The 121,964-nt window shown below is 37.8% G+C and overlaps 2 protein-coding genes across 2 annotated transcripts; one reads left to right on the top strand and one right to left on the bottom strand.

The window, feature by feature from the left end:
• Positions 1-2,462: 2,462 nt before the first annotated feature.
• Positions 2,463-55,592, top strand: Frmd7 (FERM domain containing 7). Its single transcript, XM_077106505.1, has 12 exons — positions 2,463-2,519; positions 30,159-30,263; positions 31,067-31,109; positions 33,355-33,388; positions 36,067-36,164; positions 44,025-44,139; positions 44,329-44,476; positions 49,680-49,775; positions 51,274-51,437; positions 53,181-53,249; positions 53,366-53,441; positions 54,498-55,592. The coding sequence occupies exons 1-12, from the start codon at positions 2,463-2,465 to the stop codon at positions 55,590-55,592; spliced, it is 2,100 nt and encodes a 699-aa protein (XP_076962620.1).
• Positions 55,593-57,639: 2,047 nt separating this feature from the next.
• Positions 57,640-112,150, bottom strand: Stk26 (serine/threonine kinase 26). Its single transcript, XM_077106825.1, has 12 exons — positions 112,065-112,150; positions 111,814-111,964; positions 80,332-80,562; positions 70,629-70,685; positions 65,297-65,405; positions 65,049-65,206; positions 64,013-64,198; positions 62,806-62,954; positions 61,067-61,160; positions 60,441-60,503; positions 60,223-60,359; positions 57,640-59,296 (listed from the first exon to the last, which is right to left on the bottom strand). Exons 2-12 carry the CDS (start codon positions 111,853-111,855, stop codon positions 59,272-59,274), a joined length of 1,251 nt encoding a protein of 416 aa, XP_076962940.1. The 5' UTR covers positions 111,856-111,964; positions 112,065-112,150; the 3' UTR covers positions 57,640-59,271.
• Positions 112,151-121,964: the final 9,814 nt, after the last annotated feature.

Genomic DNA, 121,964 nt, shown 5'->3' with positions numbered 1-121,964 from the left:
GAGGCCTGTCTCACTGCCACCACAGAGGCTGACTTCTGCTAGATGTCCCTGAACCCTTCCCTATCATCACTGGGTCATGGCACCCACTGTCTGCGCCTGGGACAGAGTCCCTTCTTCCCTGGTTGATGCCCACATTGGGTCTCATCTGCCCTGTGTCCTGACTGGAGGCGGTGGGTATGCTCCTAGCTGGCTGAGGAAGCTGAGGACATGAGGGACAGAAGCAGGCTCCTTGGGCTCAGCTTCCTTCCTCTACATCATCCTGGGCTGAGGAGGCCTGGACAGCCCCCCAATGGCCTGCAGGCCTCACCTCTGGCAGCTGGGCCATGCACTGTGTCATCCTTGGTGCCATCTTGCCCTGCCATGCTGGCAGTCTGGGCCCAACCCCTACCTGTGGGTCTCAGGTTGGGCTTCCAAGCAACACAGACCACTCTTCCCTCTTCCCTTCCCCAGAGGGACATGACTTTCTTTCAGGACTGTTTGTATTGAAACAAAGTGGTGTCAAAATAAAGCCCCCACGGGGCCCTATGGGTCAAAAAAAAAAATTAGGGAAGGTTTGGAGGTATCGCTCAGTGGCAGAAGCCCTTGCCTAGCTTGTGGAAGGCCTTGGATTCCATTCCCAGCACTGCTAAAGAAGAAATAAAGATCCTAGAAATCAAGGAGAAAAGACAATAAACCAAAATTTAAAATGTATATGTGGATTATCATGAACAGATTGTTCACAAAAGAATTCCATAAATCCCTTAAACTTAAAAAGATGTTTAACTTCTCTTGTTATATAAAACATTCTAATTTTTAAAAAATACAGATTTTTTTCTTATTAGTTTGTCAAAATATCTAAAATGTGACACTATGCTTAGTCAAGCACGTGGAGAAAACAGGTATTCCTCATATACTGCCATTAGGATTGCAAGGGCTACCATAAGATAGCACTGCATGCTGATGGTATGAACAGTGATGCACTCCCACCATCATGGAGGATAGAAGCTTAAGATCAAGGTGCTGGCAGTAGTGATTTCTTCTGAGACCTTTCTTCATGGCTCATAGATGGCCATCTTCTCTTTCCTGTGTCTCCACATGTGGTCTTCACTATGTGTGTCTTTATTCTGAGGTCTTCTTATTATGAAGACACCAGTCAGATTGGATTAGGGCCCACCCTTAACCACCTCATTTCAGTTTAATTACCTCTTAATTATCTCTTTAAAGACCCTATCTCCAAATCTCTAAATCCATTCTCATTTGGGATGGGGGTAAGAATTTCATCATATGAATTTTATGGGACATGATTCAACCTACATCAGTCCTAATGGAGAGAAATCTAAAAATAGCTAGCAAAATTACCAATGCATTACCCTTGACCAGTGACTCCACTTCTGGAAATCTGTCTACAGATACACCTACCCAGATGTGAAATGACATATGTTTGGAGACATTTATTTCAGCCTTGTTGAGGCTGAAATGTTAATTTCAGACTGATTGAGTAAATTATGGTTCATGTACATGATGCAAAATAATGTAGTTGTAAAAAGAAATGAGGAAGCTCCCCATGCACAGCTAAAGGGAAATCTCCATGATAGGGAGGGTTTGGAGGTATTGCTCAGTGGTAGAAGCCCTTGCCTAGCTTGTGGGAGGCCTTTTTTTATATATATAAAAAGGAAGACACCAGTGTAATAGCCTGTTACCTAAATAGAATAAATGTATCCATATTTGCTAGTGCAGTGCTTGCACAAGAAAATACTGATGGCTAAGCAATGACAACAAAATAATGAAATTGGTTACTGATGTGGGTATAATGGAGACAAAAAGGAGAGGACAGGAGTAGAAGTTATATTTTCTGATATTCCTAGTTATATAGTTTCAAAATAATTAAAAGGATATATGTGTACATATATATGATAAAGGATATTAGTTTTCATTTTCAAATCATGTAAACTTAAAATCATTAAAAGGCTATATATTAATATATGTATGTATGTGTGTATATATCTCCAGATATATATGTAGCTTTTCAGCCCATAAAATAGTACAATATAAGACTAACCATAATCCTTTTAACTTTTGAGAATGGCTATTCTCAGTTTATTAAAGCTTCTTCTAGGGTTTCCAAATTATGCTCTTGTGAAATAAAGAACATTTCCAGGAGTGGGAAATGCTTTCCTTTCTCTTTGGTTTTCTTTGCAGAAAGGAACTGAGTTTTAAATCCAGTTGAGTTTGACACTGACCAAAAAAAGAGGCTGCCCAGATGCTATTGATCCCCAGCACTCGGCAGCACAAACGCCCTTGGGCGTGCATCACTTCAAGCAAACAGAAGTGGGCCCCGCTGAAAATAGGGATGCCTGGCTGGGGGTGGGGGGACCCGAGTACACTGCATCCAGTTGAGAGTGAGATTCCTGGAGCAAGCCCCCTTCCTGTCACAGCACCCACAGCACTCTGAGCCTGCTCGCAGCCCAACGGCCTCTCCGAGGATGCTACATTTAAAAGTGCAGTTTTTGGATGATTCCCAGAAGATTTTTGTGGTTGATGTAAGTGGAAATCACATTGCTATTATTCCTTTATTATTCATTCAATAATGATCATTTGTGGACAGCCCATTAGCTGCTGATGTTATAGCTTCTTTAGGACTGAATGAAGGAGGACTGTGGGTTTTAGCTTGGGAAAAGGTATCTGTGTTTAATATCACAATGTAGCTCGTGTTTTCCCACTAAGCTTTCTTCTAGAACATGTTTTCTTTTCTCAAGGGACAATGAAAGTGGATTTTAAAGATATGCTAAATGTTTGTAAAAAAGCAAAGCAGCAATAACTTAGATCTTCTACCCAATAAGGAATTATTGTTCATTGGAATTATGTGCGTGAGTCTCACCCCCTGAGCATTATGTGAGGAAATAACTGTGGTTCTGAGGGAAATGAGAGGGGGAAAGCTGCCCTCCTTTTCTGAAGAAAACCTATGGGTTATTGGGTGTAGAATTATGCAGTTCTAATGAGAACTTCAGGAAGAAATGACAAGTATGAAAGAAAAATAGGATAAGAGATGATTTAGTTTGATTTAGTACTTATAGTTCAGAGTTCTTAATATAATTCCTAGCTACAAGATGATTGCATACAATTATACCTCATCTCTTCAAGAAAGAACAAATGTATTAAGCACATCATTGGGTGCTCATGTTCCAGCATCTTAAGATACGTACATTTTGATGTCAGGATTTATGTATGAGCATTTTGAAACGTTCTACATTTTTATCGGAAGCAAAAGCTGCTATTTGCTCTGATATTTATATTACCTACTAACAAGGAACAAATAGTTCATTTTCCTTGAAAGTCATACAAATTCTGACTGTTTTATGCATAAACTGACAACTACTGTAGCTCAGCAGTGGTGTTGGGTGTGTGGGTTGCCCATTTTTCAAATGAGTATTTCATTTTTATTTGGCTCATGGGCTTGGGGGGGTGATGAATTCATGGCTTCGGCTGCTGTTTTGTCATCTCTTCCTTTCAGTTTTATGTGCAAAAGGCATTTCTAGGTCCACGGACCTGAATGATTTGTTTTTGTAGCAAATAGCTTCCATTAGAGGTACGAGGCACTTCCTATTCTTTCTTGGAACTATATTGAAGGGGTGGAAAATGTCTTTTGAGTAGTTTATCCATTTGCAGGCTGGTGGTGGACACTTACCGTGCTCCAGTACCTGAATAGTGAGCTGGGTATTCAAAAGACACTGCTTTAGGCTAAGTTTTTAATAGACATTTCAAGCAACTCAAAGAGAAATCTTTGACAAAAAGTGACAGAAGAGTTTTCTGAATGTGCAGTTCGAATTCAGATCCAATTAGATGGGGAGTGGGGAGCACAGTACGATGGCTTCATAAACTTCACCTTCTGAAGAGCCGATTCCAGCAACTTGAAGCCAGCATAAGTTGGCTTCAAGTCAAATTGTCTCTTTCCAGCTGCAACACATTGTGTTCCCTGGAAAGACAATGGGAGAGGTTTGATACCCTGCAATTCGGGTGTCAAGCATCTGATCCCTTTTGCTCTGTGGAAGGCTGCTCAGTAAGTAGCAATCACAGTATTATGGAGAGTGGCAAAAGCCCTGGCTGCAGTCCTATGAGCAGCTTGTCCCTGAGGGGACAGAACGTTGAGTTAGCATCCAGTCATCCAACAGTGTCTTCTCTCCTTAACGTGATGTTGATGATGATAGTGATGATAATAGCATGGGTAGGGAGTCACTGGTGTGTAGCACTTTAAAATTTACAAAGCAATTTCTCATCCATTAGTTCATCTGATCCTCCATTGCCCTCTGTGAGTGAAGGTAAGAAAAAGATCTTTTCCCATTTTGTAAATTAAGACACAGGAAGGGGGTGCTTTGGGGAGCTCTAGTGACTTGTGCAGGACCACATAGCATGTCACTTCAGCACTGGAACTTCAATCCAGACATCTCCCCACTCCCCTGCATAATTGTATTCAGAAGACTCTAGGCCTGAATATTAATTGCTCGCATATTATTTATTTTCTATAGAACTCAAAGAGCATATAATTTGGCATACAGTGGACTTTTGATGACTGTTGTAAACTAATCAGTATATCCTTTCTTTATGCATGGAATGGGGAACTATGTGGAAAAGTGGTTCCTAGAAGCCAGGGGGACCATGGCATGAACCTTTTCACTGATTCAAATGCTTCAAAAGCCACCTGAAAAATATCCTCTTTATTAGTACTACCATCCTAAATAGTAGGGAGAAATGTTTGGAATAATAATGAGAACTCATCACTAGCTGAGAAAAGCCACATGGAGGGGCTTTTGGTGCCAAACTTAACTGACAGTCTCAAGAGGCATGGATCATCCCCAGGGATAATTTTCCTTCAAGATAAACTTCAAGAAAATAATTGGTTGCATGAGGAAAATAAAAGACTCTTGTTCATTTGTGTTGATTTTATAAAAAGTACAGTGGTGGAAATGTAACAAGGACATATGATCGGACAGAATTATGATACCAGTGGAGACTATTTCATACCAGAGACCTTTATCTAATCCCCCATGGCATTATCTTGGTAGATTTGCCATTGTCCGAGATCTGGCTCAGTCCTACAGATTATAAGTCTGATTTATCAGCACTCCACAAACTGAAGTCAGAGGTGGACTGTGCGTCAGAATGCCAGTGTCTCTCTTTATAGTGGGGTCGGGGACACTGGAGTCTTCTCATTATATTACACAGGAGACAAAATGATGTCAGAAGGGTCCAATCTGAGAAATTAGATATATGATGCCATATTCAATAGCTTGATAATGTCTTCATCTCCACAAGAGCCCTGTCATTGAGAACTTTTATTCACTTGTGCTTTAATTTAGTCATTTATTTAACAAATTATTATTAAAGACTTAACATATTCAAGGCACTGTTATGGGCACAATTGGCTTTACCATATGAGTAAATAAAATTCTTAAGCAAGGGCATGCTCTGGTTTGGAAAGTGATAACTGATAACTACCAATTTGGCTTCAGGGATTCATTTTTCTCTCAGTGCATGGTTGGTGTGTGTGTGTGTGTGTGTGTGAGAGAGAGAGAGAGAGAGAGAGAGAGAGAGAGAGAGAGGTTTCTATTCTGTCTTTAACCTGTTAATACCATTAGTTAATTACTAGAAAGAATGACTGGCTCTAGAGGCATCCTGTTTATTTGAAGCTTCTTTGCATATTTGGGCTCTGGGTACTGTGTGTTGATTTTATAGATGAACTCTAAAAACATTAGTGAACCTTTTGCTTTATGAATTTTCAAGAGCATTTGAAGATATGGGGATTCAAATTTGCTGAAATGTGCTCACTGAAGTATTGTCCAATGAAGAAAATGGCTTTAGTGAAAATGTCATCTTGCTTTTTAAGCCCTCATATTTATTTCATAAAACTGATCATTGTTAAATATCAGCATTTTTCTTAGTGTCGCTCTTATCATGAATACTGTTACATCCTCAAACAATCAAGGAGAGCCTTCTAAAGGATGATGTGAGTGAGTGGGCAAGAAGAGAAGTAGAATAAAATTATAATTTAAAAATTGCCAGGCATGGTGGCACATGCCCGTAATCCCAGTGGCTCAGGAGGCTGAGGCAGGAGGATCGAAGTTCAAAGCCAGCCTCAGCAACTTAGTGAGGCCCTAAGCAACTTAATGAGACCCTGTGTCCAAATAAAAAATAAAAATGCTGGGGATGTGGCTCACTGGTTAAGCACCCTTGGGTTCAATCCCTGGTACCCCCCCCCCAAAAAAAAAAAATCAATTGCAGGTTTTAGTGTAAATCCAGTTTTGCTTCTTCAACGTGGGGACTAGAATTTTCTTGATAGAAAAAGAGAAGATAAGGCCCAAGCAAGCGAAGGTTTTAGCTTGGCAGTGAGTCCCTCAATTTCACACCTACAAACACCACATAAACCAGTAGTAGTGACTGTGAAGTCAGAGAGGAACCTCATTTTAAGCCAGAATTATTTGCTCATCTCAGATTTAGAGCCTAAATCAAAACAAGAGATGGAAATATCTCTACTCTTACACTTACCTAATTGCTCATTGATCGTGCTGGCCACACTGTGGTTATTCGGTGAGGGAATATAGTGAGTCAGCTCACCTGATTTCCCTTCTAAGCCCACTTAAAGGCCACTACTTGTCATATGCTAAAAAGACAGAAAGGAGGCAGTGTCAGGAGTGAGCATTGTTCAGGCCAAATAAGAAAACAAAGAACTGACCAGTGATTTTTTTTTTTTTTTTATCAGTGGTGGTATTTATTTATCCTAGGGATGTTTGTCCAGGAGGTTTTCTTTTTTCTTTTCAATTTACAATGATGAGGGATCTTTTGTAGCTTGTTCAATTCACTATTAGATAACCTTTTCCCCAACTTCATAGGGCTAAGTTCTTGCAACTCCAATGACAGGAACTGCTTTGGTGTAATAGAAAACACTTGGATTTGAGGCTGCCCAAACTGGACCCATTTAGCTGTGTAATCTTGGGCCAGTCCCTTATCCCCTTGAGCTCCCTGAATTGTTTTGAGGAATAATATAAATAAGATAATTTTTATCTGAAGCCTGATAAACCAGGGTAAATTTGACTCTTGTCACTTATAAACTGTGGGGCCTTGGGGAGATTATCTGAGTCTTAGTTCTGTCAACTGTAAAAACCTAGACTTAAGGTATTAGGAAAAACTTCCCAAAGAATAAACCATTCTGAGTTGCTGAGTAGGAGCTAAGAAGGTGAAGAGTGGGAGCTAGATTGTTGGGGGAAAATAGAATGCTAATCAACACAGAGGAATATGTGAAGGCCAATGCACAAAATACAGTGTGATCCTTTCACAGAATAAAAAAAAATATCAACCTGAGTGATAAGTGAGTGCTGAAAGAAACATAGACAGTGACCAGAAATCACATCTGAATAAAAGAGCCAGCAGCTACATTATTCAGGCACTGTGTCCTATATATAAAGACCTTTATCCTAAAGGTGGTGGAGAGCCACTAAGGGATTAATATAGCTCAAAGTGGGAATATTAGCATCTGCTTAGCAATTTATTAATTTATTCATTGATTCATTCAACCAATATCCAAGTAAAGTATGTGTTCTAAGTGGTGAGGTACAATCTGGATAATGGCATCAAGTTTAGTGATTCCAATTTTATATGGTTAGATTACCTACCTCCTAATACGTATGATCAAGCATCAGTGTTCTAGTGTGATGGGGGCTGGAGGGCCAAGGATATGCCATCTCAAAATGTGTCGACTTGGGATAGTGATTATTTTGAGCTTAAATCACTTTAGGATCTGAATCTTCAGAAAGGGACTCTTGGACTGAAGAAAGCCATAAAGATTCCTTCGTGTGGGATGTCCTTCACATACCAAGGCTGTGATCACCAGAGACTGGGTTATTAGGGCTGCAGTGAACCTGAATAAACAAACTCTTTGAAGTAACCCTTATCTTCCACTAGTTTCTATACGCCTCCCACCATATATTGCTTCATGACATACCTAGAATTTACTACTCTAGTTCAGATATTCATTTGTCATGTTATTCCTTCATAAATTTATTGTTATTTGTCTAAAAAGTATACTAGAATCATGCTTTGGTCATTTCTTTGAACTCCAGTCTCTTTGAAGTGCTCTATGCAAAATTAATAAAAGTATTTGCTTTTCTCTTGGTAAGCAGCTCTTGTATTAATTCCTATATCTACCCAAGGAACCCACACAAGAACCAAGGGAGGCTGGGCACAGTGGTGCACATCTGTAATCCCAGAAACTCAGGAAGCTGAGGCAGGAAGATAACAAATTGGAGGCCAGCCTTAGCAACTTAGCAAGATCCTGTCTTAAAAAATAAAAAGGGCTAGAGACAGAGCTCAGTGTTTACACCGTCCCTGGGTTCAATCCCCAGTAACCTCAGTAGTAAAGCACCCCTGGATTCAGTCCCTAGGACTGGTGGGAGGGGTCTAAAGGAGATAGAAGAATCTCTCCCTCTTCCCTATAGGATCTGAATTTAGTCAATGGTGAATACAAACAGGAAGGATGGATAATAGAGAGGGAAATGAGGTAGAATTTCTACAACCATTTTATGGTCCCCTTTTGGACATGAAGATGATCAGAAGGAATGTAGATAATCTTCATGTTTCTCTACCAAGGTAGAGAATAGAAAGAGCAATCTTTCATGTTTCTCTACCAAGGTAGAGAATAGAAAGAGCAAGTTTAGGGAGACAATGATCAATTTGACTTTGGATTTATGGATAGGATTGTGGAGAGAAAGAAACACAGCTGGACTTGGGCAGACCCGAATTGTTGTCCCAGCTCCAACAATTTTAAGGTGTGGGACTTCAGGAAGATCACTTCATCTCTCTGAGCCTGTGCCCTTATCTGTAAACTGAGGATGACAGTAGCACCTACCTCACAGGGCACTGTGAAGATAAATGGGATAGCAGAGGTAAACTGCCTGACACAAAGCTGGTGCTCCAGCTTGTGAAGCCCCCCTCCCTTGCTTGCAGACTTCTTTATCTCTACACTTTACAAAACAAGGGACAAAAGGCTTTCACCTCCACTTGGAGTTTCATTTGATAATGCTTGGTTTTGCAACCCCCTCCAGGCCATAGAGCTGTACTCCCCATGTCTGCACTTCCTCTGGGACTTGTGGGGGTTCATTATATTATACTGCCTTTCTGCAGGATTTGGCTTCTCTTAATCAGCAGCCCCAGGGGATTTACTCTCCCCTCACTGCAGTCATTAATCTTGGGAGGGTCTATGATAACTGTCTAGGGTTACCTAAAATAATGTAGGACTTCCTTTAAGGAAGTGGATAGAAATAGCCCAAACCTTTGCATTTGACCACATTGTAGATTACTCTGTGGCCACTATTCATAGTAATGTTTGTTGTTGTTATGGGCTTTTTGTTTTTGTTTGTTTTTTGTTTTGGTACTGGGAATTGAACACAGGAGCATTCTACCTCTGAGCTATATCTCCAGCTCTTTTTATTTTAAGACAGGGTCTCACTAAGTTGCTAGGATGACCTTGAGCTTGTTATCTTCTTCACTCAGCCTCCTGATTATAGTAATATCAACATAGATAATAACAACAATATTACTGAATATTCATCCAAAATAGTACTTAATACAGACTACTTTCTATGCATATTTTGTATGCCCTTTCTTACATAATTATCATGCAAATCAAATAAGTGAGGGTCACTATCTAAGGCAGTGACATAACTTTCTGTGAATCAGTTTTCTCATCTGGAAAATGGGAATAATGTTAGTATTGCTGTTACAAGTGCATAGTATATGTAAAAGAGCAATGCCAGTGAGTGCTATATCAGTATTTGCTGCACCAAGGCCTCATGAAATTGGGCCCCATTTTAGGTGGTGAACATTCCCTCCTGAGAACTTATGTCCAAATAACACTATTCCAGGCTGATGAGGCCTTATGTTTATCTCTATTTTTACAGCCATATATGTTAGTCATTTTTTTGTTGCTGTGACCAAAATACCTGAGCAAAACAACTTAAAGGAGGAAATTTTATTTTGGCTCATAGTTTCAGAGGTTTCAGCCCATGGTTGGCTGGATCCACTGCTGTGGGCCTGTGCTAAGGCAGAGCATCATGGTGGGGAGTGTGAGTTACAACAAAGCTACTTACTTCACGGCAGCTAGGAAACAGAGAGTGAAGGAGAGAGGAAGGGGCTAGGGTCAAGATATAGTCCCCAAGGGCATGGCCCCAAGGAATCACTCATTTCAACTAGGTTCTACCTCCTATAGTTTTCACCACCTCCCAGTAGCCCAATCAGCTATAAATTCATCAGCTGATTAATTCACTGATGAGGTCATCATCCTCATAATCCAATCACTTCCCCAAAGTCCCACATCTGAATATTGCTACACTGGGGATCAAGCCTTTAATATGTGAGCCTTTGGGGGACATTTCAAGTAAAAACCATAACAACATATAAAAATGAGGCACAGAGATGTTGACTTATCCAGGATCCTATTGCTATTTAGTCAGAGGGTGACCTGGGGTTCAGGCCTCAGTCTATCTAGCTTTGAAATCTCAGCTGAGCTTTGTTTAGGCAGGGGCTTATTACTCCAGTGTGGTTGCTTTATGTGCAGTGAAACTTTTTGGTTTTGCAGGACTTCATGATGTATTCTCCAGTCCCTAGCAGCCTGCCCTACACTGGTTATTCAATCCATATTTGTTGATAGATGGACCAACAGATGTGGCCAGAGCAGCTCGCCTCCTGCCCCATCTATGCTAAGAAGGTCAAGTGAAGGAGTTTCTAAATCAAGTCTTAATAATCATCCTGGATTCATAAGGTCCCAGCCTAGCCAATGTTGTGTCTCTTTGCCAGGGATTTATTTGTCATTGCAGGGGGGAGTGCCATGCTGCCTGGCAAATGCTTTTGTTTAAACTGATTTTGCTCTGTCCCTCACATCCTAAGGTTTGTTGTTTTGGGGAATAAATTGAACTGAAATAGAAAGAAAGTGCTTGTGCTGCATCTGGCCCCAGGCCAGGCTGAGCAGTGGGCCAAGTGTGGTTTGGGTGCCGCCCATCCCACCCCTCTGGGCCCCCCCCCCCCCCCCCCCCCCCCCCCCCCCCCCCCCCCCCGGCTTCTGCTGTCACCTGGCTGCCAGGCTGTCTCCCTGCTTGAGCTCAGAGGACAGGCCTGGCCTGCAGCCTTGCCCCTCCCGCCTCTCACCCGCCTCATCTCTTCCCATCCCCACAGCTGAAAGGAGGAGGGAAACAAACCCAAGAACTGAAATGCTGGGGGAGGAGACTAGGGAACTGGCTTTGGAGCCAGGTGGGTGGCGGTTGGGTGTTTGTTCAAGTCTGTACTTGTGGGAATCCCAGGGCATCCGGGTGCTGCAGAGGCCTAGCTGAGGCTCCCTACTGTGCAGCCAAGAGCTCTTTGCTAAAGGGCAAAATTCCTCAGAATTCTATAAGCATTTCTCCCTTTTCTCTAAATGACCCAGTATTTGCATCATTGTGTGACCTGTCACAAACACCAATACATTACACTCTTAAGGGCCTAGCTTTAACTTGTGCTTTAAGACAATGAAGTTGTCAATTGCAATTTAGAGAAGGAGACATTGTTCAAACTGAATGAGCTGAGTCCAATGTCTTGGGGTCAAAGGGTATGGCCTGAGGGGCAGAACCACCTGGGAGGTAGCTGGACTGGCCAAGGGTCTGAAGGCCCCACCCCCCAGCCCAGCAGTAGAGAGCTATCCTTTGTAATCCTAGGTGCCACTCAGCAGCTTTGCGCCAGACTGTCAGAACAGGAAGAACATTTGGTTAGACCAGTTCTACTGCTGAGAGATCCACACTTCAGAGTTCATTTGCACCCCAGGAAGTAGTGCAGACTTGGCCCCTGGGAAGATCTGCAAGGTCCGGAAGAATGGAAGGTGACAGACGTCATGGAGGCACTTCTCTGGGAGCTGTGGATATATAGCTTGTCTGATTCTAAACACAGCTGCGGTGCAAAGTCTTCAATTATTTTCCCCACACAATCTTATTCCGTTTTCTTTTTCTTTATTCCCATTCTTCCTCATTTCCTATTTCCTCCTTCTCTTTTGGGTCTGAGGTATGGAGCCAGAAAGGGGGAGGTCTGTCAGGCCCTGGAAGCACTTAGGCATGGCGCCTCACTACTAATCACTGGGCTTAGCTGTCTCAACAAGAGGTCCTTTGTCCTCTGAGATTCCTTCTATGATGACGAAATTTACCTTTCAACAGACTTAAACATAACACAAAGGTTCTCTGGAACTCTCACGCTCTGAACATTTTAAGTGATTGAAAGAACACTGTCAATTGCCTTTAAAGCTAGAAGATACCATTTCCTGACCTAACTATATTCCAGGAATTTCCACTTATCTTTTTCATATGATCATTAGTTAAGTTTGGAAGATAGGCTTGATTATGCCCCTTCATTCATTCATCACTCATTTAACAAGTGCTTGCAAACCCTCACTGCCCAATATGCACAGATAAGTAGGAAATAGCACCTATCATCCAAGAGCTCACAAGCTAGTGAAAGAATCAGACACATAAAAGATGGGCTGGGGTGTAGCTCAGTAGGACAGCGCTTGCCTAGCTTATGTAAGGCCCTGGGATCCATCCCCAGCAACACACACACACACACACACACACACAATGTAAATGGTAAATAGTACCAAAAAAAAAAAAAAAAAAACAGCAGCAAAGATAGTTTTCCTGGCACAATGGAAGAGGAGCACTTGGCACCTGACTCAAATTGAAGTGTGTGTGTGAAGAGTGTGGTCAGGCAGGGTTTTGTGAGAGAGGTGATGTCTGACCTGAGCCCTAAATGACCAGTACTCATTACTTAGGTACGTAGTGGGGAGTTGGGGGGATGAGAGCTGAAGGTTGATCCACAAAAAGGGAGAAGCAGGGATAGTCCAGTGGAATAGTCTGATTGGATCTTAAAATTGAAGGCAGATGGAGGGGAGAGTGGCAAGAGTCTGAGAGATGAGAGAACCAAGTCATAAATGGGCTTTTTCATATGAAGAAATTAAGGTTCAGCAAGGACAAATATGAGCCCAAGATCACAATTGCAAGTAGGTTATTTTTTTGTGGGGGGGGGGCGGGGCGGGGTTAGGGCTCTGGAGTCACAATCTAGTTACCACTGAGCTACATCCCCAGTGCTTTTTATTTTTAATTTTGAGACAGAGTCTTGTTAAGTTGCTCAGGGCCTCGCTAAGGCCTTGCTGAGGCTGGATTTGAACTTACTATCCTCATGCCTCAGCCTCCAAAGCTGTTGGGATTATAAGCATGCACTACCACACACCACTGAAAGTAAGTTTTTGAGTCAGAAACTAAAAGTAAATATGCTGACTCCAGAGCCCAACTCTCTCTCCCACAACCACCAGTCTCCTGAATTCTGAATACCCAGTTTGGGGTCAGAAAATGCTTTCACTGTTTTATGAAGCAAGGACAATCACAGTCATGAATTCTTTCCACAATTTATATCCATGTTTCAGTATTTAATGAAAAATGTTCATAAAAGTTAATTAAGCATTTTAGTACTCATTTGTAAGTCTCAAACAAAAACAAGACAATAAACAATGCACCCTAAATAAGCTGGAGAAATTCAATTTCTGGAAAAATGTATCTTAAGGTTATGTTATAAAGATGGATGTACATCTTTGTGTACTAACTAAGGTGTTTACCTTTGTGTTTTTTGTAATGGCTAAAAGAAGAATACAACAAGGAGACATCCTGTACAGTGACTAACAATATTCATAATCTAATACTAAGTTTCTAAAAAGTTCATCACCAAAGAGTATTATGTCACATATGATAAAGGGTCTCATAAATTTGCTGAGGCTTGCCTTGAACTTATGATCCCCCTGCCTCAGCCTCCCAAACTGCTGGGATTACAGGTATGCACCACCACCATACCCAGCTGGCTGTCTCATAATGGATGAGATTATGAGCACATTATTTCTTCTCCCTGCTTTTCTTTTTATTTTTCCCCTGATTTTTTAATGAGCATATATTCTTTTGGAATGCAACTAAAAAATAAAAACCAATAAAGTAGACTTCATTTTTTAAAAACTATCCTAATGATAAATATGCAAAATAATACATGTGTTAATTAGCTCAATTTAGCCATTCCACAATGTATACATATTTTAAAATGTTGTGTTGTACATGATAAATATGTGTAATTTTTGTTTGTTCATTAAAAATACTAGGCCTGGAATGTACCATAGCAGTAGAGCACTTGCCTAGTATGTGCAAGACCCTGGGTTCTATCCCCACCACTGCAATAAAAAACTAAATAAAAATTAAAAAGTACATCATGTACAACCAGAAGAATGAGAAGTTATACTCCACTTGTGTATGATGTTTTAAAATGCATTCTACTGTTATATATAACTGATTAGAAGAAATAAAGAAATAAAAATTATAAAAACCCCCAAAGTAATTGCTGTATAAGTCCATTTCCTGTATAAGCAACCAAAATAGAAAGTTCTCTCAAAATGTCAGAGCCAAAGTTTCCAAAGTGCTTACAGTCACATTACATGATATGCAGAGGTTCCAGGCACCTGTCTCCAAATATCAACCCTGTTGCCCACTAGTCCACACTAACCACTCAATTCATTTCCAAATCAAATAGTAAGGATAATAGCTAATATGTGGCAAAAGAATGTTTATTATGTTCCAGGCACTAGTTTAAGTATTTTGCATTTACTAGTTCATTGAAATCCTCAATGAACTTGATGCTATCAATATTTCCATTTGACAGGTAAGCAACTGGGAAGAGGTTACATAACTTACTCAAAGTCGCAGGCTGATAAGTAGTAGAAACAGGATTAGAATAGTGCGTTCTGGGTCCAGAGCCCTTGCACTTCATCATTTTGTCCTTCTAGAGCCACTGTGTTGGAGTTGTGTCAGTATTTCATATCTTAAAAAGCTCTCATGTGTTTTGGGAATGGTGATACTGAAAATGCTCAGCAGTTGTCAGGGAAAACTGACTTGAGGCAGTAGAACCTGCCAGAGCCATTAGGAATATTTCATAGGACAAATGGACAATAAGGGGAAATGGTTCAGAGAAATGGACAAGCTTTAAAAGGTATATGGAAGCTGGGCATGGTGGCTCATGCCTGCAATCCCGGTGGCTTGGGAGGCTGAGGCAGGAGGACTCGGAGTTCAAAACCAGTCTCAGCATCTTAGCAGAGAGGCCCAATGCAACTCAGAGAGACCCTATCTCTAAATAAATTATTTTTAAAAAGGGGCTGGGATGGACTGGGGTTGTGGCTCAGTGGTAGAGCGCTTGCCTTGCATGTGTGAGGCACTGGGTTTGATTCTCAGCACCACATAAAAATAAGTAAATAAAATAAAGGTCCATCAACAACTAATATTGTTTTTAAAAAAAGGGCTGGGGATTTTGCTCAGTGGTTAAGCATCCCTGGGTTCAATACCTGATACAAAAAAAAAAAAAATTATGTGTAATCTGAGAACTACATGAGCCCAAAGAAAGGTCATTCTTTGGAGCTCAATGGGTAGGATTGAGTCCAAAAGGGCACAGTAAGTACTGCTAATTCTGGGAAGGCAAAGTATGTCTCCGGAATAGTTACTGCTTAACCTGAAATATGGTAAATGCTCAATAAATATCTTTTTAATCAATGAAATAATGATGTCTGTTCTTGCTCTCTGCTGCCAGGCAGCTAATTCCTGTTCAATTGAGTTAGCTAATAAAATGTCAGTTTGCTGATAAAACATGCTAGGAAGTTAAATGTTTAAGTCAGGAGGGATGTGGCACAAACATTTCATGTATTACAGTAACACTTTTCTCTGGACCACCCTTGTGCATATGTAAAACTGTGGTCACAGTAAGCCCTCACTGACTATATGAAATGGGGTTGTCAGAAATGAGAAATGCCCTGCCTCAAGCCCTCCCAAAGAACAGCAGATGAGAGGTCATCTGTACTCCTAAGGCTCCTCAAGTCTTTCTGTGCATGCCATTGTGAACATGTTTGTTCATTTCTGCACTTGGAGGAATGTGGATTAGAGCCTCCTAAATTGGAAAAAGCAAATGTCAAATTCAACATTTAGAAGAGAGGAATATCCTTGGTTTTGATTTATAAATAGCAATGAGTCAACTTAACCAGATCCTTTTGCACAAATAATTCCACCTAAGCACTTAAAGGAGAAAGGTATTGGAAAAAAGCTTGCATTGGAAGGGTACAAATAATTTTAAGACACGAAGGTTAGTATTTCTTAGGACCCAGTTTCCCACTGAAGATTATTAATGTTAAAAATCCTGCTACTACTCCCATCTCAGTTTCTCCACAATTCTTCATTTTGTAAGCTAAACCATGTTTTCTCTTCCCTTTTTATATCTTAAACGCTAAACTGTGTAATATTTAAATGTATCTTTTATTTTTTAAATTTTTTAGCTGTAATTGGACACAATATTTTATTTATTTATTTTTATGTGGTGCTGACGATCGAACCTAGAACCTCGCACATGCTAGGTGAGTGCTCTACCACTGAGCCCCTAACTGTGTAGTATTTAAAGGAAATATATAAATTTAAAATGTTCTGTAAGGCAGGGGCTGGGGTTGTGGCTCAAGTTGTAGCGCGCTCGCCTAGCACGTGTGAGGCACCAGGTTCGATCCTCAGCACCACATAAAAATAAAATAAAGGTAATGTGTCCACCTAAAACTAAAATAAATAAATGATTTTTTTTAAAAAAATGTTCTGTAAGGCAGACATTGTGGCATACACCTTTAATCACCTCCTCACAGGAGCTGAGGCAGGAGAATCACAACCTCAGCAATTTAGTGAGATCCTGTCTCAAACTAAAAAGTAAAAAGGGCTGGGGATGTAGCTCAGTGGTAGAGGATCCCTGGGTTCATCAATCTTAGTACTTCAAAATATTGATAATGATAATAATAATGATAATACAATACAAAAGGCTGAGGAGGTAGCTCAGTGGTAGAGCATCTGTTGAGCATGCATGAGGTACTGAGTTCCATCCCCAACAACACACACACACAAACACACACACATACACATACACACACACACACACACACACACACACTACTTTGCTTGGCTGTGCTTGGACCTGGGTACAACTAAAGAACCAAAGACAGTTGTTTTGCATTATGCTGTATGCCCTAACAGGAGAGATACCATATTGAAATAGTCTTGAGGACAGAAGATGGCAGAGGTTCCCAGATCTGAGGCCAGCCCCAGATCAGGTCAGGCCAAGAAGAATATATAAGGGCAGAAATCTGCAAACAGGCTCAAGATTTAAAATTATACTACTAACCCACATGTTCAGCAACCTATATGAAGTACCTACTGTATATACAACATATGTGGCAATAAGTCAAGAGTAGAGGAAAGCTAAGTGGAGTCTAACTGGCTATCATAGTAGGTCCAAGTCACGAGAAGAGACCCAAGTGAAGAAACTAGATGAACAAGGAGTCAGAACCTTAAGCAGATGTCTAGGGAGGAAAAGTGGAGTGAAATGACAGGCCTTAAATGAATGCTATTAACTGTAAAACTTGGCAATGAGCCAAGTTGATACTGAGGCAAGGGCCCCAGAGCAGAAAACTAGTCCCTCAGTGTGGTCCACAGGTGTCAACAAGCAAATACACCTGGTTGACATGAGGATGTTTAAGGGTTAGGGGAGGAGAAACTTGGTGCATGGAGATTAGCATGTTCACATGACCTCTCAACGTGCTAATCAGAAACCCTTAGAGGTTGCTTTCTGTTTTTAAATTTTTCATATCTAGTTTCAATAAGTGATGTAACCTATTTATAAATACATTAGAATATTCTGGAGGCAAAAAGAAAAATTAAAAACTTACCCATGATCACATTACCCTGATTTAAACACTTTTTGTGTATACTTTATATATTGAAATATTACTTTCTACTTTCTTATGGATCTCTAAACTCCACATGTGCTTCCCTATTACACTTAGTTTGCAATTGTTTCCTGAATATATTCAAAGACTCTCTGTTCAGTTGATGCTGATTCTCTACAGCAACCCTAATATACTAGATTTCATGGCCTCATATAAAGTAGATTTTTTATTTCTATTTGTTACTGTGGATTGAACCCAGGGGTGCTTAACTACTGAGCCATATCCCCAATCCTTTGTATTTTTTAGTTTGAGACAGGGTCTCACTAAACTGTTAAGGCTGGCTTTGAACTCACAATCCTCCTGCCTCAGCCTCCTGAGTTGCTGGAATTGTAGGCAGGCACCACCATGCAGAGTCTAAATAGATATTTTAAAAGGCATTATTCCTTAGGGACTTCTTTGTAGAGATTCAGGGAAATGCACAACCTGCCACAACAGAGTGGGTCCCTACCTGCTCACAGCCTAGCTGGGCAACACAGTGAGCACTCTTTCTAAATGGAGCAAAGCTGATTGAAGGAAAGAAGAGATAGGAACTGGGAGCAAGTGAGGAAAGGGAGGCTAAAAGAGGAGAGACATTGGAGTAATAAGCAAAAGGAGAAAATCAAAATAACAGAATTTAAGTGTTAGGCAGTGTAGCTCAGTGGTAGAGTGTGTAATTAGCATGTGCCTGGATCCCATCCCCAGAACCATACAAAATATTTAGGTATTTATTTCTTTCCTATCCTCCATATATCCAGATATTAGTTTTTCCTTTATATTTAAGGATAGCCTAGTGTATGAAATGAGACCCATTATTGGAGACGAGAACACCTGGGTTCCATTTCCAGTTCTGCTATTCATCTGCTGAAAGACCCCAGGCAAGTCACTTTCTTGATCTAGATCTCAATTACCACACTTATAAAATGAGGGCTTTGGAATATGTGATTTCTAGTGGTCTCTTGTGTCTTGGATGTCTCTTATTGCTAGATATATACAGAATCGATTTCAACTTTTAAAAAATTCCAACTACCATTTAGAATCTGGTTGTGCCTTATGCACAACACATGGATTCAGTGCTAAAGCATTACGTGGAACAAACAATTATAATTGTTTTAATTACCTAGAGTAGCTAGTAATTTCGACAAGACTTGGGAACACTGTCTTGAGAATGCTGTTATTACACTGTCACTTTGCAACAGTTTTTCCAGTATAGGCATGATAATTTCAATGTCCCAGGAGTGGAGGCAAGATTGCTATAAGGATAGTAATCTTGTGGAGGTTTTTTTATTATTATTATTCCTTTAGTTAAAGGGTAATTTTTTTTTCCTTTTGTATTGGGGATTGAATTCAGGGACGCTTAACCACTGAGCCACATCCCCAACCCTTTTTAATATTTTATTTAGAGTCAGGATCTTGCTAAGTTGCTGAGGGCTTCACTAAATTGCCAAGGCTGTCTTTGAACTCGTGGTCCTCTTGCCTCAGCCTCTGGGATTACACATGTACACCACCATACCCAGCTAAAGGGTAATTCTGAGTGGAGAGAGTCTCTTACCCTCCATCCAACTTCTGTAGCAAAGAATGTGAATCAGATGCAACCTGTCTAGGTCATTGCCAGGCCAACCTAAGGCCCCAAGGCAATGATACATGTAGCTTTGAAAAAGTGTCTGCCAGAAAGTATCACCTATCAGGTAAGATTGGCTATTTAATTCCAGAGTTCTCTTCCTAATTTGGTTTCATTGGTATCAATATGGTAAAGGGGAGGTGGTCAGGCAGCCACAAAATTTGATTTTCCAGGAACCTCCAGGACAATTACATGGGCCAGAAATTTTTCTGAGCAGTTAATTCTAAACAACTTTAAGCCTTCTATTATTCACACATGCAGCAATTTGAACTGCTTTATGTTTTCAGAAATCCAATAAAACCTAGTTATAATTGGTGTAAATTTCACACATGCACACACAACTGTAAGATAAGTTTTTCTTTCTGCTTACCCTCATTGGGAAATCTTAAGTACCCAGTTAAACCATGCTTCCCTTCAGGGATTATGGCTGAGTCTATGGGTACTAGAGAAAGGGCTTGGGTTGACTTCTTCTTTCTTTTTTTTTATTCTTGGGGGGTGGATACTGGGGATTGAACTCTGGGGCACTTGACCATGGAGCCACATCCCCAGCCCTGTATTGTATTTTATTTAGAGACAAGGGTCTCACTGAGTTGCTTAGCACCTCACTTTTGCTGAGGCTGGCTTTGAACTTGCAGTCTTCCTGCCTCAGCCTCCTGAGCTGCTGGAATTATAGGCATGTGCCACCGCTGGAACTCTATCTTAACTGCTGCTACCCGGTAATTAGGCTTTTGAGGATCTCAGCAACTTTCTTAAAACCAGGAGTTAAACCCTCAAGGGTTACAGCCTGGCCAATGAAATTCTTCTGCCCTGACCTAAAAGAACTCCCTTTCCTATTTCCCCAGCACACACTTTCAAATTCTAAAAACTGATTACATCCAACTATATTGGTAATTGTAAAATGTGTAAGGTGTGTGCTTTTTTTTGCAATGTTAGGATATTTGCATTTTTAATGAAAACAGTCTTTTTAAAGAGTTTTTAATGTTATTTATTTAGTTAGTCGTAGTTGGACACAATACCTTTATTTTGTTTATTTATTTTTATGTGGTGCTAAGGATCGAACCCAATGCCTCACATGTGGGAGGCAAGTGCTCTACTGCTGAGCCCTAGACCCAGCCCCCGCCCCCAAGAGTTTTGTTTTGTTTTAAGAAGCAGCCTAAACCAGTGTGGTGGGGCACATCTGTAATCTGAGCTACTAAAAAAGGCAGAGGCAGGAGGATTGGAAGTCCTGTCTCAAAACAAAAATTACAAATGGCTGGGTCTGTAGCTCAGTCATTAAGCACCCTGGGTTCAATCCCATGTACCAAAAAAAAAAAAAAAAAAAAAAGTCCCAGAGTTGAATCCCCAAGAGGTTTCTGGATTCCCAGAGGTACACTGTACATGATAAGAAAGAAGAAATGCTTGCTTTGAGGAGAGTGGTGTCCATGCTCTTTGAAAATGAGGTACACACTTACCTATTACTGGTTACAAACAGTTGGACTGAAGTGAAAGTATAAAGATGCAGAACGAGATTTCACTACATGTCTGAAATTAAAACAGCATCATCAAAAACATGCTTAGCTTGGATATGGACCAAATAGGACCAAGACACAGAAATATGTCCAGACTCCCTGTTCTACTTATCATAAGTCTGATCCTCTACTTAAGAGTGCTCTGTTTGGTTGTGGGTTCCAAAATGCAATTTGGAATTTGGGATTTGGAGAGTCAAAAGAGAGATGGAAATTAGGGAAAAGTGGCCAGAAGGAACTAGTTCATCATGGCCTCCACAGAGATGCTCAGTGGCAACCGTTTGTATTATTATAGCTAAAACTGTTTTCCTGCCAGTGCCATGGGTGATTTGAGTCAGTTGCAAAAGAGATAAAACACAAAGAAGCTCTGAGTGTCACCACAGAAGACCCAAAAGAAAATGCTAGGTGGATGACTTTAAAAGGAAGTAGTTAACACCTCAGAGGTGGGGTGTCAAAAGAATATTTGATCAGTTTAAACCAGTGGAAGGCTTTAGATATGATAAACCATGATTCTCTTTTCTGACCTGTGCAGAGTAGGGAGTGTCAAACAGGGGTTCAGATACATATATATGGATCAGCGAGGAATGTTCAAACAACCTGCTTGTGGACAGGTCAGGGTGGGAGCAATTCAGTAATTAGCTTTGAGTGGAAGTAAGGGAGAAAAGATGCTTGGTTAGTTCCTGGCTGTACGTGTAGCCGGTGGGACAACTGGTGAAGGAACGAATAGCAGGGATGAGCAAAGTGGTGCATGAAGTAAATGAAAAACTGCAAAGGGTGTGGTGTATGAAAACCCTTACCCTGGCAGAATGCAAAATGGAGAGCAAGCTTCTAAGGCCTGTAAAGAGAATACTAGGAGCCAGGCGCAGTGATGCATGCCTGTTATCCCAGGAGCTCAGGAAGCTGAGGCAGGAAGATCATGAGTTCAAAGCTAGCCTTAAAACTTAATGAGACCCTAAGCAACTCAGTGAGACTCTGTCTCTAATATTTTTAAAAAGGGGTGGGGATGTGTGGTTCGATTCCTGGTACCAACAACAAAAAAAAAAAAAAAAAAAGAAAAAGAAAAGAAAATAAAAAGAAAAAAGAAAGAAAGAAAAGAAAGAGAGAGAGAGAGAATAGCAGGAATCTCTAGGATTCTCCCTCTTTCTCCTTACATTCTATTGCATCCATTATGAAGACACGTGTCACATTTTACCTTTTCTGTTTTCGCTAGTACTACCATCTTCTCTCATCTGAACTGTGATGGTAGCCTCAGATTGTCTATTACCTGTTTTCCCTCCTTTTTCACCCATCCCTTTCAACCTTGTTTCTCAAAGTACACTCCACAGACCAGCAGCATCTATCTCACCAAAGAGCCTGATCAGTTCTCAAAAATGCACATTCTCAGGCCCTGCACACAGCTATTGAATCTGAAGCTGCACTTTCTCATTTGGAAAGCTGTGCCCCAACTATTTCCAGGCCAATGCTTCTAAAACACAACTCTCAACTATGTCAATTTCCTGCTTAAAACCATTTAATTACCCCATCCCTATCTTGCTACCCATCCCCACCTTACTCCCCATCTTCATTGCATGTGGCTTTGTGTGCCCCAAGAGGTATGTATGGCTCCTGCCCTTCTTTTCAGTTACTTTATCTCACTTTTTCCTTTAGCAACACCAAACTGCTCGCAGGTTCATTGTTCACACCAGGTTTCCTTAACTCTTCTGCCTCTGATACCCTTCTTTTCCTCTCCTCATTTGGTTACCTCCAACTCTTGTTTCATGGCCGATTAGGTGTCTCCTCTGTTAGGAATCCATTACCCATCTTTTTGGGTTTGGTGCCTGTTGAATGCAATTTCATGATGCTTCCTGCCTACCAGTCTCCACAAAGGTACTTGTTCCAAACTACTGTTATTAACTATTGATGTGCCTGCTTTGTCTGCCAGACTATGTGCTAATGCCTGTGTCTTGCTCACCACAGTCTCCCTGGACACTAGGAGAGAACCCAGCACGGAGCAGCTGCTCATTGTGTTGAACTAAAGGGATGGTCAAAAGGGTCACAAAAGGGTAAAGGCAAATTCAGAATGACAAAGGCAAGCATGGCAAAATTAATCTGAGTTTTAGCAGATGAAAACCACATCAGGAAAACAACAACAACAAAAAAACTCAAAAAACGAGAATAAAGAATGAGAAAAATTCATGCTAAAGGAAACCTACCAAAGATCATAGAGGAGTTAAAACTAGTCTCAGGTGTGTCTAGCTCCAGAACCCATATTCTTAGCCACCGTGATATGCTGTTTCTTCCTACTTATTTCAGGTGCTCAACACATTCTTGGAATTCCTCTTTGACCTTTTGTAATTGGATGCATTCTTTCCAAAATGCATCACAAGTCTTCATTATTCGAGACTGGATTAAGTGTTTAGAAAAAAACAAGAAATGGTAAAATATGGTAACTAAAGTGCTATGGACTGACTTGGCTTCTCCCCAAATTCGTATGTTGATGCTGTCACCCAAAATGTGATTGTATTTGGAAATAAGGCTTTTAGAAAGTAATTAAGGTTGCCAGCACAGTGATGGATGCCTATAATGACAGGTAGACAGGAGACTGAGGCAGCAGGATCACAAGTTCAAGGCCAGCCACAGCAATTTAGCAATACCCTGTCTCAAAAGAATTAAAAGGGTGTGATGGCACATACCTGTAATCCCTGCAACTTGGGAGACTAAGGCAGGTGGATCACAAGTTCAAAGCCAGCTTCATCAACTTAGTGAGGCCCAAAGTAACTTAGCAAGACCCTGTCTCAAAATAAAATATAAGAAATACTGGGGATGTTGCCCAGTGGTCAAGATTCTCTGGATTCAATCCCCAGTATTAAAAAAAAAAAAAGTAATTAAGATTAAGTGAGATCATAAGGGTAGGGTCCTTATCAAATGGGATGGGTGGTCTTATAAGAAGAGAAAGAGATCTCTCTGTGTTCTTTCTGCCCCTCACCTCATGTAAGAACACAGTGAGAAGGCAGCCATCTACAAGCCAAGAAGAAAGTCCTTACCAGAATCTTACAAGGCTAATACTCTCATTCCAGATTTCCAGCCTTTAGAATTGTAAGCAATTAAATTTCTATTATCTGAGTTGCCCACTCTATGGTATGTTGTGATGGCAGCCTGAGGTGAGCAAGATAGTCATATTTGGGGTTAAAAAATGAGATAGAACCATAAAGGATGAGTGATTAGCATGTGTAATGTTGAGAACAATTTTGTAAGGGAAGCATAAATATTTTGAATGTCAGAACATTAGAAATAGAGAATCATCTATAAGACACTTCATATGACATGCTTTTAACTGTTATAGAATCCATTGCATTTCTCTATAAAATATAATAAGCACAAAGAAAAAGTAAAAATAACCTATTCTACTAGGGCTAATAATGTGCTATATTTTATTCCAATTTATCGTTTTTGAAATCTTTATTCATCTGGGTGCAGTGGCTGTGCCTGTATTCCCAGCAACTCAGAAGGCTAAGGCAGAAGGATCGCAAGTTCAAAGTCAACCTTAGCAACTTAGTGACACTCTATTTCTAAATTTATAAAGTATAACAAAGGCTGGGGATGTGGCTCAGTGGTTAAGTGTCTTTGGGTTCAATCCCAGAACCAAAAAATAAAAAATAAATAAATCTTTGTTGTACAGTTCAAATATTTTAAATTATGCTGTGAGATACACATACATTACAATCTCTTTTTTCTAATATTGTCCAATCACCTTGGACAATATTAGAAAAAAGAGATTGTAATTGATAAAATTTCTAAATTGATAAAATTTCCTAAAGCAAAAACCCATAATAAGGGCTGGGGATGTGGCTCAAGCAGTAACACACTCGCCTGGCATGCGCAGGGCACTGGGTTCAATCCTTAGCACCACATAAAAATAAAATAAAAGATGTTGTGTCCACTGAAAACTGAAAAATAAATAAACTCTTTCTCTCTTCTCTCTCTCTCTCTCTTTAACAAAAGCCATAATAAGTCATATGCATACATATGTGAATACTCTAAATTATTAATTTTAACATAAAACATATATATTTATATTCACATATACCATCAATGATTTCCAGCATTGGTTTATTTAAGGTGGAAACAGAATGTAGATACTTGGGAATCAATTTGAGTACAGAATCCTTTCAGATCTTGATATATTTTCTCCTCCAAACTTTTACTGCTACCATAGCCAAAACTATTTGACAGCACAGTTTTGCAAATTTCCCCAAGTCTTACAAAAATATCAAATTAATTTTCATAGAAACAACTCTTGCTTCCACTGCTCATAATAATTTTTGATATATATATATAAGTTAATTGCAATTAAATAACAAGTAGTACTGTAAAACATATGTTCAAGAAAATTATTACTAGTCAGCATGGGACTCAACTGGTGGATGTCAAAATACACAATCATACTAGTGTAGTATGCTGCCCATGAGCTTTCTTCATAACATGGGCATATGCCAATATTTTTCCATTTTTAATTTTTTTAAATTTATTGTTATTGTTGATATTCTTATCATTATTATTTTATGTGTGTGTGTGTGCGCGCACGCGTGTGTGCTACTGCCAATAAAACCCAAGGGCACTCTAAATCCCCAGACCTTTTTAATTTTATTTTGAGACAGGGTCTTACTAATTGCAAAGACTGACTTCAGGCTTGAGATCCTCCTGCTCCAGCCTCCTGTGTTATTGGGATTACAGTAACATGCCACTGTGCCCAGATCTACCAATATTTTAAAGTGGAAATGGAAAGCATTGTCTTCATCATTAAGCAGAAGCTGGTTAAGACAGTTTCTACTGTCCTTGCTTATTAAAAAAAAAATAATAAATTAACAGACATGCACAGAGTGAAAAGTTAAAGTCCCCCATTCTCTCTTCAACAATCATGCCATTAACTGCTGCACCTCATTTCGTACCCATTTCATTGCATTCATCTATGCACATGCCGAGCTTACATCATATGAAGTGGTATGTGCTGCAATAAGAACTTAAGGTGAATTATCTTGTTTAATCCTCACAACAAACACATGAACCCATGAGATAATACCACCATTATCTCCAGTCCATAGATGAGTAAACTTAGACTTAGAAAAGTTGAGTAATTTTCCCAAGGTCACTTAATGACAAACTATTCTTCTTCCTGAGAGGATTACCATACTACCTTACTTGGATCAAGTTAAATATTTGGGTCCATTTATCTATTTATTCAGTAAACATTTATTGAATGTCCACTCTTTGCCAGGTACTGGGCTTAATTGCCAGGTATCCAAACACATTTTTTTTTCTTTTGTGATACTGGGGGTTGAACCCAGGGGCATGCTGCTACTGAAATACTTCCCCAGCCCTTTTTATTATTATTTTTTTTTAAATTTAGAAACAGGGTCTCAGTAAGTTGCTGAGACTGGCCTCAAACTTGTGATCCACCTGCCTCACCTTCCCTCCCATGTAGCGGGATTACAAGTATGCACCCCACACCCAGCTAAACACAGGATTTCTGTATTCAGGTACCTGGAAAAGGTACATTGTTCTGGGAGTTACACGATTGCCCTAATTCTTTCAGTTAGAAATTGAGTAGAGCAAGATTACAATTCAGGTCTATTTTAACAAATTGTTATATGACAGCTCTAGGTGCATAGAAAGTTGTGTACACTGTTTTTTAAAATTTTTTTAGATATTGATGGACCTTTATTTTATTTATTTTCATGTGGTGCTGAGAATTGAACCCAGTGTCTCACACATGCTAGGCAAGCACTGTACCACTGAGCCATGACTCCAGCCCCTGTAGATTGGTTTTTGAGCTAGCCATTTTGAATATTGTTTCCATGAGAAGATGAATTGTCATTGCTGTTGTTGTTTGGTACTGGGGATTGAACTCAGGGGCATTTTACCACTGAGCTACATCCCCAGGCAATTTTATTTTTTATTTTGAGACAGGACTTCAGTAAATTGCTGAGGCTGGCCTCAAACTTGCACTCCTCCTGCCTCAGCCTCCTGAGTCACTGGGATTACAGATGTGCACCTCTGCAACCAGTGAGGAATGAGTTTGGAACCCCTAGGAATCAGTGTGCAATGGTTATGATGAAGTAAATTAGACATTATAAATAAAAAGTCACATGTGTTTTTGTGTATGTGTGTGTGTGTGTGTGTGTGTGTGTGTGTGTATATATATATATATATATATATATATATATATATATATATATATATATATTACAGTACTCTACTGTACATTTATTAATTTTACAGTACTCTAATCTAAGGAAGATGATGGCAAGACAGGATTCCAGGTTGGAATTCCAGTTTCTTGAGAAGGGTTGACTGGAGGTACAGAATTTAGATCCACTAAGGATCTTGATTAGAATGTTGAAATGTGCCAACTTAAACAAGAGCAAGAAATTGTACAGATAATCAGAAGTTCACAAAAGAGAAAATAGAAAAGTCATAGATAAGGTAATATCATGACAAAGATCATCATGACATGAAATTGGAGGAATTGGATCATAATGGTAAAAAAAAATTAAAAGTTGCAGGTTCAGAGAGAACCAAGACCATACCTATGATGCAACACATTCAGAAGTCTGGCCAATTTGAATGTACACTATGGAGGGCTGAAGGGAAATACCTGACCAGGACAGAGATGGGAGTGAAGGACACTAGCCATGTGAGTGCCTGACCTCCAAATGCATAAATGCCAAAGGCTTTTAGAGTTATTTGGCAACATATACAGGGATGAAAGAATCAAGGGATTATTCTTATAAGCATGGTATAGGATCTTACTGAAGGGAGCAGAAAGCCTTGATTTGAAACCTTAAAAGGATGACTATATATTCTTTGTGACTACAGAAACATTTAAATATACAAACACATGGAATGTGGCAGCGTTGATAGGGAGGATTAAGTGCCCTGATGGAAAATAAGAATTAAAATGAAGAGGAAAAAGGAAAATCTTGAGTGTCTTAAATCGTTTGCAAAGAAACTGGAGTCTATGACGGAATTTAGTCCTTGTGACTGAAATGTTTCTTTGGTGTTGGAAAAAGTATTGCTGTCATCCCTCTCTCTTTAGAAATTCCTTTTTTTTTTTTCATAATAAAAATCCTGTGGCAGCTCCTTGTCTGGAGGACTTTAAAAATAGGAGCGATTTCATCTGTCTGGAATGGTCTGTGTCAGCACTTGCCCTCGGCAAGGTTGCTACACAGGCGAAACGCCCCCGCCCCCTTCCCCCTACCAGGCACCCTCATCCCTAGCCCCCCACACTCTTGGCACCCCCCACCCTCAGGGCTGACTCTGACTTCCGGCCCGGAGCTCCCATGTGAACTCCCACATCAAATCAAACTCCTTTCCTCAGTACAGCAGCTCTCTCTCCAGGTGCTAGGGATGCAATAGGTTTCACCCTTTGCGGCCTATTTGCATTTAAAAATAGGATCCTGGTTAACCCAAATGAATCTTGAGTCGGTGGAGCTCTGGGCTGTGTAACCAAGTGGAGGGAAGTCCAGGGGGAGAGGGGTGTGTTTTTGGTCAGTGGGGGAAGGGGCGAGATAGGCCGCCTTCCTGGAAGCTATTAAATCCCAGATGTGGACTCCTTTCAGTGAGCTGCTGCCTTGGGGTGGGGGTGGATGGACTTTCTGACCTCTCAAGGTTGCTGTGGATTCTATGGGTCGGTGATTTCCAGCTACATTTCCCTGCACCCAGCTTCCTTTGCAGTGCTCCGGGCGCTTTGTGACTCGGCTTTAACTAGAGGTTTTCAGCAGTTTGTCTTTGTGCCTATCAGCCAGGGCCCAATTTTCCCATCACGGTCTTCCTTGCAAACAGCAACCCTTGGGTTTGGCAATGGTGGCGGCTGAAGATTAGCCCCAGCCATACTGAGTTCAAAGAGATTTCCACAGACAGCTCTTCAAAGCTCTTGTTTTCAGAGAAGAAGTCCAAGGAAGGCACTGCTTCATGCTCTCAGTGTGTGTGGGCTTTATGCAGAAATATTTGTGGCCTTATGTGAAAATATTTGTGGCCTTATGTGAACAGCGACTCCCCTATGGAGAGTTGGTGGGCAAAACTATCAAGCAAAATATATTCAAGGAGTGCATATGATTAATTTGGTCCTTTTCATATTGGATTAGCAAACATTCAAGGTTTCTTACTATGTGCTAGATTTTGAGTTGGACCAGATGGGTAACAAGGAAAAGAAAGCATGGTCCGGGCATCTTGGAGCTGGAGTTGTGGCTCAGTGGCAGAGCGCTTGCCTAGCACATGTGAGGCACTGGGTTTAATCCTCAGCACCGCATAAAAATAAATAGATAAAATAAAGCTACTGAATTCATCTACAACTAAAAATATTTATAAAGAAAGAAAGCTCAGTCCCAGCTGTGAAGGAATTCAGTCTAGGGGGAAGATAGACATTCAGCATAAGAAGCACCATGTTTGAGGAGAGCCAGGGTGCATGGGAGCACAGGGGCCTGCCCTTGGCCAATAAGGCTGATAGCATCAGAGACAGCTCCCCTGGGGAGATGACATCTGAGCTGAGTAGGAGTAAGCCAACCACAGAAAGGTGGGAAGGAAGGTCTGTGGAGAAGGAATGACATGAGCAGAGGCAAAGAAGCATGAAGCAACTTGACATGTGTGGGGAACTTAGAGCAGGCTGTGATTATTAGGGGAAAGTGTCAGGGAGAGGGGACAAGAAATGAGGCTGGAGGGGCAGGTCATGTGAGCGAGAGCCCAGCCTCTCTTACTGAGGAATATAAGCTTTATCCTAAGGAGAGCCTCTGAAGGATTTTAAGCAGGGGAGTAAACGGTCAGATTTACATCTTGATTAAACTAACTGTCAATTGGGGGAAAATCATTCAAATTGCCTGTGAGATGAATTGATTAAAATTTCCATTGAAAGGGTAAATTTGCAGATCAAGCCATAGTTAAGTGCAAGGCTCTCTTTTTCCAAGAAGGGCTATCATTAAGCTGAGGCGTTTTCAGGGATGTTGCTGAAACCATGTATACATAGATGCACATATGTGTTTGTAAAGCTCCCAACATCTTTTAGGAGGAATCAGGTCCTTTAAATGATGTGGTGGGTAAAGGAAAGGGGCTTTACAAGAGTCTTGCTGCTTCAACCCTTTATTCCAAACTGCAGTGATAACATAAGCTTAAGAAAATGCAAACTGTGCTGTGATCTCTTTGTTTTGTTTAGCAAAAGTCATCTGGAAAGGCACTGTTTAACCTGAGTTGCAGCCATCTCAATCTTGCCGAAAAGGAATATTTTGGGTTAGAATTCTGCAGCCATTCTGGAAACAATGTAAGTTTCTTTTATTGTAGGCTTTTTTTGTGTGTGTCTAGAAATGCTTGCAAAGGCAGTTTGCATCTAGGTATGTAGGGCTCAATTCCTTAACTGAAAAATGAAACACCATTTACATACACCTTACAAAGTGATAGAACTATTGCCCCTTCCTCCTTGTTTATTAAAAGACACCTCAGTTTTTCAAACACAAACTCTTCTACCACATGCTCCAGTTTTGTCACTCTCTGAACAGTTCTCCACACTGTATCCATTTTTACTTTCCAGAGGCTGGACCTCAATCTCCAGAATTAAGGCTCCTGACCTCCCCAGAAAATCTTTAGGGGATTCTTCCTTCCTCTTTTTCAGTCCTAACATTCACGATGTTCTTTTACTGTGTCCTGCGCTGGCATATCTACTCCAGAACCTTCCCAGAAAGGCTTTTCAGGTCTGTTAAACAATCCTTTGGGGGACGGTAGGATTCAAAAATGGAGCCAAATGCCTTCATTAGTCTTTGTAGCAACTAATGAGACTTGTGTGTGACACCTTTGTCATCCAACTGAGGCAGGGGAGCAGTGATTCAAATGTCAACAACAAAGAGTTTATAGATAACAACATTCACTGTCATTGGAAAAATATGAGTGGGCAGATTGTGGTGAAGGTACATCCTCTCTATGATACTGCTGCTTGTTTCCAACTATCTTTAGAAAGCTAAATAGCCTGGTATTTGTTTATTTCATGTTGCCCTTTTTCTGGTACCAAAAGAAAAACTGATGTGCTCAATGCCATGTTCTACCAATTTTTTTTCATTGATGTTATTACAGGTTTGGTTGGAACTTTTGAAACCCCTAACAAAGCAAGTAAAAAGTAAGTATGGAAAATCATGTAAGGAATATAGTTTGCAGTTCACACTTGAAAAATATTTCAGCAATCCCACACTATTCCTTACCTTAACATAAGGGGAGAAAAGGACTTTGACATATTATCTCAATCCTTCATACATTCAGTATATTTGGCAATTTAGAAAATTGTCTTAATTTTGCCTGAGATGAAGGAGATCATGCTGCTGGATCTTTGAGTACATCTGAAGAACACTGGTAATTATGGCACTCTGTGGATTGGCTCTAGGAATAGATCTCATGCTCTGGCACTGCAAATCTTCAAGCATCCTTAATGTCAATCTGCAATGCCATTCACTTTCTGCCTGAAGAGTCATTAGTTTTATGCCATCACAAACACCCCCCATTTGCTTCAGTTCATATTCGAGTGCCTTCTATGCATGAAATATTTCCCCCTATAGTTCACTATCTAGTGTGGTTGTTCTCAAATTTCAGAGTGCCTTAGGATCACCTGGGGTTCTTGCTAAAATACAGATTCCTGAACCTTATTTCTGGGTTGTCCACCAGCAATCTGCATGTTTAACCACTTCTGCAGGTGTTTCTGAGGCAGATGGACATCAATCAACACCTTGAAAAACACTGTTCGGTACCTCTTTTCCTGGTTCCTCTTCCCCCACCTGCTCTTTACATGTGGGTGCTTCTCACAGTTCTATTTGTTCCTGCTGTGTAATGATCATCTGTCACATTATTCTAACAGCTTCCAAACTGATTCTCCCCAATTCATCATCTACATTACTCCCAAAGGGATCTATTGAAAATACAACCCTGACCACATTGGTCTCCTGCTTAAAATGCTTCCTGGCTCCCTTTTACCCACCAAGTAAGGTCCAACCTCCTCAGCATGATGACCCAAAGCACTGGTCTCTGACTACCTTTCTAGCTTTGCCCCTGTCACCAACCATTTGTATTCCTATCTCTGCTGACTTTAACAAAACTAACCTCTGGTGTAGGTGTGAAAGATAAAATATAGGATGCCCAATGGAATTGGAATTTCAGATAAACAATGATTTTTTGTATAGTACGTCCCATGTAATTGTTATTTAAATGAAATTTAGAATCAACTGGGACTCTTGCACTTTTATTTGCTGAATCTGGTTGCCTTGTTCCATTCTCAGCTCCTCTAGAAAGACTTCCTTGACCGTCTTCAAACTCTTTTCTCCCTCTTGTGCTTTCCCAGTACTCAGTGCTTACAACACTTTGTGGATTTGGATTTGTCTGTCTAGATATCCAACTCACCTACCACACTGGCAGCTAATAGCTGCCTTTGTATTCCCAGAATCTGCCTAATATAGTCCTTGGCACATGGTAGGCATCCAAGAAATATTTACAGAATATCATTTATTGAATGGCACTAATGCTATGTGTATGTAGTTACTTGTTTCTTCTTGTTAGGTAAACATGACAGTAGAGTGTATTCTGACATATTATACATACATGGAGCATAACTTATTCTAATTAGGATCCTATTTTGTGGTTGGACATGATATGGAGTTTCACTGGTCATGTATTCATATATGAATATAGAAAAATTATGTCCAATGTGACTACTTTTGACATTCTTTTCTTATTTGTGGTGTTGGGGATGAAACCCAGAACCTTGTGCATGCTGGGAGAGTGCTGTACAACCGAGCTGCACATACCCTTGGCTCAAGTTTCTTATTTTCACATGCAAGTAGGTGCAAAAATAGGTAGATATGGTTCTTCTAGTGTGTATTTCAAGATATAGACATTGGTCCACGTGGCTTCTAGTTCCTTTATGAGAGCCTTAAGCCAAGTGATAATCATGTGTTCCAGTTTAACTTGGGCCCTTTTCTCAAGCAGGAATGCAGAATCCCAAGCAGCAAGTGGTAGATTTTTTTGAATAGGACATTTCCGAGGACAAATAGTAGGCCCCAAAGGGGGCACATGTTTAAAAAAAGAAACTATAAGGGAGAGTGGGTAGGAGAGGGGTGGGAAAACTTTTCCAATTCCTGTCCACATAAAGACACTATACAAACGAAAAATTGAAGTTTAAAATAAAAGTCTAATGGAAAGGACTAATAGAAAGGGGAGGAAAGTAAAGAAGTAGGTGTGGGTGGGTGGGTGTCTGTGTGTGTTTCTGTGTGTAAAGACCTGTAACTGTTATGATGGACATTTAATTACAACTTATGGAGATATTGTGTTTTAAGATCCTAAGGAGGTTGTTTTCAAATTTATGGTGAAATTTTTCCCAGTGGACCCTGGACATCTTCGGGAAGAACTTACAAGGTATAGTACCTTTGTGTCTGCTGCATGATGTTACTTGAGGATCATCATTTTCCATTGATTGGGAAGGGGCTTCTGGCTCCCCTTAGCAAGACTTGGCTCTATGTCACTCTCTGGGAGATGGAAAGGAGCAGGAGAGAGAAAGAGCCTGGCTGGTCTCCAAGATGTAAATCTTCAAAAGTTTGGAGCTTCAGGGAGAATGAGGGGTGATATTCTAGAAGTGGTAGCAAACCTGGCTGACACTTAGGGGTTATGTTATTAACTGCTACAGCAATAACCATGCTCTCCCTCATAGCATGATACCAGCTGATTTCTGTGAACATTGAAAATAGGCACGTGTATATATATATATATATATATATATATATATATATATATATATATATATATATCTCATAAGTAGAATCCGAGACATTCTGTAATGATGATGTATACTTATGAAAGATGCCCTTTGGAATGACAATGTAAACCTACTTCTGCAAAAATTCATTGTCAATACAATACTCCCCCAACCCTTACTCTGCTTTCTAGACTTAGACTCTTAAACATAGAACAGATCTAAGAGATAACCCAGTCCAACCCTCTTGGTTTACAGATGAGGAAACATGCCCTGGGAGTTAAAATGATTTGGCCAACATCACAGGATGTTGGCAGTTATTCTTCCTGACGTCTCCCCTCCTACATGGTTCATAGATAGTTCAACCTCACCCCTTTCATACAAGGAAACTTTTCTGAGAGGTCCTGCACAAGTCACTTTTCATAAGCCTCTCTCTTCCTATTTTCTCTCCAAATTCTCTCCACATTTGGGAGTTGTAGACCAGTTTCCCAGATAACCTATTATCTTGGTATTTATATTAGTTTGCATTCATAAACCCATTTCAGTTAAGTTTTAAATTATGACCAATTTTGATGGAGATAAACACATTCTCTCCCCCTCCCTCAAAAAAAAAAAAAAAACAACCTGAGAAAATCAATGTGATGATGAATGATTCATCAGCTGTTCAGAGGAAAGATTTGGTACTTGTAGCAGGCAACTGCCTTCTTAACAGCAAGGAACGTGTCAAATGACAAGAAGTTTCTTTCTTGTTAGGAACACAAAGAAATTCACTTTCCTTTTAGCAACTGAACTGATTTTTTTCTCATTTCCATCTCTATTTGAAAACAGGCAATGGCAAAGGTTAAGTTCCCTTTCGCTTTTCCCCATTGGTCCATTTAAAAATACTTAACTGGCTGAATTCATAAGGATACTTGTTTGAGGCTAATATGTGGATTTCTGTGAGTGGTGTGCAAATATAATTTTTCTAATTGAGTCATTTCTAATGCATTAGGGAGCTCACAATTCTAAGGATTATAATGATTAATGCTTTTGTAAACTGAATAATCATCTGCTAAATTTTTCAATCTGTATTTTCGTCTATCACCTGCAATTAATTTTGATCCACCACATGGCCTTCAAGGCTTAATTAGTTACCAAAAAGGTCAACTGAACTTCATTTAGAAAATCACATTTTAGTCAGGAGTGGTGGTGCACAGCCATAAGCCAGCTACTCCAAGATGATGAGGCAAGAGGATCATAAGCTAAAGGCTAGACTGGGCACTTAGCAAGACCCTGTTTCAAAGTAAAATAAAAAGGCTGAGGATGTAGCTGACTTGCAGAGTGCTTGTCCAGCATATACAAGGCTCTGGGTTCAATTCCCAGTGCCAAAAATGATTGTATTTTATATAGGGAAGCACCCACTGTAGATATTCAATGAATGTTTTAATGTATAAAATAAAATCAATATTTTATCTTGGACCATGGAAGAAAGCAGTGGTGGAGTCTTTATTATACACATTTTTTCCCCAAAAGTTGATTCTCCTTTGATAAGACCTTAAATGTGTGGGACAAATGCTATCTGTTTGGTAGAGCCCCAAATACCAACCTTCATTTTAAGAGTCCCTGGTGAGATGCCGGTGGGGGAAAAAGGCTTAATTCCATTCAGTAAATGTTCCTTATGATACCTCTTCTGTGTGAAGTGTTGGGCTGCTCCAATGATAGAGATAGCAATTCAGGCAAAGGGAATAACATGGGCAGAAGCCTGGCCCCAAGTCCTTGATTTCTGAAATCATAATCTTTGGGTGATATGACCTTGTTAAATCATGTCACCCCTCTCTGTATAAGTGTAAACCAGGCTGATCATTCCTGGTCCACCAACCACCTTGTTATTGCAGAGAGTACTTGATAACACTATTTTGTTTGTGGTGCTGTGAATGGAACCCAGGGCCTCATGCATGCTAGGAAAGCACTCAACCACTGAGCTACACTCTAGCCTTTGACTGCACTTTCTTAACAGTTCAGTACTAGCCTCAAAAGTGCCTTCATTCTTGCTGGCTCTTCTTTTCTTTCTTGTTTGGAATGTGGCTTTGCTACGTGGCAGAAACTACCAGAGAATGATTGGCCACTTCCCTCAAGTTGGCGGGAGGATTTGGCCAGGGTGATTCCTAATGGCTGCAAAAACTGCCAAAATGCTGGATCAGCACTTTGTGGTCTGGGGCTGGTTTGGGGCTGAAACAAATCTTATGCATTACTCACCACTGGGGGTGCCATTCGTCTCTTGAATTATCTTGGGTCTGGCAGAAGTGAAATGCTCTTTCTTATTCATGTTTCTCTCTCTAAGAGATTTTTCCCAACTTCTTTGCAGGTATCTTTTTACTCTTCAAATAAAGAAGGATTTGGCTCTAGGAAGGCTTCCCTGCAGTGACAACTGTACAGCGTTGATGGTATCTCACATCTTACAATGTAAGTAACTAATGTCTGCTTTGGGGCCTATCAGCCAGATGGAGACCCAAGCAAAAGAGCTGAACATCCCAGTGTGAATATCACTGTGTTAGGGCTTAAAAGGACAGACAGCCTGGATAAGATCTAGAGAAACAGCATGGTGCAGCAGAAAGAGGCTGCTTCATTGCAGCCATTGAGATTTGTATCAATTTCTGTTCTGTCTCTACTACTTCCTAAATGTGGAGGGCAATTCCCTTTCCTTCTCTGAGCCTGAGTGTCCTTGCCTTTAAAATAGAAATAAGAATACCCTCTCACGGGGTGGTTCCATAGATTAAAAGTAAATGCTGATTTTCTTTTACCTCAGTCCAACCTGCCCCTCCCACTGCCCCTAGGCTTGCTGTCCAGGAACTAGTTTGGACAAATCTGGGCATGGATTTTGCCAGGCAGGCACTGACTGCCTCTGTTTGCCCCCAGGATACATCTCTGGTATGTGCTCTCTGTAGCACACTGTCACGTTCAATATGATTTCTGTGTTGCTCTTTATCATGGTTTCAGAGAACAAAGCACAGAGTACAGCAGGTGGAGAGAGGCTAAAAGGGAAAAAGGCCCCAGGCATCTATTAGTGTTCCCCATATCCTAGTAGCCATAGTTGGACTAGGCTGAATAACAAAGGTAGGCAGAGGAGGCAGAACAGTGGGGGCCTGCCTGGGAGGGTTGACACTGGACAGGCCAGGCTGCTCCTGTAGCCCTAAGGGTAGGGTCTAGGCAGCTGAAGATAACATCTCTTCTTCTAAGGCCAGCTGGACTTTCTCTCTATTTTAGAGGCCTCCCAAGAATACACTGTTCCTTAGTAATCCTGCAGGACCATAACTTCAGTTTCTTGTTTCATAAGTTCATTTTTGACCTCTGCCCCCTTACCTTTCTGCCAGTCCATAAATGGTTGATTTCACTAGGAACTCCAGAACGAAGTGCTTGGATGCGGATGGTGTCTGAATCCATGTTTATCAAGGGACTCCTGGATGGGACAAGTAAAAAGAACTTAAGTATCTCAGCAAGGCAGAGGGCAGTAAGAGCAATAGTAATCAGGGAAGGCTGAGGGAGGAGGTGGCTTTTGTGCTGGACCTTAAAGAGAAACTGGGGAATTGGATAGATGATAGGCAGAGAAAACAGCATGAAAGAAATGGTGGTGGGACAAGAAGCAGCATATATGGAGGATGCAGAATGTCCCAGTAGAGCTCAAGCATGGTGTCTATTTAGGAGAAGTAGTGGAAAGTGAAGCATCATTTTGAAGATCCTGAATGCCAAGGTCATTACCCATGTGTCCAATATTTTGTTTGGCACTGGGATGTGGGGCCTGGGTAGAGCAGATGGAGGAAACATTGTTGGAAAACATCTTTCTCCATTGGCTGCCTCTTAAAGTAGCAACCAGGGGGTTGGGGTTTCTGGGTGGCCTTTTTTGGGGGAGCCCAATTTCATTCTTAACAATTCTGCCTTATGTGTTTGAGCATTCCCTAGTGGCCAATTTCAGGCATAGCATAGAGCCCTTCAGTTTTCTCAGGAGTTATTTTGTTTATCAATAGAAGCTCTTTCCATAGGGGAGCTGTGGAGGCAGGAACCAAACTTCCAGTGAGTTAGCTTTTCATAATTGATCCTGGTCAGGTTCACTGGACACTAAGATAGTATGCCGGTCACAACCAGATTTCTCATTTATCTGTTCATTTATTCACTCATCCAATATTCGTTGAACACCTGCTGTATTCTAGGCATTCGAGAACCCCGCATCCTGACGTTCTTACCTGCTTAAGTCTGTCTTGGAATTCATCTTCTCTAACGGGACATTTCCTCTCAAACACAATTTATACATTTCAAATGAAGCTTCCCCCTTATGAACTCCCTTAGTAACCCTTCTTTGCCATTTATTCAACAAAAATTCATTTTTACTTATCAAATACATGCCATGTGCCAGATACTATTATAGGTAATTGAGGCCACAGCAAGGAATTAAAACAAAAATCCTCACCCTCATGGAGTTCGCATGTTGACAGCATTAGAAGGTGATAAGGGCAATGGAGAAAAATAAAGCATGGAAGAGAGATAAGGGATTCTGAGAGTGGGTACAATATTTAAATAAGGTGGTAAGTGGAGGTAAATGTACTGTGAAGGGAACAGTTGAACAAAGAATTGAAGGAGGTGAGAGACCAAGCCATGCAGCAAATCTGGTGGAAGAAAGTTCTAAGCAGAGAGAACATTCAGTGCAAAAGGCCTGAGGTAGTAACATACTACGAGTCTTGGGGAAACATCAAAAGCTATTGTGACTAGCTGGAGCTGAATGAGACCCTAGTCGGAGAGAGTAATCCTGAAGGGCCTTAGAGACCCTGTCTCTAAATAAAATATAAAAAGTGCTGGGGATTTGGCTCAGTAGTTGAGTGTCCCTGAGTTCAATACCTGGTTTAAAAAAAATTGAAAACCAAGTCCTAGGTACTCACGTGTAATTCCAGCAACTCAGGATCCTGAGGCAGAAACATCAAAAGTTCTGGGCCAGCCTTAGCAACTTACAAGACCCTGTTTCAAGGAAAGAAATAAAACATATTAAAGACATACAACTTGACTCTAAATGAGATGGGAAAGCATTGAAGCAGTTTAAGCAGAGGAGTGAAATAATCTGAATTAGATGTTAACAGGATCATGTTAGCTGCTGTGGTGAAAATACATCTGAGGAGGGAATGGTGGGAGTGTGGAGACCAGATAAGAGGAAATTACAGGAGAGATAATGATAGTTTGGACCAGCATGGTGATACTGAAAGTGCTCATGACATTTGTCATCTTCTGTTATTGGTGATATTTACTTATTTGTATGTAATAGTTCTCTTCCTAACTTGTCATAGTTCTGCATGAAGATAAAAACAAGCCCAGTCTTAGATGTTCTTGTGTTTTCAGCATGGGGTCTTGTGTTTAATAATTCCAAAGTCTAGGGTTGGGGATGTGGCTTAGTGGTAGACAACTTGCCCAGGATGTGTGCGGCCCTGGGTTCAATCCCAGCACTGCACAAACAAAAAGCAAAACAAACGAATATACTAAAGGACTTTAATATCTACTTAGTCACTTAAGAAGGAAGAAAAATAAGCCAAAAGTTTGATGTGTGATGTATTTTTTAAAATGGCTTTATTGATGTAGAATTTACATACAATAAATTCACCTATGTAAAAATGCACAACTCAACTCTAAATTTACAGAGTTGTGCAACCATTACCACAATCCAGTTTTAGAACATTTCTATAACATCAAAAGAGATCTCTCAGGCCCATTTGTGATCACACTCTGTTCCCATGCTTAGCTCCAGGCAACCACAGTTTATTTTCTGTTTCTCCATATTTGCCTTTTTTGGACATTTCATGTAAATTGAATGATAAAATATGTGGTATTTTGTATCTTTTTCCACTCGTCATATTTTTTAAATTCATAAATGTTTCAGTTTGTTCCTTTCTGTTGCTGAATAGTATTCCATTTTATGTATGTACCATATTTTATCCATCTAATCACCTGGTCATGGACATTTGGATTATTTCCAGCTATAATAAATAATGTTATAAACATTGGCTCACCAGTCTTTATATGAGTACCTGTTTTCATTTCTCTTGGGCAGATTCCTGAGTGTAATTGCTTGGTGTTGTGAAATACTTATGTTGAATATTTTAAGAAACAGCCAAACTGTTTTCCAAATTGTTACATTAACACCAGAAATGTATGAGGTTTTCAATTTTTCTATACCTTCATTAATATGTGGTTATGAAGACATATCTTATTGCAATTATAATTATCAGCATTTTCCTAATGACTAAAGATTTGACACCTTTTTGTGTGCTTATCGCTGTTTGTTTGTTTTTGTAAAATGCTTATTTAAAACTCTTGCCTATGTTAAAAGAGTTATCTTACTATCGACCTTTTTTTTGGGGGGGGGGAGGTGCAGGGTAACAGAGATTGAACCCAGGGGTGCTTAACCACTGAGCTACATCCCCAGCCTTTTTTTTAAAATTTTAGTTTTATTTTGAGACAGGTTCTCACTAAGTTGCTGAGGTTGGCTTTGAACATGCAATCCTCCTGCCTCAGCCTCCCAAACTGCTGGGATTATAGGTGTGCACCACCAGGCCTGCCTCATTTGAGAATTTAAGACATTAAATTTGTCTTTTGACCTTATTTCTGGACTCTCAATTATGGTTCATCAATCTCAACATCTGTCCTTTTATCATTATTTACACTTACTTTATTTTTGTAACTTTGTTATAGGTTTTGAAATAAGCAACTGTACATACTCCAACTTTATTTTTTCTGCAAAATTGTTTTGATTAATTTGCATCTCTTCATTTCCATGTAAATCTTAAGCTTATTGATTTAAAAAAAAAAGTCTGTGGGATTTTGATGGGGATTGCCCTATGTTTATAGCTCAATTTTGTAAAAAGTTGCCATCTTAACAATAGCAAGTCTTCTAGTCCATAAACATGAAATATCTTTCCACTTGTGTAAATCATTTTTCAAAATTCATCAATGTTTGTAGTTTCCAGTGTACAAGTCCTACACTTCTTTTGTTTGATTTATTCCTCAGTATTTTATTCTTTTCTTGATGTTACTGTAAATGCAACTATTTTCTTAATTTTTTTCAGATTGTTCATTGCTATCATATACAAATATATTTACCTTTTGTATATCAGTTTTTTCTTGCTGAACTAATTTATTAGTTTTAGTAGTTTTGTGGGTTCTTTATGATTTTTGACATACAAGATCATGTTTACTTCAAGTAAAGACAATTTTATCTCTTCCATTTTCAAGCACATCCTTTGTATATCTTCTTCTTGCCCAACTGTAATTACTAGAACCACCAGTATCATGTTGGGTGAGATAGCAAGAACAGATATCTTTGTCTGGTTCCTGGTCTTAAAGGGAAAGCATTTCGTTTCTAACCATGTGGTATGATTATAATAGTAGTTATAAGGTTTTTTTCCCATATTTTTACTGGTGCATTATAATTATACATAATGGGAGGATTCATTATTACATACTCATATGTGCACACAAAATAACAATATAATTTGGTCAGTAACATTCCCCAGTATTTCCTTTTTTCCCTCCCCTCCTTAGCCCTAGGTTTTTTCTTTGCTTATTTGTTTTTTTCAGGGCTGGGGATTGAACTCAGGGCCTCACACATGCTAAAGAAGTGCTCTGTCACTGAGCCAAGTGTTTTTACCATAAATGGGTGTTGGATTTACTCATTGCCTTTTCTGCATCTATTCAGATGATAATGTATAATGAGTTGGGGTGTTTTTTTTGGTGTGTGTGTGTGTGTGTGTGTGTGTCTGTGTGTGTGCATTTGTGTCCTTTATTATATTAATAGGTGTATTACATTAATTGATTTTCGTATGTTGAACTTACCTTGAAATCCTGAAATAAATCTTACTTGGTCATAGCATACAATCTTTTTTTTTTAAAGATGTTGGTGGACCTTTATTTTATTCATTTCTTTATTTGTGGTGCTGAGAATCAAACCCAGTGCCTCACACGTGCTCTACCACTGAGCCATAATTCCAGCCCCTGCAATGTTTTCTATATAATGCCAAATTCAATTTGCTAGTATTTTATTGAGGATTTTTGCCTCTATATTCACAAGAGATATTGACTTATACTTTTCTCTTCTTGTTGATGTTTTTATCTGGCTTGGGTATTGGGGTAATACTGGGCCCCTAGAATGAATTGGTAAGTATGCCCTTCTCTATTTTCTGGAAAAAAAATTGTGAAGAATTTATATTTATTACTATTTTGAACATTTGATTAAATTAATTGGTGAGGCTATCTAAGCCTGATTGATTGTTAGTGAGATTTGTACATTTATCAGTATTGGTAAAATAAATGAACAAATAAATAAATTAACAAGTCCTTGTATTGGCCTTTAGAAATGTTTGATATATGGAGATTTTCATCATATTGTGATTTTGAAATATACATGTGTACCTTAATTGTCTAAAGATGACCAAACTATCTGTCCAAAATACAAATAGAACACAAAGAAAGAGAATATAAACAAACAAAAATTCTTCTAGCTCTCAAACTAGGTACCCTATTGTTCACATGTTTTGCTTACCACAGGATTTCATGGAGAGTCTATTTACACTTTTTAAATTTTTATTTATTTGTTTGTTTGTTTATTTATTTATGGTACTGGGGGTTTAACCCAGGGGGTACTTCACCACTAAGCTACATCCCCAGTACTTTTTATTTTTAATTTTGAGACAGGACCTCACTAAGTTACTGAGGCTGGCTTTGCACTTGCAATCTTCCTGCCTCAACCTCCCAAGCCACTGGGATTACAGGCATGCACCACCGTGCCCAGCAAGAGTGTATTCACTCTTATACAACATACACTTCTGATAGGTGTAGAGATCTGATTTTCCATTTTATGTTAGATGAGAATTCGATGACCAGGAAGTAATTCATATAAATCTGATATGAAAAAAGCAAAAACAACAATGATGACAACAATTTAATAAAACAACTATAAAGAAGACAAAAGAATCCAAATGTCAAAGCAGCCTGAGGCCTTTGGGGCAGATAATCCCTAAATACCTCAATTACCTGCATAGGCATAATGCTATAAAAATATTTATAATAATAAGCTGGAGACATCTAGAAAAGTGTAAATTATGATCATGCATACACTGCTAGGTATTTGAAAGCCCAGAATAATTTCCAGAATGATTCATCTCCTGGGGATTCCAGATAGCTGGGGATTTACTAGATTTCCAATGTATAGAGTGATAAATTGGCTGAGACTGGCTTGCATTATAATTAGCATGTTTATTCCCCTTTCTTGATAATATATGATCAGGGTGGAGTGAAGTTGGGGGGATGAATTAGTCTACTAGGGCTGTCAAGGAAAAATACCAGATACTGGGTGGTTTAAAGGAGAGAAAATAATTTTCTTATGATTCTGGAAGTTCAAGATCAAGGTGTTGGCTTGTTTGGCTTCTTCTGAAGCCTCTCTCCTTGGCTTACAGATGGCTGTCTTCTTGCTATGTTTTCATGTGGTCCTTTTTCTGTGCTCACATCCCTTGCATCTCTCTGTATGTCCAAATTTCCTCCCTTTATAGGAACACCAGTCAGATTGAATTACAGAGCTCCCAATGGCCTTGATTTTAAATTAATCACCTCTTTAAAGGACTTGTCTCCAAATTGAACCATGTTTGGTGGTACTGGAGGTTAGGATTTCCACATTGGAGAGAGAAAATTCAACCTCTAACAGGGGTCAGTTGGAAGTAGGAGATATAAGAAGAATGTGGGAAAAGAAAATCCCAACAAAACATGCAGCTGTAATCTTGGTAATAGGTCTGTTGCTTACTATACTGAAACACCATATACCAACTGCTCATATTGGAATGTCTAGTGTCTCTACCATAAATTCAGTCAAAGAACAGATATTTATCTCTGTGTTCTTATTTTTAAATTTTTTTTAGTTGTAGATGGACACAATGTCTGTAACTTACTATACTGAAACATCAATACCAACTGCTCATAATTTGAAAAATAGCCAGTCGGTCCTCCCCTACAGAAATACACATATATGTATAGCATGAAGTCAGAAGCATGGAGCTACAACTAGCTGCAAAGAAAGAACTATTTGGGGGAGATCATTAGGCTGAGTTTGCTCTTTGGAACTTCTAGAGCAAGTATATTAGGGCATCTAAAAATTGTAGGCTGTGACACTGTCCAGGACCTCCAGAGACACCTTGAGGGGTCCAAAATGTGCAATGCTTCTGTTCATTTCTGTTTGCAATGGCTGAGTTGCTTAGTTCCTTGATAGTAATGTGAAAAATGTCACTTTCTTTTGTCATGCAGCAGAACTGGGAGACTTTCATGAAGAAACAGTCAAGAAACATCTGGCACAAAGCCGGTACTTACCAAACCAAGACTGTTTAGAGAGCAAGATCATGCACTTTCATCAGAAGCACATGTAAGTACTTTAACTGGCACCTGCTTCCCCAGTGGAGGACACTAAAGCTGGGAACAGATTCTTGAAAGCAAGCCCTTAAGCCTGAGAAGCTTCAGGCTCAAGAAAACACTGACCTCCTCATGGAGCTCTCAGAGTGGAAGTGTCATGTGTGCTGGATTTATTAGGCTCATAAATTCTTTCCCCTTGCAGTGGCAAAAATCCAGCTGAATCTGATATTCTACTACTGGACATAGCAAGGAAACTGGACATGTATGGCATCAGGCCCCACCCTGCCAGTGATGGTGAAGGAATGCAGATTCACCTGGCTGTTGCACACATGGGAGTCCTGGTGTTACGGGTAACAACTCTTTCCTTCCAAGTCCTTCAACTTGCCACGTTATCTCCACTCAAACTTGGGTGTCTGTTTCCTGGGTGATCACAATACTCAGTTTTACCAACTGCTAGAAAGGGAAATAATGCTTGGAAAGGTTTGGGGTAAGCCATCTCCCCTCAATGCACTTTGCTTCAAGGTGCAATCTTCAGGGTGTAAATAACTATCTACATCCTAAGGGGTTCACACATTTGTTGAGGCCAGCATGGTAGGGAAGTAAAGTCAAGAAGCTCTTTGGAACTTCTAGAGCAAGTATATTAGGGCATCTAAAAAATGTAGGCTGTGACACTGTCCAGGACCTCCAGAGACACCTTGAGGGGTCCAAAATGTGCAATGCTTCTGTTCATTTCTGTTTGCAATGGAGGTGCCCAATGCTAGCTGGTAGGGCATTAGTGCTCAACCTTACCACTGACTGTTGCTATTTACTGGCTCATTCTTTTCCCAGGACTTTGTTGTGAATAAATCACTTGTAAGAGAGAAGGGAGATGACCTAAGGCCCACTGACCCCCAAGACCAAATTAGAACTCTGGAGTTACCAAACAGGTCATGTAAGGATTCAGCTAAAAGAATCTTGGCCTTCTCGTTTATTTGGTTATAAACTTTTCAGCATGAGAGTCAGTCACACTGATGAGCAAAAGACTCAATGCAGTAAAATAAGCAAATCCCCAAAAGCCAAAGACAAAATGTTCTCTATGATATGCAGATGCTATCACACAATAAGGTGGGGATACAAGTTCATTGGGTTAGACAAAGGGGAATGAAGGGAAAGGAGGAGCATGGGAATAGGAAAGATAATGGAATACATTGGACATAAATTTCCTATGTTCGATTATGAATTCACCATCAGTGTAACTCCACCTTCATGTCCAACTGCAAGAATGGAAAATTACACTCCATATATGTATAATACGTCAAAATACATTCTATTGTCATGTGTAACTAAAAAGAACAAATTTTAAAAGCCTCAATGGATCACAGGTATATGTGTTTATCCAGGAGGGCCTTGTTACCCTTCCCACTCTAACCCCTGGTCCTTGCCATTTCTTACTGCACTGGAAAAGATGGGAATGGTAGCAAGGTAGAGCCACCATGTTGCTTGTGATTTCTTTCAATGTGAATATTTCTGTAGGCAGTTGGGAACAATACAGCTGATGTTACTTAGAATATGTTGTAGCTCTACCCTAAATTCAGTCAAAAAATAGATATTTATCTCTGCGTTCTTGTTTTTAAAGTGTTTTTTTTTAGTTGTAGATGGACACAATATCTTTATTTTATTTATTTATTCATATGTGGTGCTGAGAATCGAAACCAATGCCTCACACATTCTCAGCAAGTGCTCTACCATTGAGACACAACTCCAGCCCTCTGTGTTCTTTATCATATTCTTTCTTTTTTTAAAAGGGTTTTTAATTGGTTTTTTAAATATATGACAACAGAGTGCATTACAATTCTTATTACACATATAGAACACAATTTTTCATATCTTTGATTGTATATAAAGTATGTTGACAACAATTTGTGTCTTCATACAAGTACTTTGGATAATGATGTCCATCACATTCCACCATTGTTGCTAACCCCCAACCCCCTCCCTTTCCCTTCCACCCCTCTGTCCTATCTAGAGTTGGTCTATTCCTCCCATGCTCTCTCTCCCTACCCCACTATGAGTCAGCCTACTTATATCAGAGAAAACATTCATCATTTGGTTTTTTGGGATTGACTAACTTCACTTAGCATTATCTTCTCCAAATCCATCCATTTACCTGCAAATGCCATGATTTTATTCTCTTTTATTGCTGAGTAATATTCCATTGTGGATATATGCCACATTTTTTTAATCCATTCATCTACTGAAGGGCATCAACTACATCCTATAAAATTAAACTGTTTTAAAGTGTGCAAGTCAGTAGTTTTTAGTTATTTAGGGAGTTAGGAAGCCATTTATTCATTCAACCTTTTTTCAGTATATTCTTTGTGCATTCTGTACCAGGCACTAGGACTACAGAGGTAGATAAGAATGATCCTGAATTCATAGCACTTGGTTTCTAATGAGGAGAAGACAGATAGTTAAGTAAGTAATTACAAACAAGGGCCAGGAGTTTGTGCTAGAAGTGTAGGGCACTAAGATAACAGGTGAGAGGGCCTTAACATTTAAGCCAAGACCTGAGGAAGTTATCCAGGCCACAGGGCCAGAGTTGGGAGTTAAGGAAGGTTGTTTCAAAGAAAGAGCGAACACACAAAAGACAGTCAAGAAACTAACATTGAATGTGAGAGAGACTTGGTCCCAATAGTGCTATCAGACTTTTAAATAATCAACAAACTAATATATGTGGTGCTTATAGGGAATGGTTAGGTGGGAACAAGAGTAGGGGTGATGGTGGTGAGAGTGAAACTTCTCAAATGCTACATATCTTTTTTTTTCCGTGTGTGTGTGTGTGTGTGTGTGTGTGTGTGTGTGTTTTTTGCAGGGAGTCCTGGGGATTGAACCCAGGGGCACTCCACCATCCCCAGATTTTTAAATTTTTTTTGACACAGGGTCTTGCTTAAGTTTCTGAGGCTGGCCTCAAACTTGCCTTCAATACTATTTATCTTTTGTGTGTGCTTTTGGTTTTCAACCATGTGAATGGATTACCTCTTGAACAAACAAATAAATGAACAAACAAGGTAAGTTGTTTAGGCAGACCAGGAGATCCAAGAGAGCACAGGGGAGTTAGAAAGGGACATAGGCTGCAGGAATAAGAATATTCTAGAGAAGGCATTCACAATCGACAAGAAATAGAAAAATTGTGCTCTATATGTGTAATATGAATTGTAATGCATTCTACTGCCATATATAACAAATTAGAATAAAAAATAAATAAAAATAATAATAAAAAAGAAACGAGGGCCAGGGCTGTAGCTGAGTGGTAGAGCACCTGCCTCTCATATGTGAAGCCATGTGTTCGATCCTCAGCACCACATAAAAATAAATAAAGGTATCATGTCCACCTACAACTTAAAAAATATTTTAAAAAAGAAATGACCTAAGCCTCTATTAACTGATGAATGGATAAAGAAAATGTACAAAAATATACAAGATGGAATACTATTCAATTATTAATAATAAGAATGAAATCCTGTAATTTACAACAATATGGATGGAACTGGAGGCTCTTATGTTAAGTGAAATAAGCCAGGGACAGAAATGAAAGTATTTAAAAAGTTGATGTTGTAGTTGAAAGTAATGGTTCCCAAAGACTGGAAAAATAGAGGGAGGGAAGGATGAGGAGAAGTTGATCAATGTGCACTAAGTTACAATTAGATAGGAGGAAAAAGCTCTGGTGTGCTATTGCACAGTAGGATGACTGTTGATAACATTTATGTCTTACATATTTCAACAAAGCTAGAAAAAGTATTCTGAATGTTTTTTTAACATTTATTTTTTAAGTTTTAAGTGGACACAATATCTTCATTTTACTTTTATGTGGTGCTGAGGATCGAACCCAGGGCCTCACACATGCTAGGCAAGTGCTCTACCTCTGAGCCGCAGCCCCAGCCCCTGAATGTTTTTTTTTTTAATTTTTTTTTTTTTTAGTTAGAGATGGACACAATGTCTTTATTTTACTTTATGTGGTGCTGAGGATCGAACCCAGTACCTCATGCATGCTAGGCAAGCAGTCTGCCTCTGAGCCACAGCCCAAGCCCCTGAATGTTTTCATCATAAAAATATTTGGTGAGGGCTGTGGCTTTAGCTCAGTGGTAGATCACTTGCCTAGCATGTGTGACGCACTGGGTTCTATCCTCAACAGCACATACAAATAAATAAATAAATAAATAAATAAAGATATTGTGTTCATTTACAATTAAAAATATTTCAAAAAATATTTGATGAAATAGATATAATTAACCTGGCTGGAACATTGCACAATTGTATATGTATTCAAACATCACATGGCACCCCATTAACATATATCAATTTTAAGTTTTTATAAACAGCTAAAACACTAATTTAAAAAGTGAATCTTTTCAGCTGGGTGCAGTGGCACACGCCTGTAATCCCAGTGGCTTGCGAGGCTGAGACGCGAGAATCGTGAGTTCAAAGCAATAGTGAGGCACTAAGCAACTGAGTGAGACCCTGTCTCTAAACAAAATACAAAATAGGGCTGAGGATGTGGCTCAGTGGTTGAGTGTCCCTGAATTCAATCCCTGGTACCAAAAAAAAAAAAAAAGTGAATCTTTTCTTCAAAGAAAATGAATATTCTCAAGAAGGTGCTATCAAAGCTGGTAAGAAGGCTTGTCTAGGGGCTGGGGATGTGGCTCAAGCGGTAGCGCGCTCGCCTGGCATGCATGGGGCCAAGGTTCGATCCTCAGCACCACATACAAAGAAAGATGTTGTGTCCACTGAAAACTAAAGAATAAATTGAAAATTAAAAAAAAGAAGGCTTGTCTATGTGGAAGGTATTTTGAGTAAGGAGAATGAGGAGACTATAGGAGAAAGGTGTAGATTTGAATGAAAGAGTGTTTCTTTGTGGCAGGGGGGAGCAGTGGGAAAGACAGCTGTATATTCAATAGAAAAGTAACAGGAAAACTCAGCCAAGATTTGATGATGCAGGCAGTGAGGAATTATTGAAGGTATTTGGGTAAATGGGGTGGCAGGAGAAATATGTCTTTTTTTTTTTTTTAGCAGCTGAGTCTGGAAACATGGGAAAGAAGTGAGTCTCGTGAACCTATTAAAGTAATCCATTTCTACTGTGATCTCACTGTCTAAGCCAGAAACCATCCCCAGAGCAGCCTTGTGGCCTACCTGAAACACCTGGCCATAGCTTCTACTTAGCTCAACAGGATCATTCTATGCAAGAGATGGATCAAAAATAGTTTCATTCCCCAGGCATGTGGCACATGCCTGTAATCCCAGAGACTCAGGAAGATAAGGCAGAAAGATCACAAGTTCAAGGCCAGCCTCAGCAATTTAGCAAGATCCTGTGTCAAAATAAAAACAAATTTAAAAGGACTGGTGATGTAGCTCAGTGGTAAATCACTCCTGGGTTCAATCCCCAGTACCACACACACAGATACACACACACACACCACACAGTCCTATTTATGAAATGCATTTTCAATCATATTTGCCCTGTTTTACAAGCCAAATTTTGTTTACACAGCCTGAAATTAGCTACATGTTTTATTACAGGGAAATACAAAGATCAATACTTTCAACTGGGCTAAAATCCGCAAGTTGAGTTTTAAGAGAAAACATTTTCTTATCAAACTTCACGCCAATATCTTGGTAAGTAGATTTCTAATAAATTCTTTTGCTTCTGTTCACTTGGAATTTCTTGGTTGCTTCTGCAAATGTTTTGAATATAAGTGGTGAAAAGCTGACCAGCCCTGAGGGGTGATATGCCCCTTCTCTTGCCTCTACATAACCAACCAGAGCTTTACTCACACTATTAGCAAAGACAAAACACTAAGAAATCTGATTTGTAGTTCAGAATGAGTAAAGTAAGGGAAATCTCTGTGGAAATAGTTTTTGAGGGGCTTGATGAGTCAAATGGGAATGAATGATTAGAATTAGGACTATGGACATAATCACTTGATGTTCTCCACTGCATTTTACAACATATATCTTTTTTAGAGGTTTATTTATTTTTATTAGAGCATTATAGTTATACATAGTAATTGGTTCATGCTGAAAATTTCATATATTCATGGAATTCAAATTCAATTCCCCCTTTCCCTTCCCCTCCTGCCTTCCTCTGTAACTTTACCTATTTTCCTTGAGAAAAAAATTGTTGAGCATCTACTACATGCCAAAGCCAAGCAGGATATGAAAAGTGGGTATACACATAAGCAAAATAAGCAATCATTGGACAAGTTTGCATCATACAAGATGAGACAAAGATGTGAGAAACAATATTGTTTTATAACCATAAAGGAAATGAAACGTGTATCAAATAATTTTTGACCTACAGAAGGTCCAGTTTGGGCTTCATTCTCTGAATCTTGGCATTATATTAAAGTGTTAATTTGAGCAGTTAAGGAGACTGGATCCAGTGGGAAATTCATGGTCAGCCCGAGGGGCTGCAAGTAGGAACCTGGAAAGAAATGAGACAAGTGGGGAGGTCAATGCAGTGGGTTGGTGGGGCTGTGGAAAATGTGGCTGTAATCATGCCATGTAGCCTTTGGCTAAAGGGGGTATATAGTGAGTCAGGAGATGGGAAGATCTTGAACTTTAGGTTTGAAAGGCCAAGGTCCCCAAAGACAGATTGAAATATGTTAAAAGAGCAACACAGAACATCATAGAACAAGATAGCATCTAGAGGAAGAAGTGTTTCTTGCTGGTAAGTTAAAAACCTCATGGACATGTAATCATCCTATAAACTCTTCCATCTGTAAGGAAATCTCCTCCTCCCTCCCCTTTCCTGTTGGTCATTTATAACTTCTTGTCACCTTGAAAGGATGCCCTTTGATGTTCATTTTGACCTGATTTACAACTTCATAAAAATGTTCCTGGCAGAGAAGGGGTGGGGGTTAAACAGTGTCTAAGGCTAGTGTGTAAAGCAAGACTGGCTTTTAGAGAAGGCTCTATTTGAGAGCAGTGGCTCTATCTGTTCCTCTGAAGGTTGCCAATCATTTGGTCTCAGTAGGTGTGAAGCCTATGGGGAGCTGAGTGGGAAATCAGAAGCCCTATAGTCCCTGGGACCAAGAGCTTGGAAGGCATTGGGATTCCAAAGTCTTTAATATTCTGGAAGGATGTTTTGCTAGATGTAAATTGCTTTATATAGGCATTGTGCAAGGACACCTTGGAGTTCACAATGGCCAGCCGAGATGCCTGCAAAGCTTTCTGGAAGACCTGTGTGGAGTATCATGCCTTCTTCAGGCTTTCTGAAGAGCCCAAATCAAAGCCCAAAACTCTACTTTGCAGCAAGGGTTCCAGTTTCCGCTATAGGTAATTAAATACCATGCAGTAGAATCTACTTCTTTTTAATAACATGGGAGGCAATAGGAGTTGTTCAAATTCTAGAGGGAATAAAGAATCTATTTCAGCCAGTCACAGTGGCACACGCCTGTAATCCCAGCGGCTTGGGAAAGTGAGGCAGGAGGATTGCAGGTTCAAAGCCAGCCTCAGCAACTAAGTGAGGCCCTAATCTACTCAGTGAGATCCTGTCTCTAAATAAAAAAATAAAAAGGGCTGTGGATGTGGCTCAGGGGTTAAGTGCTCTTGGGTTCAATCCCTAGTCCTGCCTCCCCCCCAAAAAAAGAATTTATTTCAGTCACTTGAAAGATTGTACTCTTTACTGCTCACTTTTGGCAAGATGCTTTAAGTCAATATTTCCCACCTGGGAGGCAGGGGGATGGGGGCTTACCTACCTAAGGGGTTGGATCAGAATCACAACAAGGATGAGGGGGCATAAGCAGTTTGAGAAAATATATTCAATGAACCTATTGTTTGTCTTATATGCGACTTATATGAAAGACTTGGAAAGGAAAGATCAACAACATCCTTCTGGTGATGGCAAAAGAGCAAGAAAGCACTGGAGGGGATAAGGGATTTAAAAGGTTGAGCAATATTACACTAGCAGCTCCTCACTACAGGTCACACCTTGGAGGAATGGAAGTGAGGTCGAATTAAGATCTTGTTTTTACTTGAAAACACCAGCCTAGGAATGCACTGCAAGAAGCTTTCAAAGCTCTTAGCTAAGATAAAAAATTCTAATCGAATGCTTCCACATAAGGAATTCGTCAAACAGTGGAAGTCTGCCCCAGTAAGAATTGAGGTATTTTTAAGAACGTATTTTTGATGGAATCTTTCCAAAATGTATTCTACAAATCCCTGTCTTCTTGAACAGATGATACTGTGCATATTTTGCCCTTTCCTTAATGACCTGAGTTATTATAAACATCACTTATTATCCTCTGCAGGCAGCTGTAGTGCAGTGACGGCCTCAGGGTGGGGGAGGCAAGTCAGGCCTTGCACTTCAGTGATAAATGGCCCAGACTTTCTGGGTTTTATTATTTTTGTGATATCTTTCTTGGCTCTTGTTTCTCCCACCAGTCAGCTGCATTTCTTTGCTAGTGTACAACTGACTGGAGCTATCTTCTTCTGCTGTTTAGTTAGCTGCTTTTTTCCTGCCATGCATTTGGGAAACAGATAATCAGTTGACTTTTTAAAAAATTTTTGTTTTAGTTTCAGATGGATACAATACCTTTAATTACTTATTTATTTTTTTTATGTGGTGCTGAGAATATAACCCAATGCCTCACGTGTACTAAGGCAAGTGTTCTACCACTAAGTCACAACCCCAGTCCCAGTCAGTTGACTTTTTAAATTTGTAGAAAAGAAATGTCTGGGGGTGCTGGGGTTGTGGCTCAGCAGTAGAGTGCTCGCCTAGTGTGTGAGAGGCCCTGGGTTCGATCCTCAGCACCACATTAAAAAAATAAATAAAATAAAGGTTTTGTGTCCAACCATAACTAAAAAATAATTTAAAAAAAGAAATGTCTGGGTTCTATGTAGTTAAGGTTGCTCTCTTCCTGGTTCTTGGATAAGTGGGTATTACCATTCATGTGATCTTCAACAAGTCATGACCTATGTAATTCATCTAGATGCTTTTGGTTTCAACAGTAACTGAGGCTCAAGTTTTAGTAGCTTATTGGATTATTAATTAATTATTTGAACTCATCTTTCTAATAGTGGAAGAACCCAAAGGCAGCTTTTGGAATATGGGAATAAACGGCAATTGAAGAGCTTGCCATTTGAAAGGTACATGCTTTTGTTTCTCACTCTCATGCTGACTTCAAGTTGAATGTACAGTTTCATACATATCCTGCTGTTCCCATGTCAGCCATTTCAATGACTTCTCTGTTTGGGGATTTCAGAAAGTATTACCCGTCTCAGTACCATGAACGACAGTGCAGGTCCTCACCAGACATCCTCTCTGATGTGTCAAAACAAGTAAGATTTTTGAAAATTCCTACTTCTTTAAATACATGTAATTCATCCAAATTTCAAATGCTCCCAAAAATTGATTCTGCACAATCTCCCACTGTGTCTAAGGGTTATTCTGTTCCAGAAGGTTAGCCTCCTGGGGAGGGCTGCCGGCTCAACCTTTCCTGCCAATAGAAGACCATTTAGTAAACTCCCACTGGTATGTACCTTATAGACTAAAAGGCTCTGGCACATTTTCAAATTGTAACCAGTATTGTTAACATCTTGCAAAATGAAGATCCAAATCAATTTCTATGGCTTTGTATTTTTAAAACTAAAAGCTCTGCTTTTCTACCTATGGAAATTTTAAGGCTTAGAGGAAGGTAAGAGGTCTGTGTTAAGGTTTCAAAATAATTTTGCTGCTTAACTGTGTTTAAGTGAAGGAGAAAGTTGCCAGTTTTATAGTATCAATCTTGTTAATCACTTTTCTTTGGATCTTTCTACAAAAATTAATTATATAAAAAATTAATTATAGGTCTCATAAACTCTCATGCCTTCATTTCAAGTCAGTTTTTATCCAAAAGGTATCAGAGGTATAATGATGAAAGGTTCTGTCCAGTATATGGAAATTTCATGCCATTTATAGACTTACTCCCAACCATTTTACAGAAAATAGGGAGGAGGCTGGAGCAAGAAAGTTTAGGAGACTTGTCTAAGGTCACACAAAAGCCAGACAAAAGCAGAGTCAGGACCAGGCAGGTTTTCTGGTTCATTGATAAGAGCTACTAAACGAAAAATGCTTGAAGTACAATGTTGCCTCAAGTCTATTGCATACTTGGAGGCCAGAAATGGGATGTAACTGAGAAAGAATAGTCTGTCATATTCTTTTTAATACACAATTTAGAAAATGGTACAAGTTCTTCTCCTTTCCATATATATTTGTCAATCCTGGAATATAACATGGATTGAACTAACTTTGTGGAAAACTACCTTTCAAAATTCTTGGCTAAGATAGAACTGTGATCCCCACTCCAGTCAAATGGCTTTTTCCTTTTTTTTCACCAACATGTCCTTTCTTTCAAGGTGGAAGACTTGAGACTAGCATATGGTGGTGGGTACTACCGAAATGTGAATGGAGTACACGCATCTGAACCTGTGTTAGACAGTAGGAGGAGGAATTCTGCAGTGGAGGTGACGTTTGCAGCTGAACTGGAGCGTTCCAAACCAGAGGCGGATCCCACATCGTTACATCAGTCGCAAAGCAGTTCATCTTTCTCTTTTCTTTATTCAGATCCTGTCTTTAACACTGACCCTGATCCTCAACCTGATCCCAGAGACTTCTTTGAGCAGAGAAGTCCTCTAAGCTCCTTCCGAACAAGCTCCAAGTTTGCTGACCATCACATAAACACATCTTCTGGCCTCACAAGAGGAGCGAGTCCAGCAAGGCAGCTAACTTACACAGATGTGCCCTATATTCCTTGTACTAGTCAGCAAGTGGATATTATGCCTCCCCAAGTCTTTTTTTATGTGGACAAGCCACCTCAGGTGCCCAGACGCTCTCCAGTCATGGCAGATGAAAGGGCAAGACCAGACAACTACTTAGAGCCCTCTGCAATAAAGCCACCCAAAAGGAGTCCAAGGAATACCAGAATAAAGAGCTTTCAGCAAGACCTTCAAGAACTCCAAGAAGCTATGGCCAGGACTAGTGGTAGGAACAATATCAATTTAGATCCAGAAGAGGAAGACCCAAATTTAGAAGACGCTTTTACATATAACATTCAAGAGCAAACCCCCAAAAGGTCCCAGAGCCAATCAGACATGAAAACTATCCGTTTTCCTTTTGGGTCCGAATTTAGACCTTTAGGGCCTCGTCCCGCTCTGAGTCGTAAAGCAGACCTATTTACATGTATGTTTGCAGAGCAGGAGTTCCCAGTAGTTCTCATGGATCAGAGCACAACAGAAAGGTCTGTAGCTAGTGAATCCAGTGATTCTGAATCAGAGATTCTTAAACCAGACTACTACTCTTTGTACAGCAAAGGAAAAAAGTCACCCATGGCCAGAATCCGTTTGTCTTCTGGTAGTCTCCAGCTAGATGAAGAAGACGAAGATGTTTCTTTCAACACACCAAGTGCTGAAGACAGGACTTTACTAAAACCATGTAATTACTTCTTAGCTTAAGTATGAATTCTATGAACATTTCTGGGTCAGTTCTATGTTAGAATCTTAGGTAGAAAATAAGGAACTTTCTTACAAACCATTTTCTTAGTCACTCTTTATTGGAAAGATTCAGCTGCTGCCTCATTCCCTGAGCTTCACTCTTCTGTTCCCTCAGAACAAACTGGAACATGTCCTCTCCTCCCCAGTACTATGGCAGGGTGTGGGGAGTATTTATCAGCTCCATTATATATTTCTTCATAGAGTGATGAAAAATGCAGGGCAGGCTGTTCAATAGTGAATAGTGAGAGTATGGATTTACATATGGATTTGGCTTCTAATGACATATTGTGATTAAGTAGACTGTGGCTATCTTGGTTATTTTGTCCATTTTTAAATAATATAGAACAAAGGCTTCAGTCCTCATTATTTGTGGGGGACCCAGTAAAAACAGTCTTGTTATTTGCTAAGGACTTTGATTTTTACCATTTTTATCTAGGGGAGCATGGCCCTCTATAGCCTCAAAAACAAGGTGATAGCATAGATCCTCTTAATGGAATGGATGTTTTTAGAATATAGGACTTGGCAGAATTTAAAGCCCAGGAAATTAATGTATTAGACCAATTTCTACAGCCAGATATGGGGCTGATGAGGATATTATGTCTGATGTAAAATTTTTCTATTCTTAAACATCTACCATATGTAGTGAAGGAAACAAGTTAACAGATCAGTTTGTTGACTGAATGTCTTCTGCAGAGAGGGTTTTTTTTTTTTTTTTTTTTTGCCATATCTTGTTGCTGCATGTAGGCAAGAAAATAAGATGTTTTTTTAATAAAGTGTGATGGAAATCTACTCAACTGAAAAACAAGGATGGTCTTCCTTTTGTTTTAATTGATTTCAGAAGTGATTGGTTCTGGCCTATTAATAAGGGATAGGACAATTACAGAATAGGGAAAAGGAGGCAAGTGAAAATGTATGGTCAGGATGGATAAATGGAATTGAAGGGTAAATAGTAATGATGTCAGACTGCATAAATGAACTAAAATTATATTCTTGATCAATTCAGAATTTCTCTAATAGTCCTCCTGAAGGTATAGCATTCCACTTGAGTACTTAATTTTGTTAACTGATCTTAATATTAAGTCTAACATATTTACAAGATAATGTTAAACACAAAGTTCAAAGAAAGGAAGGAATTATACAGACAAGCTATTTTTAAATATAACTTAATAGAGAAAAGATAAATTAGTTTCTTTATTCTCCTAGCCCTTACATCAGAAAAATCCCTTTTAATATATTTCATTCCATCCATTCCCTTTCTGCTCCTGGAACCATATCCAATAACTCACAAGTCTAGAGTAGTTATTGAAGAAGAAGAAGATATTGAAGGACTGGGGATTTACCTCAGTGGTAGAGCTTTTAACTAGCATGTACAAGGCCCTGAGTTTGATCCCTAGCACCACAGAATTTTTTTAAATATTAAAGACTGATCACTTATATATTAAATCTTGGATCTTCAAGGATCTTATATATAGATCCTTGAAGCTATGAAGTTCACCCACAATCTTATATCTGGAAAAAACTCAAACTCCTTTATGCTGTATGCTATTTCTTTTACTGAAAATCTTTGCTAAATTTATGTTTTTTCCTAAGAACGATAGGGCTTAAATCTGTACATGAGTTTCTAATAAAACGGCAATTAAGGAGACCATATAATTTATTGTCTAAGCCAGGACATTTTTGAAATGGTACTTAATTAATAATTCTGTCAAGATAGGAGGCAGAAGTCAGGACAGATGGTCACTGTAGCTATAATCAATCCTAAATAAAAAGTGAAGAGTATCTTTTAGTTTCAAATAAAAACTTTGGTTATAATGTTCCAATAATAAATTAAAAGTCAAAGGAGAAATGTTTTGAAATGATTAAGATACCACATTATACTCCCCTCAAGAAAACAAACATTGTAGATCATGAAATTAAATATTTATTTTCAAAACCCCCAAAACACTGGAGTATGCTTCATCTAAAAACAGTTTACAGGACTAACAACTATAATGAATAAGCAGTACAATTCATATCTGTGATGCAGTTGTAAAGTTTCAAATAATCAATTTATAAACTTGTTGCTTTTACTTTTACAAAAATATTCATTTAATCCATGATGAGTTGCAAAATCATTTTGAGAGTGCTACAGATTATAAACTTTAATTGTGTTTCAGATACATAGCAGATGAAAAATTTAACTGAACCATTACTTCAAAATACAATGAACTAAAATTAATTTTTACTGCATAGGCACCAATGACAAGAAATTTCTTGGCATATTACACCACAATTTTCTCAAGTGTTTATATTTTAAAAAGAGCATGTAATGGCTACATTGATGAAAAACTGTATTCTTTCCTTATAGAACATTTTCTTTTAATATTTGGCAATTACTCAGATTTCTTTTTAAAAATGATTTGTGTGCAAAATCCAAGTGTGCAGACCCAAACAAAATATTAACTATTAAAACTAATTAATATCAATAATTCTACAACTACTGATATATAGCCCCAGTTCAGCACTTAGCCAGGCATAATATATATACTGGGCTTAAAAGAAAGAAGGTTATTATCCACTCAACAGTACCATAAATATAGCTAAAAATTAACTGTACAGTCTAACTTACCTTTGAATGGATAGAAATCATCCTGTACTATGGTTATTTTTATATGAATTGGAAAATGCTTGATATACCCTTTCAGAAATGAATATATGATGCTTTTGTACTGATAACTATGATGAACTAAAATGAATAAATAGTTTACAGGACAATTTACTGCTATGACAAAAATATACTGTGTAAATTATATTCATACCTGTTGATCAGGTATTTAATCACATGACAATCAGCATTTTTTCAAGCTCTCTAAATCCAAGCATATGTAATTTGAAGATTTAAAAAATGAAGCCAGTATAATTCCTCCATTGTTACCAAAACACATCCTTGGTTAAATGATTTTGCTTTAAAATTTCTAACCATATTAAATAAGGATTGATTGTGTCTTCCATCTAAACGAAAAGATAAATACTGTACACCAAGAGGTACTTCCGTTGCTACACGCTGCCTGTCAATGCCTCAAACACAGGGCTCTCAAATGTGATAATCATTGAGCTGCCTGGAATTCATACCAACTTGGTATAAGAATCAATACTTTTCCAGGTTCAGTTTCAAAGAGCTTATTAAAAATTTGTTTTAAGAAGATGTGTCTTACTTCCACTTTTCCACAGATAGTCCTTTTTAGAATATGCTTGTGTAAATAAAAACTTTTGAAGCTCGATGATTTATGAAAATTGAATATTTAGGATGACGTTGAAAGACCTGTATGTTTTATGATGTACAGTTAACTAAAGATCAAAACATGAAAGGTATTCATCCTAGTAACTTAAGAAATAATGATACCTAAAAGCAAAACTGTATCTCAACATTTACTACAATACAGGTGAAACTATAGTATTAAAAGTTTTCCTTACAAAATAATCTCTTTAAAATATAAAATGATAAACACCATCACAAAATAGTTGAATAGCTTCTTCCAAATCTTCAATGATGCAAAGATCCAAAAGGCACATGGAGCTCACGAGTTAAGCATTGTTAAGCTTGAAGTAGCTTTGGTGGGTTTCTCTGGGTCCGTATGAAATTGAAGCCAGAAATACTTTCTTAGGTGGATTCATCTGCAGAACACCTATAAAATTAGGAAAAACATAACTTGATGTACAATTATGCATGTTTATATTTCTCACTTATATGAACTCTAATGAAGGATCTGATTCAGCCAAGGAGATAGGTACTTTCAGTTGAGTATTGTCCTAGAAACATTAAAACACAAGCAAGTCCAAATATCCCTCTGTATTTGATTTCACAACTTCCAACTGATTCCTCTGCATACTGGAAAATGGATGGGAGTTTTCCATTATAATCTAAGGGATTTTGAATTTATGAATACAAGTGGGCTTTATCGGGTAGAAAGATCTTTGAGAGTGTATGATTTTACAGGTCATATGGTTTGTTCCAACTTAATCCCACTTGACATCATGAATACAAGAAATACAAAGAGGCACTGAGAAGCAATATAATGGATTTAAGTAAAATTTGTATCACTTTATAGCTTGCTTAAGCTGTATTGTGTGTGTACATACAAAAGTCTTATTTAATAAAATAGTTTTAAAATTGGTTATAAGAAGTTCTTCAAGTAAAATCAAATTAATAGTTCAAAGATACAGTACAGAAATTGAAGTCAAACAATTGTATTGTCTAGACATAGTCCTCTACCTAAAAATTTTCCCTTAACTTTTCATATTGGCCTTCAAACTTAGGAACATAAGCACTGCAAACTATGTGAACAGTGGTGTTTCTGCAAATTCTGAGCCCAGTATCAAGAAAGCATTCCTCAATAACATTACTGTAAGTGCTCAAATAAGAACATGTGCAGTGACCTTTTGTCTATACTAGTAGCAGAGAAAAGGTGGGGTCGGGGGAGAATCGGGCCATTCATTTATTACTAGAAAACTACCTCCTCATGTCTAAAGAAAATAACTTCAAAAGTTATGATTAAGATGGGCAACAATTTTCAAGCATACAACTATTTTTAAAATGACATTTCAAACTTACTTTTGAAACTTTTCAATTAATTTCTTCACCATTTTATCAGTGATGCCAGGACAGGCAGCTTCAGCCACAGCAATACTTTTCTCAAGTTCTTCAATTGCCTGATTCCTGCTTGCATTATTCTCATCCTGCTGTTTAAGCTGAGAAAGAATGACAGCTGTAACATCTGAAATACTATACTATTTAAAATAGATATCAAATGCTCAAGAACCTGTACTTACTTCAGCAAATGCAGGTGTGATTATCATAGACAAACAGCTCAGAGTTTGCACAAGATCTTGCTCCTTTGAACAAATAATATAGATTACACACATAAAATTAAAATAATCATTCATGCTTTTCTTATTTTATGACAAATGTGAATTAATTTGAATTTGGCCCAGGAAAGACCTAAGATAGAGCAAAATCCTATGCTTCTTCCTATCATGAATTCCCCTCCATAACCAAGAACGCTTCTTCTAGAATTACAATAGATATGTATGATTCCTTGGGCTTCTTATTTCTAGGTGAAATGCATTTTAAAATACCAATGACCACTTAAATGACTTTATCTTTTAAAATTAGTTCAAAACTAATGATATGGGGCTGTGTTATGGCTCAGTGGTAGAGCACTAGCATGTGTGAGGCACTGGGTTCAATTCTCAGCACCACATATAAATAAATGAATAAAATAAAGGTTCATCAACATCTAAATTTTTTTAAAACTATGATAAATGAAGCATACTACATGTGTAATGAGGCAGACAGATATTTAGGGGTACTGAATCCTAATAATTTTAGCCATATAATCTCACTACATAGTTGGAAAAAGTCTATCAAGAGGAAGTGATAGTTTCCATATACATACTGCTCCGTTCTGTAGTTTCTTTGGATCAGGCTTCTTTCGCACAGTGGTAAAACTCCATTCAGGATGAGCATTATTTTCCCTGCTGGTGGATTCCCTAAAGAGATTGCCAAAGACACTTCTATAAGTTTATAAATAATTCAGCATGATAAAAACATCAAATCAATGCAAAGATAATTATCTCAATGTTTAAAAAAAAATAGCATAAAAAAGCATTTGACCTCACTTTCAGGTACAAACATTTTACCAAAGAGTAGTGTGTGTCTATCTTTCTATCCATCCTTCTCCTGTCTGTCCTTCCTTCCTCCCTCCCTCCCTCCCTCCCTCCCACTTTCTTTTTCTCTGTAATATTGGGGATTGAACCCAGGGGTACTTTACCACAGAACTACACCTCAGCCCTCTTTATTTAATTATTATTATTATTACTATTTGGCACCAGGGATTGACCACTGAGCTTAACCACCCAGCGTCACTTAATCACTGAATCACATCTCTAGCCCCTTTTATTTTTTATTTTAAGACAGGGTCTTGCTAAGTTGCTGAGACTGGCCTTATACTTGCGATCCTCCTTCCTCAGCCTCCTGAATCAAGTGTTTTTCAATTCTAAGTGTGCATCAGAATCCCATAGGAATACTTCCTACATATATACATACCCATCCCCCACTACTCCCCAGTTACTGAACCAGGACCTCAAGCAGTGTGGCTTGTGGTCTTAGGCTTCATTAGGTGACTCACAAGGGCACCTAAGGCTAATGACACCATTAGAACAGGGTACAAACTATTCTGATATATTTTACACATTTTGAACATTGGGGATTTTTTCATAAATGTGGGAATCTAAGAGTATTATCTTTAAAAATTTGATCTTTCCTTTCTTCCAGTTTGCCTAGTGAAAGTGTAAATTATGGTGTAGCCTACATATTCTCCCAGTCAAAACTAAATTAGAAACCTAAAGTCTAAATTTTTTATATAAATGTTGCCATTTTAAAAAGCCACTGCATCATTTTAAGGGGTGAAAATCATATAGAAATGGGTATTATTATTTTTGTGGTGCTAGGGATGGAACACAGGGCCTCACACATACCAGGCAACTGCTCTACCACTGAGCTACATCTGCAGTCCATATATATATATATATATATATATATATATATATATATTTTTTTTTTTTTTTTTGCAGTAATAGAGATGGATTATGGGGCCCTGTATATGCTAGGCAACTGAGCTACACCCTCAGTTCCCATAAATGAATATTTAAATGCACCAATCTGATCACAGTTTGGTGCATGATTGAGACTTGGGAAAGGTCAGTTCTCCAGAGGGATTTTGGACAGAGTCTTGCTAAGTTGTCCAGGCTGACCTCAAACTTGTGATTCTCCTGCCTCACCCTTTTGAACTACTGGATCACAGATGTGCTCCACTGCATTTGGCTCCTTATTACTTTTTGCAAACTAATGTTAACACCTTTAATGAAATTTTATTCCAAAATTTTGTAATATGCTCAAGTATCCACTAGGGGTTAGACCAAGACCATTAAAACTAGAGATATTCACTTCCAAGAACAACATGTATCCAAATTCATTGTATTACACAGACTGTGATTGGAGAACTTTCAGCTTCTATAATGAAACCTCAGAATATGGTTAATGTTTCATGCTAATGCAAGCATACCAGATAATTGTTAAAAGACACAGTGTATTCAAATGGGCTACCTACATACAAATTGAATAATTTGTACATACGAATCAGAGCCATCAGAATCAGATTCATCATCACTGTGTCCTTCTGCCTTCCATCTCTTAAATCGATCTATCAGTTCAGTCAGATAAGAAGTCTTCTTGGAATTTTTTACAATGAATTTATGTTTCAGAAGTTCTTTAGCTGTAGGGCGCTAAGGAATAAAATGAAGAATGCATGACTATATCAAAGCTCTTTGTGATTGTAAAAAAAAAATCACTGGAACTAAAAGTAAATCTATAGACAGGAGGACAACTAAAATGTAGGAAAATAGCTAATTCTACTTTTTAAGTGGCTCAAGGCAACCACATTAAATTCACTACATTTTTACACCAATTTGGTAAAACCCAAATAAACCAGAAGGTAAAGCTTTCTCAAAAGCACATGGAAGGATTTAGAAAGTAAAAATGTAAAAACATCTCAAAATAAAGCTTTAAAATACTTTTATTACATTTACTGTAAGTTGAAAAAATTCATGAAAACTATCAAGGCTATAATTTTGTTATCATCTGCACACATCTTAGGAATGCCTAATTTTGTTATTATCTGCCCACATCTTATTATCCTTTCTCTATAAAGCATCAATTCCTATTGTGTCTAAATGCAAACAGCAGGTGCTGTGGGCGATATTTTCCCTCTAGCATTTTATTAATATCAGAAGGTTTACTATTAACTTAAAATTAGTTATATCAAGTTCTTGTATATTTTTAGTCTCTGGAAATCACAAGGCAGCTTTAATTTAAACAACAGCAAAAACAACTATAATAAAACTGCCAAGTAAATGAGAGGACTTCACTAGACCAGGAAAAGTATAAAACTTCATGTTGGAGTCTCTGAATATTAAATAAAAAGTAAACACAAACTTTCATGAAAAATGATAACATGGTTGAAAGGAATCATCGTGAATATTTTACACATGTACTTTAATAATGATGTAAGATGAATTTTATTTCTCAAATTTCTTTCTCCTTGACATAGGAAATGATCAGTAAACAGCAGGAAGCTGGGGACCAAGAAAAAGATACAGGGGAAGGAGTAAAGATCTGGTTAAGAACTGACTAAGATCAGCAATGTGGAAGGAAGAACTAGGTTCCTGGATAGATCTCAGCCAATTTTCACCTCATTCTATTCCCCACTGTGGAAAAAGCCACCTCTACTCCAAATAGGTCTAATAATGGAAAACAGATAGTAGTAAAAGAACTAAATACTCACAAATGATGGATCTTTATTCAGGCAAGCATCAATAAACTCCTTAAAAGACTTAGTAAAGTCTCCAACAAGAGTTGGAGGGTTGTTTTTTGGAATAAGAAACAAAACTCTCATTGGATGCATATCAGAATTAGGCGGCTCTCCCTTGGCTAGTTCAATAGCAGTAATTCCCAATGACCAAATATCAGCCTGAGGTAAAAGAGAGAAAAAAATTCTATTACCTTGAAACTTCATTCCAGTATACTGCCACAAAAGAGTCTGTAGAATGTAGTGGTCCTATAGTTTTGAAAAGTCTGCCAAGATAGGTGGCATTAATAAATTGTTATTAATAGAATTCACTTATTTTAAAATGTATTGGATTCCATACTTTATGCCAGGCATCATTCTAGGCCCAGAGGATTCAGGTGGTAAAAAAGCAAAAATTCCTGCCCTCAAGGGGCTTACATTCTAGCATGAGAGACAGAGAAGAAACAAACATGTCAGACAGTGATATGTTCTGTGAGGAAAATAATAAAGCAGAATAAAGAAATAATGAATGAGAGGGTGAAGAAGTTTGCAACTTCACATGGAAGGTCTGGGAAAGACATCTTTGTGTCTGTGATGTTTAAGCAGAGACCTGATTAGAAGAAGGTTATTCCAGAAAGAGGGAAGAGCAAGAGCAAAGGTCTTGAGGCCAGAGTATACTTGCTATGCTTGAGGAACAACAATGAGGCCACCACGACTGGAGAGGCAAATAACAGCCAGAGTTACAGTAAGGACTTAAGATTTCATTCCAAGTGAGATGGAAAGTCATTGATGTGTACAGGGTCCAAATATTATTGGCATCAAGGGAATTTATGAGGAAGCAACAAAATATGACATAACTTTTCCTTAAGAAAGATTTGATAAAGAAGGAAAATAAGGCAGTTCTTTAACGGATAGCACCAGGACCCTTTGCTCTTGGCCGTTCCTCTATCTGAAATAAAATTCTTCCTATCAGATCTCTGCTATATAAAATTTATTCATAAAAACAAAACAGTTTAGACAAGCAATCCTTTACTTTTGAGTCATAAGCTGACTGTTGAATAACTTCAGGAGCCATCCAAAATGGAGTTCCCACAAACGTGTTTCTTTTAATTTGTGTATCTGTCAGCTGGCCAGCCACTCCAAAGTCAGCAAGTTTAACATCGCCTTGTTCTGAAAGCAGGACATTGGCAGCTAGGAGGTAAAAAAAAAAAGGGGGGGGAAAAATTCAGTTTCTGCAGAAGGCATCTATTTTTCTAAGATTCGTATTAGACTGCTATGTACCTTTTATGTCTCGGTGAATTTTCTTTTCTGAATGCAGATAGTCCAGACCTTTCAAAATTTCCTTTAGCATGGTAGCGATCTGGAACTCATCAAATGGACCAGCTCGCAGCTTAAGGGGAAAAACATACACACACTCACACAAAGTTTGCAAAATAAAATTCAAGATTGCTATCTTTGAAATAATGTAATCACTTGGGTATATGAAACAATTGTTTATTAAACCAATATTTAAACAAATGAGGAAATTTTTTAAATATGGGGGAAGAAAGCAAAAGAGTTTTAAGTCACAAGGCTGAACAGATTTTTTTAAAGATTAAATTTAATATTTAAAGATAATATGAACACTTTTCCTAGATACTAGCTTCAAATTCTGGAGTTCCTGAACTTTTTACATTAGAGAGTTAACAAATGTTTAAATGGTGATAGTGCTAGCTAAATTGTTTTTCAAATGGGGAAAAAAATCAACTACTTACATGCTGGCATTTGTTATTAAAAAGTTACTAAATATTGACATTGAACTGATTTTTAGATCAGATAATCTGTAAGATTTCCCCAGCAACTATCTGATCATACAGGTCAACTACAGTAAAGTTACTTAGCATTCTGTATGTTTCAATAATATTGTAAGGAACAGAGTCTTGTTAAGACTCAAATTTTAAATTTATCCAGGAATATAATAATTAAACCATTCAGACTCATTGTAAAATAAAATTTGAATCATGGAGGGATAATATTTTTCAAATAAATGTAACACATTTCCCTTTCTTTCCCCATCCCTGTACTGAAGCCAATAGTTCCAACTGGAATACAAGGAAAGCAATGACTAGGTTTCAGAACTTGTAATGGAATATCTGAAAATTTCTCTTTAAAATAAATGGTAATTTAAAAATTCTGGTACCTCATAAAGCACAAACAGTGGACTGTACAATATTATTACAGGAAAGGGTGGGAATCTAAAGTCAGAGCCGAGGTACAGTTCTGTTTGCTGGAAGGAGGAAAGAGGTGGTGAAAATCAAACATTGCACACTCTGCCTCACACTGGGAGGGATTCACAGCTCTTTGGCACCTTGTGTATTTCATCTTTCATGAATGCCATATTTATGCTGAATAAAGGGCACTTTCATGTCAGAATTTAACAGCCTAAAATAAGACCCATACTTTGGTCTCACCATTTAATATTAACTCTAGTCTGGGTATACAGTATACTCCAGGGATGGCTGCAATTTAATAGCTCCCTTTCCTAGGCAACATTATCTATTTATTTCCAAATCTATCAACTTCTACCCCAAAAGTTCCTTTCTGAAACAGTACTGAAGTGGGGCTGTGGTTGTGGCTCAGCAGTAGAGCGCTCATCTAGCAAATGCGAGGCACTGAGTTTGATTCTCAGCACCACATAAAAATAAATAAAATATAGGTTTGTGTCCAACTACAACTAAAAAAAAACAGTACTGAAGTAATTCTAAAAGGTAAAAATGAGATATTATTTTATTGATGGCTGGCAACAAAATTCTCAGGTACTACCAACTAACTGAGGGATAAACATATTCATAAGACTGGTACTATCAAAAATGTTGGCAGGGCTACAGCATGCTGGACAACTGTAGCAGTGAAATGGGCATGGGGCGACAGTGAATCAGGGAAGAAAAAAAAACCACCCACACTACAACACAGAAAACTGTCTCAAATCTTGTAGTTAAAATGGCTCCTTAGGCATGTTGGTAGTGATGAGAAAAGGAGAAGAAAGGGAATAGGAAAGAGAAGGAATGTAAAGTAGAAGGAATAGAGGTTTTTTTTTAAAATATCTAATACAACTTCAGGAAAGATCATGCCAAGATTGTGGTCTACTGTCCTTAAAGTGCATAAATGAACTTCTCTCCAATGACTGAACTTCTTGTCATGTCTCTAATATGTAACACTTCTGTCCCAGGACAGTGTACAGGCTTTGTGTAATTTTGCCTCTATTATGAAGAAACCATATGCAAAAGAGGGACATGTGCTCTTTCAAAGATTGTACCCTTAGGCAGGTGTGGTGGCACACACCTGTGATCCCAGCAACTTGGGAGGCTGAGACAGGAGGATCACAAGTTTGAGGACAGCCTCAGCTACTTAATGAGATTCTCTCTCAAAATTAAAAATAAAAGTAGAAAGACTGGGGATGTAGCTCAGTGGTAAAGCACTCCTGGGTTCAATCCCTAGTTCAAAAAGAAAAAAAGAAGAGAGAAAAAATGAAAAGTGTACTCTTGTGGACCTAGGCCTGTGGATTTTCCCTACATTCCTTGACTTTCAGCCAGTCAGTCCCTAATACAGCATGTTATATTATGCCTTCTTTTACAGTTAGCAGATTGTTTCCAACATTTTTTCTTGGTGCTCATGTTTTATTCTGTTTACTTTATTATATGGGTTTTTGTTGTAAGCCACTGTAAATTCTTTTTGGAAAGCAGTAGGGTATAATAAACTCAATAAAATAATATATAATATGCTCAAAGTTTGTTCAGATGCGACAAATGGTTTTTCAAGAATGAGAGAGACCCTTGAGGTACACTATGTATAATGTTGATATAAATTACAAATCATAATCTTATGTTATTCCATTAGTCAGACACCAGTTTAAAGTGATAAATACTCTGTTCAACATCTCTCTTTGTTTTCCCTTGCTCCTGGTAACAGAGTCCTCCTCTACTACTATCATCGTTCTTTCTTAGATTCCCCAAATGACAGCACTCATTTCTATATGACTATACATGGAAAAGGAACAGCACATTTTTTTCAGCACTTACTCTCCTTTAAAAGCTCAGTTCAATGAGGTTTACAATTAAATCACAATATGATTGAATTTTAGAGCTAGGAAAACAAAAAAAGTTCATTAATCAAATTTCTTCATCTAACATTTGAGGAAATTAAGGCACAAAGAGATTATCTTGCCCAATTTTAGTCAACTGTCAGTAGTAGAAATGGGACTAAGAACTAGGTCTTTAGATTCTCAACCAATATAGTACTAACAACATTTCAATTCATTTAATTTATTCTAATTGCCATTTTTATCAGGTAGAGTGCAGAATGGCAGGATGAGATCAAGAACTCACAATCATTTCACTCAGGGTATCGATTAGGGCTATTAGGAAGGGTTAGGCCAGTGTTCAAATGCTTGACGTTGCTATTAATGATCTTGATAAACAGATTGGACTAGCTTTGCCAAAGCCTACAAAATGGAGAAGAGAAATGGTGAGTTCCATGGGGGAACAGATAAGGTAAATGATAAATTTGTAAAGGATTCTCAATATTTTAAAAGTAGAAGGAGGTTCTCAGAGCAATTGAGAGGCTTCTTCTGGGGCTAAACAATAAACTATTGTAATAATAAGACTGACAAGGCAAACAGAAATGAGATCATTTAACTTTAAGAATGAAGTCTGACTCTATATGCATGAAAAATATTATACAAAGAAATGCCAGTGGTGTTCTCGCACTAGAGAGGAGAGAGAGAAAAAAAATGAAATTAAGCTTTAGGATATGAGAATTAGACAAGAAAGGATTACCAAATGTGGCAACTGATTAAACTAAAATGAACTCCTAGAAATAAATGAGGCTTTCCAGATCAAGTTTATCATATCTTTACTTTCAGTACAGTTCTGCCTAAAGCAAAGAAAAATTTTTCAGTTATTTCCATTCATAGTATTAGAAACTTTGACTCATCAGTAGTCAGGGTTAATATCTTTTAAAAATATCTAATCACTTTCAGGTAGGAAAACTCATCTTCACTTAAAAAATAAGAATTAAAATATCACTTAATGAGCCTAACAAAACACTCTTTTCTTAGACATAGCATGCTATATAATTTCAAAGGAAGAGACAAGTAAATAAAATATATCCTATAGTATTAAAGATGGAAGAGAACTGAAAAATAACTTACTGCAACTTGTTTTATAACACACCCAAGTTCAGGGAGTTCCTGGGTCTGGTTCACAGTCACAGATTTAGTTGAGCAAAGCTGGCCCTATAACCTTAAACCCCTATAGACTGACTGACCCAGTGGTCATTTCATAATTCATATTTAATCTTATAATTAAAGCCAATTAATAAAGATTTTAAAGGGAAGAAATCAACATTGATAGTATTATACTAACGTGGGGGAAAACCATCAGTTTTTTTCAGAGGCATTCTGCACATGAACATATCTTCATTGAATGGAAATTTTCCTGTACTTTGCAGAACTTCAGCATTCTTGATAATGGCCCACTAAAATGGCAGTAACACTTTCAGTCATTTTAACAATCCAAAAATGCCATCACCTTTCCAAATAACCTATAGTGGGGCAGAGAGAAATCTGTACAGAACTGTATCTGTAGGCCTACTTGGTCAAATCCCTAAAACCAATGTCTTAGTCACTTTGGGCTGCTCTACCTGAATATCTTAGACTGGGTGACTTAAAACAGCAAATACTTATTTCTCACTGTTCTAGAGGCTGGGAAGTCCAAGATCAAGGTTCTGGAAGACTGAAGTCTGATGAGAGTACTCTTCCTGGTTTCCAGATGGCCATGTTCTCAATGTACCCTCGAAGGGTAGAAAGACAGCTAGAGGGCTCTCTGGAATCTCCTTCACACAAATGCCATTCCTGAGGGCTCTGCCCTCATTACCTAATTACTTTCCAAAGTCCCACCTTCTAAGACTATCACACTGGGAGTTAGGATTTCAACATATGAGTTTGTGGGGCACACAAATATTCAGTTCATAATCACTTTTAGTGACAGTTATCACAATTATATATTTTTAAAAATCTAAGAACTCAGTCTTAGAATAAGCTTGTTAAAGTCAAACACAAAACTGACAGCAATTAGCAAACACTCCACTCCTAATTTGGGGCAATCTTATTTTATTAAGCTATTTGTATTTCTTTTTTTTTTTTTTTAAAGATAGAGAGGAGAGAGAGAGAGAGAGAGAGAGAGAATTTTTTTAATATTTTATTTTTTAGTTAACGGCGGACACAACATCTTTGTTTGTATGTGGTGCTGAGGATCGAACCCGGGCCGCACGCATGCCAGGCGAGCACGCTACCACTTGAGCCACATCCCCAGCCCCTATTTGTATTTCTTATATACTCATAGATTGTCAGCAACAGATTCAAATCTGCAATAAAGAAGTATCTACATAAGAACTGTAATGCATTCTGCTGTCATATTAAAAAAAGAATTATCGACATAAGTGCCGTGGTCCTCAAGAAAGAGTTTAATTTGAACATATTAACTAATATAACCACTTAGTGTTGCTCAAAAGCCACTGCTTACTTAACATAAAAGAATGGTTAAAAATGTTTGTGTAATTATTTGAAAATACTTACAAGATCCAGTGCTGAACCGCCACCCAGGTATTCCATTATTATCCATAATTTTGAACCCTGTAAAGCCATTGAACAATTTAATAATTATAAACCTTAGCCAAAATAGCATATTAACAAAAAGTTAAATCTTACATACTAATGCAATGATTGTAAAATAGATGTTTAAAAGTGGTTGCTTGGAACACAGAACATATTTTTCTCCATATACCATTATACAAAAAAATAAAATAAAATTCTGAGCCTAGTCTTGCAATTCTATTTAGCCTTTAATATAGCTAAACAAATACAGTATTGTTTGTTATTGTTAAGCTACTAATAATCATTACAAAACTGAGAAAAAAAAATCTAAAGCCTGCAATTGTTATCTTGAATGATAATACTAAAAGGAAAAGATAATTACAATAAAGAATGAGAAGAAAGGACACTTATATAAATGGATAAAGAAAGGGGAGTGTGTAGCTCAAAGAGCAAATGATTACTCCAGGAAAAATTAATTTCATAGTGACCAGAACAAGAGTAATGAGGTTTATGGGGAAATATATGTATATGAATTCTAAAACTAGTATACACACATACACACCATTCTCCATCAGTTAAACACTGGAATAAAACACTTCCTTTTTTCAGATATAGCTTAAAATATTAAGGATAATTCTTTCTCCATACCATTTTGTGAATGATATTCTCTGTTTTTGAGAACACATAGCTGACTAGAAATCAAAAGGTTGGTTTTATTATACTGGCCCTAGCAAAGTTGTGAATGAATTATGTCCCAAAAGTCCATTTTTAAGTAAGTTATTCAGAAGCAAGCATTTTTTCCATAAAAAAAAAAATCACATTTGGGATCGTGGAGTTGTCTCCCCAAAAGAAAATGTTAACATAAATATATCCATAATATATAGCATGAAGAATATTGGAGAAACTCACTACTACTTATAACTTAGCAATTTTTCTGGGGGAAAATATATATTCCGTGTTGTGCTCCAACTTGGGATGCCAGGAACACATTTCTCACCTTTACAGGCCCAGCTGTGGGATGAAGATTCTCAAGCTACTGCTGGTGCCCTCACTCTAAAATCCCTGGGAAGTATTGAGGAGTTCAATTTAAAATTTGTCAAGCATCTCCATGGGGCTGGAATATTATTAAGGCAGAGAATGGACTCTAGTGACACAATGATGAGTCAGGGGAATGTTCCAAGGTTGACGAATCAGAGTTAAGTTGATAGTAGGGGCTAGGATGTGGTCTAGAGCTAGGGGCTGAGGAGGGAAAGATTAGTTCAGTTAAAACAGACGGATTCTCCTTTCTTAATGTTGACACTATGTACAATATATAAAAGAAAGAGAGGCATAGAGCACCACCATCGTGTCCACTTCCACTAATCTTAACATCTGCTCTGTTTTGCCTTAGCAAGTCAACTTGAACTGAGGAAAGAAAAAGCTGAACGTCATGTGTGCATGGAAGGAAAAAGGAAATAAATTTCTACAATAGTGGGGAGGGAAGCAGAGTTCTAGGAGTGGTTCATGTAACTTGAATTTATGCATAGAAATTAGGCATTCAGAACCAGATAATTATAAACCTGATACAACTTTATTTTTTTAAAAAAAAGTATTTCTTGCCACTCAAAATGGTACATGCCTGTAATCCCAAAGACTCAGGAGGCTGAAGCAGGAGGATTGCAAGTTAGAGGCCAGCCTCAGTAACTTAGTGAGGTCCTGTCTCAAAATTAAAAAATAAAAAGATTTGAGGATATAGCTAAGTGGTAGAACACCCCTGAGTTCACTCCCTAGTATCACATACATAAAAGTGGTTCTTATAATGGCTTACAGCTTACGAATATTATCTCTTACCATACATCTGTTTCCAGTAAGTACTATATTCTATCATATGAATGCAGAAAGCTTCCCATGCCCCTGACATTTTAAAATAAGATCTTGTAAAATTAGTTTATCTGTTTTAAGGTTTTTTATGAATGAAAAGCACCTGTTTTTCAAGTCTAAAAACAATGTATGCCCTTTTGCTTGTACCAAATCAAAATGGAAACTTCCAAACTATCACCAAAAGGTATTCATAAAAAGCTGGATATGTGACCTTACAAAACAGTATATACTGCTTAGTTATTAAAGTTGAGACTAAGCAACTTCCAGATCCAAAAATAAGACTTACTACCAGAAGAACTTTTCAGTAGAACTAGGTACTCCTCTGACACAGGAAGTGGCCAGAGATATCAGATAGCTTTTCTGACTGCCTCCTTTTGATTGTCACTCCTGGAGACAAGCATCACTGGAGGATGGCCAAAGACCTGGACATCTGGAAGACTGTTAGGTGGGCAGGAGCCTGAAGCAAGGCCTAGGGAGCAAGGTAGAAATGGCAAATTGGCAGGGCTCCTCCCTGCTCAAGGCAGCTTAATGAAAACACTAACTACAAACAAAACTAATCTAAACTAGCTTGCCACTATTTGGGGGGGGGGGGTAACGTCTCAGGTTCTATCTTCAAATTCTACAAAAGGCTTTATTGTTGGAGGATACAAATAAGTGCTTGGTTTGCATTTTAAATAATTTAAAGTGCTAAGATGGTATCTACATGCGGGTTTACAATTCTAAAAGAGCCAGGTGAGTGTAAACCGTAACCATAAACTTAGCATACAAAATTCCATCTCTCTGCTTATAAACGAATCCATACATTTTAACAACGGTTTGGAGGATTAAGTTTTGAGTCCTGTATCAACATGGGTTTTCAGTTGGTATTAGGAAATTGTCCCTAAATTCAGAATACCTAAAGAACAATTGCTCTAGCTGGCATGGTGGTACATGCTGGTAATCCCAGTGGCGCAGGAGGATCAAGAGTTCAAAGCCAGCCTAAGCAAAAGGGAGGCACTAAGCAACTCAGTGAGACCCTGTCTCTAAATAAAATACAAAATACGGCTGAGGATGTGACTCAGTGGCCCAGTGCCCCTGAGTTCAATCCCTAGTATCCGCTCCAAAAAAGAAAAAAACAATTCAATATACCAATTGTATGTACATATAAGAGAGGATTATTTATGCTACCTATGTGTTCAATTAAGTAGCTGGTCTATTAATCCAACAGGCAATAATAACACTGACCAAATCAACCAGCAAGTGCAATTGAAATTAGCCTGTCACAAAAGGACAAATATTCTATGATAACACTTATATGAGGTACCTAGAATAGCCAAATTCACAGTGACTCAAAGTAGAATGGTGGTTTCCAAGGATCAGGGAATGGGGATTATTGCTTAATTGCTCATTAATTGGTAAAGATGTTCTGGAAATAAATGATGATGACTACACAACATTGTGAATGTACTTAATGCCAGTGAACTTAGAAATGGTTAGAGTGGTAAATTTTATGTTGTGTCTTTTATCATAATTGAAAAACAAAGAAAACATAAGATTTTATAGAACTGCAAGGGACAGTAGAGATTATTTTTGCCTAGAATATGGCTAGATACTTTACCACCTCTGAACCGTTTCCTTCCAGTTTGGATTGCCTTGTCCCTACCCCAACTTCACATTCCAACTTTCATCGCAATCATATTCAAAACCTAGTTCAAATGTTAGCTCCTCAGTTTTAGGGTTACTGCCCTTAAGGTACCCACAGATAAGTAGGTAATAGATGAGGCAAACTAGAAATACATATCTGAGACTGACAAGAGTCTTGGACCAGAGGCATTAATTTAATTATCAAAATAAAGTAGATGAGGGCTGGGGTTGTGGTTCAGTGGTAGAGCACTTGCCTAGCATGTGTGAGGCACTAGGTTCAATCCTCAGCACCACATAAAAATAAATAAATAAAATAAAGGTCTATTAACAACTAAAAAAAATATTTAAAAAATAAATAAAGTAGATGAGATTCACTAGGGCAAAGAAACAGAATGAGAGGCACTCAATAAATACATGTCTGTTAAGCTGTATCTAATATGAGGCTTCTTAGAGATATATTATTTTAAACTTAAAGCTGGGTTTTTTTTTTTTTTTGTACCAAGGATTAAACTCAGGGGTGCTTAAACATTGAGCCACATCCCCAGCCCTATTTTATAGTTTATTTAGAAACAAGGTCTTGCTGAGTTGCTTAGGGCCTTGCCAAGTTGCTGAGGCTGGCTTTGAACTTGCTATCCTCCCACCTCAGCCTCCCAAGCTGCTGGGATTATAGGTATGCACCACCATGCATGGCAAGGTATATTTATTCTGAGAAAAGAACATTTTGATAAGGAGAAATATATACTGTCCTTAATTTTCTTCATTATATAATTATAATTATATAAATTATAATAAATTTTCTTTTATTTAACTATAAAAAATTTTCAACAAAAGAATATTCTAAAGACACTGAACATATACCAGATATAAGCACACACTAAGCTTCAGTGAAAAATGAGAAGGCCACAAAAGTGTACAGAATTTATTCTGGAATATTTCACTTTATTCATTCAATTCTTTTTTAAAATAAATTTCAGTGGTGTCATATGTATGTGTGTGTGGAGGGGGTGATTATTTCCTTAACATAAACAGAAATCTAAAGGCAATTTTTACCAGCAAATAAAGGCATGATTCAAATTCTACTCAATGCTTGAGTGAGCTTCATTTTAAGATTTACATTGAACTAGAAAAATATTTAAAGATTATAAAAGATTCTTCCAACATTATGAGATCAGAAAGGAAGGGTTTGCTTATTTTAGCACTCTTCATAAAGACTAACTTTGTCTGTCAAGAAACTCTGCAGTGAACTAAAATTAAAGGAAAACACTGTGGTCACACTGATGTGTTTGTCTGGTTTTTACTCTTGTTTTTAAAAATGAAGTTATACACTGAGCTCAGTCAAAATGAATACCTAGTACATTTTTGCATGTCTCAAGGAAATCACTACAATTGCATACAGTTTTAGAGAGTATATAATTTTCTCTCAAATGCAATAACCTTTTCCTCCAGCTTATGGTGAAGTCTTGGTTATGTGTGATATCCTGTGTAAGGACAAACTGAGAAAACTGATACCCTACACTGTTCAACTAACTTGACTCACAAAATCTCCTGTCGTCTGAAATGTAAGGATGGACCAAAGAAGGTACACAGTTGATTGACAGTTCAGTTTTCTGATGTTACTTAGAGGATGTGGCCTTGAATTACACTGACTGCATTAAACAGAATCCTGTTATATGCGATTTTAGTTTAGGAAAAAACCCAAGTCTACACAATCACTGTAAGATTTAATATAAATGGAAAACAAGTTGCTCAATTTAAAAAAGTGATTCAAATGAATAGTATTAAAAGACCATATTCTGTTTTCTATGTGTGTGTGTGTGTGTGTGTGTGTGTGTATCTGTATAGAGATACACATGTATATCATACATTTGTTTACTTTAAATAGATATAACTATTCAGTATTGGTCAACTGTCTATTTCTATAATTTTATCATGAAACAATAAGTTCTTCACTGTATTTTTTTTTTTTTTTGCAGTACTGGAGATCAAACCTAGGGCCTCATGGATGCCAGGCAAGTGCTCTACCACTGAGCCATTCCCATCCCCAAAGTATTCTTTTACTAAGAGATTTCAATTAATGATTGGGAAAGGAGATAAAAAAAAAATTTTCAATTTAATCCATTAAAAACACCTTGGACAATGGTGTTTCTTCTATTATCACCAACTAGTCTGAGTATATTCTACAATCAAGATTTGGTACAAAAAATAGTTTATATTTATTTAAAGATTAAGTAATTACTAGATGAACAGTTCATATATAATGCGGTGCTAAGTTTTGAAGAGAATTTTTTTAAATGTGAAATCTTGTAAAAATAGAGTTGCAATACATTTTCTACGAGCACTGAATATGAATAAACAAAGGCTATAACAACTAGTAAAAAGTTCAATCCCATATCAGTAGTTATTTCCAACATAATAAACAAGACCCATTTTAAATAGGGCTTATTAAATATTTTAAGTCAGTCACCAAAAATAGCTTATCTGTTATATGGGCCTAAAAATAGCAAGGATTCAGGTTTGCTTTAGACTGGGTCTGGAGTTATCAGTATTCAATCCAGAAAGAGTCAACCCAAAAGAACAAATCATAGGGCTGGGGATGTGGCTCAAGCGGTAGAGCGCTCGCCTGGCATGCGTGCGGCCCGGGTTCGATCCTCAGCACCACATACAAAGATGTTGTGTCCGCCAATAACTAAAAAATAAATGTTGAACTTCTCTCTCTCTCCCTCCCTCTCTCACTCTCTCTTTAAAAAAAAAAAAAAAAAAAAAAAAAAAAGAACAAATCATACACACACACACACACACACACACACACACAAAATCCTAGGACTGCTTACAACAAAGTCTGTTGTAGCAATTAGAAGGGGGACTTAAAAACTATTGAGACTGAATAATCACGAGATTTCTCTAACTTAATATCAACTGCTAAATTAGCCTTTTAGGAGTGAACATGAAAGCCAAAGGACAAAAAATCAGGTATGTAGTAAAATATAGTAACAGCTACACTTAGAAAGAAATGCTGAAATTGAATAAAAATTATCAGTATTATTAGTTCCTTTTTCAGGACTTTTTTTTTTTCAAATTATTCTCAAAAAAAGGATGCTGGCGTATTTGTGCCTCATCTGTATTTTAGATGCACTTTAATCATAAAATTTGCACCATTTTTATGCATCTAGTACAGTGTTTAATATAGTGGCTGTTTAAGGATTAATTCTACTATGCATACACTCTCTACCCAATTCATATAATGTTAAAATAAATAAAACTTGTAAAAAGGCAAGGAAACTGATGGTAATTTTTTTTTTTTTTTTTTTTTTTTTTTTTTGGTATCAGGGATTGAACTCAGAGGAAGTTTACCAATCCAGGCCATTTTTGTATTTCAGAGACAGGGTTTCGCTGAGTTAGTTAGGGCCTAAGTTGCTGAGGACGAACTTGTGAGATTCCTTTCTCAGCCTCCCAAGCCACTGGGATTACAGGCGTGCGCCATCATGCCTCGCTTACATAGATATTAATTAATATAAATACTGATAAAGGAAGCAATGACAAAGTGAAGTCACCAAGATGGAGGAATAAAAAAGAGCGATCTTTGCAACAGCTGCCACACAGACGCAAACCAAAATAATCCTGGAATGGTTCAAGGGCCTTTTAAGAAATTGTAACAATACAGTGGAGCATAGGAAGGCATTATACACCCACAGGAAGGATCACAGGTGGATCTTGTATACCTGAGACGCCAGTGGACCGCTAGGAACAAAGAAGTAAGGCAGGAATTATTTATCAGCTTCATCATCACTGGGCTCCAGATTCATCAGAGATGGCTGCCAGGCAAGTTCACATACCAAACGCCCGCCCGCTTTGTGGCCTTGCGCGCTCGCTCTGAAGTTGTACACACATGCTTTGTGGCCATGCGCACGCGCTTTGTGGAGGAAAGCCCACGCACACATCATATGCACCCTTGCCCAAAACCAAGGTTTCTTTGCTTCTGTCCTCACTCCGCACACCGGTTCTGAGGCCACTGAGACAGCACGTACTCTGGAATCTGGAATGTAACCTCATCTCAGACGATCCATATTTAATGGCTCACACCAGGTCTGCGCCAAGGTTGCTCTGCACATGTCTGCACTGCAGACATACACTCAGCCCAGAGTTAGGGTCTAAATTGTAGCGGCACTGCAGCCAACCTGAAAAGTTGAGACAGACAGATCGCTCCCTTTGGGTCGAATTTTTTGCACATGCATGCACTCTGGACATCTTCTCAGGTCAGTGAAGTATTCTCTTCTCCGTCCCATAGTAGCTTTGTGTGTGTGTTGTGGGGGGTGGGGGGTTCGGGGTTGTGTCCATCTCCATCTTTTTCACAAACACCGGCGCCTTGCATAAGAAACAATACTAAGCAATCCCACCCTTATAAACTCTGAAAGGCAAAGGTCTAATACTGCTTTCCTTTGAAATTTTTCAACATGGGAATAAACAATTTTTTATTTCTTTATTTTTGGTGCCAAGAGTGAACCCAGAGGCATTTAATCACTGAGCCATATCCACAGCCCTTTTTATTTTTTATTTTGAGATACAGTCTACCTACATTGTTTATGGTCTTCCTAAATTATTGCTGAGGTTGGCTTTGAACTCACAATCCTCTTGCCTCAGGCTCCCAAGCTGCTGGGATTAGAAGCATGCACCACCACACCCAGTAAAACAATTTTTTAAAAAACATTTTTAGTTGTATATGGACACAATACCTTTACTTATTTATATGTGGTGCTAAGAATCAAACCCAGTGCCTCACACATGCTAGGCAAGTGCTCTACCACTGAGCTACAACCCCAGCCCCAATAATTTTATTTTAAAAATAATTTAAAACCCAACCTAGAATTTTCTAGCTATTTATTCTTTTTCTTCATCTCTTTTATTTTTATTTCTTCTTTTTAGTTATATATGACAGTAAAGTCTATTTTGATATATTTATACAAACATGCATTATATCTTATCTAATTAGGATTTCAGTACATCTTAGGATGTACATGCTATTAAGATTCATTGCAGTGTACTCATACATGTACATAGCAAAGTTATGTCAGATTCATTCCACTGTCTTTCCTATTCCTAACCCCCCTTCTTTCTCTTCATTCTCTTTGTCTAATCCACTGTAGCTATTTATTATTTACATTTCAATGGACACAAATCCTGACTTTTACCTCTGGAACCCAAGAACTCTTGGGTTTTACTAAACAAAGAATTTTCTGTTATGCAGTAACATCTCCATCTGCTGGAAATTTAGGTGGCTGCTAATTACATGATCTTGGAACCAGGAAATATTCCAGCTTCAGCAGGGGGCCAATATTATTTCATTTTATTCCATTTTAACAAAAAGTTGGTCCCCTATAAGTTCCATATCCAAGATTCAACCAACTGTGGGTCAAAGAAAACCTCTCTACTGAATAAGTACAGACTTTTTGTCATTATTCTTGTAAACAATACAGTATAACAGCTACTAACATAACATTTACAATGTATTAGAGAATAATCTAGAGTTGATTTAAAGTATAAGGGAGGATGTACATAGGTAATATACAAATACTATGTCATTTTATATAAGGGACTTGAGCATCTGAGGATTTTAGTGTCTTGGGAAGCAGGGCCTACAGCCAATCTCCTGAGGATAATAATGAATGAATGAGTACATTTATCATGTGCTTGAGATGTGCCAGACTCTGTGTCTGTGCTGTGACAAAGAAACCAAGACTGGTTAAGCTAAACTGCCTGCTATCAAGAAGCTCACAACCTGAAGGGAGAGAGAAATGCAACCACCTTAACTCAATGGAATAAGGGACATACTTAAAAATTTCATCAATTCTGATTGAGACAGAATGAACTATTGAAAAGAGTTTGCAGGAACCAAGGAAGGATGGCTTTTTCCTGACAAAGGATATGTCTCAAGAACCAGCTGCTCCATTTCTGCTCCTCCACTGAACCAAAAGTTCAGGTATTGAACAGAGTACAGCTGAGTGCTGAGATATATTCAGGATACAGTTGCTAAATCTAACAACAATTTATTTGGCACTATAATGGAAGGAGCTGGATTCTGCCTAAAGGATAAAGACTGCCAAATCCTAATTTGAGACATTGCTTTTCAAAAACAGAATTTAAAAAGAGAGGAAGAAAAACATAATGAAAATACCTTATGACTTAAATAATATAGCACACACATTACCTTTAAATATGACCCATAGTATTTTGTTACATATGAGCTGTCACATTGACTCAAAACAGTTATTTCTTGTTGAATGTCTTCTATTTCATCTTCGGCTTCCTCAAGGTCAATGATTTTAATAGCAACAACTTGCTGAGTACGGTTATCAATTCCTTTGAAAACTTCTCCAAATGAGCCTTTTCCAATGCGTTCTAATTTTGTGAACAGTTCTTCTGGATCTGCTATATTATTCTATGGAAGAAAGAACACAGATGATTTTTTAAATGAAGGAAAATGAATCATAAGACAAAAACACTTTTTGTATAGGTCTTCACTTCTTAATATTTTTTAATTGTACATATTTACTGGGTATGGTGTGATCATTCAACACATATACAATGTATAATGATCAAATCAAGGTAATTACCATTTTCATCTCCTTGAACATTTATCATTTCTTAATTTTTTTAAAGCTTACAAACTCCTTTGACTCTTCTCCACAATTGCTTTGTTAGAACAACTGTAATCTCAAACAGCCAGCTGGTCCACATTCTACTGGATCACCCACACCAAAAGGGTTTAGCTGATCGTGCTACCACTAACAATCCCATACAGCAAAGTCTCTGAGGTCTGCCAAAAGATCAGATATATTTTGGAACAGAGCAAAGGATTGTATACAGTTTGAACACATTAATGCAAATGTAAGAAGAGTTTTATAAGCATTCTTTGTGAGTATAGTGGTGCACACCTATAATTTCATTCAGAGGCCGAGACAGGGGGATTGCAATTTTGAGGCCAGCTTCAGCAACTTAGGGAGACTGTAAATCTCAAAATTTAAAAATGACCGGGGATGTAGTTCAGTGGTAGAGCATCACTGTGTTCAGTCCCCAGTACCTAAAATAATAACAAAAGAAAACAACATTCTCTCAATATTACCTTTGAACTCTCCTCTGTCTCAACTCAGACATGCCAAAAAACCCACCTATAATTCTAAGCAACAAAGAACACAAAATACTTCTGATCTTTTTTTTAAATGTAGGATCCTATTTGTGCGAAATATTCTCATCAATGGCTGAAATGTTTCTGTCTTTTTAGTAATAGCTATTCTAACTGGGGTCAGATGATACCTCATTGCAGTTTTAACTTGCATATCTATGATATGTAATAAAGTTAAACAAGTTTTCATAAATTTGTTGGCCATTTGAATTTCTTCTTTTAAGAACTGTCTGTTCACATTTTTAGGATCCTATTGTGTGAAATATTCTCATCAATGGCTGAAAAGCAATTCTATGCCTTTATTAAGAACTGTTCTCGGGGCTGGGGATGTGGCTTAAGCGGTAGCACTCTCGCCTGGCATGCGTGCGGCCCCGGTTCGATCCTCAGCATCACATACAAACAAAGATGTTGTGTCCACCGAAAACTAGAAAATAAATATTAAAAAAAATTCTCTCTCTCTCTCAAAAAAAAAAAAAAAAGAACTGTTCTCCATACTGAGGAAAGAAATCTACAAAAATATGCTAAGCCTATATATGCATATATCATAATTAATCCTGCTTACATATATAATTACAATGTACTAATTAAGATAGTAATAATAATAATAATATCAGGGCTGGGGATGTGGCTCAAGCGGTAGCGCGCTCGCCTGGCATGCGTGCGGCCCGGGTTCGATCCTCAGCACCACATACAAACAAAGATGTTGTGTCCGCCGATAACTAAAAAAAATAAATAAATATTAAAATTCTCTCTCTCTCTCTCTCCCTTTCTCACTCTCTCTTTAAAAAAAAAAATAATAATAATATCAGTAGAGGAAGCAGATCAGGGGGAGGGGAGAAGGGACAGAAAAGGTACTGGGGAATGAGATTGATTGCATCATGTTATGTGCATATATGAATATGCATAACAAATGCCACTATTATATATAATTTTAATGCTCTAATAAAAATGTTAAAAAAGAATTATTCCCCAAAAGCACAGGAAACAAAAGCTAAATTATGCAAATGATATTATATCATATCAAGAAGCTTCTGCACAGCAAAGGAAACAATAAAGTTGAGACAAACTACAGAATGGAAAAAAATAAATGTAAATTATTCATCTGATGATGGTAGATGAACCTACATAGTGGAACACTTGTCTAACATGCATGAGACCCTGGGTTTGAGGCCCAGTATTGTTTTAAAAAACAGAATGTAGGAACTTTGAAAAGTTTTTAAATATACAAAAGAACTTTCACAAATTATTTCACAGTGGAGAATAATAATATTAACACTTTTCTCTGATAAAATCTGACATGAAGCAAAGGTTTTTAGATTAATGAATGTATAGGCATGACTTAGATTTATAAATTCACTGTCCTTTCCTGATATAGAAATATTCTTTTTCTTTTCTTACAATATACAACTTTGAATTAAAACCTTACTCCCATAAGAAATTTTTTTATACTTCTTAAACTTTTAATATTGAAGACATACTTCTGATCAAGTAGCATCTCAAGATGTCCAAGCCTTCCCCCAAAAGCATATTATTAAATTATTCTTAAGGACTTTATTAGTCTAAAACTTTGAGTTCTGCCAAAATATAAGAGGATGCAATTTAGTTCTGGTGAGCTAAATTATAATCGACTTTGTCTATTGGACCTAGAATATCTGTTCATTTTCTATAATTTTACCTAATCATCAATTTCAGCAGATAATTATGGAGTTAACATGTCCCTTATATCTTATTATTAAAGAGGCCATTAAGGTTTATTTTTATCAATTTCTTTGCTCTATGATAACCAGATAGACACACTACTACCTTAGTAAACTGGTTCCTTTTGAGGTAACTTCAAGACGTACTACTGCTTTTAAAGAATTTTATCAACTTCTCTTTTTCAGCCTACCTAAAATACAGTTTGCACATGATGTATTTTACCTTATAAGCTTCCCACATACTCCTGTATTTTTTCCATTTCTAAAACATGCACATTCCATATTGGAGGTTCTTTGATACTGCAAGCTATATGTATATCCTCACCTATCTCCAGAATGCACATGAAACAAATACACCTTGAGATTCCCATATGGCCTTTTAAAAATAACTTGAAGACTTCCAGTAGGTTGAACATGCCTCTTTAAGGCTCACATTTTGTTGTAATACCTTCTCAAAAACATGATTTCCTTGGGGTCCTCTTTTATCAAGCTATTATGTGTATGTATTTCATTGTGGTCATTACTTTATTACTATTACACAGTGGTGATCCCATCGTTACCTCTTCCTACTTTTGGTGATGGTTTTTTGTTTTTCTACTACCGTGTGGTAAAAATTTCTACCAAATACCTTGGTGATGGGTTCACTTTTATATAACTTCCCAAATTCAGTGACCTTGGAAATTTTTCTAAAAAAAATGAGTCAGCCTGTTCATACTAAACATACTAAAGGGGGCTGGGGATGTGCTCAAGCGGTAGCGCGCTCGCCTGGCATGCGTGTGGCCCGGGTTCGATCCTCAGCACCACATACAAACAAAGATGTTGTGTCCGATGAAAACTAAAAAATAAATATTAAAATTCGATCTCTCTCTCTCTCTCTCCCTCCCTCCCTCCCTCTCCCTCCCTCTCCTCTTTCTTAAAAAAAAAAATACTAAAGTTTGGAAATAAACCATTGATGAAAACTACATAGTATACACCTTTTGATAACATACTCTGGGAAGTGTGTATATTCATTAACTCTATAACAAGAATCTTCTGTTGTTAAGAAACAAAAATTAAATCCTAATCTTCCTAATTAGTGTTTTAGAAGGATTTGACTAGAACAATCAGCCCCAGGGAGGATACAGCTGTGTCTTGCTTTCTATAATAAATGGATTCTGGCAAATATGTAAATCAAGGATTTAAAAATCAAGTCACATTTTGCATTTTAAGGAAGCTCTAAAGTAAATCCTAACTCATCAGTATAGTTTAACATTTTTTTGGACACGGAAACACCCATCATTTATACAATGTATCATACTTCCTACTCTTATTGTGGGTCTAAAACTTATGCAAAACATTATCTTTAGAGAGAAAGGAATCATGAAAACAAGTTTTCTCTAGCATAACTTCACTTCTGTAAGCATTTAAGGAATGGGGATCCTTACCCAATTTACCAATTTCTGAATCCATGATAGATAACAGCCAAGTTCTAATTTCTCCTTCAGCATTTTAAGCCAAGGCATTCTAAGTATCTTTAATAAACACAGATTGCTTTGTTGTTTTTAGTAGAAGGGGAAAAGTCAGGTAAATAAATGGTAAACAGGGCTGGGGTTGTAGCTCAGTGGTGGAGCACTTGCCCCTCAGGTGAGGCACTGGGTTCGATCCTCAGCACTACATAAAAAGAAACAAACAAAGATATTCTGTACACTATAACTAAAAAAAAATTAAAAATAAATAAATGATAAACATCCCAAATAATGCAATTAAAAAACACCCACATACATAAAGATGCTGGTTTGTCCATGGTATTTGCAGGTAAATGGATGGTGTTGGAGAAGATAATGCTAAGTGAAGTTAGCCAATCCCCCCAAAACAAATACCGAATGTTTTCTATGATATAAGGAGGTTGACTCATAGTGGGATTGGGAAGAAGCGCATGGGAAGAATAGATGAATTCTAAATAGGGAAGAGGAGTGGGAGGGAGCAGGGAATTAGCAAGGATGGGGAATGTGATGGACATCATTATACAAAGTACATGTATGAAGACTTGAATTGGGTGTCAACATACTTTATATATAAGCAGAGATACAAAAATTGTGATATATGTGTATTAAGAATTGTAATGCAAAAAAAAAAAAAGAATAGTGTTACCTTAGATTAAGTAGAGGAAAGTGAAAGGAGGGGAAGGCAAGGGATGTGGGGATAAGAAAGATAGTAAAATGAAACAGACATTATTACTTTATGTATGTATGTGACTGTATGACCAATGTGATCCTATAATATGTATACTTAGAAAAATGACAAATTATATCCCATCTATGTATGATATATCAAAGTATATAAGTGCATTCTACTGTCATGTATAACTAATTAAAACAAATTAAAAATTTTTCAAAAAAAGATGCTGGTTTGTGCCAGGTATGATGGCACATGTTTATAATCTCAGTGACTTGAGAAGTGAGGCAGGAGGATCACAAGATGGAGGCCAGCCTCAGCAACTTAGCGAGACCCTGTCTTGAAATACAAAAAAAAAAAAAAAAAAAAAACAAGAAGAGCTAGCAGTGTAGATCAGTAATAAAGCACTCCTAGGTTCAATCCCTAGTGCCAAAAAAAAAAGATGATTTGCCCAATCATTCCCATTACTTTTGTAGACTAGAAGAAAATCAAGTCAACATCCTCTCTACTCCAGATCCAATATTCTTTTAAGAATATAGAATCTCTAAATGTTACTATTTCTGCTGCAAATTAAACTTTACTACTTTGTTTGCATTCCTTTCTCAAAGCCATAGTCTAGGAAGGTGTTGTAAGTTGTGTAGAAGCTAATACAACATAAGAAAACTTCATATTGATTTACAGTTAATGGTAGGATTTCTACATGCCCCATAAATGTGGGTCTGTGAAAGTGAAAACTTCACACAGATCCACCTCAGGACACTCAAATTAATATTTTGATTTGCTTTACCTGTTCAGATTGGCTTCAATCTGCATCCTTCACTATAACAAATTTAAATCACACAAGGTATTATTACCACTAACCAACTATTCACTAGGGAATTATTCTGAAGAAGCCTAAAAGGGGAAAATTTTTATGGTGATAATCTTGCTTTTCTTCTATGGAAAGTCAGAGGCAGATGGAAGAAGACTTTTTGGATTCTCAAACCACAATTTAGTTTCTTTTTTATTAGAACATCATAATTTTACATAGCAATTGGGTGCATTCTGACTGGAGGAATTCTTAAAAGTTCTCTAAGTGCTCACCAATCTTGGCTGTGCATTGAGAATCACCTGGATAACTTTAAGAATGCAGATACTCAGGCTTCATCCCCAAACCATTGATTTGTATATTTGAGACTGGAGCCCCATGAGTATTTTGAAAAAGCGACCCAGATGATTACCATGTCGTCATTTTGGCATCAGTCTTAAGATCAACATTTGGAAACTATAGAGCAGACAGATGTGAAATTTGTATTCTTGATTACAGGAAACACATTATCCTTACTTTTCCCAGACAAGCATGGGGTTCTCATCTAGTTCTGTATACTAAATGAACAACTTGGAGATTAAGATAAAATCAAGAAGCTGAAAATGGTGGCACACACCTGTAATTCCAGCAACTCAGGAGGCTGAGGCAGGAGGATCACAAGTTTGAAGCCAGCCTCAGCAAAATAGCAAGGTCCTAAGCAATTTAACAAGACCCTATCTCAAGATAAAAAACTAAAAAGGGCTGGGCATGTGACTCAGTGGTTAAATGCCCCAGAGTTCAATCCTCAGTACCAAAAAAAAAAAAAAAAGAGGACTTGATACTTACATGTTTGTGCCTGTACTTGAAAAATCAAGTCTCCAACACTTCAAAGGATGCGTCTCTAAAATTAGCCCTTATTCTCAATACTAGAAACATAATATTTGTCGAAACACAAGCAATATATATCATGCTTTCTAGGTGTAATCATTTTTAAACATTGCTTTTACTCAATATAGTCTATGAATATTCTATAGGTTAGGATGTAATTGGTGATAGAGTTTTGAGGTTAAGAGCCAACACTGATGAAGGATAAAAGTTAAAATCTCTAGTAAGCAGGAGAAAATAGGTCCATTGTAGAGGGTGACATTAGGAATGGGTGAACAAATCAAATAAGAAAATTATATAGATTTAGAATAAATTTTTTTTTGTACCAGGGATTAAACCCAAGGGTGCTTAATCACTGAACCATATCCCCAGCCTTTTTTATTTTTTTTATTTAGAGACATGGTCTCACTAAGTTGCTGAGGCTGACTTTGAACTCACAGTCCTCCTGCCTCAGCCTCTGCTAGGATTACAGGCATATGCTACCTTGCCCAAGCAGAATGAAAATCTTGAAAGCCAAAGGTGGGGAAGAATGTAAGGTAAAGAATCTGTTTCTTGGGCTGGAGTTGTGGCTCAGCGGTAAAGTGCTCACCTAGCATGTGCAAGGCCCTGGGTTAGATCCTCAGCACCACATATAAATAATAAAATAAAGGCATTGTGTCCAACTATAACTAAAAAATAAATATTTTTTAAAAAGAATCTATTTCTTTGAATCTGAAGTAGCTAAGAGCACTAGTCTGAAAATATAGTAAGTTTAAGGAAGAGAAAAGAGATTTCTCAAAGGATTTGATCAGGAAGGGTTGAGCTCAGATGTTCTTAAGGAACCTGCAAGGCACAAAAGCAAGCAGAGCAAGGGTGAACTCATAGCCATCCTACTTAATGAAGCCCATGCAATGAATCCTCTCAGCTATAACTTTTTGCTTTTAACAAAGGCTGGCCTGTCTGAGGACCCATCAGCGATTCCCTGATGAGGAGGAACACGACAGAAAATGATGAGCAAAGAGTGTGCTAATGATATCAAGGCTTAAAGAGGAAGACCACTTACTCTCTTTCAGATTCTCAAGTGGTAATACTAGGACTGACATACAGTGAAAATAGGGTATGCTAACAATCACCGAGAGTAACTAAAAACTTCAGCCTAAGAGTGTACTAAAATTGAGATGTACGTCTAATTAGCTATCTATTTAAATCACTCAGATTGGGTCTCCCGAGCTGGAGATGAAATGCTTTTCTGGATGACTCCCACGTCTATACCATTACCTATCATCTAACAAGCAGAATGGATATTAACAAAAATCATCCTCTATTGGCTTCATGAGCCTCATATTAAAGTATTGTTTTGGGTTGGGGTTGTGGCTCAGTGGTAGAGTGCTTACCTAACACGTGGGAGGCACTGGGTTTGATTCTTGGTATCACATAAAAATAAATAAATAAAGGTATTGTGTCCATCTACAACTAAAAATATTAATTAATTAATTTGTGTTTTTTATAATCTCCTACATTAAGATTTTTTATTTGCTCTAGGAACATTGCCTAAAAGTGTTGAGTGTTTCCTAATCAAGATAACTCCAGAAAGAAAAAAAAAGTTTAAAATCAACAGTCATGTCCTTCTTAGCACTGCTGAATTCAAGACCACAGGATGGTTTTTAAGTGCTACAAATCATCCTGCACAACTGCCTTCTCCCTCAGCATACACATTTAGAGCTGGAAGGAAATACATAGATCATTCAATCCAACCCACTATCACTACCATCAACAACAATGCTTGCTATGTCCTAAACTAATATCACTTGAAAATCAAGTCTCCGACACTTCAAAGGATGCATCTCTAAAATTAGCACTTATTCTCAATACTAGAAACATAATATTTGTCAAAACACAAGCAATATGAAATTTATGGTTATGAAATTTAAGGTTATTTATGTCAAAATGATGGTAAAGGAAGAGAGAGGTTAAGAATGAATATAGAGTCTTGGAATTAAACAAATTATAGACTCTTTGAGATGAATAGGAACTTGGCAAATATCTTATCCAAAATCCATTTCTCTAACACAGAAAGAAGTAGCCTAGAGAGATTATAAATTCTTGAAATATATAAGACATGAACCAGTGGCAAAATTTACACTTGAAACCTGATTTCCTGACTCTTGTGTCTAAAGTTCCTTTGCCACAGCTTAGATTTGTAACTTAAAACTATACTCCCTTTTGCTATAAACCCAAAATTATTTCCATCATAAACAGATCACACAACTGTCCAATGTCTACTTTGTAATATCCCAATATTTAAAGAAGTTGAAAAATTTAAAAATGAAATAATTTTTAAAACTTAATATGGGACTTTTCTATTCTCCAAATGATACAATTTTTATTATTTTTAAACAATGATAAAAATGCATTGATTTATCATGTTTATAATACTGTTGAAATACATATACATTTTGGCATGCTGAAATCAGGTAGCCATCATTTTTGTGGCAAGGACACTTAACATCCAGTTTCTTAGCATTTTTCAAGATGACTACATATTGTTAATAACTATGCTCACCATGATATACAATAGAGGTCTTGAACTTACTCCTAACTGAAAGTTTGTACCCTTTGATTCATCAGTTGCCAGAACATGGACAAACCTGGAGGGTGATATGTTAAGTCAAATAAGCCAGAGACAGAAAGATACTGCATGATCTCACTCATACGTGGAATCTTAAAATGTTGGTCTAATAGAACTAGAGAGTAAGTGGCTACCATGGCCTGGGGCCCTTGGCCGAGGGCAGGTATTAGGGAGATGTTGGTCCAAATGATATAATTCCTTACAATTTTGAACCACTGTGCAACTGGTTGACCCCTGTACATGTCCATAAATACAACAAATTTCATATTAGAATCATAATGAAAAGTAATCTGTAAGTACCTTGACTTTCTGTCAAAGTTACTTGACCCTATTTTTTGTTTTCCATGTCAGTAACTAGGCTGGAATCTGCTAGTCTCTAGAGTGTAGGAGGCAAAGTAGTGATGGTATTCCATATCATAATTCCCATAGGATCCAATGGCAGGAAGCCACTGGCTCCAATTTCAGCTCTATCAGTGACTTATTGTAGACTTCAGTAACACTAACACTAAGGTTTTCAGTTCTGCTCATTAAAAAGCCCACAAATCAATGAATTTGTCCAAGAATAAAAATAATATTTAACATCAATTGTTAATCTTGTGCTGTTTCATGTAGACCTAGAATTGTTTAAGTGGCTGTGTGAATGCTCAGATTTATAATGAGAAGGATAAAATAAACTCCCCATAAATCTGTCTGAACTCTTGGAGAATAAGATGTTAGCAGAGTGTTTGTCTACTATGTATAACCTCAAGTTCATATTACAATTATCTGATAAAATTGTATGGATTCCTTAAAAAGAAACCCCTGTGATTTATATTCCTGAAACAAATACTTAGCTTCACCATATTTTGCATATGACAGAATAAGAACTAAGATAAAATTTAAATATGTCTATGTATGTTTCAAATTAAACATGAAGAATTTGGCAAGAGGTCAGATTCCTTTAGGTGGTCAGTCATGGAAGTTTGTATTTCCATGTTTATAAGAGCTAAAAAATATGTAAGTGTATAAAGAAAATGTCCTCAGTTTATCTATTTTTGTAGTTTACTCACATTCTTACATTTTTCTCAAAGGTTATTTTAACTTGTCTTTGCATCGTAAAGTAGCAGTTGAATTGCCAGATTTTATATACATGCAATGAGATAAATGAAATGTAGTCAGAAATGCAGTTATAACAACTCTGGGCTTCCTTATGGTCGTCAACAGCATTCAATCAACTCACAGTTGAATCCCTTTCTGGACTCACTTAAAAGGCAGAGTTTTGAGATGGATGAGGCCAGCCCTGCCACTGTGATCCTAATAGCAATGCATGATGTCAGAGGTCTCATACAGCATTGTTTTGTACTCTTGAAGCAACCATTTAAACTCTGAGCAATATTATGCACAGCAACAAGAAAAATGTGTTCATAAAGCAGAAATACAATTAAACGTATAAGCACTTTTTCATCTCCCCTTTATTTTATTATTCCTATTTTTAAATGCACCTCATTAGCAAAAATATTTAGAATGCAAATATTTTAGTAAAGGATAACTTCATTAAAATTATTACCAAAGGTTTTGACATAGCTGTATGAATAACATAGCAGTTTGAGGAGTTTCCCCTGATTAGCAATTGTGATTCTACTTCATCTTTAAGAACAAAAGAATAATTGAAAATATTCCTTCATCTTAATTCCTCCTACTCAAGGGAGGATAGGAAAAGAGCTTCCTCTCTGCCTCCTAACTTGCATTCTTCTCTTTACTCAAACTCAGATCACAAGAACAATGAAACCAGCAGGAGACATTCTCGCCAAAGGGTCCCCAAGAATGCAGTTCTTTACATATGTTTGTAAGTCAGTTCAATTTACAATGGGGTAAAGTAGAATGAGACATTTCTTTGACTCTGTTGTCACTTTATCACATACCACATTTTTGTAAAGCAAGATGAAAATACAGAAAGATTGAGAAAAATTTAATCAGACCTTCCCTCATATTAGAAATCCCCAAGCAAGAACCCAAGTCATAACAGGCAGCACTTTTATTAACTTCATTTCCCACATATGGAGGTCTTATCTCCCTGTTGTTTTAATTTAGACTAGAAATATCAGATTATTTTGTTCAGCTAGGTAAATCATCCTTGGATCTCAGACCTCTTAAATGAAAGGAAATAACAAATTTTGTCTTTTCAACCAACTCCAGGATCTGAAATTTCCTTAAACCTTTAATTATATCCATGGGGAAGGGGAAGGAAACGTCCTGCAAACAATCACATTTTTCTCTCAATAAACTGAAACTCAAGGCTATCATCACAATAAATGCTGGATGCAAATTCCATCACATCATTTAGCTCATTTCTCTCTAACCTTACAGCCATTCCAAAGGAAAAAGGAGGTCTGGTTTCGCATAAGTATTACAGAGGTAAAGAGAGCAGAGAGGTCAGGCAAAATTGGCTTAATTTTGCTTATCCCGGAAATTGCAAGAAATCAGCGATTAAATGTCAGCTTCACCATCTGTATAATGAGGGAGAGAGGTGGACTCATGATCTCTAAATCGCTTCCTGTTCTGATGCTGTGTGAATCTGTGAAGTATTAGAAGGCAGGTTCCTTTGTTCTTCTCCCTTTATCACTTGCTTCACCAAACCTAGTTTATATATAAACATATAATGTACTTTTTTGTACTGGGGATTGAACTCAGGGGTGTTTTACCACTGACTGAACCCCCCAGCTCTTTTTATTTTGAGATTGAGCCTTGCTAAATTCCCAAGGCTGGCCTTGAGCTTGTAGGCATCCTGCCTTGACCTCTAAAGTCACTGAGATTATAGGTATACACCACCGCACCCAGCCTTGTTTTGAAATATAAAGTAAGGGATGAACTGGCATTGGCTCCATAGTCAATTCTACAGCAGTACACAATGGCTAAAAGGAAAAGTTTATAATACCCTGGAGTTCCAGTTAGAAAATCAGAATCACTAGTATGCTTCATTCAAGTCTCAATTCTGATATAGTAATGAAGCAGGTTTAGAAGCCAAGGCAGGATAAAGAACTGTACTATGCACGAGTCAACTCTTCAGACTAATCTCTGCCCCTCACTCTGTCCTATTATATATGAGTGACTATCCCCAAGGAAGTCAAAAGGAGCCAAGAACTCAACAAATACAGGACACAAGTTTTTATTAGTCTTCCTGTCCTTAATCATTAAGTAAATTCATTCAGAAAGTAAAGTATTCACAAGATAACAGTTATATTTAATCATAAATAGAACTTCACAAGATAACAATTATATTTAATCATAAATAGAACTTCAACATCCAACAAAACAAAGTGTCTAAAGGGAAAATTCCAGGGCTATCTTAACCATATCTCAAGCCCAATGCTTCAGTAGGTAGTAGCTTAGACACACAAAGTTAAATGCAATGCTTCATTGGGGAATGACTCTACTTTTTTATTTTTGAATCTTTTATTCTCACCAGTTTCTCAATCTACCATATCCTCCATCTTTATCTATAATATCTCCTCCATCTCTGAATGTCCCAGTATCTTTAATTAAAACAACAAAACCAAACTTTCCAATCCCCCCTGGAATCTATTGCTTCATCCTCTGCCCTCTCAAAACCCTTTAGTCGTGCCTCCTCTAAAGCATACATTTATTATGTTTGCAATCTCTTTCACTGCCATGACTTTTCTATCTTCAACAGTAAGATCATTAAGGATATGGCTCTCTGTTTCACTCAGGGCCAGGTACCCTCATGGTACCCAGTACATTACATTACTTTACACACTGTGGCCCTTGGATGCTTGTGGAGTGTTTACCTGGAAGACTATCTAAGATGAAATCTTTGGCATGAGATTATACTTTTATTTGCAATTTGATTTCTCACTTTTGGTACAAGAAATTACATTCAGTAAGCTAAAGGATGTTAAAATAGGTATGAAATGTTAAGCTGATCCCTATCCTCACATGTGATTAAAATAATAAAAGCTTTCTCAACACCTGGAGATTTTTTTTCCTTTCAACTGGAGAGTTCATTAGGTTGCAAAACAGCAGTTCTTGAAATAATATGAAGGTCTGCACAAACAAAAGATGGTAGTAACCATAAGCAGGCACAGGGTACAGATCTCTAGCATATGCAAATATAATTCTGAAAACACATCTATAATCACAATTAACCAGGGCACATGACTACTGCATGTCCTGGAGCCTTCTTGGATTTCATATTCTAATGTAAAGATTAGAGGTCTCCAAGAGCCACAATTTGCATTATTACTCTGCTGTACATGTCTTTTAATTTAGTTGGGCTAAACCCATGTAGAAATATACAATTCAACCTGGGGTCTGATTTAACCATGAATATTAGTGTTAAAATTAGAGGGATTATTACTGACTAGACAGGATGTTACATAAATATGGTCTGGGATTGATAATAAGCCCTAACTATAAAATATTCATTCAGAAAAGGAGAAAAGGCCATATGATGAAAGGAAGACAAAGGTTCTGTTAATATATAAATGATAAAAAAGCTATGCTAATTTATTCAGGCTATTATTTAATCAAACCCGCACAGGGCACTTAAAAGTGATGGACAACGAGAGCCCCATTTATGCTACCCATATTAGCGGGAAAATAAAAGGATGTCATTCTAGTACCTTTGGTTAGAATAATAAGCACCTTTGGTTAGACTCTAAGGCAACAGCCCGTTATAGCAAATATCGAACTATCATGGGTAATGTTATGGTGAATCTTTAGCACACTTATTAAAATGCATTGGATTAAAACAAAATTGATTTGCTCACTGCCTATCTTCCTTCTAGATGCAGAACTCCAATTAAAATCAATAGGTTTGAAGCTGGTAAGCACAGCACTAAATTATTAACACCATGAGTTCTTTTAGAAAATTAACACTGATTGAAAAAGTGGAATTTTACATAGACTTACCTTTTCATTCTTAATGAGAAAGTGGCTGCAGAATAATTTCCTTCCAACATTTTCCTCCTTAATCAAATCTATGCTCTGAATGAATTTAATCAAATAGTATTTGCAATAGTTACCCAACGGAATCTTGAGACTAAGGAAAATTATCTCTTGGGTCCTGCTGGCTTTAACATTCTATGATCACAAGAAAATGATACTGATGGCACGAAGGCATCAATAGCAATATGATTTTAATCTTGGCAAGCACTAAGAATGGAGCTGAGGGGAAATTATAGTGTACTTTAGAAGAAAGCTCTCTTTTAAGTTCAACAATCCACTTTTTCATTTCCTCAAAGTGAAAAATATCATCAGGGTGTTTGATTATGTATGTATGTCTGTGTTTAGGGCTTAAAGAATGCTTATTGTTATTTTTATAGCCTTCTTTAAAAGATTTAGAATAGCAATAACAAAAAAGAATACACTCTAAAACCATGTATTCTTGGTACAGGTATGTGAAACCTGCTGACCTAACCAAAGAAGACCACTACAAATGAGCATAAAGATTAGCTCTGTACTGAGCACACGACACACACCACTTATATGAGAAAGTAGCTTACATTAACAAGACAGGCTGGCTGGAAGATGATGATTTTATTATTCTTTTGTTTGCACAGAGAACACCATTCACTTTTTATAAAGTTCTAAATATTGTTCTATTTCCATTTTACCAAAGAATTGCAGCTTAGAAACGCATCTGCATTTTACTGTGAATTAATCTCCTCTGAAAGTCCCCCAACATTTCCTGAACTGAAAATTTTTCAACTTAACTCCATCCTGCCCCACACCCCACTGTCCTCCTCAATAGCAATTAGAATATGCTAATCTCTATAGGTACAAATTCACCAGTATTTACACCCATTGATCTATGTTGATATTGCTGAAATCTGTTTGTAACAATTTAAATGTTTGATAGAATATTGCTGAAATCTGTGACAATTTAAATGTTTGATAAATTAAATGTCTGAACAAAAGGGGAAATGTTACTGAATTATGAGATATCTGCTAACATAAGTAGAATCTTCTAATTTTTAAACAAATATCACTATTAACATAAAGCTATTTCCATGTTTTCTACACAAATATGGCAAAGTGAATACAATCCATTTATTGGGTGGCATTTATAATCCTTGTGTATTTAGCAATCAATTTAACAAAGCTGTGATTCTTCAATTAGCATCAGTATCCAGTACTAAATTTGCATAAATGTACAAAATATGATGTTTCTTTCTTTCTTTTTTTTTTTTTTTTTAAAAAAAAGGCTATGTGGTCTATTTAGGAACTTTAAAGTGCATCATGATTTTAGAACTGGACATGACCATTATAAAACACTTGACATTTTTGATTTGATGATGAGTGATTTCTAGTTGTGGCTGGGATAGGGAGGGCAATGACAAGTAACCTCAGGATGGAGACAAATGACAAAGTTCCTTAATTAGTTCTTGACTTGCCATCACCAAAATAAGCTTGATGAGCTATTCAAAGGAATTAAAATGCTTAAAGCAATGTCTACCCAAAAAGATCTGTGATCTATAACTTGAGCTGACTTGTACCCTATCATTTTCCAGTCCTACCCAGAGAGAAAGTACCATTCACGAAACAAATCCTCACTGCTCGCCCCATAAGGACTTAAAAAGCACTTTGAAAAATACTACCTCAAGAAGTCCTTTCTTGCCTCAGCTAATTTTTTCCCTCCCTTTCTTTCCCTTCATCACACCTAGTCTTAGAATCAGCTCAGCCACTCAGGGATGCCTTTTCTGACCATCTCTGCAGCCAAGCTTGACTCATCTTTCCCGAGTTTCTGCTCAGGCTGCTAAGAAGCCACTGACAGCTCTCAGCAGATGAGTGAAAAAATAAATGCTGTGTTTCAGGTAATTCCATCATGTCTGCAGGCAGCCTTGACTGTACTTAGTGATAAAGGCCAGAATGGCATGATAAAAGAAGGGACGATGCCTGACACTTTCTGGGGGAAATTGCTGATAGAACTTCATGATTAACTAAACATGGAGAGAAAGGAAATCAGCAGCAAGTTCCAAATAAATGCCTGCTGAGCTTCTCTTCCCTTGATAATTTTGTGATTCACCAATACATGTTTTATGGCCTGGTACCTCCCCCCACTAAATCAAATAGTTAAGTGGCATTTGGTAGAGCCTGATTATTTCATGTGCTATGATCTAATAATTTTAATGCATTTTTGATTAAGTATTATTCTCCTTACTGCTGACAAGGTACCTGAGATGTTAATTGTAGGGTGAAGACACTTACTCAGTACAAGAAGGAAACAAATGTGATTATATCTGACACTTAACACTCGCTATTCACTTTCCTTCTCTAATAGATACGGCTGTTTAATTTAAAATACTGATAAAAGCAATTAATGCCCTCTCCTTCCCCCCTTAAATTCCTTTATAAAATTCATCCACTTTTATTTTTTTCTTTTTCTAGAAACTGAGAAAAATATTAAAATGTATCTTTATACAAACACATTTATCATTTATCATCATTACCAACACAACTTGCCATATAATTCAATGGTTAAAATTTATCTTTAAAAAATAGACAAAAATACATCTCCATATTTACTATAATCTGAGGTCTTTCCTTGAATTCAGCATTACACTACCGGGACCAATATGCAAGTTAGTTGCATTAGTAAACAGAAAAACTTATCTATTTTCATACAATATCCCCAGCCTCAGTGAAAATACCATAAAAGCCCTCCTTTCTTGAGAATAGCAATTCTCAGTGGTGTTCAAGGTTCTAATGTCAGGAAACTTTTCTGTATAGGGCCAGATAATAAATATTTTAGGCTTTGTGGGTCAGGTATACTCTATAGTCTCTGAGTATCCTATCTTCTTCTTCTTAGCAATTCTTGAAAAGTGTTAAAAAAAATTTTTAGCTTGCAGGCCACCTACAAACAGGCTACAGACAGAATTCTGCCCTTGGCTGTAGTTTGCCAACTGTCACCCTAAGGAATCCACTGGATGTAACAAATTAACTGCTCTGTAGTGCATCTAGAATTGGTCTTAGTTATGTGTCCTTCTTGAGAGAATTGAGAAAAGAATAATTCAAATCATGTTCCCTGTTTTATGGTTCAGAGAAGAATTCTGATTGAGAAAGTCTGAGTTAGATTAACAACGCTACAAACACACTACTGAAAGAAGGGGAATGATTATTATTTTCAAACACATAGAAATTAAAAAATATTTCCAAGGGAGAGGTTAAAAATATAAAATTTCAAACAACTTCTTCTGAAACACAAGGCAAACATTATAGCCTTAATATATCTTAGTAGAAAATTAATTACACAGAGTCAAAAAATAATTATACGTTAATTGCCTCAGTAGAAATTGAATTACATCTAATTCAAAATTTGCCTGGAATGAGTACCAAATCCCTTTGATATATAAACAGGTAAGTGTTACTTTTTAATTTTTTACAAATAAAAATCTAGTCTTAATTCCTAAGCAGGATCCCCCAAAATTCAAAGTTTAAGGATTTTCTATTCAATCTCCTCATTTCACTTTTGAGGAGATGCTTGCAGGCATTACTTCAAAGAATATACTGCATTCTTCATCCTTGCAGGTAGGAGGAAATGATTTAATATCATACTGGGGATAACAATTAAATATTCTGGCTTGGAAAACATCTGATCATATTAAGTAAGAATATTCTTTCATAATGAATACATCTTCTTTTCAGATAATGGAGGTTTTTGCCCATGGAGTCTAAAATGGCTGGTGGTGTAGTTCAGTGATACAGCATTTGTCCAGCATGTGTAAGGTCCAGAGTTCCCTCCCCAGCACCACAAAATTAATTAATTAGAAAGTCTAAACCTGTGCCTTACCTTTCAACCAGGATCATCCCTTACACTACAACTTCATAACACACTCATCAAAAAATACACACCAGATTAATCAAATTAAAATGCATCCATTTAAACAGATTGACCCCAAACCCAGGCAGGTTAAGCAGACAATGGGAGAGAGTTGTTTCTGCCTTACAACTTGAAGAAGAAGCTGTAACCCCTGGACAGAAAGAAGTGGGTTTTGTTTTGCTTTTTTTTTTTTTCAAAGTAAGATGACATTGATACCTTTCAAACCACCAGAAAGTTAATGTAACAGAAACAATATTTAGCATTCATAAGTGTTCTTAGAAATAATAGTGAATTTACTACCACTACCTAAAACTCTTTTCTCAGCCAAAGCTGAAATCAAATGGTGCTAAAAAGTCATTAGGCAAACTTATTTTCAAGTAAATCTGAGATGCTACACAGCCTTGAAATGCTCCAAAGAACTATTTTAATCATTCCCTGAGGGAGACCTTTAATGCCAGAATCTACTGGAAAAGTAACAATGATATTAAATCCAGTCATTTGACAGTGAGTCTCCTCTTTTGCCTTCCCTCCCCCACAAAAATAGCAGTCCAAATTAACTAAATAAAACCTGTGATATTCTGGCATTTTCCCTTGTTAATGAAAAGGACTCCTTTACCTTCTAAAGGGGAAAAAAGGCCACCCAAAATGACTCCAGTGTCTAGAAACAATTTATTGGGACAATATACATGCCACCAAAATTGCACATCTTAAATAGAAAAGCAGTTGAAATCACTCTCCCCATGTCATCAGCTCTTCCCCTGATCTTCCCCAAGCTTCCTCCCAACCAAAAAGACACTTAAGACATTTTCTTGCCATAACCAATTAATTATGTAAATGTAACTTTCATTACAGAAGTCATAAGCAACAAGAAAGAAATGAATTACTATTACCTCCCCAATTTCCTTTTCTGTTAGCCTTTTCTCCTCTCTGCAGAAAGTAGAAAAATTTCCCATTCTAAAAAATATAGAAAGAATTCTCAATCTTTAAAGCAAAAGACTACTTTTCCCTTTCCTTGGAAATACTGTCTTTCTGTTCTTCCAGACTCCAACACCTCTTTCCTCACCTACATTTTCTGTTTGCTCATGAGGCAGCAGTAATCCTCTGGTATTATGAAATTCTACCTTCCCTAAGCAGGGTTTACACCGCAGCCTCCAAAAACGATGCCCGAACCTCAGCAGATAGAAGATCCATAGCAACAGCGGTAATAGTTTTTTTCACTTGCTATTACCAGAAATCACAGTCCAGAAAGACGACCATGGAGGTGTCACCTATGCTAAAACCTCAAAATTGATTCATTATTTAACTAGTTGAATCCCACGTTTTTCATTGTATGTGCCCTTTGGGAAGCTTGTGACAGAGGAAAAAAGATCTTTCAGTGACAGTCACCATTTTTCATAAAGAGATAAATAGTTTTAAAAAAAGCAGCTCTCTGGGTACAAGATTTTGTTTGTCACTGAAACAGACTCCAATGCCTGGTCTCCTCTATAGTGTGAAGTACCCATAACAAATTTAGCTTCAAAATAAGTACTTAGACAATGATGACAAGTTTTTGTTAAGTAGAAGTCATTTGTATACTGCCCAATAGCTCTGATTTTACTAACAGGTGAACAGATTTACATTTATCAAAGGCAGTTCCTTTGATGCAATGATTCTCTGTAAGACTATTCTATGGGAGAAATTAAGCAGAGAATTGGAAATCTTGATAAATGTAATCCTACATAATGTTCAATTCTAATTCACTAAAACTGCTTAACAGTGGTATTGAATTTCATTAAAAGTCATTTCCCAAGATCTGTACCCTGTATGGAACAGACTGCTGTGAGTTCAATTTCTTCAAGAATAACAGGGGATTAAATATCAAAGGCAGAAAGAACCAGCCATGGTAAAAGTGCAACATGTGTCACAACATAAGTACAACATGTAAAATCCTGATAATCTCATTATGCATAGGTACATACACACATTTACTTTCGAGTACATATTTTAAATGAGATAAGAATTCTACACATTTACTCTGTTTTTCATATAATAAAAATATTTAGGGCTGGGGTTATGGCTCAGTGGTAGAGTGTTCGCCTTGCATGTATGAGGCACTAGGTTCGATTCTCAGCACCACATGAAAATAAAGTCCATCAACAACTAAAAAATTTGTTTTTAAATACTTAGCAACCTCATGAATATCAGCATTTCCTGACTACATAGTTTTTACATAAATTTTACTTCTTTTTATATGCAGATGTTTTTGTTTGTTCTTTTTAGATATACATGACAGTAGACTGTATTCTGACATATTATACATACATGAAGTATAACTTATTCTAACGAGGATTCCATTCTTATGGTTATACATGATGTGGACTTTCACATGGTATATTCATATATGAACATAGGAAAGTTATGTCCGATTCATTCCGATATCTTTCCTATTTCCATCCTCCCTCTCTTCCCTTCATTCCCCTTTGATTATCCAATGAACTTCTATTCTTCCCCCACCCCTTGTTGTATGTTAGCACCCATATATGCAGATCTTAAATGACACTGTCATAGTTTTCTACTTCTTAAACTTAGTAACCATCCTATCTTTTACACATTTCTCTACTTTTTAAAAATAATTATATCTGGGGCTGGGTTGTAGCTCAGTGGTAGAGCACTTGCCTAGCACATGTGAGGCCCTGGGTTCAAACCTCAGCACCACATAAAATAAAAAAATAAAATAAAGCTATAAAAAGTAGTTTTATCTACAATTGGTACAACTGATTAAAAACTCAACTGGCCAATATTGAGCCTTAGTTTATTTTTAATAAAATGTTTTCAAATTGCAAAATATGCTTCATGTGGGACACTTATTATGTGTGTATAAATACAAACATCTATCCATCTGTCCATTCATTCATCTATAATTTTCACCAACAAAAACCTAATTTACCATTTATTTACAAGAATAAGTATCCTGGAAGAGATAACTATGTGAGAAGTGGGAAATATAAAAATTTCTTTTTAAAAAAATTTTTTAGATGTTGATGGACCTTTATTTATTTATTTATGCATGGTGCTGAGAATTGAACACATATGATAGGCAAGCGCTCTACCACTGAGCCACAACCCCAGCCCAAGGTAAAAACTTCTTAATTTTTACACCCAAACAAATTGTATTCCCTAAAAGGGAAATAGAATAAATCCATAGAATTACTAAGAGACCTAACAATAATTAAATATGACTTCAAGTAGTTTTAAGAAGACATTTCTATACATGCTATTGAACATCCACATAGGTGGAAAATCTTTGATTCTAAAGGATGGATTTATTTTCGTTGGCTGTCTGTTCATTTTAGAAATTGAAAAGTAAGTTAGGTATAAGGCTGGTAAATGAGGTGGGTAATCGCATTTGCTCACACTGTTTGGTGTTGGCAAACTCATTCGATATTTGCTTCTCATATTTTCAGTTCTCATCATATGTTTGAACTAAATTCTGAGTTTTCCTACATGGAACCTGTTGGAAAGTGCTAATATATTAATCTGATAGGTATAGGGCATATTTCAGGGAGCAGAAGAGGGCATTTAGAAAGTGGTTTGATATTTCCTTAATGACTCAGAATTAACTTCCTCTTCCTTCCAGGAATTTACACATGCAATCAAAAGTTGGCTTTGGAATGTCATGATTGTGAATGAGTAATTTTTTTTTAATATAATAACAGCCCAGAGATATTAAGTTCAGTTTGTTTGATTGTTGAGGTAGGTAGAGTTCGGAAGGGGTGGTAATGGAAGGAGGGAAAAGTATTCTGAATAATAAAAACTGGTGAGATGTGTCAAAATTGGAAAAGGTCTTAAAAATCTCCATTGTCACTTTTGGCATTTAAGATACTGACATTTTACTTCATTTTAGCCAAGTTGCATTTTGGAAGCTGTAAACATACAGATTTCAAGTACAGTAACAACTCCACAAAATATTTATTTCTAAGAACTGATCATCTAAGAGGCTTATCCAGATAAACTAAAAATATATATAACAAAATTTAAGATATTAAATCAATAAATAAAAAACTGAAGTACTTTACTTATAGCACACATGGGTCAATGACAAATAAGAAGAATGGGCATCTGCTGCCTAAATTACAAACCTACTTCAACCGAGGAAAATACAAGTCATGGGTGACAGTGAAATTTTGGAAACTGTAGAAACTGACACAAAGTTGTATTCAGCTTCTTGGAAGGATAATTGGAAATCTTGTTATTTTCATCTCTCATAATTTCATCTAACTAGGTATATTCATGCAGGATTCTCCTATCTCCCTCCATCTTCTCTCCTGAATAAATTAATAATTGCTTCTGCTTGGTTGTGTGACCAGCACTTCAAATTCAGTATTTCTAAAACTAAACCCATTTTCTTCCAAGCTCAGCCATGTCTTTGACTCTTGAATATCTCATCAGGTTTCTCCTCTTGCCATTCAATTAGCAACCCAAGGTGTCCAAAGTCTTCCTTGAGTGATGCTCAGAGTGGTTCCCAAACCTGCAGAGCAGTTAGGAACTCATTAAAAAAAATGCACCCCAGACCAACTAAATCATAAACACAGAATGGGCCCCTTCAGGTGTTCTTATGCAGGCTCAAGTTTGACCATCCTTGCCCTGGATCAAACCTTTATCAATTAAATCTTTCAGCCTTTCTCTATCTCCAACCCAGGCTGTTCGGTTTTTGGAAGCCATATGCAGTCTTCCAAAACAAACAACGTTGCTTCCATCATTTCACTGTGTTGCTGAAAAACTCCTTATCCATTGAAGAATGCATGTCTCAGTCTGGCATTTAAGGCCTTTTACAACCTGGCCAATAGGCACCTACTTCAGAACTCTGAATCTTGAGTGTGCCTCCTTGTTATGGTTTGGGTGTGAGGTATCCCCTAAAAGCTCATGTGTGAGACAATGAAAGAAGGTTCAGGAGTGAAATGATTGGGTTATGGGAGGCTTAACCCAATCAGTGAATTAATCCCCTGATGGGATTAACTGAGGTGGGAACTGAAGGCCATAGAATGTGACTAGAGAAGGTGGGTCACTGAGGGCATGGCTTTGGGCTATAAATTTTTGTATCTGGCAATGGAGTCTCTCTCTGCTTTCTGATCATCCTGTGAGACACTTCCCTCTGCCACACTCTTCTGCCATAATATTCTGCCTCATCTCTAGCCCTGAGGAATGGAGCCAGCTGTCTATGGTCAGAGACCTCCGAAACTGTGATCCCTCCAAATAAACTGTGCCTCCTCTACAGTTGTTCTTGTCAAGTCTTTTAGTCACAGCAGTGTAAAAGCTGCCTAAAACACTATTTGTGTCTTTTCTCCCATTGGTCTCCCATTCTGTTTTAAGGGTCTAATGAAGGTGGCCCTGCCTAGAAGCAATGGAATGCAGTGGCAAAACACAAGTGGCTGGCATAAAGATATTCATTCTGTAAATGAGAGCTTCCTTACTTAAGTCCAATCTTCCTAGGGATGCTTGCATTTACATCGGATTCTATCTCATTTGGGATTCAACATTTTTGCTTTGCATTGTAGGATTGCTAAGTATGTAGGTGTCTAGTCATTTCATTAAAGTATAAACTTCTTGAGTGAAAGACTTGTTATATCTTAAAGACAAGCATCAAGTCCTATGTTCTACTCAAAATAAGCCTTCCTAAATTTGCTGCTAATAATCTAGCTTAAATCAGATTCAGTTGTTTCATGAAGACTAAGCATTAAAAACCTTAAGCCTGGTTCACTACTGTCCAACTTGGGAAAGTCCAATATATTATCCTTTACCGACAAGCACATAAAAAGGCTCAGAGCTAAGTTCAAAGGATTTGAACTAGAGAAGCAAACAGGACCCTAATTAATGAGTTTGTTAACTGTTCTTCTCATGGGGTCAGTAGCATTAAAAAGCATACATTGGAAATGCGCTTCTTTTCCTAAGGCTGCCAGATACACTGACTATAGTGTCTTTAAACACAAGAGGTCAAAGTTCTATTTTTTTCACCATTCTTAAGTAGCATGTGTTCATGCTTTACTGATTGGTTTCTTTTGTGCTTCTGCTTAAAGTTAAGGCAGGCAGCAGGAAATTGAGACCGGGGAGTCGAAAAAGTTTCCCAGCTCTAGTGGGCAGCAATAATGATGCAGAGGCTTTGGGAAAAAATTTTTGACTTTATGATTTTATTGGTCCAGCTCCCCCAAATTTTCTTGCACTGATAAGTTTATACCCCACCTCATTATCTTGATTTCCCATCATGCACTGCTGTTATTTATACTATACTGCATCAAATAGTTAAGCCTAGTTTAATGTACATACTGTAAACTGATATGTTCCAAAGCCAGTGGTTTAATGGAAAGCTGGGGGGAGCAGGGTTAAAAAACCACTAACAGAGCAACTAAAAAATGTATTTTCAAAGAAAAATCTGGATGATTCTAGATGTCCTTGAAGTATTTCCTCCACCTGCCAAAAATTCACTCCTAGGATTATGTTACCAGGCACTATTGAAACCTGGTAGAGTAATTCACTAGAATACTTAGAAATGTCCTAACACACCTAGTGTGGTATGGATTTTAAAACCAGTAAAACTTCATTAAGTTGATATTGGGAAACTGTTTCTCAGATTCAAAGCAACTGTTATACTTTGGCTAGACACCCTATTGAAATAATAAACAAACTGAGAAAATCCAATGATGGTTGGTTTGAGCCCAGCTTATTTCAGCCCTTTGTATTTTCCTTTGTATTTTAAATTAATGAGGTTTTACATATTCCACGTCCCCCCTACCCTGTTTTTCTTTAACAGATGAATGAACAGGAGAGAGAGGGAAAATACCACCAACACACAATCTGTTACAAAGATAGGTTGAAAATTTTTTTCTAAATATTTTTCATCAGAAATATACAGGAACAAAACACCTTGGATTTCTCAACCACACATTTTTGAAGTTACTTGACCAAAAGGGGGGAACGTGGATACTGAAAAAGCTAATTAGAATATCTTCAGCTCTTTCATCTAAGCTGTCTACAGTTTTGTTTACTCTGAGGCTCAGGAAGTAGGAATGACAATTTTGTTCTAATTTTACCAGACTATCCCAAACTATGCCATACTAATGGCTAATCTGATATTTTGCAAAGTGAATCATTCTAATTCATGATCTTATGATAACTGAGGAAAAAGAAAGGGCATCAGGCTGTTGTCAGGGAATGCTGGAATAAGTCCAGAGAAGGCTAAGGAAAAGTTCTGGGCAGCAGCCTGGAGCTCTAGGTAATATGGAGTAATGTGGAGAAGGTGTGGTGGAGAGGGGCAGGTAGGAATAGGAGGAGGAGGATAGAATCTGCTCCATGTATAAGTTTTCTGATTTTTTTTAACATATCAAGTAATTTACCTCCATCATATGAAGTTTGGGGGAGGGAAAATAAAGAGAATCATGGGTAGAGATGGCAAGCAATATGTTGACAGTCTTAATTTTTAATACAATTTTGAAGGCATTTTCCTGTATAATCACTCTTCCTATTTCATAAGATTGTTGAGAGAAATTAGTTAATATCTTTAATAAATATTTGATCTGGTACATATTAATTCAAAGATATGGTCCCTACCATATAACACCTTAGTCTAAAATAGCAGATGAAAAGTGAGAAATGTTCTTAAGATGGGGCCAACATTTTAGTTACATGTATTTTATTGATATTTGTTTGTTTTAAAGACAGTTATTTCATAGCATCACTCCAGAGACATTGCTTTGTATGTACCCATGATGCAAACTGTTTGGGACTTATGTAAAAAATGAAAAGGAGTTTGTTGCATCATACCTAATAATAGTATTAATTTTTGTTCTCCTAATTCCATTTTCTCACAACAACAACAAAAGTTAAACCACCACTCTTTCAGAAGACACAACTCAGTCAAAAACTATTATGGAAATGCCTGAAATTGTACTATTAAGTTTCCATTTCTTTAAGGCTTTATTCCTGCTGGAATATTTCACACACTGAGCCATTAATAAAAACATGTTAATATGAATGAAACTGTGTAATTCTAATGTTACAGTTGGAACAGGAAAATAAAAAAGTTTAAAAATTATGTTAGTTTGTCTCAGCCTCCCAAGTCACTTGGATTACAGGTGTGCACCACAGCACAAGGATAAATGGAATTTCTTGTTGGGAAATACCCAGAACTCAGTTTAGGTCTATAGAGAGGAGCTGAATAACAGAACATTCGGGAGTCAGAGTAGAGGGTTTTGGATACGACTGAGGAAAGTGGGGTTGCTGTGATTGGGGTTCAGTAGAAAAATCTGGGTTATCAAAGCAGGAGAGGGCTGAGATAATGACAGTGTTTTCATGTAATTAGCCCAACATTGTTTTGCAGGATGAACTGTCTATATACATCATAACACATTTTTTAAAGGAGCCCAAAATACAATCCGCAGATGATAGTTAATTCATCAAAATAACCTCTCATTGAGGCAAAGAAAATGCAGCTTTTATTATTCCCGATTTTGTACATGATTTGCTCAAGGTTACTGAATAAATGAAAGAATAAAAAATAACAGTATCACAATGTTCAATGGTTCTAAATTATTTTCTCTCATTTTCTATGACTCAAGCAAAAGAGGTACATGATGGACCTTATACTCAAGTGCCATTTCTAGACCCTCATTACTGATCAAGTCACATGTCCAACTGTGCCCAATTCCCATTTACTCTCCCCAATAGTCCCTAGCTCCTAGCTTCAAACCTTCCAATTACCCCCACCTCTCTAAGGTTGGCTTTGATTCTTTTTTTCAGCTGGTCTTCTGCTATTATGATTAGTATATTCAATCCATCTGTATCAACCACTGGACAACTGAGACACTGGTTTGGGTTCAGCAATTCAAGACAAAGCTTGTTACCTCTTTGCACCCCAAACTGCAAATCTAATTAGTCCCTTAGGAAGGTATAAGAACTCCACATGCTGGATTCTGATATCAAAAAGAATTCCTTCTCCAATTTGGTTTTTCTAATGATTGTTAAAGAAAGAACCACCCCCAACCCAGTTACCTCCCCCTCTATCTTAACACGTTGTCTCATTGTTCCATGCTTCTCAAAGATATCCTTCTTTTCTCAAAAACTTCTGTTTCCTGTCTCATGAGGGCCCTCATTTCCATATATTCTCTCTGGTATCATGAACCTCTCCCTCCTTGAAAGCACCCCATTCTTCATTTTCAAGTATGGTACCTGGCATATACTAGATGCAAAATTAATGTCTGATGAATAGCTAAAGCTCCAGTTCTATATGGCTTAACTACTTATGTGACATATTTACTTTGTTATCCCTTTGTTACCTCAAAATTTGTGAGTCTGGAATAGAAATCATTCTACCAGATTAGGCTCTTCCCCATTACATTCCAATTTCTTTCAAATGTACCATAATTCTCCCAGTTTCGCAAAGAATTTGTCTCCTTCTGTAACTAGCTAATTATTAACTCTGCCAAATTTTTTTCTTCACATTACTAAGCATATGGAAGACAATCTGTCAATGTAAGGCTCATTGCATCTGTATAGCTAGGATTGACCCACTGAAATAGCCTCTTTAAGTCAAACTGCCTTAAATTTCCTAACTCTCCTGTTCATCCATTCATCCAATATTAGTTTTCTTTTCCTGCATAATAACTTTTTTCATTGAGTATCCTTTACTAAAAAATGTTTAATGGTTAGTTCAAAGGCTAATAAAATCTTTCCCTAGGAGGGTGCATGGGGGCAGGAAAGATGTGGAATGAGAAGGACATCATTACCCTAGGTAATGACTGCACGTATGGTGGGATGCTACATCGTGTGCAACCACTGAAATGAAAAGTTGTGCTGCAATTGTGTACCATGAATCAAAATGCATTCTGCTGTCATATACATCTAATTAAAATTAATCAATTAATTAAATCTTTCCCTAGCATTTGAGGACCACCACAATTTGAACTCAATCAACTTTTCCAATCTTATCTCCTATTACTTCTCTAGGGATAGTCTTCATCATGACCCAAATACTTTTTATCACACTCTCAAGTGTGTGTGTGTGTGTGCACGCGTGCACATGTTTACCCATGCATATGTACCCTCCCCTATATATCTATCTATATATAATTTTGCTCAGGGTATTTCCAAGTAAGGAAATACCCTTCCCAGTATAGATCTTAACAACACTTTGGAAGCTTTCAACTCTTCCAGTCTGAAACTTCTATTGTACTTACAGTGAGTTCACAGATTTGGCATTATTTGATTATTTCATATACTAGCTTTAAGAACCCCACAAGATTTTTAAATCCATAAGGGTAGATCATGTAGTATACTTTACAGAGCCCAGCAGTAGGTTTACCAATGCCAGGCAATGTTTTCTATCCATTAGTTTAAAAAAACCAATTCAGTAAAGTGTTCATTAATCCTAAAATTTTATTACCACTCCTTTCCCAAATAACAACCACTGTTAAAGTGTACCACCTTGACTATATTTAAAGGTAATCAAAAGCTAATTTTAAAATTGTTTAGCAAAAAGTTTAAAAATTATTTAATGAAATTTTAGCACAAAGCATAAAACAACATTTAATACTCCAATTCAACATTTAACTTTATTTCCCCACCCAAATTTATGCGAGATCTAAAAATTAGAGTATTTGTCTTTATAAATGCTAATGCAAGTTCCAAGGGGAAATATCTTAAGCTTTTAAGTGTGATTTATAACTAAAACTTCAAAGAAAAAAACAGGGTTTAAATCATTAAAGAGTAAATATTTGGGTGGAAAGAAACAGGTTTATTGCTTTATTATTTTTTTAAAGTTATACTTTAAATATTGTTCAAGAGTTCAGCTCCTGGGGTGGAAAATTCCTTTAGTTATACACTAAAGAAGCAAGCACAAATTAACTACAAAAAATTCATACTCTCAACATTTGTTGTAATAGGGCAAAAATGTTCATTACTACAATATTAAGAAATATCAACAATATGAGTTTGAGTAACTAATTCATAAGGAAGAGTTTGAATTGGACTAAATCCTGGGTTTTCTCTGTTCACTCCAAGTTTCTTTTCTATTTTAAACTAGTGGCAACAGAAATTTCTTTGTTTTAAAGTTAGGAATGCTGAAGTCTTAAGTGATAGAACAGGTAGCTCAGCTTCTACTTCACAGCTCTCCTCAGAGGGAGAAAAACATTGTGAATAAAGCAATTTTGTTTTTATTTCTGGAAAAATAATTTTTCCATCAATCTTCATAATTCTCTAAAATAAACTGTTAAAAAGTTGTAGGCAAGTAGGCTACTTTGCCCTGATTTGTGGAAATACTATACATTAATTTCAAGAACACATGGCTAACTCAAGTTTTCCTCTAAAGGCCTAAAAGTTGCTCCCAATGTTAACAAAATTTCAGGCAAATGTTACCAGTTCATGATATATTTCTACATCTCATCTGCAATACTTTTGCAAAAGAATAGTAAAGGTCTAGGTTCAAGGATCACCCTGCATGCCATCAAATTTATTTTTAGGAGACTGTATGATTTCAACTATGGGAAAAACTTTTTTGTTTCACCAAGTGCTAAAGAATCACATCTAAAAAGAAAATGGAAATAAGAAGTCAAGAATTTGCTATTTTTCATTAAGGTGGGGAGAACGACAAATAGTCTTCTTTGCTGAGAGTTACCACAACTTTTAGAGGGCATAAATTGCAAAGCAAAATTTAAAATAATTTAAAATATGTGGTTCACATTCTAACCAACCTCAATTAAGATTTAAACATTCAAGAGATAGCCAACTTAGATGATTAAGCAAAGCAGGAAGCAATAAGAAACACTGAACAACAGTTCTTAAGCCATATAAACCAAATAAAATCAAGACAAATTAAATAAAGACAAGAAACCATTTTCTCCTCAGCACACAGTTGCCCCAAATCACAAATGATGAACGGGAGACAAGGCTGACGCACGCACGCAGGCGCACGCACACAATGGAGAAAGAAGCATGCAGACCCTCAGAGACAAACTTTACACATGTAATGTTCTATTCTCCACCCAAAGGAAAGGAGAGCGCGCGTCGGGAGGGGGGCGCATTACACTTTCTTCCAGATCAGATGGAGTTAGTACTGCAAACTACAATTCTCTTGAGACAATCAAAGGCACAACTGAATGAATGGGGTGTGGGGCAGGATGGATGGAGGAAAGGGGGGAAGGGAAAGAGGGGGGAAAGTGTCTGAGAAGAAAGTTGGAGGAGGTACTTTGCAAGCTTGAATAGATTAACTTTAAAAAAAAACTACTATTTCCTATTTCACATCCTCCCCTAATTTTTATGAAATATACACGGACTTCCTGGGACGCAACCCAGACTAGCCTTCAATGCAGCTGAAAGGCCTAGGGCTTCAGACACAGCAGGAGTCCTCAGCTAGATATATGCCCTAACACAGATGGCCCCTTTTGTGGGAAAATGATTTTTAAAATCACTTTTGCCACCGTGTGTAAAATAAGACCAATTGCTAAGGAAAGATGAATTTTGTGCATCAATCCACAGTGCTTTAATCTTCTACTAGAAACAAGCTATGTACCACTCTGGACTTTTTTTCTTAACTTGAAAAAGTTTGTTTTCTCATTTTCGGAAGATCATGAGGGACTGAGGCTTTAGTGCTTTTTAAGCTTCTGACTTGTTCTTAAATGGGTTGTTTAGGCTACCTAGCAAAAGGGGGTAAAGCGTGAATGCTTTAAAAAGTTAATTAGGATTGACATCAGATAGGCTGAAATGTACTGATTTTAAAACGTAACAGCATAAAAAAAAAGTCTCTGGATACAACTTTCCTTTAATAAAATGAAAATATAATGGGGGATGGCGATGAGATCTTGAGTAAGTAGTTGGGTCCCACGCAGTGGTCCCGTGTACTGGACAAAAAGCTTCCTTTAATCACATGCAACAATTATCTTATGAGAAAGGCAAGGAGAGGGGGCTGGGAAATGATCACCTCAGCCACTTTGAATAGGACCCTGCATTTCTCACACCACTATGAGCCAGCCCAGGTGGGGGAGGGAAATACAACTTCGCCCTTAAGAAATAACACCGAAAGAGAAAAAGAAGTCACCTCACTCTTCTTTGCTCTACACACACAGGAAGAGCCCAATTCAGTGCCACCACCACCCCCTGTCTCGCCCCGCCCCAACTTGTGTGTGTGTGTGTGTGTGTGTTGGGGGGCACGACTCGTGCTTTATCCCACAAGTTCCGAGACACCTCCATCTCTTCCAGATTAAGTTCCCCCACCCCCAATCCTCCATGGTGCCACGCTCAAGAGACGCAGGTGTCTCTGGTTCTGGCCTATTTTTATACCCTCCCCCCTCCCCTCCAGCAAACCCCGTCTAGTTGCACACCCCAGTCCCTCCCTGATTGCCCAGCGCAGAGCACGACCTAGCCTAGACGCCAGGAAAACACCTCAAGCCCTACTCCAGGGTCACCTGGCCAGAGCGCTGGGCCCTGCCTTCAGGGGAGACCTGGGGCCGCCCCTCGTCGCTGGTGCCTAGTGCGGGGCGCGCACTGGGCCCCCGAGCAGTCACGTGGGAGGGAGGGGAGGCCTGGGCTTCCTCACCTGCATCCCAGGCACTTGGACAGCCACCGGTGAGTGGGCCATGAAGGCGACTTCTGCTCCGCACTGCTTCTGCGGTGGTGGCGCCTTGGGTTCAGGCTGGCTCCTCCTACAGGGGTAGCTCGGCGGCCCTCCCAGGCTTTTCGATCGGGGCCTGGAAGGACACACAGAAGTGGGCTTACTGGGCTCGTGGCTTGTAACCCCGGGCTAGGAGGTGGGCGGTTCGCGGCGCGGCTCCCTGGGACTCAGTCTACCTTTCTGGTGCCCGCCCGCCGCTGTGTCCGCCGCCTCCGCTGCTGCTCCTCTTCCTGAATGCAGGGCGCTGTGTGTGGCGGTGGCTGGGACCTGGGCTCGAGTGATGCCGCTCGTCTGCGCCTCGCCGCTTTAGGAAGAGGAGGTGGAGGCGCCCCAGCAACCCGCCCGCTCGCCTGGCCTGGGAGGCGGTTGGGGGCGGTTCCGCAGTTGGCCCTGCCCCCGCCCGGCAGCCGGGCGGTGTCGGGGGAGCTAAAGCTCCAGGCAGCGAAAGGGTTTGGCTGGGGTGGCAGGAGCCTGAGAAGGGGGGGAATCTCCGGGCAAGCGGAGAGTAGGACCCCGAGAACGGGAAACCTGGAACACAACTGGGCCTGGAGAGAGAATGAAAGAGTTTGGGAGACCCTGGGGGTATGAGGGTGTCCCAGACGTGGCCACGTTGCAGGCAGGCTTGCGAGGCTAGGGCACTTGAAGCCTCCGAGACATCTTGAGCTGAAACTTGGGGAGTGTTGGAAGTTTTCCTTGGCTCCTCCACCTGGCCGAGGGTGGAGCCACGCAGAGTCGCGGAGTTGGTAGACCCCAGCTCGTTCTCGGCGAACCGTGTCCTCAGCCGCGGGCCGAGCCACTGGGCAGATCCGTAGTCTCTCTCCTGCTTTCCGGTTTTCCCGCCCGCCCACATGCTTCAGGTGACTTCAACCTGAGGCTTTTTTACCTCTTGAACTACTCGTTGGGAGATGGCCAGGCTGGGCTTCTTGGCGCCAAGTTCTGCACGTGTGAAGGAGAGGGAAATGGGAAAACAGATGGTATATCGGCAGAAAAATTAATGAGGATAATAGAGGCAAGGGAAATGAGATTGGATCATTAGCAGCAGCAGTACATGTTATTGAATTCAGCATACACAGCCATGGTTTCCGCAACTCTCTGCCTCCGCCCAAGTTTAAATTCCACTCCAGGAACTCTTTTGAGACCCTGATAATAACAAAATAACAATGATATTAATAGCAATTACAGAAATCTCATTATGAAGGCACTTTTGGGAACACACAACAGGTTGATTACATTTTTAAAACATAATATCTAAGAGCCAATCTTAAATGAAATGAAGTTCCTTACCTTGCAGTTTGTTAGGAGTCTGTGTACCCAACACAGTGTAGGAGGGGCTCAAGTAGACACTCAATAAATTTTATTATTTTTAATGTTTCTCAGTAGCATAGGGTTATTATCAATGTCACCATCATTGATATTGTTATTGAGGCTCTGAGGATTGAACCCAGGGCTTTGTGCAGACTGTGCAAGTGCTCTACCACTGAGCTACATCCCCAGCCCAATATCGTTGTTATTAATGAATCATTTGTTCTGTGCAGGCCAGTAACCACTAAATGCTCTATGTGTGTTGCCTTATTGAATCCCAGCACATGCCCCCATTTTACAGAAGGAACCTCAACCAGGTAAATATTTTAATCAAACACCAAGAAGTTGTAGAGCTGGGAATTCAGACCCAGGTCTCTCTGGTGATCAACTTCCTACTTCCTGTATGGTTTTTATTTGTTTTAAAAGGTGATAAAAGATATAATTGCATTTTCCCTACTCCTGGTTCCCCAAGTCCAGGTCCTTAGGATTTCTAACCTGATGATAGTCTCAGTCTAATCTTTATTTCCTAGAAGCCTTGCTCACACTTAATGCTAGCCTGGCCAGAAAGCTGCAGTGCCTCCTAAACTTTATTGACCATAGAAATTTCCAAGGGTTTTGTTGTTGTTGTTTGCTTTGTAATACTGGGAATTGAACCCAGGGCCTGGCACATGCTAACCAAGAGCTCTACCACTGAGCTACATCCTGAGCTATGCCCCCACAGCTGATTTTGATCCCACAAGTCTGAAGCAAGCCCTAGGTTCTGCATTGCTAACAAGCTCCCATGTGGTGCTGATTCTGCTGATTCTTAGATCACACTTCGAGGTAGCATGGATCTGAGTCAAGCTCCATCATTTAAGACACACCTCAAGTGAGCCCATTGAGCCTTCCTTGTTGCTCTAAGCCCCCCTTCAAATTCTCCTTATTGTAGGTTGGTGGAAGCAGCACTTACATTGTAGTTCTTTCCTCTTATTTCATGTGTTTTTTTCTGTCCATCATGATTACTAGATCCTTGAAGTGACAGATTCAGCTTCGCTTACATGAAAATTATTCAGGTAGAAGGGTGGCTCTCCAAAGCAAACTTTTTTTATTGTTTTGTTCATTGTTGTAACCTCAGAGCCTAGAACAGTTTGTGGCACATTCAACACCAGTATTTGTTGAATGAATGAATGAACTTCCTTTGAATTCTTCATTGAGGATATTAGGTGCATAATAGGTACACCGTATGTTTTATTGATGCCAGGCTAAACTCCTAGGAACTGCTCTGCTAAACCTTTAAATTGACCACTTAATGTGTTAACACTCTTCATTTTTTGCTTCCTAAATTCTTTCCAGTTTAATTTCACAATTACCTAAGAGCAAAGTGTGTGTGTGTGTGTGTGTGTGTGTGTGTGTGTGTGTTTTTCCTGGTGCTGAGGCGTTGAACCCAGAACCTCAAGCATGCTGGGTAACTGCTCTACCAGTGAGCTACATTCCCAGCCCAGGATGTGTAATTTTATTTTTTATATTTTTTATCTTTTTTTAATATTTATTTTTTTAGGTGGTCACAATATATTTTCGTTTTATTTTTATGTGATGCTGAGGATGGAACCCAGTGCCTGGTGCATGCCAGGTGAGCACGCTACCACTTGAGGCACAACCCCAGCTCCAGGATGTGTAATTTTAATAAATAAGTAAATTAAACATTTTAGACAAGTGGTTTTCTCTGACATCATTCTGGGCCAGAGTTATGTTATAATGTGGAAGAATAAATGCTAAAGTTTGAGACCTAGACAACTGAGATATTTCTAAAGAGACACTGCTTAGTAAGCTTTTTGACTTTTATTCAGGACTAGTAATTTTAAATAAACCATCTCAGGTTGTTATTTTTGATAGATATAGTTTGGATTTTTTCAGCACTGGGGATGAAACTCAGGGCCTTGCACATACTAGGCAAGTGCTCTACCACTGCACTATTGCCTTCATTTGTGTTCTTATATGAAGTTCCTTGTGGTTTTTCTTATACCTTTTCCATTATATGTGCATGTATGTATTTGTTGCACATATATGTATGCATGCATAAAAATCTTGTGAAGAGGTCAACATTTGAAAACAATTTAAAGTTTATGAGCACTAGGAGCTTTTTTCTGCTTTGCATTATCTAAAATACACGAGACCACAAGTGACTTCAGAATTTTTCTGGATTGGGGCCTTTTGCATAGACTTTACAAGTTGAGCATTGCCTAATATGAAAATCTGAAAACTGAAATGTTCCAAAATGTTTGAGCACCATGTTGACACTCAAAAAGTTTCTGATTCCAGTGTGTTTTGATTCTTGGATTTTTCAGATTAGAGATGATCAGTTTGTGCATTAATACCACACCTATGCCTCTTGGTAGGCATATAGGGCATAATAGAGTACCTCACGTAGATTTTGGTACATGCTTGATTCTTGTGACCTGAGTGACTATGAATACTTAGTAACTATATAAAATGGTTTTACACAGATTGTGCAGTCATTGGATTACAAATTAATATCCTTGAGCTCAAAAAAACTTTATTTAAATTTAGCTTCTGTGGTTCCAATGTCCTGATATTTGTCATACCTTTAACATTAAATATTTAATGTTACCCATGTTTATAAATATTTACTAAATGGACTGGTTCATAGCTAAAGTGTTAAGTAGATAGAAATGACCAAATATTAATGTAGGCAATAGTGAGGTAATACATTAAGTCCATGGTTCTCAACCATGGGCAATTTTGCTTTCTAGAGAACATTGTTGGGTATCACAAAGAGTAGTGAGGATGCTACTGGGTGGGTAAAGGCCAGAAAGTCTAATTATCCTACAGTGCGCAGGACAATCTCCACAACAAAAAATAATCTAGCCTAAAAGCAAATGAGGCTGAAGCTTGAGAAACCATCTGCTACACTCTCAATATTAGGAGCTATTAAGAAACAGACTTGGGGGTTCACTGTTCCTTGAGGATTTCAGTTTAATATGATATCTGGGGCTATAAAAAAGTGAGTAGTGGAAATAAAGCCAGTCTACTCTTTTTGTTTGGTGGGTAGGTACTAGGGATTGAATCCAGAGGTAACTTACCACTGAACTACATCCCTAGAACTTTCAATTTTCTCACTAAATTGTCCAGGATGGCCTTGAACTTGAGATCCTCCTGCCTCAGCCTCCTGAGTAGCTGGGATTACAAGTGAGTACTACTATACCCAGCCAAAGCAGTATTCTTATGTTAACATTGTACTAAACCACAGGTCACCTGCCCCCAAAGAGTGAATATAATGACAAGAAATTCAAGTATGCTTTTGTTACCCCTGCTTCAAAGTAATATTGAACAAAAAATAACTTTAAAGGAAAAAATTGACTTGTTTAAAAACAGTCACTGAAGGTGTCCTAACATACCAGGCATTACCCAAGAGCCTTCAAATATGGTAACTCATAAGTTAAATTTGACTTTTAACTTCACTTTACAAAATTTAAAGATAGTGTTTCACATTTTGAACTTTCACATTTTTAGCCTAATGACTGTGTTACAATATATAAAATGTGTAAAAATATAATGGTAAATGATACAATTACCTGAATTTCTTTCCATTATCAGGATACTTAAAATGCAGGGAAATGATCTGGGCAATTCTAGAAGCTCACCATCCACAGATAGAAATATTTTGATTCAGGCTATGAGACTCTGTACTGATATTTGGAACTACAGCTTTCAAGGATCCTTTTTTTATTATTAATAAAAGCATATGTGATACCTCACATCTCTTCTTTACTCTCTGTGGGTATCAAATTGGAAACCATGACATAATAGTTCTTGCAGATGTTGTATCCTCACTATAGTTCCAGCAAAACATCCCATGGAAAAATCTATTGAATCAGTTCTTGGTCAGGGAACATTAAACCTGTATAATTGCTGAATTCTCTAGAATAACCTTGTACCTTTTGGGGCTTACACAATACTCTATCATAGCATCATTTATAACAGAAACCATACAATCTGAGACTCTGCACAGCTGAATTTTCTCACTGGCTTTACTTCCTGACACTACTGAGGGGAATAGAGCAACAGAGGAGGTGGGTGGAAGCAAATGCTGCTTAAGTGGTTTCCTGCTTATAGCATTTCTTATATGCTTACTCACTTTGAAATATTTGCATTCAGGTACTGAAAGAATCAAGCTCACAACTTCTTGTCTTTACCAATTGGTTACAGAGCTGAGAAAGGTAAACATGGCCTGGACACTTTTGTTCACATGTAGGGGTAGCAATCAAAAGATGGAATGGCCAGCTGCAGTGGCGCACACCTGTAATCCCAGTGGCTCAGGAGGCTGAGGCAGGAGGATCGCAAGTTCAAAGCCAGCCTCAGCAAAAGCATGGTGCTAAGCAACTCAGTGAGACCCCGTCTCTAAATAAAATACCAAATAGAGCTGAGGATGTGGCTCATTGATCGAGTGCCCCTGAGTTCAATCCCCTGTATCAAAAAAAAAAAAAAAAAAAAAAAAGATGGAATGTTCAGAGTTCCTTTCCTGGTTCCAGTTTTGCCACCTGTCCAAACTGTCCAGTACAAAGCTACTGTTGACCTTTAGATGACTTGGACCCAAGGCCTCACAGCCTTCATAAGCTTACTCCCAGTCTTCTCGGTGCCAAGAGGCACACTGCTTGCTGCACTGGTCATCCCATAAAGGATCATTTTCTCTTGCTCTGTGGGTACATGGAAAACTTTTTTTTTTTTTTGGTAAAAGTTTGAAGGTCATTTTGGGGGGTAGCTTTGGGAGACTGGACTCTTTGTAATGAGTTCAGATAACTTCTTTGTGCTCTCCAGGGTATATTTTTCAGTCACAGGGGAGCCTTTAAGTGGGTTTCCATTAAATGATGTTAAATAACCAACCTGGGTGATATTTTTTCCCTCTGGGTTGACTTTTGAAAATATATTCAATTGACCACTTGTTCTTTAATTCATAGGCTTCTCAAGAGAACGGTTCTAGTCAAAGGTGGCAGTTAAAAACAGGAAAAAAACTGGCAGTTAAGACCAAATAGGAAGTGACTATGCCATCAGCTCACACTGAGGAAAAGGAAGTTGTTGCCAGGACCTCTAAGAAAGGCAGTTGTGTAAAATTACCACCCTTCAACTTGCTTAGCTGAGGTTCTGTCACCCTGTAGTAAAAAGTTCCATGGTTTTGTATTGCTAGACTCCAGAGAACATGAACACAGTAAGGGCATGATAGGCACTCCTGTGCAGGACTGTTATCAGAGACTACCAGAAGTTTCGAGGGGGGGAGCAGGAACTCAACATCGTAAACAAGCAAAGTTGCCATTCTACCCTTTCTTATTTCCTGGCCCACATTGATATCTTAAGATTAGTTAACATTAGGATGTTATGTGATGAGGTCCACCACAAGGATCCAACTGTAGCCTATAATGAAATTTTCACTCAGAAATAGAAGTCAGAATGTCTTTTTACACTTTCATTTTGGCCCCAGATCCAGCCTAAGCCACACCACCTGTCCCATTTCCTCTCTCACCACATCTTTTCTTTCTCATATAATTCTCGAGCATAGTGCGAGGCTGGGTGCTGAGAGTATAAAGAAGTGCAAGGACCTTGCTTTCTCCCAGGAGAATGCCATAAGCAACAAGGAATATTCAAGACAATATGTAATTATAATGGAAGTCTATTAAAAATACTAGAGCAATAAGCACCAGAGAGCTATTCACTTTACCTGTGTAGATCCTGGAAGGCTTCACAGAGAAGGCAATATTTGGGCTAAGCCTTGAAAATTGAGTAGGAGAGAGCCAGGAGGAGAACTGAGGAGAGGGAGTGAAGGAGGGAGGGCATTCCATACAGAAGGACAGCAAGAACAAAGGCCTAAACCAGGCCTTTGTACCCCCATCCTCTATGATCTGGTTAAAAGAGTCTGCTATCAATTCGTACAGATTCTGAATTTGTAGGTCTCAGATGGAGAAAGGGCAGTTGTGTTTTATCTTTTTAAAACACTGGGATAATGTGTACTCTTGGTTAAGAACCACTAGTTTAGAGAAATGACAAGCTTTCTTTGAGGTCTAGCTGGTAGTTTGCTTGTGAACAGGCAGAAACAGTACATGAGGCATCCCTGCATGAGGCTGGAAGGATAAGTTCAGGGCAGACCATAAGTCTCATATGCCATTCTGCAGTTTCCACTTGATCCCATAGGCTCCTAGGAGTCCTGAAAGGCTCTAAGGAGGAGAGGCATTTGATCCAGATTTGTTTTTTTTTCCAAAGAAAATTCTGCTTAGCACATAAAGGGTACAGTGGATATGGGAGATACTAGAAGCAGAGGGACCTATTAAGAGGTCATTGTAAAAGTACAGAAGAGGGACTGAACTAAATTAATGGCTGTGAGAATAAAAAGGAGGGAGTAAATTCCAGAAACAATCTGAAGATAGAATCAACAGTACTCAATTGATTGGACATGGACAGGACCAGAGGGAGAAGTTTAAAATGCCAGAGACATCTAGCTTAGGAAATTGGGTAAATGATGTCTGCAACTGAGCCAGGGAATATAGGAGGACCAGGACTGGGGAAAAGAAAAGGTAGTGAGTTTGGGTACTCTGAGTTTGAGGTGCCTGCATGATATCTAATGGGACATATCCAGTAGGAAGTTGAAAATAGTAAAAGGCCGGGTTGCGAATATAGATTCCACAAGTGCAGAGATAAATCCTTTGTAACCTCATGGCAAGGTATCAATAAAGGACATAAAAAATAGAAACCAAGTTGGAACCATTCACTTCCCATTTAGAAAAACCACTTCTTGAATAATTGTCCTATGTTTAGGGCAAGTCAGATGCTGCCTGTGCCTACTGGTATCATATCTTCCTGCAGAAACTGTACCATTTTCTTCAAAGTAGTGATCGTTAATCTTGTGTCTATAAGATTATATTACTAAATATTTCTGCTGTGTTCCTGCATACATAAATTGCTCTTTGAATGCATGATAATGACAGTAAAGAAAGGAGCAGAGAAAAGGATAGAAATGATGTGAAGAGATCTGAATGCTACATTGCCAGGTTTTCTGGGATAGTTTTCTTGCGTGCAACTGTAAAATAGATTATTGTGCTCCAGAACAGTTTGTATTATATTTCCCCTCCTACACTCAAAAGAAAATGAGGTGGGAGATGACATGCATGCCTGGTCTCACGAAGCCAAGTTAGTGTCTTCTGCAATGGAAAGAAAAACAGGAACAATTTATTGTAATCTAAAGCACAGATTACTGGCAAAATCACGATATTTGCCTGCTGTGAAAGTACACAGAGACTTTAGTTAATATTTCTCCAATTTTTCAGAATCATTCATACTGTTCTGGTTCTTTCATTCTTTCTGTGCTATTGACCTTTTATGAAACTTCACACAGCTCTATAGTTTACCATATGTGAAGGTAAGCATTCAAATGGCTAAATGCCAACTTGAAATTAACATAGATAAATCATGCTTTCCATAAAAATTGTGAAAATAGTGGTAGACATTTACAATATGAGATCATGAAAGCAGATACAAATAGATTATATTTTAAATGTTTTGTACACTGCATTTTATTATGTGTTTGGGTTTTTCCTCAGGTGTTACAAGAAACTGAAATATACCAGCTCTTAAATTTTAATGTTTCTTCTGCATCTGACAATATACAGATTTCTGCCATGCAAATATAGAGAAATGGGTACTTACCATGTTGTGGAAGATGGATTTAGTTCATGAAATATATTTTTTAAAAAGATATTTTTTCTTATTTTTCCAGACCCTAAAAAACATAAAAAAGGTTATTGCTGTATGGAAAGGTCATTTATATGAACAAAAGAAACTGTATCTGGGTTATAAAATTCTGGGTTATTGAATATATTTCCAAGTAAAAAAAGTAAGGTATTCAAAGGAATATGCATAAAAATGTTTCACTGTCATTCCTCTATTTTGGTTCTGCACATAGTAAATGAGGCATAAAGTAATTCTTTCATTGTCCTTCTTAAAGGAGAATCCCAAGCCAAAGTTGAATTAATGTAAATGGAGGAATGAATTAATTACAATAGCTATAATACTTAATCTGTGCCAGTTATGTAGCAATTTACATACTCAATCCTTGCAATAGTCCATGAACTTGGTACTACTATCATCATTACATCCACATAATTCCCATTTTGTTTATTTATTTGTTTGTTTTTATTTTACTTGTACTTGAACACAATACCTTTATTTTATTTATTTATGTTATGTGGTGCTGAGATTCAAACCCAGCACCTCAAACATGCTAGGTGAGCACTCTACCACTAAGCTACAACCCCAGCCCCACATCATTCCCATTTTACAGAGGAAGAAACTGAAGCACAGACAGATTAAGTAACTTGTCCAAGGTAGGGATGGAATATCAAATGCCAGTTAAATATGAATTTTAGATACACAATGAATAATTCTGCAAGAGACATTTAGATTCATGTTTTAAAATTATTGCTTATTTGAATTTCTAATTCAACAGGCTGTCCTATATTTTTATTTGCTAAATCAGCCAACCCTATATGTCAAGGTAACACAGTTATTAAAAGTTTGAGTCAGAACTTAAATCCAGAGAGTGTAATATCAGAATTCATGTTTTTATCCACTATACTTATACTGATTATAATGAATAGAAAGTAGAGTGCATTATTATGTATATGCTGAGTATTTAAAACAACCATGACATACATATATTACTCAGCCATAAACAAGAATGAAAATATGGCATTTGCCATAAATGCATGGAACTGGAAACTGTCATGCTAAGT

The sequence above is a fragment of the Callospermophilus lateralis genome, chromosome X, assembly GCF_048772815.1.
Source record: "Callospermophilus lateralis isolate mCalLat2 chromosome X, mCalLat2.hap1, whole genome shotgun sequence".
Classification (NCBI taxonomy): domain Eukaryota; kingdom Metazoa; phylum Chordata; class Mammalia; order Rodentia; family Sciuridae; genus Callospermophilus; species Callospermophilus lateralis.
This window is presented reverse-complemented; position numbering and strand designations above follow the sequence as displayed.

Coding starts and splice junctions, on each gene's coding strand:
- Frmd7 (XM_077106505.1), top strand. CDS start 2,463: ATGCTACATTTAAAAGTGCAGTTTTTGGATGATTCCCAGAAGATTTTT. Junction 44,140..44,328: donor CACTTTCATCAGAAGCACAT/GTAAGTACTTTA, acceptor TTCCCCTTGCAG/TGGCAAAAATCCAGCTGAAT. Junction 44,477..49,679: donor TGGGAGTCCTGGTGTTACGG/GTAACAACTCTT, acceptor GTTTTATTACAG/GGAAATACAAAGATCAATAC.
- Stk26 (XM_077106825.1), bottom strand. CDS start 111,855: ATGGCCCACTCACCGGTGGCTGTCCAAGTGCCTGGGATGCAG. Junction 65,207..65,296: donor AATTCACCGAGACATAAAAG/GTACATAGCAGT, acceptor TTTACCTCCTAG/CTGCCAATGTCCTGCTTTCA. Junction 64,199..65,048: donor AGTCAGCTTATGACTCAAAA/GTAAAGGATTGC, acceptor CTTTTACCTCAG/GCTGATATTTGGTCATTGGG.